This window comes from Taudactylus pleione, unplaced genomic scaffold (genome assembly GCF_031769625.1).
Source record: "Taudactylus pleione unplaced genomic scaffold, aTauple2 ptg000114l, whole genome shotgun sequence".
Lineage (NCBI taxonomy): Eukaryota > Metazoa > Chordata > Amphibia > Anura > Myobatrachidae > Taudactylus > Taudactylus pleione.
Genome location: NW_028284516.1, coordinates 6,693,583 through 6,837,761, shown reverse-complemented (window position 1 = coordinate 6,837,761; position 144,179 = coordinate 6,693,583). Strand labels below are relative to the sequence as shown.

General features: G+C 45.2%; 1 protein-coding gene across 2 annotated transcripts; it reads left to right on the top strand.

Moving 5' to 3' along the window:
• Positions 1 to 72,806: 72,806 nt before the first annotated feature.
• On the top strand, positions 72,807 to 129,113 carry RIPK2 (receptor interacting serine/threonine kinase 2). Of its 2 annotated transcripts, none has more exons than XM_088471521.1 (13): positions 72,807 to 73,126; positions 82,105 to 82,258; positions 86,467 to 86,622; positions 96,541 to 96,692; positions 100,596 to 100,645; positions 102,005 to 102,166; positions 102,855 to 102,934; positions 104,038 to 104,112; positions 107,431 to 107,460; positions 116,928 to 116,967; positions 117,803 to 117,850; positions 120,154 to 120,243; positions 128,021 to 129,113. In XM_088471521.1, exons 1-13 carry the CDS (start codon positions 72,876 to 72,878, stop codon positions 128,311 to 128,313), a joined length of 1,581 nt encoding a protein of 526 aa, XP_088327647.1. In that variant the 5' UTR covers positions 72,807 to 72,875; the 3' UTR covers positions 128,314 to 129,113. The 2 variants fall into 2 exon arrangements, with proteins under 2 accessions (XP_088327647.1, XP_088327648.1); XM_088471522.1 differs by lacking the exon at positions 128,021 to 129,113 and adding an exon at positions 123,757 to 124,017.
• The last annotated feature ends 15,066 nt before the right edge of the window (positions 129,114 to 144,179 follow it).

Genomic DNA, 144,179 nt, shown 5'->3' with positions numbered 1-144,179 from the left:
ATGATGGGGGTAAGGTGCAGTCAGGGAGATTGCTAGACTCTTCAGGTAGTCAGGGAGATTGCTAGACTCTTCAGGTAGTCAGGGAGATTGCTGCTATTTCAGGGAGTCAGGGAGATTGCTACTACTGTATTTCAGGCAGGCTCCCTGACAATCAGGGAGAGTTGGCAAGTACTGTATGGCCTTCCTATTTTTCAAAAATATGATCAAACTGACTCAGGGCTCCTTGTAATAAAAATCCACTTATCGTAGAGAAAAAGCAGCTCCTGCTTCCCCGGTATCATTGCGAATAGCCCTGCTGAGCAAAGTGAACGTTACGTCACCTCCTCTATGTTGTCAGTAGAGACGCATTGCGCTTTCTGTGGAGTCTCCCCTGTCACTTCTCTGTTCCCCTCTCCCATCCCGTACCCCCTAGGCAGCTTTCGCTGTTTTTTTTTTTTATCAAACTTTATTAACAAACTGACAAATGTGATTCCACATCCTGCAGCCTGCTTCACATTGGTCTTCTCATTAGGAGAGGCAGATAACGGCAGCTAGAAGCCGCCGCCGGGAAAACAGCTGACGGTAAGTGGCATTTCTTCTTATTTACACCTGAGTCACTTACAGATCTGCCCAGCTATATTGTTGATGGCAGGGCGGCGAATCTTGCCACGCAAAGCAAGAGATGTCTGTGAGTGGCTACGCGCACTGCATACGTGACTGCGCCTCCATAGGAATTTATGGTACGATCGCAGTGCACGCCATAGCGTAGCGTATGGTATGCAGGTGCGGGGAATCACATGGTGCGATGCGTGCGCACGTTTGTGGCGCAATCAGCCACAATGTAACTGGGCGCATCTATAGATAATCTACCGGTTTTTAGTGCTAGCCGGCAGAAGGCAGAGAATATAATTCAGTACGAGCTATATATCGAGAAGCTATGTGTACAGGGATTTTCTCTGTATGTCAGTGAGTGAAAAAAAATGGGTTGACATTAAAGATGCTGTTATATAAGAGGACACCCAACGTTTTTAAATGTAATAATTAATAATAAGAACACAACTTGTCTCCTCCACATTTATTTCAGAAAACTATTTTATTCAGCATCCGTAAGGAGTCCAGTTTCAATGATTGGCTACATCCATAAGATAAACAGATGGGTGTATATTTACCAAGGGTCGATTTTAAATCGATAAGCATCGATTTTGTGTTTCTGGAGCTACATCACACATTTACTAACAGTTAAATAAAGCAAATCAAAAATTGTCTGTTGGTTAGTAAATGTGTGATTTAGCCTCAGAAAAACAACATCGATGTTGATCGATTTAGATCGATTTGAAATTGATTAAAATCGATTCAAAATCAACCTTTAGTAAATGTACCCCTTGGTATTTATATTTTAAAATAAATAGGAGCAAGTTTGTCTTTAAGGGAGCTTGCAACCAATTCATATGCAAAAAAACATTAGAACTTCTGCGTGTAAAAAATAACATACATCTATTCATTAATGAATAAAAGAGCTGTATACAAGTTAAACATTATAAATGTATACTGTACTTAAAATTATATAATAAATAAAACATATTAGCATATAAACTTGATATGTCCACCTCCAAACTCCAATTACTGGCAATATTAAATTGTATGCATCAAACCAGGTCCCATAGGTATAAGGGTAGATGACACCAGCTTCCTAAGTGAGGGACCAACCTGCAGAGTGCACAGCATGCAAGAGCTTATCTGGCAGTATTTATACACTGCTTCCGTGTTTATACTTATACAAGCTTCCAGCAACTGGGTTTGGTTTATACCTGGTTGTGCACACTGCAGACCATTCCCTCATTTAGGAAACTAGTAATAACTACTTAATCCCTAATCCCTATGGAATCTGGTTTGATTCCAACTATTTGATGCATAGAAAGGGAGCTGGCAGAGACAGGATAGATAATGAAAATATAACCCCAAGAGCATCTGAGATTAATTTGTATAAATGCTCTGGATGGGATGTACTAAAGGGAAAATGAGGCCATAAATGTGAAAACTACTGTTTTCTGAGTTTTGGTCACATTTCCCATATTTACCAAGCTCCGGAATGCGTTACTTTCTGGAGCTTGGACCCGGTGGACAACATCATCTGCAGACAAAGCATACCACATGCATTTCAAGAATCACAAACCCATTATAATAATCCTGGAACACACCCAAGTGCATTTTGAGGCTGTAGTTTGGAGTGAAGAAGTAGTTGGTGGCAGGAGACAGCAGTTGCTAGAGATTGGTGAGTTTTTCAGTGATTGCTGAAAGTTGTGTAATGTATTTTTGTGTAGTCTGCTGTTAATTTGAAGTTTGTGCCCTTTTTTGTCTACTGTTATTTATTATTTTTGTCTTGTCAGCAGTGGTTAAAGTATACCGGAATGGGACGGAACTGCGTTCCGTCACTTCTATTTAGAGATGGAACCAGCTCAGCCGGGCGCCACAGAGAGGCTCTATTTGCAAGAGTGCCCTCCGAGATTTTGTTACCAGCGGGCGCCCGGCTCCTTCCCTGTAGCGCCAGCGGCAGCTACCGCAGTATGCACTATGGGAGAGGCGTCATGACATCTCTCCCATAGTTCCGAGGAGCAGCCAGGTGGACCGTACGGCAGCGGACACAGGAGCGGGGTTTAAGGTAAGTAATGTTGCTTTTTTTCTTTTTTGTGTGTGTGTGCTGGACTACTACAGGGGCAATTCCACAGGGGCCAATACTACAGGGGGCATTACTGCAGGGGGGTATTACTACAGGGGGCACTACTGCAGGGGGCATTACTGCAGGGGCATTACTACATTTCTGTATTACTCCTACAGGGGGCATTACTTCTACAGGGGACATTACTATAGGGGTTATTACTATTGGGGGCATTACTTCTAAAGGGGGCATTACTTCTAAAGGGGGCATTGCTATTGGGGACATTACTGCAGGGGGTATTACCACTGGGGACATTACCAACGGGGGCACTACTACAGGGGACATTATTGCAGGGGACATTTCTATTGGGGGCATTACTACAGGAGGCACTACTTCTGCAAGGGGTATTACTGCAGGGGGCATTACTACAGGGGGCATTACTATTGAGGGCATTACTGCAGGGGACATTACCACTGGGGGCATTACTACTTAGGCATTACTGCAGGGGACATTTCTATTGGGGGCATTACTACTGGAGGCATTATTACTGGGGCACTACAATAGGGGGCATTACTACAGCGGCATTACTACAGGGGGCACTGCATAAAGGGCACCACTCCTGGGGCACTGCATAAGGGGACATTATTGCAGGGGACATTACTATTGGGGGCATTACTGCAGGGGGCATTACTACAGGGGGAATTACTATTGAGGGCATTACTGCAGGGGACATTTCTATTGGGGCATTACTATTGGGGGCATTACTACAAGGGGCACTACTACAGGGGCATTATTACTGGGGTCACTGCATAAGGGGCACCACTACAGGGGGCACTGCATAAGGGGTACCACTACTGGGGGCATTATGTGTAAGGGGCACTACTGCTGTGTGTATTTTATAAGAGGCACTACTATTGTGGGCATTGTGTATAAGGGGCACTGCTGTGTGCCATAACATGAATAAGGGACACTACTATGTGGTGTAATGTGAATCAGGGGCTCTCTGGCTGCTCGCAAAGCTGTGGGAGACCTCCCACAGCTCGTGCGAGCGGCCAGGAGGCCGTCGCGATAATCGAGACCATCGGCCTTGCGACGAGATCCTGTGGTAGGGTCTCGGCTACCGCAAGGCTCAGTGGACTTCCTGCTCTAATAGAGCAGAAAGTCCACTACTGACATCAGTAGTGATGTCAGTAGGGCCTCCCACAAACGCCAGGCGTTCCTAAGGGAACGCCTGCGTTTGTGCAGCCATCCCTCTACCCACCTACAAAATGGGGAGAGCTGTCACTCACCATCGAAAGCCGCCCCATCTTGTAGCGAGCTCCGTAGCGACTGAGCTTCAGCTGCTGGACGGTGCTGGCACATGCGCGCGCCGGACTTGGCGCATGCGCAGTGGGGAAGCATCAAGCCGCTCGCGAGCGGCTCTGAATCAGGCCCTATGTGCAGTGTAATGTGATAAGATTGTGCCCCTTTCTTCTGAGACCACGCTCCCATTTTCGGCTGCACTGCCCCTTTATTAAAGAAGCGCCGAGGGGTGGGGGGGGTCGAGTTCCAACACTTCTCTAGGACCACTTTAAGAACTTGTCAGTGTAGGTTTTATTTTTCTCGTTTTTTTAGTGTACTTTGTTTTGTGTTATTTGTTACGTTTTGAGATGGAGAGTGATAGGAGGAGGTAGAGAGAGGAGGAAAGGGACAGTGATAGAGAGGATCCTGTGCAGGAGGAGCAGGTCTCAGAGTCTGAGGTGGAGAGGCCATCAGGGAAGACGAAGTCAGGACGCAGCATTTCATCTTTAAAGAGAATATGGCCCTGGTTAATTACGTTGTCTCAAATTTTGACAAGCTTTTTGGGAGAAGGGCAGCACCTCAGCCAGGCATAAACGTGTAATGTGGCAGGTAGCAGTGGATGAGGTAAATGCAGTGGGGCAATTTAAGTACACAAAAGTGCAGTGTGTGAAGCACTTCTTGGATATTCGAAGAAGAGTAAAGCTGGGATGTACTAATGGCGAAAATGCTGTACAACTCCCGAAAATGCAAATGTACATCCCTATGGGTAACGAAGCCTGTGGGGTTCTTATCTGGATGCTCCAGGCTGGGATCGGATCCCTCTCATCACCCCTGTGGCCTTCTGTGCAGAAGGATGCCAGAGTGACTTCTGGGTGTTAAACCCTAGAAGTCACTCTGTCCGAGGCAATTGCAAAGGACAGCACTTATCGCGAGAGCTGTCCTTTGCGATATTCTTGGTACATACCACGGTAATGAACAGTAGTATGTACCCGAAGTCAGGGAGCATGTACCACATCGCGGATGCGATGCTTAGTAAATCCCTCCCGTAATGCTAAATTGGTGCAAGAGAGTAGGGCAGCACGAAGAAGAGGAGATGGGTCACCAATGTAGGGCGAATTCCAAGAATATGAGGAGAGAGCCCGGAATAATATTCCTGAAGCAGCTGTGTATCGTGTCAATGTACATGACACAGATGACCCACTATGTCCTAGACCATGCAGTGCCTGGTGCAAACTGAGTCTTGACAAGGTCATACAGCATCATTATGTTGAGGCGGAACATCTGTATGACCTCGCCAGCAGACAATGCATTGAGATTTAGCCAACAACGGAAGAACCCAGACCTGAGTAGGCTCTGGGGTACCTCATAAAGATGCTGTAATTGATTCTGCCTCCTGGGTCTCTTCAGTTAGGTGGTGATTTGTATACCGCAGGTAAGTGCCCAGCATTGCATAGCATTGAATTGCTATAGTTCCTGCAGCCATAGTGTACCACATGATTGGGTCCCTTTTTATAGGCATTATAATCAGGGCTGCCATCAGAAATTGTGGGGCCTGGGACTGACAAAATAGGCAGGGCGTCTCTAACCCCAACCCCCCAAAGTCCTTCCCGGCTTGACATCACACCGTGTCTCCTGACAAGAAAAACTTGGAGCCGGAGGGCGGCCCTGGGAGCTGGGTTCGACGTGACTCATGAGTCACTTGACTCACTCTATTGTGCTGCAGAAAAGGGGGGATAGTCAGGGGCTAGTTGGCAACTTTCAGATTGGGAGGTAAATGTGCTATGTGCCCTGTGTGTCCAGGGATTAAGGCTGGTGGTCTAGGGTGGTAATGAGGAAGGGTTCTCTCACTGCTTCTTGCCTTCTCATCCAGGCCACGTCGGCAGATGCTGGCCTGTTCATTATACTCATGGCTGGGTCCTGCACATCATGAGTGTGGCTGCAGACTGCTGGTGCCCCCCCCCCCCTGGGCGTAGTGGTGGGTGTCCGCAGCATGTTCATAGGAGTAGGCCCTGACAGGGCCTGTAACTCACTTTTTTTAAGGAGATAGTAGCGGGCAGGTCACCCAAATGTGTTCGGCCGCAGAGTAGGTAGGTGGAGCGGGAGGTCCCTGTCACTAAGTCAGTTCTTGAACGGCTTACCTGTGGATTATGTGGTTGATTTTTGATCGATTTCCGAACCGGCTATTCAGGGGCTGGCTGGCAACTTTTAGCCTGGGGGGAAAATGCATGCAGGCGGCCCTGGCAGAGGAGTAGCGTGTAGCCAGGGTGCCCGAAAGAACGTGCGTGCTAAGGCGCCCCCCCCTCAAGTGTTCTAGGGAGGAGGCGGGTCCATATGGGATTAATGTAAGGTAAAAATAAAGATTAGGGGCAGCCCCCTGTCGTAGTGCCCATATGCAGTGCCACCCTGTGCCACAGGAGGACACCCTTATGAAGGCCTCGAGTAGTGCCCCCAGTAGTGATCCCCCTATGCAGTGCCCCTTGTGCCCCCAGTAGTAAGCCCCTTATATAGTGCCCCCAGTAGTGGTAACCCTTATGCAGTGCTCCTTAAATAGTGGCCCCAGTTGTAGTCTTCCCCCTATGCAGTACCCCCACTATTGCCCTTTATATAGAGCCCCCAGCAGTGGTCCCTCGATGCAGTGCCCCCAGTGGTAGTCCCCTCCCCCCTATGTAGTGCCCCTAGTAGTAGTCCCCTCCCCCCTATGCAATGCCTAGTAGTAGTCCCCTCCCCTTGTAGTGCCCCTAGTCGTAGTCCGCCCCAGTAGTAGTACCCCCCTTGTAGTGCCCCCAGTAGTAGTAGTCCCCCCTTGTAGTGCCCCCAGTAGTAGTATTCCCCCCCTTGTAGTGCCCCCAGTAATATTCCCCCCCTGTAGTGCTCCAAGTAGTCCCCCCCTTGTAGTGCTCCCAGGCGTCCCCCCCTTGTAGTGCCCCCAGTAGTAGTATTCCCCCCCTTGTAGTGTCCCCAGTAGTATTCCCCCCCTGTAGTGCTCCCAGTAGTCCCCCCCTTGTAGTGCCCCCAGTAGTATTCCCCCCCTGTAGTGCTCCCAGTAGTCCCCCCCTTGTAGTGCTCCCAGTAGTCCCCCCCTTGTAGTGCTCCCAGTAGTCCCCCCCCCGCAGTAAATAAAAAAATAAAAAAAACACACTTACCTGACACCCGCTCCTGCTCCTGGTCCCGCCGCCGAGATCAGCTCCTCCGTCCGCCGCTTTGCATTATGGGAGTGACGCGTCATGGGACACTCCCATTACCCACTGTGGGAGCCGGCAGATGTCCGGCTCTGGCAGTAGGAGCAGCAGCCGATGAAAGTCTGTCTGACTCTCATCAACTGCTAAAGCAAGCACACAGCTGCCGGAGGCGGTGGCTGTGTGTTTGTGCTGTGTAGCGCTGACCGAACTCCGTCCGGTCAGCGCTACACATGCGGTGCAGTCTGTGTCACAGTGACACAGACTGCCCGCGGCCCACATGATGCTGCGGCCCGGGGGGCACATGGCACCCTGCCCCCCGGCCCAGCCCGCCACTGCGACTACTAGTAAATCTGATGTTTCTATACCAAGCTACGTACACGTATGTAAAAGTATTGACGTTGGACCGATGTTCAACTTTGGTCAAAATTAATTTTTTAGGGTCCATTCTAAGTCGGTTTTGACTTTAGCAGATCTTAGACTTGCGAAATCAGCAGAAAATTGATAAAAAAAAAATTATTTGATCAAAAGCTACCTTTAGTAAATTTATTCCAGAATGTTCACCCCATATCAATAATAAAATCTTTTATACTGTAAGTCGGCATTAAAACAACAATGTTCAAAATCCAATCCTGGTGAAATGCTTCCCACAACTAGTACTGTATATGAAAATCGCCAAAAAAGCCAAAAATAGCTGGCTGGTTGTTCTGGGGAGGCAGGAACCCCTTTTTTGGGGGGGCGGGGTTCCCACTTACCTAGGGATTCAAGCCCTGGGCTGGTTGCCATTATGGCAGGGGGATGCTCAGTAAATACTGTATTTTTAGGACTAAACCACCAGCGATGCTTCAGATTTGAATTGAAGCCCAGACCGATGCTTAGTAAATACATCCCTATAAGTCATTTGTTTGGTTTTCAGGTTAAATGTAATGGGGAAACACCATGGGCAAAATGTAATAGGGTGGGAGTTTACTTTGGTCAAGTTGTATTTTCAATATGGGAAAACATCTGGATGAGAGTTTAAATCGTATGAGTGTGCATGTTCTTGGACTCTATTACATTGGCCGAGTTCAATAAGTGTGAGAGTTTACTGCTAAACTCTCACATTTTCTATACTCTTACCCAGGGCCGGCCCTAGCCCAAATTTTTAGGTAAGCAAGTAAATTTTTTGGCGCCCCCCCTATGCAGTGCCCCTTTTACAGTGCCCCCGGTAGTGGTCCCCCCTGTGCAGTGCCCCTTGTGCCCCAGTAGTACTCCCCCCCTATGCAGTGCCCCAAGTAGTGGTACCCCCTATGTAGTGCCCTTTATATAGTGCCCCCAGTAGTGGTGCCCCCCCTTGTAGTGCCCCTAGTAGTAGTCCCCCCAGTAGTAATCCCCCCCTTGTAGTGCCCCCAGTAGTGTTCCCCCCCTGTAGTGCCCCCAGTAGTATTCCCCTCTGTAGTGCCCCCAGTAGTATTCCCTCCCTGTAGTGCCCCCAGTAGTATTCCCTCCCTGTAGTGCCCCAAGTAGTGTTCCCTCCCTGTAGTGCCCCAGTAGTATTCCCTCCCTGTAGTGCCCCAAGTAGTATTCCCTCCCTGTAGTGCCCCCAGTAGTATTCCCCCCCTGTAGTGCCGCAGTAGTATTCCTCCCTGTAGTATTACCCCCCTGTAGTTGCCCCAGTAGTAATCCCCCCCTGTAGTGCCCCCAGTAGTATTCCCCCCCCTTGTAGTGCCCCCAGCAGTAGCCCCCCTGTAGTGCTCCCAGTAGTAACCCCCTTGTGGTGCCCCCAGTAGTAATCCACCTCCCCCCCACCACCCAGTAGAGACGTAATAAAAATAAAAAAAAAACACTTACCTGAAACCCGCTCCTGCTCCTGGTCCCGCCGCCGATATCAGCTCCTCCATCCGCCGCTTTGCATTATGGGAGTGACGTCAGGTCATGACGTCACTCCCATTACCCACTGCGGGAGCCGGAAGATGCCCGGCTCTGGCAGCAGCAGCCGATGAGAGTCTGTCAGACTCTCATCAGCTGCTAAAGCAAACACACAGCTGCCGGCGCTGGCGGCTGTGTGTTTGTGCCGTGTAGCGCTGACTGAACTCCGTCCGGTCAGCACTACACACGCGGTGCAGCTGTGTCACAGAGACACAGTCTGCACCGCAGCCCGCATGGTACGCAGCTGAGGCGCCCTTCACTATGTGGCGCCTTACGCAGCTGCATACCATGCATAACAGGAGAACCAGCCCTGCTCTTACCCTATTACATTTGGACCCATATCTACTCACTATTGAGTGAGCTTTTTAAATATAGAGAATGTCCATCTTTTCAAAAAGATTTTTAAATGTTGCTACAGTTAATTCAACCTGAGATGTACTACTCACCAATCTCAGGCACAGGCAGATAAAAGCAATAGTCATTTTCACAGTGTCAATATTTATGAAATATATATATGTGTGTATATATATATATATATATATATATATATATATATACAAAAAAGAGAGAATCACACTACACTGTTGCATTAAATGTAGGTGCAAGGCCAGTCCATTAAATATCCATATATATATAATATTGTGGTGAGAGGGGTGATCTCTCACCTGAATTGCCCACATTCTGGTGTGATCAGCCCCTTAAAAAGGAAGAGGAAAACAAGAGCGGCACATTCTGCAGCTGCAGTAGAATTTTGGAACTCTTGGTTTTCTGGGCTGCACAGCTCAAAGTGGAAATTTGGAATTCCAGGTTTTCCAGGTCGTCCAAAGCCTGCAGGAAATCAGCAGCAGAGGAAGAGTTTAAAACTCTCATTCACCTAGTCTCCCATGCACTGATGCCTGTTAGAGGCCAGTTAGTAGGGAAATTGACTGTAGTGCCAGGGACCAAGGGCTATGGTGGGAGAGCATGGCCGATTGTGGCTGCAGGCCACTGCAGCAGACTGACTGCTAAACGTGAGGAGAGCTTGGACCTTTTATGTTCATCTACTTATTTTCTGTATGTAGGAAAAATTCCTGGACTGCACACCCGGAATATATATAATGGGACGTGCTACCTGATGAGACTAATTGTAGGCACAGAAACAGACAAATCTCAGGTGCACAACTCCAAATTACTGATTATATATAAATCCTATAAAATTTTGTAATCAATAGAGGTTTTTAGCATAGTCATGGCCAAGGTTATGGGCCTACCCACCATATCTAGGTAACCTCTTTAGGGTAGGTCCCTAACATACTAGGGTTCAAATCCAGAGTGCAGGCCCCCCAAATCAGCACAGCCTAGCCACCCAAGGACATTGCAATAGTGATAAAAGTGAAGTAAAAAAAGTAAGAGCAGCTATGGCTGCATAGAAAGGTGAGAATATAATCAGTAATTTGGAGTTGTTCACCTGAGGTTATTTTCTGTATGTACCTGTGTTTCTAGGCCTAAGCCTGAGCATGCTGTTCTTCAGTGTCTGCTGCCAGTAAAAAGACACTGGCGGTCATTCAGACCCAGTCGCAAGCGCTGAGCGCTCGCAACCAGGTCAATGTTTCCCCACTGGGCATGTGCATGTCGGAGCCGGCTTTGACGTGCGCATGCGCGAGACCCGGCTAGTGACAGGCGCTCCGTCGCTACGGGTCTCGCACCAAAAGGTTTGGGAGGCGGTCAGGGGGCGTGGCCGATCAAACAGAGGCATTCCCGATGGAACGCTTGCCGTTTGGAGGCGGCCCCACTGACATCAGCAATGATGTCAGTGGGGAGCTTCCTGCTCGATCAGAGCAGGAAGCTCCCTGGGGCTTGTGGTTGACAAGACCCAACCTTAGGATCTCGTCGCAAGCCCCGATGGTTGCGATGGTCTTGACCATCGCGACCATCACCCTGGTCAATTGCAAGAGCTGTGGGTGGTAACCCACAGCCTAGCGATCGACCAGGAGGCGGCACTTAAAAAAGTAAGCGGCCGCCCTCATTCAGAGTGATCGCTTGCAGCAAGCGATCGACTCTGAATGAGGTCTACTGTGTATTCACCGGAAATCTGCCTACCGAGTCTTTATTTCAAGTATCCATTTTACATTTGGTAGCCCGTATGGGGAAAATTTGCAGAGCTCACATACTGAGGTTTATTTAACCCCTGCATTGCTGAAAGAGAAAAAAAAACAGTGTACTGCCTCTGCTGTGCTGAACTTAGTTGACTGTGCATGACTAAAGATATATTTATTTGTGTAAACTGGCATGTCAATGCCCTTATTTAAAACCACTTAAATTCCTACATAGACCTCCAGAAGTAACAATGGAGAAATTTTTACGCACTATAGTAAATTTGTTGGCCTCTCATCTAAAAAACAGAGGAACAAATGTTACAGCTGGTGACCCAATCAATTGGTACCACAGCTGCTGGGCATCTAAAGAAAATGTCTACCTCACATGACCCAGAGGCGTATTTACTGATATTTCAGAGGGTGGCACAGCACTTAAAGTGGCCAGCAGATACTTGGGCTGTTAGACTTGCCCCCTATCTCACTGGTGAGGCTCAGAAAGCATATGCTGATCTATCCTGTGCTGATGTGGAGAAATACAGTGTATGACTAAGTTAAAAGTGCCATTCTGGCCCAGTCAGATCCCACTCCTTCTGGGAAAGCGCAGCGCTTCCATGAATGTGACCTATTACCAGGGGTCCCATTTCGGAAGCAGGCGGCAGAACTTGCCAGACAGGGGCAAAGTTGGCTCCAGCCAGAAGACTGCACTGCAGCTCTGATTGTAGAGACGGTGGTTATTGACCAGTGTATAAGAACCCTAGGGCAGAATATGCAGCATTGGGTCATACACGCTGATCCTCAGAATTTGGAGGAATTAAATACAGTATTGGAATGGTATGAGACCACAGGAAATATGAAATAGATGCCAGAAAAGAAACCAGGGAATGGGCAACCCGTTAAGATGGCACCCCATTGGCCTGTGACCCCGACTGTCACCCTCCCTCAGGGAAACACACACTGGAGATGCCAGGTCATGTAAGGCATGACTGTCCCAAAAAAACAGGGCCTATGAAGTGTAGGGTTGCTAGTATGGGTGCTACATACCATGCTTTTTGAACAATGGTACCCCTGGATTCCAGACCCCCGTTAATGTGGGAAACTGTGTTATTGAAAGCCGAGAACTCCCAGCTATTATAGACTCAGTGAGAGAGCTAACCCTGCATGGATCCACAGAAAACTAATCTTGGGTGCGAGTGAGCCTCACCATAAAGGGGCGCTCTTATGATGTGGTCACTGAGGTTGGTCCAAAGCTCCCCTATTCTATCATATTGGGATGCAACTTCCCAGAATTTGTTGAGCTCTTAAAGGAACCACAGAGACAACGCCACTGTAAAGTATCCAATGCCCTACCTTGGAAAAGGGAGAAGAGTGAAAAACCATGGCCAGTCCTCTTTGGAGAAGGAAGATCTGACTTGCCAATATTAAATGAGGATGGCTCCATTCCGGATTGGGATATGCTGCCGGCTGACATAGACCTGTGAAGTTTTGCCCGACATCAACAAAACAATGTTAATGGCACCACAAAAACTGCCTAAGCACCGCAGGGCACTCCATATTTTGTCCTTAAAGCCAATCTACTATATAAAGTCAAAGTGATGCAAGGGAAGAAGATTTAGCAGTTGTTGGTGCCCAGGGTACATATACTACTAGTGTTGCTAGCTGCTCATACCCATCTTTGGGGAGGTCATCTAGGAGAAGAGAAAACACTAGAACGTATTCTGCTGATTTTTTTGGCCAGGAATCATGGCTGAAGTAAAAAGATTCTGCCAACGGTGTCCCATGTGCCAGAAGACCAGCCCAAGGCCTCATTTGAGAGACCCACTAGTACCAATGCCTATTGTTGGGTACCCATTTGGGTACCATTTGACTGTATTGCAATGGATCTCGTTGGTCCACTGGAAAAATCAAAGAGGGTTAGCCAATATGTCTTAGTAATCTTGGATTACGCCACCAGCTATTGATTATGTCACCTCAGATTCCCTAAATAAATCATTACAGATCAAGGGACCCTGTTCATGTCCCAAGTAATGGCAGAGCTACAGTAGGTAAGAAGTTAGGAATAGTACTTCTGCATACCTCAGTTTATCACCCACAGACGGATGGGTTGGTAAAAAGGTTCAATAGGACCCTAAAGTCTATGATTCGCCGAGCTGTCCTAGATAGTAAACAGGAATAGGATGAAGTACTCCCTTACCTCTTGTTTGCTATACGTGAAGTACCCCAGTCCTCAACTGGGTTCAGGCCTTTCAAGCTTCTTTTTAGAAGACAGCCTGGAGGCATTCTGGACATTTTAAAAGAAGGCTAGGAACAGCAGAAGGTGAAGGAACCAAATGTCATGGAATTCGTTAGAACACTGTATGAATGACTGTATAAGATATGTGTTATTGTGCAAGAAAATCTAATAGCGGTTCAAAGTCTGCAGAAACGTTCCTATGATGTTTCTGCGCAAGTTTTAGTCTTAGTACCAACACAAGAGAGCAAGTTATTTGCCCATTGGCATGGGCCCTACAAAGTAGTGGAACCTGTAGGACCGTTAAATTACCATGTCAGGCAGCCAGGAAGAAGACATACGGAGCAGATATACCATATTAACTTGCTCAAACTCTGGTAAGAGGGGACATCAATTCCTGTGCCCCTGGCTAGGTTACTTGGTTCTCCCACTGTCCCTTTGTGGGTTACACTGTCTGTGGGGCAGTGAAAAAGAGTAGAACCCGATGTCTGCATAAAAGAAGCATGGTTGCCAGAACGCACCACATTCATGGGGTATTAAGAGATGCCTTGCAGAGGGAGGGACCGCAGAGAGACTGTGTGAATTTCTATTGGCTTCTATCACATGACGATGTCGATGACCTCGTTATTATTTGGGAAGGGGATGTTACTTCAGTCACTAATTTTGTTAATTACCTTAATCACTATGAGTTTGGATTATCCTTCACTGCCAATCACAATCCTAAACATATTTATTATTTAGATATTTTGTAATAGGTGATAGAGAGAGCCATTTGTACTTCTACTTTTAAGAAACCAGTAGATACTCTTGGTTTCATCCCTTTTTCTAGTAATCACAAAAGAGTTGGCTCACAAACATACCAAAGAGCCAACTGTATTGGTTACATAGGAATTGCTCCTCAAGAGATACTTTTGAGAAGCAAGCATCCGAATTTATGGATGCCTTAAGGAACGTGATTATCCATCTCAGATTTTGAATCAAGCTCTAAAAGAGTCATTTCTGGTAGATAGATCTAAACTGCTAGAAAACAGGAAGGTAATGTCAAAAAATAGCAACGGTAAAAAGAGATTATGCTTAATTTCTAAATATAATACAGCAGCTCCTAAAATTACAGCCATCTTTAAAAAGAACAAACCTAAAGAATATTCTTGTCCCAAGTTTTTAAAAAAATTCCTTCTCAAAAAGAATATGTATACAAAAAACATTGACTAAACAATGACTGTTTGGGTTTTACCACTGTAATAATACAAAATGCACTACTTGTATGTATGTGGCGAATAAAATAAAGTCAGTATTTGTATCTGGATCTAGAAAGGAATATGCCATTGCTTCTTATATGAATTGTAACTCCAGTTATGTAATATACCTTCTACACTGTCCATGCAGTTTATACTATATAGGGAGAACTACACGCCCTTTAAAAATTTGATTCCTTGAGCATAGTAGGAATATAATAAAAGGAGTTTTAAATCATAGCATGTCTCGTAATGTTTTTTGAATGCCATAATAAGGACCCCAAAGATCTGAAAGTGATTGCAGTAGAACAAATTGTTAATACAGGTATATGGAGGAGACAGATTTAACATTCTATGTGGACAGGAGGCTGCCTGGATTCTTAAAATGCAAACTCTTAAACCACATGGGCTCAATGAAAATATCGATTTAAAATTTATCTAGATATGCAAGATTGATATAGCTTCCCTCTCCTTTCCGATTTTGATCTAGATGAGAAAATCTGTTATATGTTTAACCACTTTATTGAAATATGGATATATAAAAAAAAAATGTTAAGTGAAGTTAAGTAAAGTAGAACTGTATAATAGAAATAAACCTATAAAAATATAAAAAACAGAAATATACACATATATGCAGTAAAACCAACATAAAATATTGGAATCCCACTATGGGGCTGGTTTATGATCTGTAGAAGTGATAGATTTGATAGCCTCTTGTCTCTCTTTTGCATATATGTTAAATGAAAAAGCTGATGATAATTGGAAGCATGTCATTTAAATAATAATTTTAAATAATTCTTGATGCTGTTTTTTATATGTGTTTTTTGTTATTATGTTTAGTTGTGAGTTTATATTATTCTTATATGTGAGCAATTTATAATTCATTAGTAATAATGTTGAAGCATACACACTATATTGCGGATTATCCTTGAGAAGAGAAAAAAAGTAGTCTGGAATAGTGATTATAGTCATTCCCAATCACCTGTGAATTCAGATGAGATTTACAAATAAAAGATGGTCACTGCTCTTTATTCCTTATGTACCTGCTTCTCGAGAAAGGCATTTGATACAGAGAAAGTGTTGAGGAATACAGGTGATGTCTATCATAGGACTGGATCATGCTGAAGTTTACCTTCTGTGTCCGGGTAAAGAACACCTATTGGGGATCACTTTCAAGCTGTACACAGACTTTTCCTCTGGATGGCCAGTGTGGCCTAACTCACTGTGATTTTTCCGACATTGCTTACCGGCTGATTGCACTTTACCTGCTTGCCTTCCAGGATCAGTCCAGACCCCGGTGTGCCCTCTTTAGCGGCGGTGGCAGCCTGCTGGAGATCCTGCTTGCTATCGGCTGTGGCACGGTGTGGAGGAGCTTAGAGACAGTGGCCCTCATTCATAGGTGCTCGCAAGAAGCGAGCACTCATTCTGAATGAGGGCGACTGCTTGTGTTTTTTAGTGCGGCCTCCTAGTCACTAGCTAAGCTGTGTGTTACCACCCACAGCTTAAGAAACTGACCAGGTTGATGGTCGTGATGGTCAAGACCATTGCGACCATCGGGGCTTGTGACGAGACCCTAAGGTTGGGTCTCGGCAACCGCAAGCTCCACGGAGCTTCCTCCTGCGGTTGAGTCTCGGCAACCGCAAGCTCCAGGGAGCTTCCTCCTGGTATAAAGAGAATAAAGTGATCCCCAAAGGACTGAATATCAAAAAATCCCCCGCATATAATAAGGACAATCAGGATTTCATGCAAAATTGGAACAAAATACTAACAAACTGTTCACAACATTTAATAGATTCATTAATTGACACACATACAATTAGAATCACTGGATAAAGAAATAAATCAATTATTCAGTACATTAGACACGAAAACACAAACTGATCAGCAGAGAGAAACATTAACATCAATAAAAGAAAAAATATCGAAACAAGAGGAACATATCATAAATAAGAAATTAACTAAAATTATAAGGGACAAATTTGGGATCAAAAATAAGAAGAAACAACATCTCCAAAAACCACGAACACGTAGGAATAACGAAAATAATAACAATAAAAAAAGAAACAAGAACAAGTGGATAGGAGAGAAAACATACTCTTCTGGAGAAACACCATCATATGTAAAGCTTGGCCTGACATACCAACAGTATATGAAGAAATGCCATGAGGATGATCTGATGAAACATTTAAGAAACCATAGAAAGACTCTGCTTCTCGAACTACCATCTTTAAAATCAATGTTCAATACAAATTCAATTTCCACTCAAGAAATCATAGAAATCAATCCTGAATTTACTGTCCATATAAGCGAGGAAAGTGTAAACGATACAGACACTACTAGAACATCTATATGTATTACATCGGAACCATTGCAAGAGGTACAAACGGAGGCTAATCTACTCACAAGTCTTCAAATACCAAATATTCCAAAAATTCCTGCCTCTCATAACCAATCTGACACCATCAACGAAACCGAGGAAGAACAAGAATGGGGACACCATTTTTTAGATATAGAGGCAGGAGCAAGTGCCTGCCTAACACCAGAAATGAAGAAAGCCAGAAGAGAGAGGTTAGAACTCAACAGAATAGGACAAACAAATATTTCAACTCCAAAAAAAGAAAACTACAATGTAATACAAGTAGAAAAACCAGAAGAGGAATCCGAGGAGGGAGAAACTGCAATAGAACGAGCAATAGACAACAAGAACAAAGGAAGAAAAATTCAATACACCAAACCCAAGAACAAGAGAGTAAAGAACATCAAATAAGACAAGATTCTCTAGAAGAAGACACACATGATATTTTACAAAATAAGGGTATATTCAATTTAAGTACATTGGAACTTACCGACAGTCATATTTCATTACTTCAAAAAGGATTGAAATTCGCACCTCCTAACAAAATCAATGTTTGAAGTTTTCCTAGACGTACATAAATTCACCAGAAAATTGACCCTAAAAAAATTCTTTGAAAGGAATCAAGCCACAAGTATAGATAAAGAAAACTCTACAGAATATATACATAGTGATTTGAAACCTCAATCACATTTCTATCCGCAACACATCAAAGGAAACTTTATTTCCACATTTGAAAAAATGGTCACGGATGACATTCAACAACAAAAGTACAAGCTAGGAATCAGAACATCAGCAAACAGGAAGCTGCAGCCCTTAAAGAATTACAAGAAAAACAAAGGGATCATAATTAAACCGGCTGACAAAGGGGGAGGGATTGTAGTCATGAACACACAACAATATATTCAAGAAACTTTACGCATTTTAAGCGATCAATCCACCTACCAAACACTCAAAAGAGACCCAACTGAATCATTCAACAAGGAATTATTGCAGATTCTAAATATAGCAGCAGAAGAGGGAATCATAAACAAACAAGAAAAGGAATTCATGTACAACAAACATCCAGTAATTCCGGTTTTCTATCAGCTACCAAAAATACATAAGGACAAAAAGAACCCACCTGGAACCATCTGTGGTTCGAGGGCACCTTCCACTTGCAGCAGCAGGGCACGGCGATGGGGACCAGGTTCGCCCCAAGTTATGCCAACCTCTTCATGAGCCATTGGGAGCATGAGGAGGTGTGGACTCACAATGAATTTGGGGCAAGCCTGGTCCTCTGGAGGCGCTATATTGATGATGTCCTGTTTGTGTGGGAAGGAAGCAAACAGTCCCTGGAAACTTTCATCTGTCAAATTAACAATAACAACAGAAATCTTAAATTTACCACCCAATACAGCAAAACGGCAGTCCAATTTTTAGATTTGGATATATATATACAAGAAGGAGTAATAAGAACAAAAACCCACTACAAAAACGTGGACGTCAACAGTCTGATCCTGGCCACAAGCGGCCACCACCCGCAATGGCTAGGAAACATTCCCAAGGATCAATTTACCAGGCTCAGGAGGAACTGTACAACCACGGACAACTACATACAGCAATCAGAAATACTCAAAACACAACTACTGGAAAAGAAATATGATGGAAAAATCATAGAGACTGCCTATACGGAAGTACTAAAAAAGGAAAGAAAAACTCTCTTAACATACAAAGGAAAAAAGAAGGACAACAAGCATGAAAAATCAGTTTATTTTATAACAAAATATAACACAGCTTCAGCACAGATTAAAAAAATTCTAAACAAACATTGGAAAATACTGTTAAAAGATGAAAGACTCGGATCCATCCTTCCATCAAGACCATCAATAGTTTACAGGAAAGCCCCGTACATCAGAAAGCAACTGTTTCACAACCGCATCAAATCAGAAGATCCACAACAAACATCAATCATTACGACACGAAGAACTAAAGGCTTTTTTCGTTGTGGAAAATGCAAAAATTGCCTTACTATGGGTAATAAAACAACTAAACCAACAGTAATTTTCACCTCAAATATAACCAAGAAAACCTTTCAAATTAAACAATTCATAACATGTGAAACAAAAGGGGTCATCTATGTTTTAGAGTGCCCCTGTGGTAAAACGTACGTCTGAAAGACAATAAGGCAATTTAGTCAGAGAATTGGAGAGCACAGGAGAAACATTCTAAATGGTCACATGGAAGGATCAATTAAACAATTAAGGATTTATAAGAGGCCAAAAGAGACCAAGATGATACATCTTGACAAAGGCTAGACAAAGCCGAAACGCGTTGGTGTACTGACACCATTACCAGCAGTAGAAGAGACCCAGCTGCACTGCGGGATTAAGCATTTAACCCCGGACGGAAGACCAGGACAGCGCTGACAAATGAACACTTAAGCCACGGCCCGACCAAGCCGCAGGTGCATAATCAGCACACTGACAGCCAAGCATCACAGCGGGACCGCGGACCACACGGCAAACGGAGCTGGTCTCACCACAATCAACACCTGAAGGAACACGCCGCACCAGGAGAGACCTACGTCTCAGGAAGCCGTAGAGGGAAGCTCCACTCACGGACTTCAGCGGCAGAACTCCAGCGGTAACCGTCCAGATCCGTGACGCCAAAAGAGAGACCGGAGTCTCTGCAGCCCAGGAAGGGTAAGTCACCCACGGGGCTAACAACGGCCGGACCCCAGCGGCTTTACTAACTTTCAAATAACCCATTATTTCACTGCTTCAGCAACGACCATCCCGGGTCCCCATACAGGACAATTTTTTGGTCCAAGTTCATTGGACACCATCGGGACATCATACAGACCCATCCCTCCCCCCCAATACCCCCATTACCCACACATAGCACTATTGTATTTGTCTATCACATATTTCCACACACTCACCCATCCCAATGTCAGTTTGTGTTGTATACGTACTGTGATGTTTTATGTGGACGTCCTAAAATTGCTCAGTGCCAGCAGGAGATTTTATAGTATCAATTATATGTTCTGCAACAATTAGCTTATATAATTATTCAATCAATACATGTTAACAGTATATTTATATACTGTGTATAGCATAGAATTGTCACTTTACTTACCTGCCAATAGACACTGTAGGAGTCTGATAAACAGTTTATATTAACTTTTGATAGTGGTAACATATATTGATAAATAAACGATTTTAAAGAAACCAAAGATCAACATCTATTCATTTATTTAGACCAATATATTACATATAGGTTGAGCGCTGAGGTATTAATATCAAAATCAAAGATCCACGTGTAAATCGAGGGTGGTTACCTCATATATCTACAGCTGCCCCCACCACAAGATTGTTTGCTCTTAGAGCGCTGGTGCATACATACATTAAAAATTCCATGCACTGGTGCCTGTTAGAGGCCAGTTAGTAGGGAAATCGACTGTAGTGCCAGAGACCAAGGGCTATGCTGAGAGAGCATGGCCGATTGTGGCTGCAGGCCATTGCAGCAGACTGACTGCTAAGCATGAGGAGTGCTGGGAGCTTTTTTGTTCATTTACTTATTTTCCATATTTACCTGTGTTTCCAGGCCTAAGCCTGAGTATGCTGTTCTACAGTGTCTGCTGCCAGTAAAAAGACTACCTCTGCCTACTGAGTCCTTATTTAAAGTACCCATTTTACTATATATTTATATATATATGTATATATATATATATATATATATATATATGTGATGATTCTGGCGCTAGTACACATAGTTAACTCAATGTGAGTAATCAAATAAAACAAATACACAATAAATACGTCCCTTTTGTGTTGTGCACTTACTGTCTTGTTCCAGGGGCAGCTTGATCGTCAAATCCAATGGCTCACACTGGTTGTTAATCTAAAAACAATAGTGACAGAACAGCGCCTCCTAGTGCAATAAATTCAAATTCCCACATGGCCACATCAAATAATCAAATGCACACGTACTGTGTATATTAGCAACAAGTTTACATTTTTGCCCAAAACAGCTTATAAGATTCTTCACAGCAGATTCTGATGTCTAAAGCTCATATTCTCAGGGACCAGCAATGTGCCATATAAAGAAATAACATGAAATTAGATTTTAATTAAAAGCAATAATTTATTAAGTGCATATCCAAAAATACATGTAAATTAAGAATAAAAAGCTTATATGGATGTAACAGGAGTATCAGCAACAGTCCCTGGAATAATCCAGCCGGAGGAGTCCTTCAACACGTTTCGTCCATCCTCCTCCTGATGAAGTCCTGGTAATTCTGATGGACGAAACGAGTTGAGGCACTCTTCCAGTTGGATTATTCCAGGGACTATTGCTGATACTCCTGTTTCTTATTCTAAACTTAAATTTATGTTTGTATATGCACATAATAAATTATTGCTTTTAATTATTACCTAATTTCATGTTATTTCTTCATATGGCACACTTTAGTCCTCGGGACGCAATCAGCATGCCGCCACCTCCGTGCAACTTAATGAATTCATGCACCGAACGTCATGACATCAGGCGATAAGGGGGCAGACTGGCAGGGCACTGTTTAGCCCTGTTAAGGCGCTGCTGCTGGGTCAAACTCAGCAGAGTATACCTTCAGCGCTAGTAATTAGCAGCGAAAGTGTTAGTGATAGGGTTTGCAGGGACAACTGCTTTTCAAGACAGTAGTTACTCCAGTAGTTTGATGCCCGCAACCAAAAGTAACGGGTGGCAGATGGGGATGAATGATTAATAAGTCCTTTGGTGAGATACAGTAACGTTAAACAATTTCCTAAGTGTTTTTGTGCAAAGATTCAACTCTACATTCACTTCTCATTCACAATGTGCATTTAAATGGGTTCTATTAAACAACATATACTGATTTTGAAGAACTTATTTTCTGTTAGTGAACAGTTGTAACAAGCTATAAATGGATGTTAGTCTAGAAAAATGTGAAGCTTTGATTAATATACAAAGAGAACATGAAAAATAATTATAGATAAACTTGTACAAATAACAGTAAGGTCTGTATCGTCTCCATTGACTTCCAGGCACTTGGAACAATCACACATGTGAATTACTGACATTTTGATGATAAATGGAATCTTGCATATTGTTCAGGGCAATTCTGAAACAAAGGTTTCGTTTTTCCACTAGGAAATAATATGAGTAATTAACATTTTCAGGCTCAATTGCTTAACAATTTTTCTTATGCTTCTTAATTGACTTTCCTTTCTGCTGTTTGGTGCAATTTTCTCTCTTTCTGTACCTCTCTAGTGAAAGACTGATAAACTTTTTCGGAAATGTCACTGAAGCAAAATGCATCGTCTATTCCATCTGATAAGAATAATTCATTCTCTTGCGTCGGCTTTAAGTTTGATTGCTGTCGCAGTCTAAATGTGCTGAACTAGTAAATCATTCAAGAGAGCAAATACTTATTTTGCATTCTTGATTATTTCACTTCAGAAATAGCAACTAGAAGTAGGAAGCTATTATGAGGTAATCAAATCATGATTGCAAGTGATTAAGTTCTGCTAAATGGACAAGCTCCCGGCATTTATCACTCTTTCTAAAGTTTAAAATGCTTCCTCAAAAGAGTAATTGTTGATGTCTCATAGATGCCTCCATTTCAGTGGAACTGTAGGCTGAGTGTTTTAACGACAGCTCTGTTCATGCATCTTAATCAGAGGAATAATATATCTTAGGCCAGAAGACTAATCACCTTCTCCCTACTCAAACGTGAGTGTTCATTTGGGGACATTCAAAAACAAAAACAGGCTTAAAAGAAAAAAAACAAAAAGAAAGAAGTAAAAGTAAAGTACAGTAAAAGAGTAAAAAAAAATAAAACAAATAAAACAAATAAATAAAGCAACATCTTGATGCTTTGGTTGAATATTTCCCTTTCAATAAGTTTTACAGCACCTGTAATAGACCTTTTGCACTAAAATCCTGGGTCTGACCAGGTATTTGGAACATGGTTCCAAACCGGGACAGACCCCTTTCAGACCGCGTTATTCCCGGGTCGGCGCCGTTCACACTGCACACGGGTGCAGTGTAACAGCTCTGCCGGGAAATCCTGGACTCCCTATGCTCTTAAACAGGACACGGGTCGGTTACCCGTTTACACTGCAGGGTTACCTGGGTCGTTCCTGAATGAAACCCTGCAAGCTACCCAGGATGGATTGTGGGTCACTCGACCTGGGAATCCAACCCTGGCCCCTTTTACACCTAGCAGCAACCCGAGTTAACCTGGCAATAACCCGGGGTTTAGCTGCGGTGTAAAAGGGGTATTAGTTATCCAATGCACAGTCGCTGCAAATATCAGTGCTGCGTCGCTTATGTGTTAGTTTTTTTCAAAATGGCTTACAAGCCTGGAAGAAAGAAATAAAATTGAAATAGAGGGATTGTGTTGTGAACTGGAGCTTGAGGCTTTACATAACCCCAATTACCACCCCACATGAGGAAGAGGTTGAACTACATCCAGAATCCCAGCTGAACTCCTACCTCACACTCTCACTCTGCCAATACCAATACAGAATTTAATTAGGCTTTCCTATCTCTATTCATGTATGTCAGTTATAGAATTTGTAGGGCAGTATAAGGGAATCAGTATGTTTTACCGCCGGCCTAAACCTAACCCTAAGTTAGCTCTAAAAGCTAACCCTCCCCCCTCGCAGCTGTACGCGCCCGGCTTACCTTCATTTGGTATGCCGGGCCTTGGGCTCCCAGCGTAGGTCTAATGACAGGCTTCGGATTTTCGATGCCTGTCATTAGTACCCTGCCGGGATTTGACAGTTGGCTTCCTGACTGCATCCCAGTATAAGTGCTCATTATATTAAAAGTGGGTGCTCACTGGTACTAGTAACCACCTAGTGAGGAGTGATCTGGGCATGTGTGAGGGGGTTCTGAGTGGCATAGTTCTAAAGGGAATTTTATAGCACACGTGATGTCTGAGGGCACATGTAATTTGTAGGTTTAGTGGTAGCAATTTGTAGTAAGTGACAGTCCTTGTGGCATATGGAACTGTGAGAGGGATGTGGAGGCATTTTGTGGCAAGTGTAGGTCTGAGGGATTGTGGAAGGTTTCAGAAAGTTCACGAGACAAATAAGAGACTGATGTGGGTGCACAGTGGAGGCAGGCTGCTGCTGATAGAGGAGTTGGGTGCTATGCCCCCCGGAGGCAGACTGCAGATAGTATTGGAATTGAGCACTTTGCACAATTGAAGCAGGCTGCAGATGATATTTGAAGCTGAGTGCTGTGCACACTGATGGCAAACTACAGGTGATGTTTGTGCATTACTACCAAACAGCTTCAATGAAAGCAGGCTGCAGATGATGTTTGAGTCTGAATGCTGTATAACAATACAGGAGACCAGGGACGGTTCAAGACATTGTGGAGCTCAAGGCGAAAGTTCCATTTGCGCCACCCCCCCAAAAAAAAAAAGTTATTACAGTGTCCTTGTGGAACACCCACAATTCATCCCATTTGGGGCATGCCCAGCACTTCCGAAGGTGCTGGGCTTCCCCCCAAGCTCTCCCCTCATGATGAATAATTGCTGTGCGCAGTAATGCCCTTTATAAAACATTATGCCACACACAGTAATGCCCTTTATAACACATTATGCCACGCGCATGTACGCCGTTTAGATTACATTGAAGGAGCTGTTCTTCAGTAGTATCTGGATATGTGAATGAGACTGTCTCCAGTAGTCAGTGTCAGTCTCTAGGGTTAAGTGGTACCTGGATGTGTGTAGGAGCCTGTCTCTAGTGGTATGTGTAGGAGCCCGTCTCAAGTGGTATGTGTAGGAGCCCATCTCTAGTGGTATGTGTAGGAGCCCATCTCTAGTGGTATGTGTAGGAGCCCATCTCTAGGGGTATGTGTAGGAGCCCATCTCTAGGGGTATGTGTAGGAGCCCATCTCTAGTGGTGTGTGTAGGAGCCCATCTCTAGTGGTATGTGTAGGAGCCCATCTCTAGTGGTATGTGTAGCGGTACACCTGTCAAACCGTAACGCAGGTGTCCTAAGGTGAGCTCGGGGAGGACAGAAACCTCCCGTGGAGCCCATCTCTAGTGGTATGTGTAGGAGCCCATCTCTAATGGTATGTGTAGGAGCCCATCTCTAGTGGTATGTGTAGGAGCCCATCTCTAGTGGTGTGTGTAGGAGCCCATCTCTAGTGGTGTGTGTAGGAGCCCATCTCTAGTGGTATGTGTAGGAGCCCATCTCTATTGGTATGTGTAGGAGCCCATCTCTAGTGGTGAGTGCTATCTGGTAATGTGGAGGAGACTGCCTCCAGTAGAAAAAGGTATAGAGGTAGGTGGTGAATCCTGCCTCCAGTGGTGAGTGGTACCTGGGTATGTGGAGGAGCCTACTGCCTCAGTGGTAAGGTGTACCTTGGTTATGTTGCCCCCCAGTGATCAGGGCTAAAGATGTTTATGGATGTTGCTGAGCCTGCCTACATTACTTGCTCCCCCTTGACAAAACACTCTGAAACCAGCAGCAGTTACACCCCCCTTACACCAGCAGCAGCTACACACTCCCTGCCTTACCAACACCTGCAGCACACTCCACTCTCTTACCAACACCCCAGCAGCACACTCCCCCCCTTACCAACACCCCAGCACAACACTCCCCTCCTCCTTACCAACACCCCAGCACCACCAGCACACTCCCCCCCTTACCAACACCAACACCTCAGCACCACACTCCCCCCCTTGCCAACACCCCAGCACCACACTTCCCCTTCTTACCAACACCACTCCTCCCCTTACCAACACCCCAGCAGCACACTCCCCCCCACTTACCAACACCTCAGCACCACCAGCAAACTCCCCCCTTACCAACATCCCAGCACCATACCCCCCCACTCTTACCAACACCCCCCCCCTCTTACCAACACCCCAGCACCAGATCACTTACAACTGTACACTAAAATCCTTACCTGATGTTGGTCTTCCCCTTTCCGGTCCGAGCAGGCTGTGAAGTCTGCACTGCTGTCATCCTCCCACACACTTCCTTATTGCAAGCAGCCATGCCTGGGCGGGAAGCTCCCTGAGCACTGAGAGCAGAGCAGACTGCACAAGAAGGTGGAGCTTCTCAGGCTCACCCGCCGAGTATGCTGCTGTAGCTGCATACAAATCAGGCTGCCAGTAGCAGCAGCTGCCCAGCAGCCAGCAATTAAAATGAAAAAAAATAAAGCCTGAAAATGACAGGGGGCTTAGCAATGCCCTCTAGGGGCTGGCGCTCCGGGCGATGGCCCTGTTAGCCCGTCCCCTGAACCGTCCCTGCAGGAGACTGATGACTGAATCTGAATGCTGAAAGCATTGCAGGAGGGCCTGATTCCGGTCCAGGCACAATTGAAATTGCATTTGAGATTTAAATTGCTCTGCAAATGCGAATATATATGCTAATGACTCAGAATGCCCACTGCTGCCTCATTGTAACTGAAATCATAATTCAATCACTGAGGCTTATTCGCATGCACAGTAGTGGACAATCCCTCAATCTGTTTAAAACATCTACTTTGCATCCGTTTTGGAATCAGGCCCTAAGTCTGAATGCTGTATAGCAATGCAGAAGACAGGTAACTGGATCAGAAGCATAATGCAAATGGAACCAGGAGCCAGGAGACTGTTCTTCAGGGAAGAGAAGTTGTACTGGCAATGATCACAGTGCAAGTCCAGGTTTAAATAGGGAGCTCTAAATGCCAGTAGACTGAGTAGAGGAGGTTATCAATGTTGCTGGACTCTGGTTGGTCAGTGCAGTCAGGTGATCTCAACCAACATGCTGGTTGGCAAGTACAGTTCTCAGGTATGCCACATACAACCAGGAGGGACATAGATGGTTCTGATGTGACACCACTGGATTCGGTAAGAGGGACTGGGACCCTGATGTGTGACAATAGTCATAGGCTTAATAGCTAATACTGTTCCATCCTAATTCCAGGAAACAATAACTTTGGATTTCCAATGACAAGATACAATAATCATAGCTCTGATTTTAATTAGAGATGTGTGTGGCCAACCGGGTTTTGTTTTTGGCGAAACCACCCTCAAATGTTTTGGTTTTGACAAAAATACCCTCAACTGTTTTGGTTTTGGATTTATTTTAAATCATATGAAAGCAGCTAAAATCATGCAACTTGGACCTGTTTTTGTTACTATAGTATTATTAACATCAATAACATTCATTTCCAGTCAAGTTTGACCACCAGTCGATGATCTTCAGATAAGCTTTATTATCCATACATATTTTCTGAGCATTATATTTTTTTAAATGCACATCTGTGTGAACAGGATTACACTATGGGGTCTATTCATCAGTGATATTTTAGTTTTGAACTTGCCACAATGTCTGTGCAGCCCCATCCTCTGGTCACCAGTGTCAGCACTGGCCGCCCCCCCCCGCGGCCGCTGGTGTCAGTCTCGGCTCCCTGCGGCTATCAATGTCAGTGCAGCCCCCCTCCGGCCACCAGTGTCAGTGCCCACCCCACTCCCCCCGTGGGCGCTGTTGTCAGTATTGGCTCCCTGCAGCTATTGATGTCCATGCAGCCCTCCCTTCCAGCCGCCAGTGTCTGCGCTGGCCACGGCTCCTCGCAGCCGCCAGTGTCTGTAGTGGACCCCTCTCTCCCCATAACTTGCAGCTGGAATCTGAAACCCCCAGGACCACCGCTGCTAATAACCCCTCCCCCCCTCCCAGTGCCCCTGCAGCACAAGCTCCCTCCTGCAGAAGAGAACAGGAGGGAGTCAGAGATGCCGGAGGTAAGTAGAAACAGCTGGAGGGATTTGAAAGATCCTTCTGCTGCACAAACTGCCATGTAAATGGCAGCTTGTGCATGGTATAGGATGCTGTACGCCACCTTAGAGTGCCGTACAGTATCACTAACAAGTTCTGAAAAAAAAATGCTTTTTTCGTAACTTGATGATTTTCATAATGTATGGGGATTGTGGAAATTATCAGCCGCAATTGTAACCAGGAGATATGTGTAATTGATGAATGGGGCTGACACTTACATTATACACAATTAGGTAAAAAAAAAACATTTTCACCTGCTTTTGTATAAATTTAGTGATGATGAATAGGCCCCAAGGGGCCAGGAGGTCTTTCTGAGATTGGTGGCTGCTGAAGATTATCTTCTGGCAATCGCCCAGTGGTAATTTCTGACTGGTCGTATCAGATGTACGAAAAATCCCAGCCTGGCATAGTCGCAGCTAATGCAGGCAAGTGGTAATATATATTTTTAGTATTTCTCAAGAGTTCTCATTATTTGTCAATAGGTCTTAGTATCTCTCATAAAGGGCTCTATTTATCATGTTAATTATTCGGACCCCGATAATTAACATTTGAATTCGCAACAAGCGCCAGAGCAATTCATCATTGCTCTGATGCGGAGACAGCTGCTCCGAAAATCAGCTATCTCCCGCGACTTTTCACTGCTTCTTTTGGAGCAGTGTAACTAGTGCATCTGCATGACCTTGAATTCATGCAGGTGCACAAAAGCCCTGGCATCCGGCGGAAGGAGCCGGACAGGGACTGAGGGATATGAAAGGATCCCTATTTGCAACCCGGGACTCCTTCCCATAGGGAAGAAGCAGTTTGCAAGAGCAAACGCCATCTGAAGATGTCGTATGCTCCCGCAGTCAAGTTATGAAAATAATGTATTTTTGAAGCTTGATGAATTCCTGTCCCCATACTACTGTATGGGGACAGCGAGCCATTCCGGGACAGGAAGGTAAGTAGGAGATATCTGTGATACTAGTGTATGGGGACAGCGAGCCATTCCGGGACAGGAAGGTAAGTAGGAGATATCTGTGATACTAGTGTATGGGGACAGCGAGCCATTCCGGGAGAGAAAGGTAATTAGGAGATATCTGTGATACTAGTGTATTGGGACAGCGAGCCATTCCGGGAGAGAAAGGTAATTAGGAGATATCTGTGATACTAGTGTATGGGGACAGCTGGCCATTCCGAGAGAGAAAAGTAAGCAGGAGATATCTGTGATATTTCCTGCATTACCTTTTTGATGAATGGCCCGAAAACTTAGTTTCAACAAAAGCAGGTGAAAATTTTAATTTACACCTGCTTTTGTAGAAATTAAGTGATAATGAAAAGAGCCCATACTCTCTGAAAGGTTCTTTAACAGTTCTCAGTAGCTTTAAGCTACTGTAGTGGTTCTCAAACTGGGTACCATGGCACCCTAGGGTGCCGCAGGGCATTTGCAGGTGTGCCATGGGTTGGTGGTCAGGACCAAATCAAGTCATTTATGGTCAAAGTGAAGGCAAAACCAGTGTTGATGGCTGCCAATAATAAAATACAGTATGTTGTCAAACAGAATCACAATCCTGTCCTCCACCACCACATACTGTAGCTGAACCTACGGATGACATAAAAGCCCAATTTACTTACTGTAATCATTTTTGATGAATATAATAAGGAACTTTTGGCCTAGGGATGCCATGAAAACAATGCTTATACTCTAGGGCGCCATGATTCAAGAAAGTTTGGGAACCACTGTATTAAACACTCATAGCCTCCATGGATCTCAGCTGCAGCTCCCAGTGCTGACACACTGTCTCCGGCTCTCAGTCTCACGCACTCCTGACGTCTCTGAAACGGTCACTCATCGCACCACCCGCAGGTACTCAGTGGCTGTGCAGGAGAATGTCACACTGCAGCACCTGGCTCCTGTCACTTAGGAGGAGCTGGCATTTTGGTGTCACCCTCTGTCACCCGGGTGCTGCACGCAATCCCCCCCCCCCCCCCCAAAGCATTGCCACTGGGTATCAAATCTCTACTAGTTAAATGATAGCTAGCACCTGATTGGTTGCTATGGGCAAAAGTTCAACCTGTCCTCTTTAGAAGGATTGATACATCTCCCCCCATGGGCCATTACACATAACAGTCTGCTGGTACAGAATCCATTAATATGGAAGCTGAATGTGTGGTGTAGGTGCTTTGTCACAGAGATTTAGACAGGTTGTGCTGTGGTTGAATCGTTTAAGCTTGGAAACAATTTGGGAAATTCTTGCAATTATTTTCAATTTTGCATCCATTTGTCAGATGGACGGTCACTCTGTCCCACTGCAGCATGTAGGGAAACACAAAAAGCTTGTGCATGTGCATATGTAGTGTTGGCGATTAGCAGATAGGGGTTTCGATGGGAGGCTGCTGCAATTTCTGGGTTGGTGGATGTTTCCTGGGGGAGAGGAGGGGATAGAGAAAAACATTACATTTAACAACACGACCTGTAATTCCAAGCAACACAATTCCTTCTGAACAGCATGCCACAGAGAATTCTTCTATCACTAATATGTAATACAGCTCCTATGAAGGACCATTACCTAATGCAGACCTGATGCAGGGGCAAACGCAGGATTTTTACAGGGGGGTTTCCACAATAACACATATATACACACACATACATAAGTCACACATACCTTACACACACACACATACATATATACACTCACACATGTCAAACATACACTACACACACACACACTTACCGTGCACCATGTCATTAGGATCCTCCCCCTAATGGAAAAATGCATTGATTCGCTGGTCAATCGTTGCAAATGACGCAATTCTAATGGAATCAAGTCATATTGGCTCTGCCTCAGCTCGATTAACCCGCGATTCGCGGCATTTTGCCGTGAGGTAGCCGGGGCTTAAAAACATGGTGCCTGCTCTCGAGCCTGTCAGGGGGAGTTTCTGGGTACTCAGAAACCCCCCTGTGTGCGCTACTGTGATGACCATTTAAAGTGTATAGCATTTTCTGGTGGAACCTCTCTGGTAACTCGGATACATAGCAAAGTCACAAGTATACCAACTGTTTCATTATGGTGGCAAATATATAAAGCAAACCATACAGTACTGTATTGCAGTGGAAAGTATGCAAAGCAGAACCCATTCTGATGGCAAATATACAGTACAGAGCCCATTCTAGTGACACAGATTTAATACATAGGGCCTGATTCAGCAAGGAACGCAGTTGCTTATACGCATCGCATTCGGTTTATTGTTGCATACTGCGCATACATCGCAGTGCACGTGCGTGTACTAGCCACTGTGATCTCAGAGGATACGCAGACCCATGGCAGAGTGATTGACAGGAACTGGCATTTGTGGGTGGTAACCGGGTGTGGTCGGCCAAACACAGACGTGCCAGTGCATTTTAACAGCACTGCAGGGGCATGCATAAATTAGCCACTGCGATACCAGAGGCCATCTGAGGCCTCATAGCATGCCCTGAAGTAAGCAATTCCTGAGTAAGGTCTGGGCTTCATTAACTGCCCAATGTTACCGATTGTTTCTCTATGTTGGCCAAGTATACGGATCTGAGTATGGGGAAGTGGGCGTCCTTATGTCAGGCTGCGATCGCAATAAGTATGCAAACATTTAAATATCACCGCTGATATTAGCAACTGAGTTGCATGCGTATAAGCAGAATAGCGATATATATAGAGAATCAGGCCCACAGTCCATTCTGGTGACAAATAGATACCTCCCAACCAGGGCTGTAACTAAGGTGGTGCGACGTGCCAGGGCACAAGGCACCGCAGGACAGGGGGCGCTGTTCAACAGCACCTGTCAATTTTCTGTTTGTAAAAGCACCTTCTGACACATACTCCTTTATTTAACACACATATTTCAAAGTACTAACATACCCAGGACTCAAACCCATCACCTTCCACATGGCAATCAGACACCTTACACATGGAGCCATCTGCTCCTGCAAAGGAAGCTTGCAGGGTTCGTTGGAATTTTAGATCCAACAGACTGGGGTGAGGGAGGATTCAGTCTATTAAATGTATACTGGGCCCCACAATTTTTTATGGCAGCCCTAAACACAGCCAACAATGCCTCATTTTTTGAATCCTGGGACTCGGGATTGAAAAAAATCTCAATCTTGAGGAGTTGATCATAGAAAATATTATTCTTTATTCCACACTAAGAAAAATAAAAAAACATTGAATTGACTCACCCTGGGGGCCTGATTTAGAGCCGCTTGTAAGCGGCCACTCGTTCGCTCCGAGCGATGTTCGCACAACTGCGCATGCGTATGGGTCGTAATGCGCATGCGCAAACCAGTCATTGCGGTCGAAATCAGCGAGGGGCTGTTAATTTGATTGACAGAATATACCATTTGTGGGTGGTAACAGGGGAAGGTGCTTGAAAACGGGGGAGTGGAGATCCGAACGCAGGTGTGCCTAACGGTCTAAAGGGCGTTTAATGGGAGTGCATAATTAGTAAAGGAGCGTCATCGACCACGTCACTTGGTTGTCTTTTAGCCTGAACTGCTCGCAGTGATAGTGGTAGGAAAAAGCTACCACAAGAACTGCGAGCAGTTCAGATGCCTTTCAATGTTCAAGATTAATCTAATAAATGCCGGAGATGACGTGTGATGCGAACGGCAAAGGGGCGTCTTTACAAAATAGCGAGCGCATTTTTCGTTCGCTTGCTCAGACATAGAGGCGTCAACAAACCGCAAAGAGCAAGCGCTCAATTTAAATAGCCGGCCCCTTTTTTGGAACGACCGTCCGCAAATAGCGCCCGGGTCTGAATCAGGCCCAGAGTCCACTCCAGTCCAGTTGAATGCAGCAGCAGCAGTTCAGCATACCCACAGCCTCCTCAGATTCAGCAGAGCTTTTGCAATCAGTCCACTTGCAGTGCCAGCGCAGCACAATTTGGCAGAGCAGATGGAGTACAGGCAGGCCAGTACAGGCACTCACTTCGCTTGCACAGCATGCAGTAGGTACCCAGGAGCGACTAACAGTATGTGACAGTCCACCCAGTCCTCCTTGCTCCAAGCCCTCAACAAGTCACTCAGAACAGTGACAGTCCAGCCGCATGCACCGCTCAGCCGCCTTCAGACACAATGTGACACAGTGATAGTGTCACTCACTGTGGCACTCACCAGTCAACACACGTGGCCACGGCACTGGCCCCACCACCGTCTCACCTCCGCTTAAGCAGGCAAGCGCGGCTGTTAAAGGGCCGGGCTGGTGTGGGGCTAATTTATGATGTCACACGCAGCCGCCAGCCTGCCCGGGCCGAGGCAGCACGCTCTGATCCAAGTGCTCCGCGCCGCCCAGCTAAATTGCGCATTCGCACTGCAATCAATTGCAAGCACCAATCCCGGGATTCATATCCTGGCGTTTCTTGGCCAAAATCCCGGGATTCCGCCGATCCCAGGATTGGTCTCCCTATTCCCAACCCAGGTGTTACCAGCACACCTCAAGTACCCATGCTGGCGAGTTCAGCTGTCGGCGCAGGGTACATACACGGAGCTCCCGGTCGCTGATATTTGCTGAATATACACTACAAGCAGCACTCTTTCTATAACTTCAGTAGATGATATAAATTGCTGGCTCCAGTCTTGTGCACGGCTGTTCTGATGGACGAATCCTGCTGCAGATGCATTATGCATGCATTATCACTGCATCCATTAGCTTCTCACTGAGCGACACCTGGATAATAGTGAAACAAAGTGATTGGTACCCCTCAATCGATGAGGCCATGCCCCTGTTTTTGGCGCCGTCTTATGTCCATATTTGAAACTATAGGGGAGGCATGGAAAATGCTCTTTCTGGCCTGGACGAGGCGACGAGGGCAGCCGTGCGGAGGAGAGATGGTAAGTGAATGCATCACCAAGGCTGGCTGCTGGCACTGGCAGGGCAGGCTGTGTGTGTGACTATGTGCCGGCGTGCCGCACCCCACCACGTACAGCCTAGCTAGTGAGGCTTCCCCCAGCCTGACGTTATTTGGAGGCGTGCCATGCGGGCACGCCCCCCAAATTACGGCACATAGGGAGCGTGGCCTATTGTAATTAGGTTACGCCCCCATTTTCGGCCGCGCACGATGTAAGGGCGCCCTTTAAGGTACCGGCACAGGGTGCTCCAACCCCTGGAGCCGGTCCTGCCCCCGCCTCCTGGATCTGCCCCTGTGGAGCGCACGCCATTGCTACGTAATGTCGCAAACACTCTTCTGAGAAAAATGTAAAAGGAGTATAATATACAGAGGTGTGGCCAACCATCCTTAAATAAAATGTTCAAAACAGTACCTGTGCCCAGCCAGGCTCTCTACAGACCTGTGTAAGCAACAATGCTATGTAAGTATATTTTAGTGGAGGTGGAGTCCAAGCATTTTGACTCCACCTTACAATCGCACACCATCTCAAGGTTGCAACATAGCCAGACAGAAGCAAACGTTGCCAGAGCGCCAACAAGAGTCAACCAGTTCCTTGGACCTACCTTATTGTGTAATGTGCACTAAACCAATTTCCAATATTATGCATGGGTTTCTGAATAACTGAACACTTAATGCATATCATCCTTGGGTTCAGTAACAAACCTTACTTATTGCAGCTAACTGAATGACTGTATACACATTACTAATATGAATAACATTACAACCATATAGAGCAGGCATACTGTACTTGTGGCACAGTATTATAGCTTTATTTTATGTTTATTTTTATTTTTCTGTGACCTTTAGATACCTTTGTTTCTAGTGATCCATGAATGCCGCAATAAATTTTTATCAAGCAAATATCAAGAAAATACTTTACAAAGTTTATGTAGCATGCCAAATTCAAACAGACAGAAATGTGTAAAGCAAAAAAAAATACTTCAGGTTCATTAAGCAATGTATGAAGTAGCCAATACTAAAATCAAAACTAAGATCTGTAGAGGCCAAAGTGTGCTATGATTCACTTGCTCTGCAATGGAGCTGTAACAGTGATCAGTGGAAAGTCAATGTAGCAGAATCCAGAACATTTGCTTTACTTTGCAATGTGTCAGCAAAAAGAGTATAGTACTCACACTGCATAGTAACGATAAAAGGAACATAATATGTTTTATGCAGGACATATGACAGTGCAAATTCTGTAAGATTGAATTCTTTCTGGACAGATTAGTCATTTATTTATTTTTTCACCGACTGTATCATTCTGTATATGCTGGCTTTGTAAAAAAAAAAAAAAATGAAATACAGTACTTGAATATAAGTGTCACAGAAAATAAATTGCTGAGGTGAAGTAGAGAGATACGTCTTACTCGGGGGCACAGAGGTACGTCTCATCTCTGCGATGATTTTAACTTGCATGGATCCAAAAGTTCTTTGGCAGTTGAGAGTGTAATCTCTCCTCTATTTCTGTGCCAAGTACAGTAATGCTTTGTCAGTTTCTGCCACCTGGAGATTTATAGAGTTGAGGTGATTAATAAAATATCTGACTTTGCAAAATGTTTTATATGGCATGTATAAGAGCACGACATGAATATCTGGTAAGCCTCTGCAACATTACTTTGAAGAAACACCACTGCTACAGTAGCCCTTCTTGGATAAGAGACTGGCAAACTAGGTGGCAGGCAAATCAACATTTATCAATAGCAGCAGTGCAGGAAGCTGGCAGCCACAGGGATGGGAGAAGCAAACGGAGAAGGTGGCACATAGGAATTGTTTTGTCGCTAGGTTCCTAGACTTTAAAGCTGGGTACAAACTGAGCGATGTGTACCCAGCCGATATGTCTGCCTGACTGGCCGACATATGAAATCCTGGGTATACATCAGAACAAGGTAAAGAACGACGAAACAATCACTCGTTCCGTCCTCCATTACCTGCAACAGGGCCGCATGCAGCACAGCCGACCGGACGATGCCGCATGCGACCGCGGGAGCTTGCATATTGGCTGTACACACTGAGCGACGCACATGGGCTGGCTGGCAACTTTTAGCCTGGGGGGCAAATGCATGGTGGCCCTGGCAGAGGAGTAGCGTGTAGCCAGGGTGCCCGAAGCACATGCGTGCTTAGGCACTCCCCCCAAGTGTTCCAGTGAGGAGGCGGGTCCATATGGAATTAATGTAAAGTAAAAATAAAGATATGGGGAAGCCTCCTGTAGTGGTGCCCATATGCAGTGCCCCCTGTGCCCCAAGAGAGGACCCCTTATACAGGCCCCCAGTAGTGGTCCCCCCCTGTGCAGTGCCCCTTGTGCCCCCAGTAGTAAGCTTCTTATATAGTGTCCCCAGTAGTAGTCCCCCCTGAGCAGTGCACCTTGTACCCCCAGTAGTAAGCTCCTTATATAGTGCCCCCAGTAGTGGTACCCCCTATGCAGTGTCCCCAGTAGTAGTCCCCCCCTTGTAGTGCCCCCAGTAGTAGTCCCCCCCTTGTAGTGCCCCCAGTAGTAGTCCCCCCCTTGTAGTGCCCCCAGTAGTAGTCCCCCCTTTGTAATGCCCCCAGTAGTAGCTCCCCCTTGTTGTGCCCCTAGTAGTAATCCCCCTTGTATTGCCCCCAGTCGAGCTCTCCCCCTTGTAGTGCCCCCAGTAGTAGTCCCCCATTTGAAATGCCCCCATTAGCAGCCCCCTTGTTGTGCCCCCAGTAGTAATCCCCCTTGTAGTGTCCCCAGTAGTGCTCTCCCCATTGTAGTGCCCCCAGTAGTGTTCTCCCCCTTGCAGTGTCCCCAGTCGTAGTCCTCCCCCTTGTAGTGCCCCCAGTAGTGGTCCCCCCCCTCCCACAGTACACACACACACACGTAATAAATAATAAAAAAAAACACTTACCTGAATCCCCGCTCCTGCCGCCCCCATCCGCTCCTCCGTCTGTCCTCCTGGGCCGGGCCGCTCTGCATTATGGGAGAGACGTCATATGACGTCATGACGTCTCTCCCATTACCCACTGCAGGAGCCGGAAGATGGAGCGGCTCCTGCAGTGGGCGCAGCGGCAGTCAGTGAGAGTCTGATAGACTCTCATTGGCTGCCACTCAAAACAAACACACAGCTGCCGGAGCCGGCGGCTGTGTGTTTGTAACTGTGTAGCAGTTGTGTCACACAGATACAGACTGCCCGTGGCCCGCGGCACGCATGGCGCTGCGGCCCGGGGGGCACATGGCACCCTGCCCCCTGGCTCAGCCCGCCACTGGCGACGCAACTGATATGTCATTCCGATTCGTCCGGAAATTACATATTGTGTCGACATCGTCTCAGTGTGTACCCAGCTTTACAGATAGAGCAGAGTGAAGTGCACATCAATGCCACTAAAGGCATTGTAATCACTAAATAATTCTCTAAATGTGATTATTAGGAGGGGAAACATATATGTTTACCACTATTCATAATGTGATATTAGAGTTTTAAAAATGATCTTTATTTAACATGTAAAGTGCACACATCCCATATACTTGAGGTGAGCTGAAAACCGAACACATCCATAATTTGGAATTCTGAGTCAAACCAAGGCCCTGATTCAGAGCAGGAAGCTCTGAAAGAGCGCTCGCTCTGAATCTGGGCGTTTTTTGTTTTTATTTGTGCGGCCTCCTGGCTGCTCACATAGCGGTAGGGTCTCGTGGCCGCAAGCCCCAGAGAGCTTCTAGCTCTAATAGAGCCGGAAACTCTCCCACTGACATCACTTGTGATGTCAGTGGGGCCGCCCACAAACGGCAGGTGTTCGCTTGGGAACGCCTCCGTTTGTGAAGCCACCCCCCAGCCACGCCTACCAAACGGAGCGAGCTGTCAATCACCATCGACAGCTCGCCTCCTTTGGTACGAGACCCGGAGCGATGGAGCACCCGGAGCTAGCCGGGTCTCGCGAATGCGCACGACAGAGCTGGCTCCGTCGTCCGCATGCCCAGTGGGCAAACATCGACCTGGTTGCGAGCGCTCAGCCACACGCAATGCCGATGTTGATGGACTTCAGTGATTTTTATGCTACTGACCATGCACGAAAATCCCTAAAACTCCTGAATGTAGAACAGGCAAGGACTTTGTAGCTGCTTTTGTATACAGTTGCAGACTTACCAACGCCAAAAGGTGCAGCTGCAGTCACATCTGCGCATAGTTGCCTATTCTCTCGGATCCCCCCGCACGTCACACACACCCACAGCGGGAGGGACGATGACGTAATCGTGCAGTAACTCCCGGCCTCTTTGTACCCATGTCTCCACTCCTAGTGTGTCCCGATCACTGTGGCCATCAATGATCGGTCAGCCCAGCGGAACCTCTCTGCCTCTCCACAGCCGGGGTATTGTGAAGAAGGAGCCAGGCTGCTCCATTCTATACTCGACGGTTGTTCCCAGCTGTCGCCGGAGATATGTGGGACGGAGCCGGTCTGCTCCCGTCCAAACCCAGCGGCTGCTCTTCTCTGCAGCCGCCGGGGTAATGCGATGTAAGGAGCCGGCTGCTCCTGGTTAAACCTCGGTGATTGTTCTTCTCTGCAGCCGCCAGGGTAATGCGATGTAAGGAGCCGGCTACTCCTGTCTAAACCTCAGTGGCTGTGCTTTTCTGCAGCCACCCTGGTAAAGCGATGAGAGGAGCAGCTCTGCCACTGTGAATACCCAGCAACTGCAGAGAGGAGCAGCCGCCTGGGTATTGTAAAGTAAAGAGTGTACCCTCAATTTATAAATATAGCAGTAGAGATGGTTATCAACTACCATCGATGGTTAACAACCATCAATTGTTAATGACCATCAATTATTAGTGGCCATCGATTGTTATCCTCCGATGGTTAATGGTTTGCCATCGATGGGGGAGAACCAATGGTTCTTTCCCATCGATGGCACAGAGCCTGGCAATGTTTTTTTTATTATTTCTTCAGCGCCAGTACATAGAGCATAGCTCCGCACCCAACGCAACCCGCGATGCCCAACCCCCGTCTGTGATTGATCCTCCATCCCTTGAGTCAGAGAGCAGGGATGATAATTGATGGGCGAAACCATTGATTGTTCCCTCATCGATGATTTCACACCATCAAGGTTAGCCACCAATTGTACCATCGATGGTTAAGTTACCGATGGCCATCCCTATATAGCAGTGCCTCTGCTCCCGTGTGCAGTGATTTTCCGATATATATTGGAAAAACGATTATGGGGTAATTGATATTAGTATCGATGGTCACATTAATCTTTTTGATTATGGTTAAAAAGTTTAAAGTTCAAGTTGATGCACAGTATACCATAATAATGGCTATTTTTATAGAATATTGTGATTAAAAAAATATATTTGTTTTCTAAAATTGTGTTAGATAAGTCTTAAATAGATGTTATTGACCTAATTCAATCATAAAAAATTTCTGAGCGGTTTTTGGAAAAATATTATCCAGTTAAAGTGGTTAAAACCACTGAAGACAGCTTAGGTTGACATCATATACATAGTGTAGAAACCCATAAAAAGGTCAATTTCGTAATAGAAACTGCTTTATTGACTTTACAATGTGTTTAGCTTAATAAATGTTGTTTGAGGACATAAACTCGGAAAATTAAGCCAGCTCCCTGCTGAAATCATTAGGCATACAGAAAGTTTACTGTTGACTAGCAATGCATAGGAAGTCAACCCACATAAACAAACAAATTAGTTCTGGGCTACTGCAAATCACCAACCTCAAGTAAATTACTTTTATTGTCCTTTCTCGCTGGCAATATATAACTGGAATGTTCTGTGTCTCATCACAACTGTCAAGAGTTTCCTGTCGAATGCAATGTCTCCTACAATATAAGCAGAAGCAGTTAAAGAAACACGTGGACGGTTGAACTATTTTCTCAGCGTGTTTAGAGAATACAAAATAACAAAGACAAGAGCCTACGGGACAGCATGAATCTTACAAAGTACATATGTTCAGCACTTTCCTAAATGAGTTGTCATTACACTAATTAAAACAAGATTGTGTGCACTTATGCCAAGATTCATTAGCATTTGCCCGGTCATTCTTCACACTGGAGCTGCTGCACGGTTACCAGATACGTCAGCAGGAAGTATAATAGAGGACAGGCAGATGGAGAAATATAGAGAGATAGGAACAAAATTAATTAACCAGGTATGCCCATAATCCTCTTCAGGAAGCTGTACCTCTTGCGGACAGACCTGGGACAGCTCTAGGATAAAAGAAACAATATGAGAAAAGTCACCTTTTCGTACCCAAAGCAGGGGAACTTGGGGTTGCACAACCTTCTACTCAGTTGGGTATAGTGTCATCGTTGGTGCAAGCTCCTCAGACACTCATATGCATCTATTCTATAAAACCCACGTCAGATGATATCTATCTAGACTGTCCATGGACGTCAGATGATATCCGTCTATAGCACCCACACTCAGTGAGTGACACCCGGTGGGGGTACATAGCCCAAAAAGGGGCATTGCATCATGTGAATGTGGCGTAGCCTTGTGAAAATGCTGGGTCTCCTTTAATCTGGGGGTGTGGCTTCATTGGAAGTCCCTGTTTACATCACTCCAGGAACGTGGCTAGCATTCCCATAGACACTGGGTTGCCCCGGAGACTGTGGGCCTGATTCAGAGCCGGACGCTATTTGCGCTCGCTCGTTCAGAAAAAGGGGCCGGCTATTTAAATTGAGGGCTCGCTCTTTGCGGTCTGTTGATGCCTCTATGGTCTGAGCGAGCGAACTAAATATGCGCTCGCTATTTTGTAAAGACGCCCCCTGGCCGCTCGCATCATACGTCATCTCTGCTATTTATTTGACTAATCGAGTACATCGAAAGGCGTCTGAACTGCTCGCAGTGCTTGTGGTTGGATTTTCCTACCGCAATCATGTGAACAGTTCAGGCTAAGAAACAACCAAGTGACGTGGTCGATGACGCTGCTTTGTTAATTATGCACGCCTTTAAAATGCCCGTTTTGACCGTTTGGCACGCCTGCGTTCGGATCTCCACTCCCCGTTTTCAAGCACCTTCCCCTGTTACCACCCACAAACGCCTCATTCTGTCACTCAAATTAGCAGGCATTCGCTATTTTGCGAGCACACAATTTCCGACCGCAATGAATGGTTTGCGCATGCGTATTACAACCCATACGCATGCGCAGTTGTGCGAACATCGCTCGGAGCGAACGAGCGGCCGCTTACGAGCGGCTCTGAATCAGGCCCTGTGTTTGTACTGCCGGCTCCTCCCCAGCGACAGAAGCGGGGTGCTGCATGATAATGTCAGTGCAGCACCTGGCTCCCTGTCACTGCGGAGGAGCTGACATTTTGGTGTCACCTCTGACCACAATCATCAGACAATTTCTTACCCAGCTTTACAGGCTATGAAGATTAAGTTTTACCCACCAAGAGTTGCTGAAAACCAAAAGCGTAGCTATAGTAGGTGCAGAGGGTGCAGCTGCTAAGGGGCAGGAACGTGCAGAAGGCAGAGCCTCCCCGTCATACTCCCTGTCAGACTGCAGAGTTTTGACTATAGAAATGATTAGAATAATACAAAGATATTTATAACTCATAAATATCTTCTTTGTATTATTCTGATTGTTATTATAAGCAAAACTCACCAAAATTGCAGCACTCCCTGGAAATACAGGGAGAGAAGAGCGGTGAGGCAGTAAGAGCTCAGCCTCCCCTTTGATAGCCCTGACACTGCCTGGAGCTGAGGGCTGGGCCAAGAAGCTGCTAATAAAACACAGAGAAAAAGAGCTAATGGAGGCATGCCTCACTGTGAGGGGGCATACCTTGGGCTCTGATGGACACCTCTGACGATCAGGTGACCAGTCCAGGAAGTACTCGGGCATCGGAGCTTAAGCTTAGCAGCAGCACTATTTGGAATATGCAGACAGAGGAATACACAAAGGAGAAAAAGGTGAGTAGGGTCTGCTCAACAGGACACTGTCTGGGGGCTTGTAAATCACTGTGTAACAGGATAGGGGGTTTCCCTGCAGACACCAGTAGCTGGCACCTTGTCACTATGCAGGGACTGGCACCTTCTGTGTAAAGCTTGGTACACACTACACAATGTGTACCCAACACGACATCACTCTGATACTAGCCAGTGCCTCCCCAGCCATTGACCTCAACGCATGTTCCTGCTAAGGGGCCTGGGCCTCCTCCGGGAAATGGCCAGCGGTGCTCACCTCCTGAGCCCTGCGGGTGGTTTTTAATTTCTTAGCAGTGTGCTGCTGCAGGCACATCTGCTGTCCTGGCCACCTCCATCTCTGAGGTGTGGCTGTGCTGAGCTTGCTGGGATATCCCTTCAATACGACAATACCTCCTCGCGGCAACAGTGAGAAGAGAAGGATTCAGCCGGGACAGCAGATGTACTGTCCTGCAGCAGCACACTGCTAAGGAATTAAAAACAGTCCATGTGGGTAAAGGAGGTGAGCGCCCATCCTGCTCTTAGCAGAGCGTGGCTGAGTATGCTGAGTGGGGTGTGTGGAAATGTTGATATAGACCCCATAGGTCTAGCTATACCCATACTTGCCTACTTTTGAAAAAGCATTTCAGGGAGATTGTGAAAGCAACATCTATGAGCGCGGCGGTAAAGTGGGCGTGTACTGCTACATCTGAGAGGGGTGTCATAAAGCTGACTTACATCCAAATATAAATGAGACCCAAAGCAGTTAGTAATATCTGTTGATGAAAATACATTGATACATAATTGCCTACCTTTAATCTCTCCCCAGGAGAAGCCCAGGTAAGAGAAGCAGCAGGGGGCCGATGGGGGTGGAGCCTGATGATTAGCATCATTAAGCCTCGCCCCCTCGTGGTAAAATTGCCGTGATTTGGTAAAATTTCCATAGGGGGTGGGTCTAAATGCTGTGATTCATGCAGAGTCACGTCTTAAGCACCGCCCCTTTCACGGGGACCCGCCATAACCGCGGGTATTCTCATTCTGCCCACTTCACTAGGAAGTGAGCAGAATTCGGGAGAAATGTCTACCCTTCCGGGGGTGCGGGGGGTTACCCGAAAAATCGTGAGATTCCCGCAAAAACCGGGAAGGTAGGCATGTATGCACTGATACTTTTCAGAAAATGCATGTAGCCATAGGGATCATTGTGCCTTATAAACAATGCAGTGAAATTATACTAATGATCACATTTGAATGTATATATCTCTGTTTTTTTTATATAACAGCTTTATAAAGGGAGTAAGGTGCAATCAGGGAGATTGGCAGACTCTTCAGGGAGACAGGGAGATTACTGCTTTTTCAGGGAGTCTCCCTGACAATGAGGGAGAGTTGGCAAGTATGGCTATACCCCTGCTGAAAACTATGATTGAGTGAACTGTTTGCTGTCTGCAGCTGTAAGGAGACAAAATAGACAGCACACCCACAACAACTTTCTGACCTGGCTATTTAACTAAAACAGTACAGGGCCTTCAACAAACTAAACTGACTAAAACAAACTACTGTAATAGACTTGGTCACACGCAGAGCTACCTAAATATTCCCCCTTTAATACTGTATGTATATATATAAATATATATATATATATATATATAGTAACAACAAACCACAATTTCAGAAGATATATAGAATACAATATAAAATTCAACAATCAAAGTTAATTAAGAGATACAAAGAGTGCCTGGATAATGTTTATTTATTTGCGAGTTTACTGGGGCATATAGAGCCAAACTTTACCTGAGCTCTCAGAATTCAGCGACTTTGTTCATTTAAACCAACTGAGCTGTATGTGAGGGAAAATGTTAGCAGTTTAAGTGGAAAAATGGCATTGGGTGTGTCCTGTAATGTAAAGCCCACAAAGGCCAGATATTGGATCCCTGATGTTTAGTGGAGTACTTGGGAAATCTCTGATTGTGCACCAAGCCTAAATGCCTTTATCAGTGCAGTGGAATACCCACTGCACAGTACAAGCAACATTGGTGGGGAGCAGTGGCGGCACATGTGGTGGGCCTGAAGTGCAGTCCAAAATTCAAATAGGGGAGCCACACCAACTGCCATCCCTATAACTGCCAACCATTGCCGGCAGGGACTCACTAGCAGTTGGTGTGGCTCCCGTATTTGATATAAGAGGATATGCTCTTTGATAAAGCTTTCAGCAGGGGAATGAAACCGGTCAGAGCACTTGTACTACCACTGGATTGGATATGCTTTTTGATAAAGCTTCCAGCAGGGGAGCGAAACCGGTCAGAGGACTTGTACTACCATTGGATCTTCCATTTGAAAAGCGACCTTTGATTGTTACCATCATTCCCTTGTGGAATATATGCATGGACTAATTGGAGGTCTGCGATTTAAGGGAACGAATCACCAGTACACCATAAATTGAGGCCGTCACATGCTGACTTGACTTCTGGCTGTGAAATTATTGGGACACCCAGCCGCCATTGCGCGCACAACGTTATTATCAGCACGAAACGGTGCACTGTGTGACAGATCTGGAGACCTGTGTACATAAGAGCGGACTCTGGTGTCCATTTCCGGATGGATGTGGTGTGGTTCCTATGTGGACGCTAAATTTGCACTTTCTATATACAGAATTGTACTTTTCAAAGCTGACTATCGATGGTTCAGGTCTGGACTCTAAGGATTTCTTATTATAGTGCATTAGATCCCAGTGGGCTACTGCTAATATTCATGCTGCTATTACTAGATTATTAATTTGAGTGTATTGTTGCATTTTTATTGTTATATTTTTGTTACTTTTATTCAGAATACATACACTATATGTATTGATCTTTGTGTGGCTACTACCATATTCCTATTATACTTTTATATTTCTATATCTTTCAGATATATATTAGCAATTAGCGCAAAACACATCTCTGTTTCTTATATCTAATTACCATTTTTTGGCCACAGTATCTGAGCTCACACAAGCTCATAATTGTTTTACTGCTTTTTTTGTAATACTTTATTAGTGCCTGCTTACCTGATTGTAGAACAAATGCAGGTGCCCAATGCACTGCTCCTTCATACAGCATCTCTGTTCAAATGTTCAAATGCTGCAGAATGACTCCATGCTACTCCTCCATTCCTCGGCCGGTTCCTCGGCCGGTGTCCTGTTCACTTTGCAGCATTTGCTGTCCTTTATACTTGAGGTTATGTGACCATTAACATCAACACTGGTGTCATATGAAAATGAGTAACCTAGTGAAAGCCCTCTCTGGGAACAGTAAGTTGACAGAGTATAAGTGTTTTTCCCTATCCTCAAACATTGTAATATTTTCTCTGCTGATTCCTGTATTTTGTTGGAATACAGGGTGCGGTAATGCACTTTCCTCCATATTGCTTTACATTTGCCCATACCATAACCAAGATGGTCGTCAGAACTTAGTCTGCGCATGTGCAGCGCCATCTCAGCTTCCTTACGGTGTTTGAGCAACAAGGTGGTGTACCACTGAGGTATATGGGGGATCCTGCAAACTTTGCTGCCAGTGCCTACATACTGTACATGACCAGCTGGACTTCTATATGCACCACTCCATCTCTGCTACCCTTATGAATATCTGCGAGTACAGCTATTCTATTACCGAGCACCATAAAGAAAAAACAAAGCTCCTGTGTAAGTCTATACTGCTGGTGTGCCTCATCTTTTCTCCTTTGGTATATGTATGTGGGCTATACTTCCAAAGGTTCTGAGATGTCTTACACTTGGTTTTCTCTGTGACCACACTTCAATAGGTGTAATGTCCTTTAGGTCAACTATAGTAGAACAGTTCTAAAGATCATTTATTTTTTGTACAGTAGATGGGTACACGGCTTTCACCTACAACTGCTTCCTTTAGCATCCATCTCTCTACTAGTGTACAGTTTGCTTGTTCCCTGAAACCATTTTGCTGAGAAGTATAGGCAATGGACAACTGATGCTCTATTCCATACTGCCAAAATGTTTCCACCTCTCTGTTGAGATATTCTCCACCATTATCAGATCTCATGGTTTTGAGTCTGTAACCTGTTTGATCTTCTACAAGTCTCTTATAATCTGCAACCTTTTTCACCAATTCAGATTTCTGTCTGATGAAGTACACATTTCATCCCTGTAAAGTCATCTATAAATGTTAATAAGTATCTGTATCCGCTCACAGACTACTTTTATTGGACCACACTCATCAGAATGTGCTATTTCAAGTGATTTTATAGCTCTGTTTGTTGATTTTGGAAATGGCTGACAACTTTTTCCCTGCAATACAGCTCTCACATATGTGTTTCTCTGCATTAGACACCGACATTCCTATGACCATTCTGTTCTGTAGCTTCAGAACACTGCGTAACAGTGCTGTGTATTAAGCACGTACAATTGCTGACACCTTGTGCCTGTAGCTACGACAATCCCTCTTCTGATTCTCACACTGTACTTTTTTTTAATGAATTGTTAAACTCTGTGGCCTCTCTTTTCTAGGATACTGATGGCTATAAGAATTTTTCACATTTCTGGTACATAATGCACATCTTGGATCTCTGTGACTACTTGTCCCAATTTTTAAGCAAGCCATTTTCCCAACTTTAGTTACTGTAAGCACTTGATTGCCAAACATTTTGACAGTGATAGGGTCATATTTGTGTAACCATTCCTCATGGTAGCTGAAATGCCTTGTTGCACCTGAATCAATATACCAGTAGCTCTTTCTGTAGTAACATGTAACACTCAGGGCTAACTTATCACTGACATTGCATTCTTGCTTTGCATAGGATTCACACTCTTTTGTTTGCATTTCAATTGCTTTGTGACCTATCTTGTGACAACATTGAATTAAAATGTTATGAACTTTTTACTTTTTGTATGTAATATAGTTGTTGCAGCATTCAAATCACAGGGCACACAGGGTTCTTGAATCTGTAATGCCACAACTAAGAAGCCAAGCTCAAGCGTCAAGTTCTGCAGCATTGCTGTAGCAATCTCTTCATCCACTTGCACTCCAGCAGACGCTGAGAGACAAACATAATTTTGTCTATGTAATCTGTCATACTGCTGCATTCATTTATTTTGGTGTTTTAAAATAAAAGTCTTACATTTTTCCTCCTCACAAGACCTCCATCTTGATATGCTGCCTGCAGTGCTGTCCAAGACTTTTATTGACTCTTTGCCATGTATTATAAAGTACACATGTTGCTCTACACTTAAGCATATTGTCCCCATGGCTCTTTCTATATCATCTGGGCCTGAATCTGCATCTGGTTCTACAGTGAACTTCCACAACCTTTCATGTTTTAATTGCATTCCCATAGCAAGCTTCCAGGTTGTATAATTTTCTGCACCTTTTAGCTTGATAACCCCCATTATGGGTGTAGCTCCTGTATTTATGCTTCTTACAGACAAGACTGTGCAGCTTAAGTGCTTTAATCAGCTTCACTGCTGCTAAACTGTACTGGAAACACTCTTTGCTGTCCTCACTCTGTCTCCTTATGCAGTCTGCTCTACACATGTGCCTAAGATAGCATCTGTATGCTCTGGGCATCTCTATTAACTTGTTTGTCTGGGTCTGCTCTGTGGGTGTCTGGGTATTTTACACCTGTGTGCATGGGCCCATAAATTGTTGGAAATTATGTGTGTGCAGGTGTTGAATCTGCAGATTTTTATACACACCACCAGTGGATGACTCAAACTATGAACAGTCCAGTCACTTAACCAGTGGTGTTGGTTAATTAAAAGATAATAGGTACAACCATACTGATTGTTATACACACTAGCAGATGGAGCGTAGCTTGAGCGAAGCAGAGTTCTATACAGCTCACCAGCTGGTAAGTGTACAGTGCATCCTGTTTCCACTGATCATCCTTGAGATGTTCCTACAGCTTAATTGGAGTCCATCTGTGGTAAATTCAGTTGATTGAACATGACTTTGAAAGGCACACACCTGTCTATATAAGGTCCCACACTTGACAGTGCATGTCAGAGCACAAACCAAGCATGAAGTCCAAAAAATTGTCTGTAACCCTCCGAGACATGATTTTCTCGAGGCACAAATCAGGGGAAGGGTACAGAAAAATATTTGCTTCTTTGAAGGTCCCAATGAGCACAGTGGCCTCTATCATCAATAAATGGAAGAAGTTCGGATCTACCAGGACTCTTCCTAGAGTTGGCCGGCCATCTAAACTGTGTGATTGGGTGAGCAGGTCCCTATTTAGGGAGGTGACCAAGAACCCGATGGTCACTCTGTCAGAGCTACAGCATTCCTCTATGGAGAGAGGAGAACCTTCCAGAAGGACAACCATCTCTGCAGCAGTCCACCAATCAGGCCTGTATGGTAGTGGCCAGATGGAAGCCACTCCTTAGTAAAAAGCACATGGCAGCCAGCTTGGAGTTTGCCAAAATGCACCTGAAGGACTCTCAGACCATGAGAAACAAAATTCTCTGGTCTGATGAGACAAAGATTGAACTCTTTGACATGAATGCCAGGCATTATGTTTGGAGGAAACCAGGCACCGCTCATCACCAGGCCAATACCATCCCTACAGTAAAGCATGGTGGTAGCAGCATCATGCTGTGGGGATGTTTTTCAGTGGCAGGAACTGGGAGACTAGTCAGGATAGAGGGAAAGATGAATGCAGCAATGTACGGAGACATCCTGGATGAAAACCTGCTCCAGAGTGCTCTTGACCTCAGACTGGGGCAATGGTTCATCTTTCACCAGCACAACAACCCTAAGCACACAGCCAAGATATCAAAGGAGTGGCTTTAAGGACAACTCTGTGAATGTCAGAATCCCGACATCCCGACTGCCTGAATCACTAAGATAAGTAACAGGGTTAGGGGGAGGGTTAGCATTAGGGTTAGGCACCCAAGGGGAGGGTTAGGGTGCAGGGAGGGGGAGGTTAGGTTTAGGCATTAGGGAGGGAGGTTAGAGTTAGGCACCAGGGAGGGAGGTCACAAGAAACACCTCAGCGCTAATGAGCCAGTGAATCAAATATAAGTGCAGCAGTGATAAGATGTGATTGCCAACCTCACAAGCATGAACAATAAAGGAAAAAGACTGCACTCTGATATTTATGTTGAGACATAGGAACAACACATCCAGTCTGCATTTTTTCCTGTGAGATCTGGATTCATCGTCAGACCACCGCCTAATATAGGTGGGTCCCCCTATTCACAGTATTCTCTGGTGTTCCATGCCGAGCCGTGTTTGAGACTGAGATGGGTCATCCTGCCCACAGCATCCTCCGGTGTTCACTCCAGACGGGGATCTTAGTCACATGACTGTTGACGGAGGTCCCGGCGGCTGTCAGCACAAAGACGGGCACTGACACCGACCACGGGAGAATAAGCGGGTTGCAGGGCATCCAGCCCTGTCAGATTCTAACCCTCAATATATCCCGCTGAACTACACCAAGTAATTCCAGCTCAAGTCTCCTTTGTACATCAAGGGACGGCACGGTCCTATCCACAGGTGCTCATCGGCAGCCTTTAACCACTTAAGTACCCAGCAGAACTTTGCGTGACTTTCAATTGCACATAAGGGTACATATCTATATGTTATATACAGGCTCATTTCTGGATTACATGGTCAGCCCTACTATTTATGTCTGAGATTGGCCATACCATCTGTGACTTTGATACTATTGACTGGTTATTTTTCAACGGGTTCCACTATTATTATTGATACATTGTTGGGGATAGCTAATCAGTAGCTATAGGTTACATCATTGCCTAAAACCATTGCGATTTGCTATAGTACTATACAGGTTTTTTTATATCTGAACAGGTACATGGTGTAGCATGTATCACAGGAGAGTGTGTTGTAGATTTTGGAGCCTGATCAACTCCCTAATTTGCATGCTTTGTAATTCCCTGTTTGCCACATCTCTTATGAGCTAATCAAGCAGTGTTGATTATTCATCCAATATTTATCATATTGTGCTTATATATGTGTGTTTCTGTTTTTGCTATTTATTTTTAAGGTATTAAATCCATTTATTTTAATACATTGATGTGTTGTTCCTATGTCTCAACATAAATAACAGAGCGCAGTCTTTTTCCTTTATTGACCAGGGAGGGAGGGTTAGAGTAGGGAGAGGTGGAGGGTTAGCATACCAACCGGCAAATTGTCGGTATTCTAACCCTGTTGGGATGCCAGTGTCAGGATTTTGACCGCCGGGATACCAAATGCCATCATCCTGTACCCATCACTAAAAAAATACTGATACTCTTTTTCAGCACTTTATTAAACCACCATAGTCTAATAGGGACTCTTGCATTTTTTTGAATCCAATGGGAAATGGCCTTAGTTTTAATCCTTAAAGGCAATATCCTTCTTCTTTTAGTCCACTCGGAAATGCCAAAAGGGAAAGCCATTCTAAAGAGAAATATGATATCCTTAGACCCAGATTTATCAATGAGTGATATTCATGTTAATACTTGTTACTAATCTTAAATGGTGCTCCAACCCATCACCTCCTAACCGTCATGTGTTTGAAATATGACAGTTAGGAGCCGATTGGAGCACCATTTAAGATTAGTAAAGACTAGACCATTTTTGCTGGATTTGGATTTGGCTCTGATTCGTCATCCGGTTTTGGATTTGGATTTGCCAAGCTGCTGTGACTGGTTTTGGATTTTGATTTGGAGTTTTTACAAAAATTTACAAAAAGAGCTAAAAATCACAAAATGTTGGCTTTTTTTGTTCCTAGAGTATTATTAACTTCAATAACATTAATTTCCAGTCATTTACAGTCAAATTAGACCACCTCACAATATTGTTTTCACCATTATTGGCTAAAGGCTGAGACAGAGCAGCTGCACAGACACCGCAGTTTAAAGCACATCTATGAAACACAGCCACACAGCAGTGGCAGAAATGAAAGATAGTGTTAGATGGAATTGTCCTTGGGTTGGATACTAAAAAGGACATGCATACTTTAACAAACCAAGCACTTCAGCGACAGGGACTGCCACTTTTGTGGCTATAGTGCTTGTTTTGTTTGGGCCGCCACAAAACAAGCTACCAATCAGCTTAAGAAAACAGCTCTACAGTCACCATCATTGCCATTCTCATCCTCATCAGTCTGTACATCATCCTCACACAATATTAATGAATCCCCGCTGGAGTCCACCATTATAGAAGTCTATACTGTGACTAATTGCTGGGAATTGTCTTCCTCATGGAATTTCCAGTTCATTTTAATGAACATCATCTTTTCCACATTTTGAAGAAGTAGCCTCCTATGCCATTCGCTCACAAGGTTCCCGGTTCTGCTGAAAACTCTCCCCGAGTACACATTGGAGGGTGGGCAGCTTAAGTAATGCAAAGCCAGTCTGTACAATTGCCTCCAAATTGCCTTTTTTCTTCCAGTACTCAAAGGGACTCTGTGATATGTCTATTTGTATGGTGTCATGAAAATAGTCCTCCATTCTTTGGATGGTGATAGTATCAGATGGAGTTATGGTAAAGGTGTCACTAATTTTGGGCAATTTTTTTAGACCCGACCAGATGTCAATATGTTGGGTTGACTTATTTGCATCACCACTGGGTCTTTTGGGAAAGCTGATTTTTCTTTCTGACTGCTGCTGAAGAAACTGAATGAGGAGACGTCATAGTGAAATGTATCACTTGAGCTGCCAACTTGCTCACCAGGGGCTCTTTGCATCTTTTAACATCTGGGTCAGTTGGAAAGAAAGAAACAGCATACGACTTAAACCTAGGATCAAGCACAGTTGCTAAAATGCAGTGATCAGATTTCAAGATATTGTCCACACGTGGATCCTGGCGAAGTGAATAAAAGACTTGATCTACAAGTCTGGCATACTTTGCATATTCGCTTTGTTTAATCTCCTCCTTCAATTTCTCCAGCTGATTTTTAAATAGACTAATTAAGGGAAATGCCTTACTCAAGCTAGCAGTGTCAGCACTCACTTCACATGTGACTGCTTCTAATGGTTTGAGCACCTTGCACAAGACAGAAAGTACTCTCCACTGTGCTGGGCTAAGGTACATTCCCCCTCCTCTCCCAATGTCATGGCTTGTTGTATAGCTATGGATGGTTTTTTGCTGTTCTTCCATCCGCTGAAGCATATAAAGGGTGGAGTTCCACCTTGTTACCACCACATGCTTCAGTTGATGGAAGGGCAAATTAAACTGTTCTTGCAGGTGCTGCAGTCTCCTGAATGCTGTTATTGAATGCCGAAAATGTCCCCAAATTTTTCTCCTGCATGCCCCTGTAATATTTTTAAAAACCCTGCACCACTAAGTTGATCGTGTGACCAAAACAATTGGGATGTGTTGAAATTAACCCAGCTGTAATGCTTTCACAATATTTGTGGCGTTATCAGAAATCACAAATCCTGAGGAGAGTCCGAGTGGGGTAAGCCATGTTTTTATTACATTTCTTCGTTTTTCTAAGAGGTTGTCAGCAGTATGACTCTTATTGAATCCAGTGATACACAGAGTAGCCTGCCTCTGAATGAGCTGGCATTGTTTGTTAGATACTGCTTCTGCTGAAAGTGATTCACCTACCCAGTGGGCTGTCACAGTCTTTAGTTTGCCCATTACCGCTTGTCCACATATCTGTGGTTAAGTGGACAGTGAGTACAATGGCATTTTGTAGGCCAATAATGAGATTTTTTTTACGTCCTGGTACAGCCGAGGAGTGGCTTTTTGGGTAAAATGAACCTGAGATGGAATTTGGTACCGGGGACACAGGACCTCAGTTAACTGTGTAAAACCCACTGCATTAATTGTGGATATTGGATGCAGATCTAATACTAGCATGGCCATCATGGCGTTAGTGATCCGCTGTGCAACTTGGTGAGAGCTGCCATACTTGCTTCACCTTACAAAGGATTGTTTAACAGTCGATTGATTCGTTAAACTACTACTAGTAGTCTTCTTGGTCCACTTCTGGGATGAAGATCCACCCCCAGCAGCAGCAGGCCTAGCACTCAAGGATTCTTCTGAGAAGTCCTGGAAAGGGGAGGAGTCACATAAGCAATAGTAAATTGGATGCTGGACTACCTCTGATCATAACTGAGGATATTGAGGATGAAGGTGTTGGTGGTGGAGTTTGCCGGTGACGGGATCTAGTAGAGAGAAACAGCTAGCTGATGCTGGACTGCTTGTTGTTATTTTTTTAGCACCAGTTTCTGATGTTATCAAATACAGTACTTGTCATGAGCTCGCTGCAGATGATGTAATAGCATGGAGGTTCCTAGATGCGTAATGCCCCTACCTCTACTTATTGTGGTTCCACAACGGCTACAGATGGCTTGACAAATGTTGTCAGGATTTTGGTAAAAATAATACCACACATAAGAGGTGGATTTGTTGGTCCTATGCCCAGGCATGAAAAGGGCCTTCTTCTTATCCTGGACAAGAGCTGCTTCCACTGGTGCCTGATTTACACAAACAACATCCTCAATATCCTCATTAGTGCCAGCGTCAGCTACCTGTACACAAATATCCCCCTCATCCTCTTGCAATTCCACATTGGAAATCTCAATTTCTATGTCATCTGCAATACTTATGCTGCTCATCCTCACAAATACAAAGGTGGCTTTTCTGAAAGGTCAGGCTCACATATAGCACTAGTGGACACACTTAGACTCTCCTCAGGGATTTGTGACATTTTTGTTTCTGAACGCACAGTTTGATCTACTGTCTTAGTGGTTTTCAGATTTTTACACTTCTTCTAAGGTCTGAGTGAAAAGGTCTTTCATTGTCATGAGAGGCAGAAGATGCCTCACTGACAGTTGCAGAACCACCACTCAGAAATATTTATTATTATTTATTTATTACCAGTTATTTGTCCATTCACAACAGTCCCTGCCCCAGTGGAGCTTACATCTATATTCTCTACCACATGCTCACATATACACACACACACACTAGGGTTAATTTTTGTTGGGACCCAATTAACCTACCAATATATTTTTGGAGTTTGGGAGGAAACCAGAGTACCCGGAGGAAACCCACGCAAGCACAGGGAGAATATACAAACTCCACAGTTAGGGCCGTAGTGGGAATTGAACCCACAACGTAAGTGCTGTGGGGCAGTAATGCTAACCATTATACCATCTGTACTGCCCAATATAAAGTCCAAGGCCTGAGCCATTCCTTTCCACTGCGTGTGGTGAAAGGTATGTTGACAATTATCTGTTTATCTGCACTAACCTTAATGGTGCATACACACGGGACGATCATCAACAACACCGATATCATTGAACAATCTCCGGGTGTGCTGGATGATCGATATTGATCATCCAGCACACCACCAACCCACCTGGTCGATATCAACCAGGTTGGCCTGCATGCACGGGCGATGGACGATATAATTATCGTCCATACGTGCCCGTGCATCGCAGGTCGTTGTTAGATTGGAGGTACCAAAGAATGCATGATATGAATGATAACGATATGATCTATATCGTTATCCTTCATATCGTGCATTTTATTCGTACCGTGTGTACGGACCATTAGAGGTGTTTTTGTCTGTACTCATCATGACTGGTTGCAGCAGCTGCAGTGCTAGCATTTGCTTGCTGTTTCTGCTCTTGTCTCGGTTGGTTGTCATGATCCATATTGATAAAAATACACAGAGGGCTATGGCCCAAGGAGTCATGGTGCTTGTATACACAGAGGGCTACAGCCCAAGGAGTCATGGTGCTTGTATACACAGAGGGCTACAGCCCAAGGAGTCATAATGCTTGCATACACAGAGGACTAAGACCCAAGGAGTCACAGTGCTTGTATACACAGAGGGCTAAGGACCAAGGAGTCACAGTGCATGTATACACAGAGGGCTAAGGCCCAAGGAGTCACAGTGCATGTATACACAGAGGGCTAAGGCCCAAGGAGTCGTGGTGCTTGTATACACAGAGGGCTATGGCCCAAGGAGTCACAGTGCTTGTATACACAGAGGGCTAATGCCCAAGTAATACCGGTGCTTGTATACAGTATACACAAAGGGCCAAAGCCCAAGGAGTCACAGTGCTTGTATACGCAGAGGGCTATGGCCGAAGGAGTAACAGTGCTTGTATACACAGAGGGCTAAGGTCTGAGGAGTCACAGTGCTTGTATACAGAGGGCTAATGCCCATGGAGTCACAATGCTTGTATACACACAGGGCCAAGGGCCATGGAGTCACAGTGCTTGTATACACAGAGGGCTAAGGGCCATGGAGTCACAGCGCTTGTATACACAGAGGGCTATGGCCCAAGTAGTAATGGTGCTTGTATACAGTATATACAGGGGAATACGGCCCAAGGAGTAACAATGCTTGTATACACAGATTGCTACAGCCCAAGAAGTCACGGTGCTTGTATACAGTATACACAAAGGGCTAAGGCCCAATGAGTCATGGTGCTTATATACACAGAAGGTCTCAGCCCAAGGTGTCATGGTGCTTGTATACACAGAAAGCTATGGCCCAAGATGTCATGGTGCTTATATAGACAGAGGGCTATGGCCCAAGGAGTCACAGTGCTTGTATACACAGAGGGCTATGGCCCAAGGAGTCACAGTGCTTGTATACACAGAAGGCTACAGCCCAAAGAGTCACAGTGCTTGTATACAAAGCCATAACTAGACTTTTTGGTGCCCTGTGCCAGAAAGAGCATTGGTGCCCCCTCTCCCTTATTTTTGAAATAGGGACATAAGACACGCATCTGAAAAAGGCCATAGATTCATCGGAATGGCCAGGGAAGAGATAGGGGAGGTCAGGAGATGCTGGGGATAAAAGAAGAGGAAGCCAAACGTGAGAATGATAATAAACAGAAAATGGACAGGCCCAAACAGCACCCCCTGCCCTGTGCCATAGCACAGATCGCACTACCCTAGTTATGGCCCTGTTTGTATACAGTATACTCAAAGGGCTATGGCCCAAGGAGTCACAGTGTTTGTATACACAGAGAGCTAAGGCCCAAGGAGTCACAGTGCTTGTATACACAGAGGGCTATGGTCCAAGGAGTCACAGTGCTTGTATACACAGAGGGCTATGGCCCAAGGAAACAGGGTGCATGTATACACAGTGGACTATGGTCCAAGGAGTCACAGTGCTTGTATACACAGAGGGCTATGGCTCAAGGAGTCACAGTGCTTGTATACAGTATACACAAAGGGCTATATACAGTACATAGGGGGATACAGCACAAATAAACAGGGTTTTTTTTACTTTTATTATTATTATTTTTTTTTTAAATGTTATTTTACTTTTTTTTTTACACTGTAGCAGATGGGCATGAGTACAGCATAGCATACATCAGCATGCCTTGTACACACAGCCACTTTTGAGTCTGGACACAACCACTTTAATAAGCAGAGTATAGTGCAGCATACATCAGCATGCCATGCAGTGTGCCCCCCATACATAGTCACTTAACAGCACAGCCACTTGTGAGTCTGGAGTCTGGACAGTGGAGTAGGGCAGCATACATCAGTGTGCAGTGTCCCCCCCTATACACAGTCACTTAACAGCACAGCCACTTGTGAGTCTGGAGTGCACAAAGGCTACTACAGCCACTTTAAGCAGCAGAGTAGCGCAGCATACATCAGCGTGCAGTGAGCCTCTTACAGTCACTTTACCAGTGCAGTCGCTCTGGACACAGCCACTTTAACATATGCAGAGAGACATTGCAAAGAAGTGAGCAGCATGCGAGTGAACAGTGAAATGGTGCAGAGTCCTGGTCGTGGCGCCTTATATAGAAACGAACTCTCGCGAGAATCCGATGTCGGGAGACCGGTGTTCGGCTTCAAAGTGGGTTCCGAGTCAGTCGGGAACACCTGAGCCGCACCTCAGGTGAACTTGGACCCCCAGTGTTCAGAGCGGTTTGGATTCCACAGAATCTGAACCGCTCATCTCTGGTAAAGACTGATACTATACCAGGCGCCCAAGATGGCTGCCTCACCTTTTACATGCTCCTGAACATCTCCATAAAACAGCTTAAATTCTACAAAAGTGACATCAGAAGCACAAGAAATATCCAAGGACTTACCTTTAACTTGTACTGCACTACGTAGACATCTCTCCAAAATCAACGGATTGCATTCCTGCACTGAGATTCACATTGGATTGGATTGAAACCTCTGCCCTCTCCTCCAGAACCCAGACTGGCATTACCTCTGCAGTGGACACCCCAGAGCAAGGTATTGTGGAATACAAATTATCTTTGGCTTCAGCTCCCCCCTAAGACATCATCCACCTCTGTTCTCTGCTCAACAAATAACTCTGATTTCTTGCATTAATAATCTAAAATACAGTATCCCCAGTCTCTGAAATCTGGCAGTCTGGTCATTTTAAAACACAGGATCCCATTTTTTTTTTCCCCCTGGAGACATGTTATCTTTACCCTTGCACAGAATATCTACTTCAAAAGGAGTCTCACACTGGGATTTTCACACCTATACAATAGGAATGGCTTCTAACACCTTTCCACAAGCCTGCTTTGCCCTGGAATACTTTGTGTAACTAAATCATCAACTGAAAAGACAAGTTAGCTTATTAGATACTCCTTATTCAAAATATACCTGTTGTACAGGAGAGAAGCAACTGGACATAGCAATGGCCAAATTAAATTAGTCTGCTCATGAATCCCATTATAACTTCTGGAGTTGAGAAAACAGAAAAAAATAAAAACTACTTGATCTTCTCTCACCATCAAATGCAATTCGTGTTCTCTCATCCATGACCCAATGTATTTTTACACCTCCAGCTTTATGCTTTCACTCCGCCCACCACGAGCAGCAGTTCCTATTGATCCAGCACAGGCTTCCATTCTTAAATCCCTTGGCATTTTCAAAAAAACTCAACGGGGCAGTCGTGGGAAACGAGGACGAAAATCTCTTATCAGCTATAACCACGCAAGTTCCTTGCCTTCAGGTTCACCAGTCTCATATAGGAGACAAATAGAAGTGGTACCTATCAAACGGCCCTGTGCTTGGAAGAACAGATCATTAAACTCCCGCTCTGTGACTGACATCCCCAGAGCCCCCACACTCAATATAAAGAAAACTACAGGCACTCCGGTATGCCCAATCAGGTCCGTCCTTTGTAATGCCAGATCTATAAGAAACAAGACTGCCACAATTGCTGACCTTATTGAATCTGCAGATCTTTCCTGTATTACAGAGACTTGGCTAGATGAAAATGCAGTACCTATCTTGGAAGCTGCAGTTCCAACAAATTATTCTGTTATTCACAACCCAAGACTTAACCGCAGGGGAGGGGGAGTGGCCATCTGCTTTAGAAAAGAACTTAAACTTAGGGTCCACCCAATGGAAATGACTCATTTGAGTGCATCGCTGCTCGGAGTTCTACAGAATTAGGATTCAGAGTACTTCTCATTTACCGCCCCCCTGGAGATGGAAAGATATTTCTACAAGAATTTGCAGAGATTGTTGCTGGACTAGTTCTGGAGCATCAAAGATGGCTGATCCTTGGGGATTTCAATGCATGGGTTGATTATGAGCTCTCACACCTTGGCCAAGATCTCCTGTGCACAATGAATGCTCTGGGCCTCACACAAGTCATTCCTTCGGCTACTCATATAAGTGGTCATACTCTTGATCTTGTCTTCCAGATTGGATTAGATGTCTCTGACCTAAATATAAACCCAGTCATGTGGTCAGACCACCACTCAATTCACTTCTCAGTTGCAACCCCTCAAAATAGAACTTTACCCATGGAGTTGACAAGGTATCGTCCAAGGAGGGGCATGACTCCCCAGGCTCTTGCAGCAAACCTGGATCTTTCTGCGGTAATGGGGGCCTGTGAAGATCCTTGTTCCAAGGTCCATTACTATAACAGGGATGTGACAGCTGCAATGGATATTATTGCCCCTGTGCGTATACGACCCCTCATACCACACCGTCAAGCCCCTTGGTTTGACAATAGTGTTAGTGAACTCAAGAAAAGGGGGCGTAGACTTGAAAGATGATGGAGGAAGATGAACCTGGTAGAGGATAAGTTAACACTAATCAAACATATAAGAGAATATCAATCAACAATCACCCATACGAAAACAGAGTTCCTTTCAAATGAGATCAAGGCAGTAAACAATAGGCCGGCTCAGCTTTTCCGTACAGTGGAGATGCTTTGCAAACCAGCATGCCTGCAGCATGATGAAACCCTCTCCCAGTCAAGATGCAATGAGTTTGCAAAATTCTTTGCAGATAAAGTATCCTCCATCTGGGCTGGAATCCCCACAGTGCCATCAAAGGAGTGCCAAACTACCAAGCCTGCCAAGGTAAGCCACCTGTCTCCCTGGAACAGCTTTGACATAAGGGATGTAAAAGACATTGCTAAAATTATCAGAATGTTGCGACCCACCACCTGTGATCTGGACCCTGCCTCAACCAAGTTTCTCATAGGGTGTATGGAAATGATTGGCCCTGTAATTGCAAAAATAGTTCAATGCTCTTTGCAAACAGCCATTTTTCCAGAACCACTAAAGGAAGCAATTTTTAGACCACTTCTTAAAAAATCTAACTTAGACCCCGACTGCATGACCAACTATAGACCAGTATCAAATCTTCCTTTTCAAGGAAAAGTCATTGAGAAAGTGGTGGCAATGCAACTGGAAACCCACCTGTCTACCCATGATATTTATGATCCATTCCAGTCAGGATTCAGGAGAAGACATAGCACTGAAACAGCCCTGGTATGTGTGCTTAATGATCTTCTGATGGCAAGAGACAGAGGTGATTGTTCAATCTTAATCCTTCTGGATCTCTCAGCAGCATTTGATACTGTGGACCACGGGATTCTAATTGAGCGCCTGAAAAATTTCTGTGGACTGGATGGCACAGTCCTTAGATGGTTCAAATCATTTCTCACTGGCAGGTCACAGAGAGTTTCTTCTGGAGTAAACTCTTCATCACCAGTGCCACTTCCATGCGGTGTCCCACAGGGTTCTATACTATCCCCCATGCTTTTTGCAGTATACATGCTACCATTGGGTGAAATGATCAGACATCATGGCCTGGTCTACCACTGCTATGCAGATGATACACAACTGTACCTATCCTTTGCTCCAGGTACAAAGGACCCAATAACAACCCTAAATGGCTGCCTAGCTGAGCTTCAGGAGTGGATGAGTGCCAGTTGTCTGCGACTGAACCCTGATAAAACAGAGGTCCTTATGATAGGTCACAGGACAGGGCTACAGCATAGCCAACCAACAGGACTTACACTTGGGGGTTCAGAATTACAAAACACTAAACAAGTGCGGAATCTTGGTGTTGTCCTGGATAGTGGCTTGACACTTAAACATCAGGTATCAGCCACAGGTGTTGGAGACAGGTTGGTATGTATAGCAGAGAAGAGTGTAGCAGTTGATTGACCAGGCTGGTACTGGGTTGTTACTGTAGATAACATATAATAACACTCTTCTTACTTGTATCTGTAAACCGGAATGCTGGAGTGTTTGATCTTGGCAATGTATTTACCAGGCTCAAACTGGGTTGTAGCTGTAGTCCAGGATCCAGGAGCGCTCAGATGGTAGCAGGACCAGATACAGGCTGAACACCGGAATGGGTAGTGGATAGTGATACTAGGAACGGCACCAATGGAGCAGGAACCAGCAGAAACTCACTGTGCAGCATGGATGGTATATACACAGGTGTGGTACTGGTTCAGGTAACTGGAACAGGCTGAGATTTCCTGTGCAGCCAGTGGAATAGCTGCCACAGGTGTAGAACACTGACAGAAATCTGTGCGGAAAACAGGACAAAACTGTACAAATGGAAATCCAGGAATGCAATAGGAGCACAGCATAGCATAGCTTACTCAGTAGAGACTGAGGTTAGACATTGTACTGGCAATTAGGTAGTCAGCAGCTGGGATTTATACCCCTGGGTTTCCTGGGATAGGCTAAACCAAATCAGGTAGTACAGGGAGGCTCAATTGGACGCTGCAGTCAGCTGATCGAGACTTGTCATCGCAGAACTTTAGCACAGGCTTTGATGTTGTCTGAGGCCTAGCAGGCCGGGAAATATTGCAGTGCTGTGCTGCTGTCTGACAAGTGGCTGCTGGTCCAAAAAAAAAATGTTTTTGTGTGCGTGTTATCCAAATTTATCAGCAACGTAGATGCGCAGGGGTGCTGTGCTGCCTGTGTCATTTATAAAGAGGCTGCTGCCTCTTTTGGGTGCTCTCCCTCCCAAGTGCCCCCTAAAAAATAATTAATTAATCAATCAATCAATGTGGGTTTTTTTTCTGTGTGTGTGCGCATTAGCCATGGCATCACAAAACGCCTCAGCTGAGATTTGCATAAACATTTTTTAAAGGTGAAAATAGAGGATATGGTTTAAAAAATGGATTAAAGCAGCGAAAACTGCATTATCTGATTATAGTGTCCCTACTCCCTACCCATGGCCCCTCTACCTGAATTTTAGTAAGTCAGAGGGGCAACTCCATGCAACCGTCTTCCAGAGTGCAGCTGCTCCTCCAGTAGCCTAGGACAGCAGATGTGTAGGGGGTGTGGTGATGATATGGTCTAAAATGGAGCTCACATTCACTAAAGTGGACAATGAATGCCCAATCTAACAGGGAGCGCAGCTGTAATTTATACACAACACAGGATGGGATGACGATATAGGCTTGGGTGATGGTATAATCTGGGGTAATGTATACATCATCTTCTTCACATAATATTCATTTCTCCCCGATGGAATCCACCATTACAGGTGCCTCTGTAATTTTTGCACGTAATTGATGGTAAAGGTCTTTCTCGTAGAATTTGTAGTTCATTTTGATGGACATCATCTTTTACACATTTTGGGGAAGTAGTCTCAGGCCGATCACTGACAAGATTCCCGGCTGTGCTGAAAACTTTCTGAGTAAGAACACACTGGAAGGTGGGTGGGCAGCTCAGGTAAAGCAAAGAATGTTAACGTTCTTCATGTTGCCCATAGAAAGTGGCAACATGAACACTTTTAATTTTTAGTTAGAAAGTAGAAACTTAATATATCCCAAAATTGCCTCTTTTTCCTGCCAGTAGTTATTTACATGTATCTCTTTCTCTTGAGATCTGTGTCCATTGGGAAGAAAAAAGAATGTCTTCATACCTTCTGGGATGAAAATCCACTCCCAGCAAGCAGGCATGGCGCTCAAGAAAGATACAACGTAAGACTTAAACCTTAAACCTGAAATGTTGCATTTAATGCTCTGTTACGCTTGTTCACATATCTGATCTGGTTAAGTGGACAGTGGGAACAATGGCAGTTTGAAAGGGTATACATTCAGCATGCCGCTAGTTGTCATACTGCTTGACACAACTGTACAGACGAAATGCCGATCACAATGTGATACAGACAGTAATGGAATCCCGACAACTATCATACAGACAAAGAAAAAAACGACAAATGACAATACCGACCGCCTAAACCAAAAATCGAAAAACCGACAGTTATATCCCGATGATTTTTAGTACAGACAATATTTATTTCCCGATGAAACTAAATACCAACTACTTTGATATACCTACAGACACAATACCGGTTCATACAACTTCCTCATAAACAAAAGACCGACAGTCATAATATCGCTAAACAAATCCCTGATATAAATAATACCGGCTAAACATTTAACCGACACAACACAATCCCGATCACTAAATTCCAAATACCGACAACTGAAATCCTGAACACGAAATCCCAAACACCGACAAACGAAATCCCGAACACTAAATTCTAAATACCAACAAATGAAATCCTGATAACATAAATATCCCGACTAAGAAATATCGTCAAACATAAACCCGATTGTGAAATCCAGCCAATAAAAATACAGACTCAAACATATTACCGCCATGCAAAATTCTAGAATACTCATTTACCGACAAATGAAAGACTGACAATATATATCCCGACAAAGGAATATTATCAGATAGAAATGACGTTGGAAGCCCGGCAGGGGTGAAGAACCTGATTGGTAAGAATAAGCTAACCCTCTCCCCTCCTAACCCTCCCTTAGGGGTGCTGAACCCTAACCTCCCCCCTAGTTCCTAACCCTAACCCCCCGTAAGTGCCTAATCGTACGCCCCCTCCCCTAGCCTAACCCTAACCTCCCAGGGGGGTGCCTAACCCTAAGTCTAACTTGCGGGGACCACCCTAAACCCTTTTTACACCCCACTTGATGCTAAGGGGTAAATTTACTAAGATTCGAGATAGGTCGAGATGACCATCTTGGGTGATTTATTCATTTTTTTCCTGCTTGCAAATTTACTAAAGACAAGAGTTGGGTAAGTTAGAGAGAGATTTCTATCATCTCACTCATAAAACTCGGGTGAGATAGCAATCTCGAATCAAATCACCATCGGGCCAAATCGGAAGTACTTTTCACCTAAAACATAGGGCCTGATTCAGAGCAGCTCGTAAGCGGCCGCTCGTTCGTTCGGAGCGATGTTTTCCCAACTGCGCATGCGTACAGATCGTAATACGCATGCGCGAACCAGTCAGTGCGGCCGAAAATCGTTTGTTCGCTAAATAGCGAATGCCTGCTAATATGAGTGACAGGAGGAGGCGTATGTGGGTGGTAACATGGGAAGGTGCTTGAAAACGGGGAGTGGAGATCCGAACGCAGGCGTGCTTAAAGGTCAAAACGGGCGTCTTATGGGTGTGGATAATTAATACAGCAGCGTCATTGACCACGACACTGGGTTATTTTATAGTCAGAACTGCTCGCAAGATTGTGGTAGGAAAAACCAACCACAAGAACAGCGAGCAGTTCATACGCTGGTCGATGTACTCGATTAATCTAATAAATAGTGGACATGACGTAGGATGCCAGCGGCCGGGGGCGTAGTTATACAAAAAACGACTGCAAGTTTTGTTCGCTCGTTCAGACATAGAGGCGTGAACAGACCGCAAAGAGCGAACAGTTCATTTGAATAGCCACCCCCTTTTCCTGAACGACCGTCCGCAATTTGCGTCCGGCTCTGAATCAGGCCCATAAATCTCTCAAATTTACCAAGAATCCAGATGACAAGCTCGGGTGAGATAGGAGCAAACTTTCTGTCAAGATCACTTTTCAATCTCTCAACCCCATTTCTATAAATGGTTAAAATAGGGTTAATTGTAAAAAAAAAAAAGACGTAAGATCCTTCCCCAAAAGACTAGCCAGCCCCGGACTTATCAGCCAGTCCTGGTTCTTAAAATTACAGGAAAAAATTGTGTAGGGTTCCACTGTAATTTAAGAGCCAGCACCAAGCAGCAGGGCCAAACCTGGTTTTAAATATATAGAGAAAAAAATTGGCGTGAGGTTCCCCGTATATTTAAAACCACCTCCAGACCCTTTCTAGCAGGGGACTGATACCACAGCCAGGTGAGCCCTTTCACCGGGCCCCCAGCCGCAGCTAGTCAGCGCAGGCCAGGGATCCCTGGGGAGTTGGGGACCCCTCCAATATAGACAGGTCTCCCTCTCCAAGGCACCCCTAGCCTAGGCTGATAGCCCGGGGCTATCCCCACCACCCTAAGGCGGTGGGTGGTGGGTTGATAGTGTATGTAGTGTATAAAAATAGAATTAACAACTTTGGCCCTCATTCAGAGCCGTACGCTCTGAGCAGAGCGCACGCTCTGAATGAGGGCCGGGCTCCATTTTCATGGAGCGTCCTCCTGGACGCTCGTATAGCTGTGGGTCACCACCCACAGGCTATACGAGCGTGCTTTGTGATGGCCGCGATGGTCGAGACCATCGCGACCATCGAAATTGCGATCCGGAGCCTGCGGTTGAGGTTTTCAACCGCAAGCTCCGGAGTGATTTTGGCTCTATCAGAGCCAAAATCACTCCCACTGACATCACTAGTGATGTCAGTGGGCCGGCTTCTGATGGGAGGCGTTCCCGTGGGAACGCCCCCGTCAGGGAGGCACGCCCCCGACACGCCCACCAAAGGGGGCGTGCTGTCAATCAACATTGACAGCACGCCCCCTTTGATCGGACACAACGAGCGAAGGACTTTCCTTCGCTCGTCGCGTCTGGCGCATGCGCACGACGGAGCTCCCTCCGTCGTGCGCATGCTCAGTGCATAACATCGACCCACTTGCGAGCGGACAGCCGCTCGCGAGTGGGTCTGAATCAGGCCCTTTGTCTTTACAGTGGAACTACAGGTCCCAGCAAGCCTTCCCCATGCTGGTACTTGGAGAACCACGAGTACCAGCATGCGGGGCATTAAGGGCCTGCTAGTACGTGTGGTTCACCTGTAAAGAAATGTGTAAAAAAAGACACACACACCGTGAAAATAAAGATTTATTACATCCATACACACTCACCCATACTCACCTGCTGCCAGATGTTCACGTCCCCTTCTCAACGTAAAGTATCCTATGGAAGTACCTGAAAAAAAAGATCCAATACTCAACTTTTGTCCCACAATGTTCTCTGCAGTAATCCAAATAGGGCCCCGGACACACTGTATCAACACGCTACAGCATGTTGTTACAGTACACTAATGACAGCTCAGGGAATGAGTTGTCATTAGTATCGGGCCGCGAGCCAATCAGCGGCGGGTTAACATTAGCGGCCGCTCATTGGCTGGGACCCACGCGGTTTAACATTAGCAGCCGCTCATTGGCTGGGACCCACGCGGTTTAACATTAGCGGCCGCTCCTTGGCTGGATTTCTTTTACAGGTGGTTTCTTTTACGGCTACTAGGGTTGGATTACAGGGTCACTTGACCTGGGTTATTTTTCAGGGATCCATTTTCACTGAGCCGCGACCCGGGTAGAACCAGCAATAACCCAGGTTATTGCAGCAGTGGAAAAGGGGTATTCATTCTCTTAGTTAGTAAAAACTGAACAATGTATTCAGTGTTGTACAGGTATTAAACACTACTATTACCCAATATGTCACACTGGTCCTAATGAGAAAGGGCACTTAGGGCCTGATTCAGAGCCAGTCGCTATTTGCGCTCGCTCGTCCAGAAAATAGGGGTGGCTATTCAAATTAACCGTTCGCTCTTTGCGGTCTGTTCACGCCTCTAGGTCTGAGCGAGCGAACAAAACTTGCGGTCATTTTTTGGGAAGCTACGCCCCCTGGCCGCTCGCATCCTACGTCATGTCCGCTATTTATTAGATTAACCGAGTACATCGAACAGGGTATGAGCTGCTTGCTATTCTTGTGGTTGGTTTTTGCTACCACAATTTTGCGAGCAGTTCTGGCTTAAAAAAAACCCAGTGACGTCGTCAATGACGCTGCTGTTTTAATTATGCACACCCATAAAACGCCCGTTTTGACCTTTAAACACGCCTGCGATCGGATCTCCAGTCCCCGTTTTCAAGCACCTTCCCCTGTTACCACCCACATACGCCTCATCCTGTCACTCAAATTATCAGGCATTCGCTATTTTGCGAGCACATGAATTTCGGCCGCACTGACTGGTTCGCGCATGCGTATAACGATCCGTACACATGCGCAGTTGGGCAAACATCGCTCGGAGCGAACGAGCTGCCGCTTCCGAGTGGCTCTGAATCAGGCCCTTAGGCCACTAATAAATGGATTGGTATTGAAGGGAGTCTCAATTAAACAGAATTTAACAACTCAATAGCCTATAAATTCCCAAAGCATTATATAGTCATGTGTCAGCAATCTAGAAATCTACCAAGGATTGCTCCTCATGAATTAGTGGCAAGTCATATTGGCTTTATATATATCAGGCTTAATCCACTGCACTCAACCATCTGGGGTACATAATAAAATCATACATACTCGGCACTCACTTATTTCTCAAACTGTAATTCCTTTAAATACAGGGAATGTTAGTTCCAAAATATGCATGTCATCACTGTGTGAGCGCTACACACCACTTTCTACAGTGCTGCAGTGACCGGCACTTACTGATGTGTACCGGTTAGCAGGGCTGTCTTAACAGCAATGCAGGCCTCTGGGCAAAGCAATGCACTGGGGCCCCTATTAAACAATCCTTTGCTGGGGATGGGATGCTATTGGTGGAGGCTGTGCCGGGGAAGGGGGGGGCGGTTTGGCTATCGGCAGAAAAACAGAAGTGTTTGTAAACTGTGCAGCGTAGACCGCTCTCACTGTGGTCTGCCCTACACTTGGGGCCCATAGGACACTAGCAGGGGTGCAGCGGCGGCTATGGGCCCTTGCACCACAGCGGGGCCCAATGCAATGCACCGGCTGCTCCACTGCTAGTCCCCCCCCCTGAGCCGGTACCCGCCTCTGCATCCTCCCCATGAAGGACTATAAGTGGTGGCAGCTACGCGATGGGGGTAGGGTGCTATCGGCCACGGGCCCTTGGAATCCTGGGGCCATTGGGCAACTGCCCTTTTAGCCAATAGGTAGAGATGGCCCTGCCGGTTAGCGACATGCTGTACAAGCTCCTAATGGCACAGCCGTACCGACACTGCCGCAATTGTGCGGCATAAAACGTACAGTCAGTTTTTAATCCAGAGACACCTTTTTCTGGGCTTAGACTTGTAGTTCAGTGATGGTTGTTTTATATGTTGCCCTTCAAACCCAACTGTTTATTTCTAAGGCATGTTATCACTGTGTGAGTGTCGCACATCACTGCAGAACAATGTCGCATGGACTGGCACTGACCTTTTTAAAATGAGGTGTTATCTTGCTGATACGTGTATCTAGCATAATATACTGTAATAATGATGGCAGAACACATTTATAAATTGTTTTTCAAAAGTGTACTCAGGACTCGCACGCCAAATGTTTTAATCCTTTATTACACACTCAATTACAGCTCTCGATCCATGACAACTATAGCGTACCTAATAACAGGTTCAGTCAGCCAATCAGCGAGCAATACTACAGACATTGCATTGTCCACAATATTCTTTCTGTTTTTCCGACATAGCATTTACTGCAGAGACAACTGATGAGGTATATCAAAAACCTACTAGTGCATGTGACATGATGTAAAATATTGATGATCTTACCCGACTGGGGATGTGAGAATGAATCTCCGCTGATCATGTAATTGCACGTTGTGCAATTGTCACATTTAAAACATCCCCCTTTTTACAAAAAAAATCCCAGTGGATTTTGAGATTGGGAGCAATGTTTCCGAAGGGTTTAAACGAACAGCTTGGATTAACCTGTTTTCTATAATATAGTGTCCCTTGATGACTGTCAGAATCTTCTCTTGGAATATATTTATTTTATATATATATATATATATATACAGTCAGGTGCATAAATATTGGGACATTGACAGAATTTTCATATTTTGGCCTCTATTCACCACCACAATGGCTTTAAAATGAAACAAACAAGATGTGCTCTACCTGCAGACTTTCAGATTTAATTTGAGGGTAATTACATTCAAATCAGGTGAACGGTGTAGGAATTACAATGGTTTTTATACGTGCCTCCCACTTTTTAAGGGTCCAAAAGTAATGGGACAAACTAAACAATCCTAAATCTAACTTTCACTTTTTAATACTTTGTTGCAAATCCTTTGCAGGCAATTACAGCCTGAAGTCTGGAACGCATAGACATCACCAGACGCTGGGTTTCATCCCTGGTGATGCTCTGCCAGGCCTCTACTGCAAATGTCTTCAGTTCCTGCTTGTTCTTGGGGCATTTTCCCTTCAGTTTTGTCTTCATCAAGTGAAATGCATGCTCAATCAGATTCAGGTCAGGGGATTGACTTGGCCATTGCATAACATTCCACTTTTTAGCCTTAAAAAACTCTTTGGTTGCTTTTGCAGTATGCTTCGGGTCATTGTCCATATGCACTGTCAAGCACCGTCCAATGAGTTCTGAAGCATTTGACTGAATATGAGCATATAATATTGCCCAAAACACTTCAGAATTCATTCTGCTGCTTTTGTCAGCAGTCACATCATCAATAAATGCAAGGGAACCTGTTCCATTGGCAGCCATACATGCCCACGCCATGACACTACCACCATCATGCTTCACTGATGAGGTGGTATGTTTTGGATCATGAGCAGTTCCTTTCCTTCTCCATACTCTTCTCTTCCCATCACTCTGGTACAAGTTGATCTTTGTCTCATCTGTCCATAGGATGTTGTTCCAGAACTGTAATGGCTTTTTTAGATGTTGTTTGGCAAACTCTAATCTGGTCTTCCTGTTTTTGTGGCTCACCAATGGTTTACATCTTGTGGTGAACCCTCTATATTTACTCTTGTGAAGTCTTCTCTTGATTGTTGACTTTGACACATATACACCTACCTCCTGGAGAGTGTTCTTGATTTGACCAACTGTTGTGAAGGGGTTTTTCTTCACCAGGGAAATAATTCTTTTGTCATCCACCACAGTTGTTTTCCGTGGTCTTCCGGGTCTTTTGGTGTTGTTGAGCTCTCCGGTGCGTTCTTTCTTTTTAAGAATGTTCCAAACAGTTGATTTGGCCACACCTAATGTTTTTACTATCGCTCTGATGGGTTTGTTTTGACTTTTCAGCCTAATGATGGCTTGCTTCACTGATAGTGACAGCTCTTTGGATCTCATATTGAGAGTCGACAGCAACTAATTCCAAATGCAAATGTCACACCTAGAATCAACTCCAGACCTTTTACCTGCTTAATTGATAATGAAATAAAGAGGGAATAGCCCACACCTGTCCATGAAATAGCTTTTGAGTTGATAGTCCCATTACTTTTGGCCTCTTAAAAAGTGGGAGGCACATATAGAAACCGTTGTAATTCCTACATCGTTCACCTGATTTGGATGTAATCACCCTGAAATTAAATCTGAAAGTCTGCAGTTAAAGCACATCTTGTTTGTTTCATTTCAAAGCCATTGTGGTGGTGAATAGATGCCAAAATATGAAAATTCTGTCAATGTCCCAATATTTATGCACCTGACTGTATATATATATATATATATATATATATATATATATATATGTCATTTTGTTGATATGGATTTATTCCACTGCGGATCTTCATGAATTGTATTTATTACGCACTTTAAGACACATTACTTATGTGTTTTTTTCTCTATTCATAGGTTCATTGATGCTAGAAGCTATATGCGAGTTTTGTTATTGGGTTAAGGGTGCACCTGTTAGTTTAATGACGTCATCTCCAGCCGCATCTGCGACGGGCCGGGGGCGTCTTCTCACTCGTCTTATACGCATGCGCGGTGGCAAACAATCGCTCAAATTAAATATGTAATCTCCATTGCATCCATCTCTGAATCAGGCCCATAGTTCATAGTCTCCAGAAAGGTTCGGTAGACTCCTGATACTGCAGAGAGACAATTCTCCAGCAAAGACATTTACATATCAGTAAGTGAACACAGGCCCTGATTCAGAGCCGGACGCTCTGACAGAGCGCTCGCTCTGAATCAGGGCGTCTTTTTTTTTTTTTATGGAGTGGCCTCCTGGCCGCTCGCATTGCTGTGGGTTGCCACCCACAGCTAATGCGAGTGGCCATGATGATGGTTGCGATGGTCAAAACCATCGCAACCATCAGGCTTGCGACGAGACCCTTGTGGTAAGGTCTCGTGGCCGCAAGCCCCAGAGAGCTTTCGGCTCAAACAGAGCCGAAAGCTCTCCCACTGACATCACTTGTGATGTCAGTGGGGCCGCCCCCAGACAGTAGGTGTTCTCATGGGAACGCCTCCATCTGGGCAGCCACCCCCCGGCCCACCCAAAGTGGGCGTGCTGTCACTCAACATCGACAGCACGCCCACTTTGGTGTGAGACCCGGAGCAACGGATTGCCCGTCGCTATCCGGGTCTCGCGCATGCGCACGACATAGCCAGCTCCGCCGTGCGCATGCGCTCTGGGACACCATCAACCCGGTTGCGAGCGCTCAGCGCTTGCGACTGGGTCTGAATCAGGCCCACAGAGTGGGCAGGTGTGTGATTACGCAATGATGACTGTGATCATACTTCTTGCCCCACCCACTTGCAACTGTAAATCATCAAGTAATGCTTCCTTTTCTTTTTCGTATCTTACATCTACATCTTCCAGAGGGGTTAGTGTTTCTATAATAGGTGTGTAGAGTGGGCCCACACCGCACACCCTGCACCCATATTATTATAATTACCTCCCTGTAGTCCAACATCTCATCTGCAGCAGCAGAAATCACCGGGAAAATGCAGCGGTGGCCATTTTCCCGGTGATTTTTGCATATGTAGTAGAGAATTCAATGGGAACATGGCACATGCGCCATTTTCCCGGAGACTCAGTCACGGAGCCTGCACACAGCAGTAGGATAATGTGGGGGCATGCTGCCAACTGCAGTCCAGGGCACATGCAGTCCGCGTCACTACTAATTAAAACAAACACGCCAGCGGCAGTGTGTTTGTTTTAGCACTGCAGCCAATAAGAGTCAGACAGACTCTTATTGGCTGCTGCACACTGGGCCAGAGCCGGGCTGGCGCTCACTCATGAGCTCCGCCTTCTGGCTCCCACACTGGGTGAAGTTTCTCCCATAGTGACGAGCAGGACAGGAGCAACGAGCGTACAGCCATGGCCGCTGGAGCAAAAGCCAGGATTCCGGTAAATATAATATTGTGTGTTTGTGTCTGCGTGTCTTATGTAAAAGGCACTTTTACTTGGGGCGCTGTATAAGGGGCACTACTGGTGCCACTGTATATTGGGCACTGCATACAGGGCACTATATATTGGGCACTACTGGGGGCACTGCAGAGGGGCACTACTGGGGCACTGCATAAGGGGCATTACTGGGGCACTGCATAGGGGGCACTATAGAAGGAGCACTACTGGGGGCACTGCATAGGGCACTGCATAAGGGGAACGTCTGGGGCACTGTATATTGGGCCCTGTATAGGGGCACTACTGGGGGCACTGTATATTGGCACTGCATAAGGGGCACTAGATTAAGGGGCACTACTAGGGGCACTGCATAAGGGCACTACTGGAGGCAGTGTATACTGGGCACTATATAAGGGGCACTACTGGGGGCACTATATATTGGGCACTACTGGGGGCACTATATAAGGGGAACTACTGGAGGCACTTTAAAAGCGGAACCACTGGGGGCACTATATAAGGAGCACTACTGGAGGCAGTGTATACTGGGCACTATATAAGGGGCACTACTGGGGGCACTATATATTGGGCACTACTGGGGGCACTATATAAGAGGAACTACTGGGGGCACTATATAAGGGGCACTACTGGGTTCACTGTATATTGGGCACTGCATAAGGGGCACTACTACTGGGGGCACTATATAAGGGGCACTACTGGGGGCCCTATATATTGAGTACTACTGGGGGCACTATATATTGGGCACTACTTCAGGGGCACTATATATTGGGCACTGCATAAGGGGCACTACTACTGGGGGCACTGCATAATGTGTACTACAGGGGCATTGCATAAGGGGCACTACTACTGGGGCACTGCATATTGTGCACTACAACAGGGGGCATTGCATAAGGGGCACTACTAAAGGGAACATGAGGGGCACTATTACAGGGGGCATTTCATAAGGGACACAGCTACTGGGGACATTGCATAAGGGGCACCACTACAGTGGGCATTGTATGAGGGACAATATTACTGGGGGGCATTGCATAAGGGGCACTACTACTGGGGGCATTAAAGTGCACATGGAATGAAAAGGAATGTTCCCAGAATGACGAGAAAAGGTGGTGTGTAATGTTGACACGCTCCATTTTTACGTAACCACGCCCCTTGTGGTATGTGACCACGCCCACTTTTTCAGCGCACATGTGGGGTAGGGGGCTCCATTTTTCATCTTGCCCTGGGCTCCAAATACCCTAGTTACACCACTGGCACACAGCTACCCTCCTCTCTTAAACTACACCTGCCAGAGAGCAGTAGAAGATGAGTAAATATGAGTTATTTGCTAAACTGAAGTAGGTGTGCTTAATGCAGAAGTTTATCGTGTCATAGGAGTAATGAATAAAGAGTCACAGAAGTATACTGCCCCAGCGACGTCACAAACTGGGAAATTTTGAACAGTTTGGGGATTTTCAAGTGTGGATAAACTAAGATTAAGAAACATGTTACCCAGTAAAGCACACTGTAGTGCTGGGGATTTATCTGACATTCCTAACAGTTGTGAAATCATTGTAAAATAAATAATAATTAGCATTTCCTGCAGTCAGCGATTGCTGTGGTTACCACATTCAGGAGAGCACAATCTGCCTAGAACTGTTAAACCAATCAGATTAAAAACAGTAATTTGATACAATGTTTTTATTTAAAATGCTTGTAAGTGACTATAATCTATTCTCTACCATTCTCCTGCGTGTGATAGTAGCAATGTGTGGCAAAACAGGAACTTCTAGTTATCTGGTTTCACTTTCACCTAGATGAATGCATTGCTGAATACACAGGGGGCTGGAGAGGGAGGGAGCTGTGTGACTTTCTGGTTCTTCCAGGAAGAGGATGTATCGGTAGTAACAAGACGACTGATACACTGGACTGGCATTGCTGACGGGGCTTTGCATAAAGGATTTGTTTCACAAGATGGACAAAACAAGTAATAGTAGTAGTCAGGAACAAGGCGCTTCATCTTCTGGACATTACCAAGTGGACAGCTTGTACATAGAGCCTTCTAATATCAGTAGCAACCTACAAGCTATTCCTTACCACAAGCTTACCGACCTAAAGTTTATTAACAAGGGAGCTTATGGGACAGTATGCAAAGCCTTTAATTCTGACTGGAGGGTACCAGTGGCTGTAAAGTTCTTCCCAACAGAGCGCCATCTAGTGGACAGGTGGGTAATATCTAGTACCGCAGTTTTGTAATTACTGTAAATGAAGAATGTGAAGATGAAATTTACCACGTCCGGCAAAAGGAGACGGACAGGGGCGGGGGGATCCGAAAGGATCCCTCTTTGCAACCCGGACCTCCTTCCCCTAGAGAAGGAGCGGGTTGCAATCCATAAGCAAGAGCAATATTTTTGGAGCTTGATGAATTCTGTCCCCATACTGGTGTATGGGGATAGCGGGCCATTCCACAAAAAGAAGGTAAGCACAAGATACAGTATCTGTGATATCTCCTGCTTCCTTTTTGGGGGGGGCATTCTCCTTGATGAATGGCCCAAAAACGTAATTTTTACAATTGCAGGTGAAAATGTTCCTTTTCGCCTGCTTTTGTAAAAATGAAGTGATTGATGAATAGGCCCCTAAATGACATATCACAAATATTTTATTACTTATGTGCACACATGTAGTTGTTCCCGTTGGCACTGCAGTGAATGGGCCTGTTGGCAGCTGCGATGTCAGACGCAGGGGAGCAATGTTTTTCATCTGTGAATACATCAGAGTCGCACTGCACATGTGCCTTGATTTTGTGTATATAGTGTCGCAGATCAAATTTGGATGCACGTTAGTGAGATGTTTAGGGTGTTCCTGTGCGGTTGCGTGCGCAGATGATCGACTTCTCACATAGGGGACCGTACTTAGGGCCTGATTCACTACAGATCGCTTTTGCGATCGCAGCTGCGATTACACACGCAGGTTTGTGGCAAAATGATGGTAATTAATGTAATCGCAAAGCCATCGCACAGCCAGCATGGAGACGCCCACTACCGCTGTCTCATATCCGTAACACCCTGCAGTCCAGCGTATACATCGGGAACATCAGCCCCTCATGCACACTTACAGCAGGTCTGACCTTACGTAGAAATTGCTAACCTCATCACATGCAGTAAGTATTCAAGCTGGGTATGCCGACGCAGTGGCTAATTTATGCACACCCCCGCAACGGCGTTTAAACAGACAGGCGTGCCTGCATTTCTCTGACCACTTCCCTGTCATCACCCCCAAATGCTGACCTCCTGTCACTCACTCTGCAATGGCTTTTTTTCTGCGTGAGTGATCGCAGAGCGATCGCAATGCTAACTCGCGCACAAGCACTGTGATGCATACGCATGCGCAGTAAGCACCACCGGCCAATCTGCGTACACTGGTGCAGTTGCGATCCATGATGAATCAGTCCCTCAGACAGAGAAACTGCACCTGCCATAGGATTAATGCAGGTTTTGATGGTGCGTCGACGCACCAAGCGACGTTTCAGCCTCTAGGTACACTGGCAGTGGGCGTCTCACTCCTTGCACATTCGGGATCATGGATGTACATTAGGGAAGGGCTTTGTAGTGACATTAGCAGAAAGTCGCACATGTGGCTAAGGATTTAAGGATGGCCGTCACTGTGTACGACTTAGAATTAGCCCCAAAGTGTTTGCTTTAGTTATATATGTAATAGTATTTGTATAATAATTTTACATTTTATTCAGGTCACTATTGAAAATGGCTTACATTGATATACAGATGTATGAGGACATTATTCTCAAAGGGGCTTGCAGTAGAAGGATCAAGGCCTCCTGTGCCACCTTATGTATAATCAGGCCCTGTGTGAGACTGAATGGACCCTGTCGCACTGATCCACCGACATACTTGCCAACTCTCCCTGATTGTCAGGGAGTCTCCCTGAAATAGTAGCAATCTCCCTGACTTCCTGGAGAGCCTAGAAATCTCCCTGATTGCACCTTACCCATAATGAAGCTGTTATATATATAAAAAGACAGAGATATATACATTCAAATGGGATCATTAGTATAATTTCTCTGCATTGGTTAAGAGGTACAATGATCCCTATGGCTACATGTATTTTCTGAAAAGTATCAGTGTGTTTTTATCAACAAGTAGATCTTACTAACTGCTTTGGGACTCATTTATATTTGGATGGTCAGGTTTATGACACGCCCATCAGATGTAGCAGTACACGCCCACTTTACCGCCGCGCTGATAGGTGCTGCTTTCACAATCTCCCTGAAATGCTTTTTCAAAAGTAGGCAAGTATGATGTTAGCCCACACAGAGAGCAGCCTCCAGACAGGTGAGACTGAACGGCCGCTGCTTTTCCTCCTCCAACAAGGCTGAATCAATGTTATAACACCACCCAGAAATGGCGTTATAATTTTTTCAAAGAGTACATAAGCTGAGCTTACTGTTGTTTTATAAACTGCGGATGGGTCTTACTGCCCATACATACCTATACTGTGGCAAAGTGAAATTAGATGAAAATAGGGAGAACGAACATGAAATCAGAGATTTGTCTGCAGAAACCCACTTCCAGAATGGCGCAAAGCTGTGGGTAGATAAAGGGCTTTTCACATCTTTATAAATAGAACCCCTAGTCTCAAATGTGTTTTTATTTAACCAATTTTTTTAAATTTAAACCTATTTAACCATCCTTACATGATCACTGTCTAGCCTTGGTCTTCTCCCAGGAAGTGTGAATAATTGTGGTTGAAAAACAGGAAAGTGAATAGTGACTTAACACACTGGTGCCCATACAATACAGTGTACAAATGGGTGTCTTAAAAAAAAACTGTAAGGAAAAAATGTGTGCTGTATAAGATTCTGAAGGTTATTAGTGTAGTGTCGCTTGTACAATGTGCAGTAAAACAAGTTCCATAAACATAATGCAGACCGAGTTATATTTATTTATTCATTTTTTACTCCCCTAGGTCACCTTCATCTCCGCATAGCCCATATACCATGTGAATGAATAATACAAATAAATGTAATTTAAATGATCAGTTTTTATGCTGGCTAGCAGGATCAGGAAACAAAAGTGAGCTAAAAAGGGGCAGTGGCTGCAATTCTGCCCCTTATGCCCAGGCATATTCCCTAGTTATTATTGGGAAGTTTGCCTGCAGTAGTTCAGTTATTGTTTCGGTATCCTGATGCCATCAAAGAGCACAGGAGATATATTTTAATTAATTCACTTCAACAAACAGGCTGGGCTGCAAGGGACGGCAAATATTGGGAAGGACCATAGTTGTGCACAGAAGCCGGCACAGGGGGAGCCACTTCAGCACTTCCCCTCTGCCGTGTCATGGATTACCCCATGCCGCCTCCTTCTGGGATATACACTACTCTCTTAGGCCCACCTAGCCACCCAGGTGAGTAGTCTATGTTCTAGTGGGTTGTAGTTAGATTACCAGCGGCCAGGATGTCGGCCGTCGGAATCCCGACAGTGGAGTCCGACCAGGAACTAAAGGTAGGCGTCAAAATACTGATGCCTATCTTTAGCCCCATGCCGAAATCCTGACAGCTGGCATCCCGAACGAAGGTAAGTGAGGCTTCTTAGGGGGGACTTAGGGTTATGCACCCCCCAGGGAAGGTTAGGGTTAGGCTACGGGGAGAGGGGGTTAGGGTTAGGCACCACCGAGGGGGTTAGGGTTAGGCACCACCGAGGGGGTTAGGGTTAGGCACCCCCTCGGGAGGGTTAGGTTTAGGGTGCGGGAAGGGGGGGTTAGGCACCACCGGAGGGAGGTTATCATTAGGGGAGTTTAAGGTTAGGCACCACTAAGGGAGGATTAGGGAGGGGGGGAGAGGGGTAAGGATAGCATACTTACCACCCCTGTCGGGATCTTCAAGATATCGGGATGACGCTGTCGGGATTTGAGCGGTATTTCATACCGATTGCATACTGGTGGGAGGAGGAGGACCCGACGGAGGCGGCACACAAGGTGTTGGCTTCTGCGCACACCCATGGGAAGGACACAGGAGTACCTGTTACTTGGTTGCAGTTGGATTGTGTATAAATTGCGTACTTTTATGTGCTAAATAATTCTGTGCGATGTAGGGTTGTGATGTACGTAAGTGCATATTACTGTATATTACGGTAGTCCAACATCTCTGATTTTCCAATATGAGTTGCGAGGCAAAATTAGTGATATTGGTGATCACGATGTGCCATTCCAGAAGGCACAGTCCCCTTACAGTTATTTACAAGGTATACAACCAGGAAGCCGGCTGCCTTAATACCGACAGCCGGCTTCCCGACTGTCATATCCCAGCGAGGGTGAAATGCCGGGCGTCTAGATGTAGACGCCTGACATTTTCCTGACGCCAGGAGACAGGCGCCCGGCATCCGGATTGAAAGGGATGCCGGGCGCCGCGAGCGGACAGCCGCGGGGGGGAGAGGGTTAGGTGGCGGGGAAGGGGTGTTAGGGTTAGGCACTTAGAGGGGGGATTCGGGTTAGGCACTTGGGGGGGAAGTTAGGGTTAGACACCCCTAAGGAGGGTTAGGGGGTTAGGTTAGGTTAGTAAGTACTTGTTGGGCTTCCGCTGCCGGGAACTCTGCTTTTGTCGGCCAAGCGCTGCCACTTTGCCACCACTCCCCGTTACCGATTCCATTTACAATACTAGCAATAATAAAGATTTTGTGGAGTAAATTGGACTCCGAAATTGAAAAGTCATATGGAAGTTGTTTCGGTGATTGTTGTTTTTTAGGGGTTGGGTATGTTACTTACAGTCACCATTTAGACATTCAAAACTCAGGCCCCTATTTACATTTGAAATGTAGATTGTAGTGTGATAATTTTACCTAAATTCGCATTGCGAATATAGGAATTATCACGATAATATATCAACATTCTCAAGTAGGGACAGAGCTTGCGAGAAGCTCTGTCGCTGCAAATCCTCAACACACACTGCTCATTGTAATTTTGCAGAAAATACAATGACAGTGCCTCCGCACATGCGCCGAAGTCGGCTAGCGCTACGCCCTCCCACCGCAACCCCCCTTCCCCAGCTGACACCTACCTGGTGATGGGTGAGCTGTCTCCTCCGGTTAGCTGGTCACTGGGGGCCCTAGTCTGTGACCCCAGTCAGCAATGCTGTAAACTGAGATAACAGTTTACAGCACAGCTGATCGGGGTCACAGTGCAGGACCCCCCGGCGGAGAGAGCTCACCGATCAGCGGACCCTTGGCTGCAGATAAGTGTTTGAGGTTTTTTTAAAAAAACTGTTTTTTGCAGTGATCAGCTTGTGGTCTATTTAGCGCCAAAGCTGATCACAGGGGGCTGACTCCCAGCTTTGCTTTGCCTGTCAGAGTGGAGCAGGAGTCAGGCAACAGGGGTAACCTTGCTCAATGCCATCTCCAGATGGTGTTATTAAAGCAGAGCTCCCATCCAGTATTTTTTCACAATTCCCCCTTAGTAAATTTCAGGCAGATCGCATTTCTCATTACAAGTACGGGAAATGCAATATGCTTGCTAAAGAATTGTGAGTTAAAGGGCTTGGAGCAGTTTTCTATGAAAACTACTACAATTGTCTCATGTCTTAAAACATTTCAATGAAACTAAAATAAATGTGAAAAGGGTGTGAAAACACCCTTTTTCAAATTATTTTAGTAAAAAAAAGATTGATAAATAGAGCCATTAGACACCATAATGTGGACAAGTACAATATATAGATAATTTAAATGTTGACATGGATTATATGTTTGCAGTCAATATGTAACTATGCAGTGATCTATATAATTATGCAACCACTCAGGATTGCACCCTCAGGAAAGCAAGGGGAGCTTCCACCAACCTCCTCAATAATTACATTCAATATGTAGACACCTAAAATGTTAACAGGTCTTACTTGCCTACCCTCCCGGGACTTGCGGGAGGCTCACGGTTTTTCGGGTAACACCCCGCACCCGGAGAAGTCTAGGCACTTCTCCCACATTCCGCCCATTTTCTAGTGAAGAGGGCAGAATGGGGAGAATATTCCCGGGAATCAGCGGTTGCGTTCACAAGGAGCGGGGACTAATGATGCGATTCTATGACAATTACATCATTTGGCTCCGCCCCCTAATTAAATATGTGCCTTTCATGGAGAATTCCCATGAGGGGCGGGGCTTAATTACACAATCCGTCCGCCCCCGCCCCCCCACTTGCTGCTCCTCCCCGGACTGCAACAGGTACATTATTTAGACATGGACATAATACCAATATATATCGACAGCTTGGTATGTCGAATGGGTCACAATGTCGGCAATTAAAAAGTAGACAGTCAAAATATAGACAACTGAAATTGGAGAATAGGAGAAATGCTGTATAAACACACACACACATACACTGATTTGTAAAACAAATTTGTTTGAGAAAACACACCAGACAGCTCTCTTGCTGTAATTCATTACTCACCTAAGTCCACGGTTCAACGATGGCCCTCTTCTTTCCATGTACAATAGGCATCCACGATCCTTGGCTGAAACAAAACCACCTCCTCCTTACAGAGCACAGCCACACATGAGAAGATGTACCAAAGCACTTCTATATATACAGTGAGATATTCCCATGGCCCGAGTCAACCAATGGGAAATCCCCACTGCAGTACACTGCATGGAATACATACGAATTACCGCCGGACACAAGTCCGGCGGTTCAAATCCCGACAGCAGCAGGCCGACACGGCTGAAAATCCTGATCGTCCGCAGGTAAGTATGACCTAACCTAAACCCCCTAACCCTAACCCTCCTTATGGGTGCCTAACCCTAACCTTCCCCCCAGTGCCTAACCCTAATCCCCCCTCTAAGTGCCTAAACCTAACCCCCCCTTCCCCGCCGCCTAAACCTAAGTCCCCCGGGGGGATGCCTAACCCTGGGTCCCCCATGGGGGTGCCTAACCCTAACCCTCCCTCCCCCTAGCCTAACCCTAACCTCCCGGGGGGATGCCTACCCTAAGTCCCCCCCAGGAGCCCTAAACCTAACCCCCCCACGGCTGTCTGCAGCGGCGCCCGGCATCACTTCGATCGGGATGCCGGGCGCCGGTCTCCCGGCGTCAGTAAAATGACAGGCGTCTAGAATTAGACACCTGTCATTTAACCCTCACCGGGATAAAGCAGTCGGGAAGCCGGCTGTCGGGCTGACGTCCGCCGGTTTCCCGATTGCATACCCACTGCATAGATAGGACAATAACCAAACACATACACACTACAGTTTGTATTACTCTATTAGGGTAGCTTATGCACATTGCGTACCATTAGCAATGTGTGGAAATGAGGGACAGTACACATTTTGCATGACACCTACGATTTTGGCATGCATTGGTTTCAACAACAATATGGCCTGAAACAGAACTGTACTATAATGCTGTCGAAGCTGCGAATTTGTACTCAGCTGCTCTGCAAAAATATGCAAATGTCACAGGCACCAGTAGATGTATTGAGACGCCCACCAGCTACTCAATACATTTGCAAATCCAAGCATCTGCATACAAAGACACAGCACCTGCATACAAAGACACAGCACCTGCATACAAAGACACAGCACCTGCATACAAAGATACAGAGTCAGTCGCAGATCATTTGATTGCTGCAGTCAGGAGTGAGTCTATGGTCCCGCAGAATGAACATGAGAATAAGCCGCCGAAGCCATAGACCTTGCGTATGGGATCGCAGTCGCAGGGTGTGACTCACCACCGAAATGGTTGCGACACTCCTGCATTCTTTGCCACCACACCCCGTTACCTCCCCCAAATGCTCCCTGGCTGTCAATCACAATGTGAGTAAATATTTGCTGCGAGCAACTACGGTAATGTACTTTGTGCCGAATCTGCTGCATGCACAGATTGAAGACTATCGCTCAACCGCACAAACATCGGCATAGCCTGCAACTCTAAATCAGACCCTGTATGTGCACCACCACTCTACTTTGTTTTTTTGTCCCACACTCTCCTTATATTGTCATCCCACCAAACTTCAAGGTAGTCTTTGTTAACAGGCAGACAGAAAATCATATATCCACTGTACAAAAGTGTAATTAAGAAGGTTCAAAACTCCTATCACACCTTTTATTTCATACTTAATTAAATTAATTTAATAACTTTCCCATTATAAAATACTGTTTGGTTTAGCCTAATTTATGGCTCAACGTATTCATGAGAGCGAAGGAGGCACCCAGGGTTGCCGATTGTTGTAATTATAGATCTAATCCCAGTGCTAGGAGGCGTGACCATGCCTCGTTGGGAATACTGGATGCATGTTACATTCTGTGCCACCCGCTCTCAGGGGGTGTATCATGCAGCACTGGGGCTGTCTTTATTACAGGTGGAGTTTCTACATCAGATAAAGTGCAGATCTCCAGTATTGTACAATTGGTATATGCAAAATGTTCCCCATTAAAAGCGGAGCACAAGACTCGATCTCCCCCCAGTTCTAATCTGAAACAAAATCTATTGCAAAGAACCTCTCTATAAATTTGTACTCTCCACCCCTTTTGGACACAAAACAAAAAGACAATTGTCAGCGCTAGCAAAGAAAAAGAAGTAACTATGCACCTGGGCAACCCATGTTGCAATGTAAACTTGCCAACATATTTACATTCGAGAAATTAAATATGTATATGTATGATATATTTATCTAGGGCTTTATTCATTAAGCAGAAAAAAGTCTCCACCTGCAATGAGTTTCGCCCGCCGTCTACGGCAAAAAGAAGCCTATTTAACAATACTCCTGTAGCCATGTCAGGATTTATTCAATAAGAAAAATGTTTGCTTATTTAAATTAATAATTTTTTTCTATTAATTAATTTCTATTAATTGAAAAACTAGCAAATTAACTATTATTTAAATAAACATATATATTTTTTAATATAAATATATCCATATTTTTGTTAAAAAAAAATTATTAAGTAGAAATAAAAGGCCAGGGCAGGGCTTCCAGTTCAACTCTGCACACGTGAACCAGCTAACCAGGTCACACAAGTGCATATGCACCAATATTGGGCTGGTGAAGCCTAATCTACCACTGCCAGCCAGTATTGCCAAGGCAATTTTTTCATGCTACAGTTCCAGCCCTATTGTCACCGTATAACAAATAGCCCTGATAGCGTATAAACTACACAAATGCAGCATGTTTTATCGTGTTTCTCTATTTTATGTCTGTTTGCTGTTTTTGCTGCAGAGAAAGAAACAAGATTTTAAAAGAAGCAGAAATATTGCACAAAGCCAGATTTAGCTATATTCTTCCGATTTTGGGAATCTGTAATGAGGGGATTCATCTTGGCATCGTGACAGAGTATATGACTAGTGGATCATTAAGCCAACTGCTGCATGAGGTAAGAATAGTGTTCCCAATTTACACTCAGGTGTGCGCATTATATATATTCTATATTGTTATCTTTATAAATGTTTAAATTGTGTTGTGTTCCTGCAATGTTTACTCAGCTATTTACTTTAGTTAAGGAACTTGTTATTGCTATTTAGGACCAACCACCATCTGTGTACGCCTTTGGCCATAATCCTGAATGAGGTTTCTGTCTCACCTAGGCTACAGCCCATGAGGGATAGAATCATTGACAAACTTAGGGGGAGAGGTATCAAAAATTCTAAAAAAAAAACAAATAAAAAACAAGTGGAGAACTCGCCCATAGCAACTAATCAGCTTCTAAATATCATTTATTAAGTACATTTGTATAAAATGCTAGCTATAATCTGATTGGTTGCTATGGGTGAGTTCTCCACCTGTCCTCTTTAGAAGGTTTGACACATCTCCCTCCTTGGGTGCCCAATAGAAGGAATCTTTATTGACGGTATAAGTGGAGGTTGAGTCGAAAAAGACGTAATTGTCAAACGATGGATAAACCCGCGTAGTGCCGGTGGCTCTTGCATGCAAATAAGAGGGAAAATAACAGATTCAGCAGAATTTTAGCTACGCAGAATGGTGGGTAGACCCTGCCACCCTAGTTTTGGATGATGAATTAGTTAAACAACTTCTACATGCACCAATGTGGATAGAGGTCACTTAAGCTACTGGTGCGGGGATTTTCACATTTTTTTTATTAGAAGAAGCACAGCTTTATTTAAAAAAAATAAAAAATTCTACAAAAGAGATGACATAGAGCCTCATACTGTAATTCCATCTTATCCAGCGACCAATTAATAACAACACCAGATTAATCACACCACAAATAGCTTTGTATTACTAAAGGTCCTATTCATCATTGGGGGCCGTCGAGACCCTGATAATGAAGTATCCAACTATCAGTGAGTTGCAGTGGTGTGGATACATAATTACTAGAGAAATTCAATATTGCTCCGGTGTGGGAACAGCTGCTCTGAAAAGCAGCTGTCCCTGTGATCAGTGACACTGTTACAGAAGTAGCAGTGTTACTTATGGGAGACTTCTCAGCTGACTGTGCATGCAAGGTCACACATGGGCACAGCCAAAGGTCATGCTGTGGGGAGGCTGTGGAGGGATTCGCCCGGAACTCCTCATAGAAAGGAGCTGGGCACTGGGAATCAATGCCAAGATGGCCAAGATGAAGATGGCGTTGATTCTCGAAAGTAAACTCTGAAAACATTCAGTTTTCTGAGTTTGCCGAATGTTAGATGGCTCTATTGGGCCCCTAATAATAAATGGACCCTTTACATAAAGCATAAGGAAACGAGAATTGCCGCATATGTACCCGGCCCATTAATGATGATGAATAGGCCCAAAGTCAACCCAACTATTTATTATTTTCTTCCCTAAACAAATGGTTATAAAGTACTTTTAACCTGTACATTCATTTTCTTTTAAGTCCCCCATCGAAGCACACTAGTGAAGTACAGTAGACCCTCACCTTGGTTGGCTGATTTTATAAAGTCAGGTCCATAAATATTGGGACATTGACAGAATTTTCAGATTTTGGCCTCTATTCACCACCACAATGGTTTTGAAATGAAACAAACAAGATGTGCTTTAACTGCAGACTTTCAGATTTAATTTGAGGGTAATTACATCCAAATCGGGTGAACGGTGTAGGAATTACAACAGTTTCAATATGTGCCTCCCACTTTTTAAGGGTCCAAAAGTAGGGATGTGCAGGCTCGGTTCTACTCGGTTCCGTTCGGTTCTTTTTACCGGATCTTATTGGGTTTCAGCTGTCACGAGTTTTGGATAGCCAATAAGATCCGGTAAAAAGAACCGAACGGAACCGAGTAGAACCGAGCCTGCACATCCCTATCCAAAAGTAATGGGACTATCAACTCAAAAGCTATTTCATGGACAGGTGTGGGCTATTCCCTCGTTATTTCATTATCAATTAAGCAGGTAAAAGGTCTGGAGTTGATTCTAGGTGTGACATTTGCATTTGGAATCAGTTGCTGTCGACTCTCAATATGAGATCCAAAGAGCTGTCACTATCAGTGAAGCAAGCCATCATTAGGCTGAAAAATCAAAACAAACCCATTAGAGGGATAGCAAAAACATTAGGTGTGGCCAAATCACCTGTTTGAAACATTCTTAAAAAGAAAGAACGCACCGGAGAGCTCAGCAACACCAAAAGACCCGGAAGACCACGGAAAACAACTGTGGTGGATGAAAAAATAATTATTTCCCTGGTGAAGAAAAACCCCTTCACAACAGTTGGCCAAATCAAGAACACTCTCCAGGAGGTAGATGTATATGTGTCAAAGTCAACAATCAAGAGAAGACTTCACAAGAGTGAATATAGAGGGGTTCACCACAAGATGCAAACCATTGGTGAGCCACAAAAACAGGAAGACCAGATTAGAGTTTGCCAAACAACATCTAAAAAAGCCATTACAGTTCTGAAACAACATCCTATTGACAGATGAGACAAAGATCAACTTGTACCAGAGTGATGGGAAGAGAAGAGAAGGAAAGGAACTGCTCATGATCCAAAACATACCACTTCATCAGTGAAGCATGGTGGTGGTAGTGTCTTGGCGTGGGCATGTATGGCTGCCAATGGAACTGGTTCCCTTGTATTTATTGATTATGTGACTGCTGACAAAAGCAGCAGAATGAATTCTGAAGTGTTTCGGGCAATATTATATGCTCATATTTAGTCACATGCTTCAGAACTCATTGGACAGCGTTTCACAGTGCAGATGGACAATGATCCGAAGCATACTGCAAAAGCAACCAAAGAGTTTTTTAAGGCTAAAAAGTGGAATGTTATGCAATGGCCAAGTCAATCCCCTGACCTGAATCCGATTGAGCATGCATTTCACTTGATGAAGACAAAACTGAAGAGAAAATGCCCCAAGAACAAGCAGGAACTGAAGACATTTGCAGTAGAGGCCTGGCAGAGCATCATCAGGGATGAAACCCAGCGTCTGGTGATGTCTATGCGTTCCAGACTTCAGGCTGTAATTGCCTGCAAAGGATTTGCAACAAAGTATTAAAAAGTGAAAGTTAGAATTAGGATTGTTTAGTTTGTCCCATTACTTTTGGCCCCTTAAAAAGTGGGAGGCACATATAGAAACCGTTGTAATTCCTACACCGTTCACCTGATTTGGATGTAATTACCCTCAAATTAAATCTGAAAGTCTGCAGTTAAATCACATCTTGTATGTTTCATTTCAAAGCCATTGTGGTGGTGAATAGAGGACAAAATATGAAAATTCTGTCAATGTCCCAATATTTATGGACCTGACTGTAGGCTACCCTAAAATTAGAGATGTGCACTGAACCCCGTGTTTTAGTTTTGGTTCTGGATTCATCTTCATGTTTTGGTTTTGCAAAACCACCCTCAAGTTTTTTGGTATTGGTTTTGGATCTGGGTTTCTTTTTAAAAATACAATTGACAAAAAGTTTTTAAAAAAACAGCTAAAATTATGTAATTTTTGCAATCCAAAACCCAAAATTCAGATTTTTTACAGTTCGGATTAGGAAACGCGAGAAGATCAGAAAATGCGACTCAAATCTGTCCGGATCTCCTTAGGGGATCAGAACCGCAACTCGGATCTGTCCGGATTCACGATATTCAGGTGGATTCGGATTTCTGGAGAACCGAACCGCATATCTCTACCTAAAATTTGAAGATCTGTGCCACTGTCAAGCCTGCCCAGTTGCCATTCACTTTAGTGGATTCTGCTGAGAGAATCTGTCCATTCTTTTTTGTTGTTACTGATGTCGACCGAATAGGCAAACTGTGGTAATATTTGTGGATCCAAAAAGCATCAGTTTAAATGATTAAAATTGGATTGTAATTGTCTGTGAAGAACCAAAAAACAAGTTGATCAAAAACCAGTTATTGGTGGAGGTGGGAAATCATTGCTTGACCCGAACGTGGAATACAGGTCTGTGTGGTTTTGGAATCCGTTCATGCAGAAGGACCTACTATATGCAATCTTGTTACTGACACGTGTCCACATTGCCTATAATGTATTTCCAGTCATTTTGCATTGAACAATGTGGGTCACAGTATTGTAGGTTGCAAATACACAAGTGTAGACAGGTAACTGCGTCCTCTGCAAGGAAACAAATAAGCATACTACATTTTCATTATATTGCTTTTTGTTAATGTTGTTTTAGGACAACCCTTTGCCAGAGATTGTGTGGCCTTTAAGGATCCGGATTCTGTATGAGATTGCATTAGGGGTAAATTTTCTACATAATATGACCCCTCCATTGCTGCACCATGACTTGAAGACACCAAATATTTTGCTAGATAATGAATTCCATGCCAAGGTACGTGTGCAACTGCTGTATAAACTCTTCCGTAAAATGAGATTTCAACAAAATGCTTTTTGTTCTTAATCTTTGTAATTCCTTCACCAAAATCTACATGACAAATATTAACATTTATTTATTACTATTTATTCATGTATTTGCATAATATCATGCCCTATCTTCATGATATCTCACCTATCTCCTGCAACGATGTCATGTCCTCAAGCTATAGTATTAGAGTGTGATTACTACTCATAAATAAATAAAGAAAACAGGGGTGCCCACAATAAGATGCACAACAGTCCCATTTTTGTGTGCGTGAGCTGTGTTAAACAATTTGTCACCGCAGCCACACAAATGGTCAAGAGTCCAATTCCTGAAAAAACATAAACATGCGTCTATTCACACTACTGGCAAATTAAGGGAGAAGGGGAGGAAAAAGGTAATGGAAGAAAAGAAAAAAAATGGAAGGTCACCGCATAGGAAATAAAAGGCAAATCCAATATATATGTGTGATGGCTCACATTGATTCCTAAACAAAAATAACCAGACAACAAGGTTCACAAGAGGGTGCACTCACGGAGCAAAAACCTGCATACTAGGGGCACACCTCCCAAAAATTATTTTTATAAAAATTAAATCTTTAATTGCAAATCTTTAAAAAACTGGAATCAGAAGAAGACAATGTAAACGAGCAAAACATCTGGAAAGGAATATGCCAGAGTAAACAATAACATAGACAATACAACCTATAATCAGTGCTGTAAAATTAGTGATAAGTGTTGATAATTGCCTGAAAGGCAATTATCGGCGAAAATATAAGTAAGATTGAATAAATAAAGGTGAAAAAAATACACATATTAAAATTCACGAAGACCACAATAATCAATCAATCTCAATATAAATATATTATTTATTTGAGGCCATCCTGTAATGAGCTAGGATAATAGATAATATAGGATAGGGTAACAGGTCTCCCCAAAAAATACAGTAGTATTATATACAACATAAACAGCTTTTGCCAGTCATGCATGGCATAGGATTGGAAATGAGAGTTCCAAAGTAAAGACACCGGGGCCTATTCATCAACACTAAAATAACGTTTTTAAGGACATTTTCCTTAAATAACGTTATTTTAGTATTCATGAAGCCACTTAGCCCAGGAGATATCACTGATATCTCCTTGCTAAGCTCCCCTGCGTTAATTTCCACACTCCCCATACATTAGTATTAGGGGTGTGCACCGGCCACTTTTTATGTTTTGGTTTTGGATCTGGATCTTTCTTCGTGTTTTGGATCTGGATTGGTTTTGCCAAAACCACCCTTCCGTGTTTTGGGTTCTGGGTTTTGTGTTTTTTATCTGTATTTTTTTGAAAAAAAGCATAAAAACAGCTAAAATCACAAAATTTTTGGGTTTTTCTGCTCCTATGCTATTATTCACCTCAATTATATTAATTTCCACTCATTTCCAGTCTATTCTGAACACCTCACAATAGTGTTTTTATGTCCAAAAGGTTGCACTGAGGTATCTGGATGACTATGCTAAGCGACACAAAGTATATGTATAAACAGGACATGCACACCAATCATTTCAGTGCCAGGGTCTGCCACACGACTGTGGCTGAAATGATTGGTTCGTTTGGGCCCCCACAAAACAAGCTGGCAATTAATCTGTCCCTGCACAAACTGGCTCTACGGAGGCAAGATGTCGTCCTCATCTTCCTCATCCACCAATTCCTCACCCTCTTCAGTGTTGTGTACATCCTCATTCTCACAGAGTATTAATTCATCCCCGCTGGAATCCACCACCACAGGTCCTTCTGTACGTTCTTGAGGCTGGTCTCCCTGGAAGAGTTGATAATTAATTTTTATGAAGATCATCTTCTCCACATTTTGTGGAAGCAACCTCCTACGCCTTTCACTGACAAGGTTCCCGGCTGCACTAAACACTCTTTCGGAGTACACACTGGAGGGGGGGGCAACTCAGATAAAATAAAGCCAGTTTGTACAGGGGCCTCCAAATTGCCTCTTTTTCCTGCCAGTACAGGTACGGACTGTCTGACATGCCTACTTGGATGCTGTCACCGATGTAATCCTCCACCATTCTGTCAATGGTGACAGTACCATATGTAGTGACAGTAGACATGTCAGAAATTGTTGCAGGTCCTTCAGTCCAGACCAGATGTCCAAACTTGGTCATGCCTGCCCTGCATCACTGCCAGCGGGTTGCTTAGGATACCTAAGTTGTTTCCTGGCAGCCCCAGTTGCAGGAGAAAATGAAGGAGCTGTTGACGTGTCACGTTCTGCTTCAGCTGACATTGTTTTTAACAGCAGGTCTTTGCACCTCTGCAGGCTTGTTTCGGCCGGAAAGAGAGACACCATATAGGCTTTAAACCTAGGATCGAGCATGGTGGCCAAAATGTAGTGGTCTGAATTCAACAGATTGACCACCCTGGAATCCTGGCAAAGCGAATGAAGGGCTTCATCCACAAGTCCCCCATGCCGAGCGGAATCGCTCCGTCTTAGCTCCTCCTTCACTTTCCCCAGCTGCTTCTGCAAAAGCCTGATGAGGGGAATGAACTGACTCAAGCTGGCAGTGTCTGAACTGACTTCACGTGTGGCAAGTTCGAAGGGCTGGAGAACCTTGCACAACACGGAAATCATTCTCCACTGTGCTTGAGTCAGGTGCATACCCTTTCCTTTGCCTATGTCATAGGTGGATGTACAGGCTTGAATGGCCTTTGCTGCTCCTCCATCCTCTGAAGCATATAGAGGGTTGAGGGCCTGATTCAGACCCGGTCGCGAGCGCTGAGCGCTCGCAAGTGGGTCGATGTTGCCCAAGTGCGCATGCGCACAACGGAGGTGGCCCCGTCGTGCGCATGCGCGAGACCCGAACGACGGTCAAGCCGTCATTATGGGTCTCGCCCCAAAGGGGGCATGCTCTCGATGGTGATTGACAGCATGCCCCCTTTGGTGGGCGTGCCGGGGGCGTGGCTGCCCAGACGGAGGCGTTCCCATGGGAACGCCTACCGTCTGGGGCCGGCTCCACTGACATCACTAGTGATGTCAGTGGGAGTGCTTTTGGCTCTGATAGAGCCAAAACCACTCCAGGGCTTGTGGCAGATGAGACCCTACCACAAGGGTCTCGTCGCAAGCCCGATGGTCGCGATGGTCTTGACCATCGCGACCATCATTTTGGCCGCTCGCTATAGCTGTGGGTGGTCACCCACAGCTATGCGAGTGGCCAGGAGGCCTCTCCAAAAAGAGGGACAGCCCTGATTCAGGGCCTGAGTGAGCGCTCTGTCAGAGTGTCCGGCTCTGAATCAGGGCCTGAGTTCCACCGCGTCACAACCTCTTGCTTCAGGTGATGGTGGGGCAGGTTCAAGAGTGTTTGCTGGCGCTCCAGTCTTCGGCACGCAGTCGCTGAATGGCGAAAGTGGGCAGAAATTTTTTGGGCCACCAAAAGCATCTCTTGCACGCCCCTGTCGCTTTTCAGAAAATTCTGCACCACCAAATTTATTGTGTGAACAAAACATGGGACGTGCTGGAATTTGCCCAGATGTAATGCCCGCACAATATTGGTGGCGTTGTCAGATATCACAAATCCCCAGGAGAGTCTTAAGTGGGGTAAGCCACTGGGCGATGATTTCCCTCAGTTTCTCTAAGAGGTTGTCGGCGGTGTGCCTCTTATTGAAACCGGTGATACACAGCGTAGCCTGCCTTGGAACGAGCTGGCGTTTCTGAGATGCTGCTACTGGCAACGCTGCTGTTGTTGCTGCGTAAGGTGATACATCTACCCAGTGGGCTGTCACAGTCATATAGTCTTTAGTCTGCCCTGTTCCACTTGTCCACATGTCCGTGGTTAAGTGGACATTGGGTACAACCGCATTTTTCAGGACACTGAGGACACTTTTTCTGACGTTTCTGTAGTCTCGGTATCGCCTGCCTTGTGAAGTGGAATCTAGACGGGATTTGGAACCAGGGACACACTACCTCCACCAATTGTCTAAATCCCACTGCACTAATGGCGGATACCGGACGCACGTCTAACACCAACATAGCAGTCAAGGCCTCAGTTATCCGTTTTGCTTCAGGATGACTGCTGTCGTACTTCATCCTCCTCGCTAAGGACTGTTGAAGGGTCAATTGTTTAGTAAAAGTAGTGGTGTTCCTACTTCCTCTCTGGGAGCATGAACGGCTCCCAGCAGCGGCAGCAGTAGGCGTAGCAATGCAGGATCCTCCGGAGGAATCCCGGATAGGAGAGTCAGTCATGCCAGTGACATGACCTGCAGGACTACTTCCGATCCTGACTAAGGAGGAAATTGACGAGGAGGTAGTTGACAGTGTGGTTTGCAGGCGCTTGGATACAACAGGACGAAGGGATTTAGGTGTCCCTGGACTGCTTACGGTCTTAGCCAAAGTTTCTGAACTTGACAGTAACTTTTTCTGAATGCGCTGCAGGTGACGTATAAGGGAGGATGTTCCTAGGTGGTTAACATCCCTACCCCCTACTTATTTCACCTTTACATATGGTACATATGGCAAGACAGTTGTTGTCCGGATTTGGATAGAAATATTGCCAGACCAAAGAGGTGGAATGTTTGGTCTTCTGCCCAGGCATGACCGTGATGAGCTTTTTCATCCCACGGACAACAACTGTCTCCCCCGGAGCCTGATTTAAACAAACCACATCACCATCAGAATCCTCCTCGCCAACTTCCTCCTCAGTGCCAGCTACACCAGTATCCTCATCCTGTTGTACTTCAACAGTGACATCTTCAATTTGCATATCAGCAAGTGGACTGTGGGTGCTCCTTTCAGCACTTGCAGAGGGCGTGCAAATGGTGGAAAGAGCCATCTCTTCCCGTCCAGTGCTGGGAAGGTCAGGCATCGCAACCGCCACCACACTTGGACTCTCCTTGGGGATTTGTGATATCTTCTTAGAACACACAGTTTTTCGCTGAGCTTTTGCCAGCTTTACTCGTTTGATTTTTGTAGCGGGAGGAGGGCTTCCATCGTCATGTGAAGCTGAACCACTAGTCATGAACATGGAGAAAGACCTTAGCAGATCCTTGCCACTCCGTGTCGTAAATGGCATATTGGCAAGTTTACGTTTCTCCTCAGATGATTTAAATGTTTTTTTAAGGTCATTTTCCTGAACTTTGTCATTTGGGATTGTATATGCCCTCTACTATGACATTGGGCATCGGCCTTGGCAGACAACGTTGATGGCATGTTATCGTCTATGTCATGACTAGTGGCAGCAGCTTCAGCACTAGGTGAAGTGGTTCTTGATCTTTCCCTATTTTATTTGTATCGGAGAAAGTTTGGTCCTCCATTTATGTTATATTGATATATACGTGCGGCTAAGGCGTACACAAACACAGAAAATATTTTTTTATTTTTGTTGGAGACTAGTGCACTTTGGGGGTTACACCACTCTTTAAGAAATGAGCCAGCCGGCTCTTTACTTATGGGACACAGGCGCACGCTTGGCGCTGCTCCTTTGTTGATGCACGTGCAGTTACAGTGCACACAATTCACAAAGACAGAAAAAAATTAAGAATTCTTTATTTTTTTGTGGAGCGCACTTTGGGGGTTACACCACCCTTTAACAGACAGAAGCACGCTTGGCGCTGCTGCTTTGTGGATGCACGCACAGTGCACACAATTCACAAACACAGAAAAAAAAAATATTTTTTGGAGTGCACTTTGGGGGTTACAGCACCCTTTAACGAATGAGACAGCCAGCCCTTTACTTATGACACAGGCGCACGCTTGGCGGCACTTTGTTGATGCACGTGCGGCACTACAACACTACACTACACAGCCCAGCCAGCCCTAACTCCCACCCTCCCTCTTCACTGTCCATAGCCGAGTGAGAAAATAGCGCTGACGCGGGTACCTTTTATAGAATCCAAAACCCGCGAGATCCGGAAGGCGGGATGATGACGTTTTGCCTCGATTTCAGATCCGAGCCAGGCGGGAAAAGTTGAGCCTGACTCGGATACGACTCAGGGGTTCGGATTTCAGAAATCCGGACCCGCTCACCCCTAATTAGTATGGGGATATGGAAATTATGGTATTCATCAAATTCCGAACATTATGTATTTTCGGAATTTGATGGAGTTACTATTCGCCACTGTGAGGTGGCAAATAGCAGGACAGACTTACCTGCTTCCAGCTGTGCAGGTCCCCCGGCGTCTCCCTCCGGTGCTCTGATGCGTCCTCTGGCTCCATCTGCAATGCTGACATTGTGTTCTACCAGCAGAAAACAATAAAGTTTAGAAAACAAAAATATATATATTTTTCTAAACTGTACTGTGGGCTGCTGGGAGACCACATGACAGACCAGCAGGATGGAGCCGGAGGCGCTGCAGCGGGCAGGTAAGTGTGGGACGGGGGGAGGTGAGCGGAGGGGGGAGGGGGGGTTGGGGGAGCGCACACAAACTTACCGCAGCTGTAAGTAGTGCTGCGCATGCGCTGGGTTTACGATTGTAACAGCGCATGTGCAGCACGTATTCCAGCTGCGGTAATGCAGTGTAGTGAGGGAAAACTATCTATTTCCCGAAAAGCTGTCATCGCAAAAATTACAGCTTTTCGGAATAGATAGTTATAGGGAGGAGGAATTATGAATTCCTCCGGTAATTAGGTAGAACTCCATGCGAGTTCTAAACCTAATTACCTCCCTCAATATTTTAGTTATGATGAATAGGCCCCACAGTGAAGTAAGAATAGCAACTTATGCTGCTGTTGCTAATCTCTGGCTAAACACTGTTACCAGGCAATGCAGTGTATCAGGGAGGACAAGTACATGGTCTAAAACCTTGATAGATAACCCAGATAATTGCTAATCAAAGTGAATATCAGTGTTTATTCAAGTCTTTATACTGATCATAGAAAAAACAGATGCAACACATTGAAGAGCACGGATTATATGTTTTTCTTCTATGTTGTATTGTCTATGTTATTGTTTACTCTGGAATATTGCTTTCCAGATGTTTTGCTCGTTTACATTATCTTATTTTGATTAGAGTTTTTTAAAGATTTACTTTTTATGAAAATAATTTTTGGGAGGTGTGCCCCTGGTACTTTCTTGCAATTTTTTGTTATCTATTCACACTAAGATACAAAAATGGGCACACGCAAGTATGACACTGCAGAAGCGTATATGTATTTTGATCGTATCTACACTTGTGACCAAAATATAAAGGAGCATTCTCAAATAGTCAAAATTCAGCAAGGACATGATAACTGAAACGAGTCGCATTTAGACTTCAGCACACTGCAATATGCATACAATGTATGGGGTACATTGTGCTATATAGCACAGTACAAAAATTCAAAGTTCATCACAGGTACATATTAATGTCTGAGGGGGCCGTGTGTAGTGAGACTCTCTCCCCTGAGCAACATGTCCCCACCCATCTGCATTCTACCTCTCCAGCAAGTGGGTTTACCCTCATACACGGCGCCATCTACCCAGTGATGTTCAGCAAGATGGCACATGCACACAAGATAGCAGATACTCTGGCACTGTGCCATAGGCTTTGCTTTCACTGTACAGCACTATCTTTCTAAAGATGTCACTGGGAAGATGTCGCCACGTCGGAGGGGGAACCCACTTGCTGGCACCAGGAGCAGCTGTCCCAACTTGAGGGCAACGATAAATTGACTCAAACCCTTTTGTTAAATCACCATCGATAGCAGTGATAATAAACAATAGGTTTTGGGGTATTTAAAATTAGAACAATATTGATAAATAGGACCCTTAAGGGGACATGCATCAAATCTTCTGAAGACACATACTCACCTACATTACCTGGACAGGTCCTCTTCTCCCTGTAGACATCCTTGCTATTCGTAAAATAAAAAAAACGAAAGAAAAAATGACCCACGAACTAGGTACCATCTTTGAAGGATGGTACCTCCTGAATGACAGGCTCAGATGCAGTATTTCCATTTGTAGTGCCTTCTCTGAGCGTTCATTGGCTGAGAGAGGTCAGTCCCCTATTGAAGTCAATGATGAGAGCCGCTGGGTTACTAAAGATTAGCCTGCGGTTCTAACCATTGACTTCAATGGTGGGATCCAATCATTGGCTGAGAGAGGCGGAGGCTGACCTCTCTCAGCCAATGAACACTCAGACACGGCACTTCAAAGAGTAATGCTGCATCTGAGCCCCTCATTCGGGAGGTACCATCCTTCGAGGATGGTACTTGAGTTCATGGGTCGTTTTTTTCATTTTGTTATTTTGTGAAGACCAAGGATGACTACAGGGAGAAGGGCACCAGTCCAGGTAATGCAGGAGAGTATGTGTGAGCATGTATGTGTGTATTAAATTTATACTGTTACGGTGTGTGTGTGTTTTCTTTCTTTTAACATTTCTTTACAGGTGAACTACAGGTACCTGCGGGCCCTTAATGCCTCGCATCTCTTTTTACACTACTCTTTTACACTATCAACCAGGCACCCACCGCCCACGGGCTATCAACCTGTGGTACCAACATGCGGGGGAGGCTTGCTGGGATCTGCAGTTCTGCTCATAAAGACAATGTTTGCACTTCTCTTTTTACACTACACTTTTACACTATCAACCCGGCACCCACCGCCCAGGGGTGCCGGGAATAGCCCCGGGCTATCAGCCTAGGCCTGGGATGCCCTGGAGAGGGGGACCCCTTTATTCTGGGGGTCCCCAACTCCCCAGGGATCCCCGGCCTGGGCTGACTAGCGGTCAGGAGTAATGTTACGGCTGGGAAACCCGCTAGAAAGGGTGCGGTTCTGGTTGTGAAAATTACAGGGGAACCCTACGCTTTTTTCCCCTGTAATTTCAGAACCAGGACCGGATCATAGCCTGGTGCTGGTTGCGCTAAGTACAGGGGAACCTTATGCAATGTTTCCCCTGTATTTACACAACCAGGACTGACTATGCAAAGTCCGGGGCTGGTTGTGCTTTTTGGGGGGGACCCCATGTCATTTAACAAAAAAAAAATTAACACTTAACAAGCTTTTTACAGACAGATGCCTGAATGAATCTCACTGATGTATGCATGCATCTGTGTCAATCAGACCTGCTCATGCTAAAATTGTAAGCATGAAGCAGGTCTATTCATTTGGGGATTTGAAGGTCAATTTTGAGTGGGATTTGGTGTTCGATTTGTACATGTGCATGCAAAATTGAACATCAAATCACTGTTCAAAATCGAACCAAATCGAATTCGATTTAGAAAAGGCTTCTAAAATCGAATCTTAGTAAATGTGGGATTTGATGAGGGATTTGTACATTCGATTTGATTCGATTTGAGGTGAGCTAAATCGAACATCAAATTTACTGTAAAAACAAACTTTGATAAATATACCCCTAACACTTCCCTCTTAGGGGTAAATTTACTAATTGGCAACTTGCAAAAGCTGCTGCATATCCGTGTGTTTAAGCAGGCAATATGTCAGTTGTACAGAAAAATAAAAATGAAAAGACAGGGATACTCTAAGTAGAGGTGTATTATGAGAGGAGGGGGCCTGTGTGCATTCCCTGTCCGGGGCCCTTTCCTCTTTCCCCGGCGGCCAGCTGCACACTGACCGCAGCAGTAGACTCTCTGCCCAGATTCTACTGCGCATGCACAAGTCAATGGGGAAATAGAGCGCTCGCCATTTTCCCAGCTTTTTCTCTACTGCGCATACGTAAAACGCAAAGAAAATGGCTGCAGCTGCCATTTTCCAGGTGTTTTGTGCAGTGCTACAGCCGTCGCGAGGCTTCACAGGGCTAATTATTAAAAAATATGGGTGCAGGGTGTTTGGTGTGGTCCCCCCTGGACCCATTATAGATACACCCTTGGCTCTAAGCCTTACAATATAGGACCATTTGTTTTATCAATAACCCTGTACAATATAACGAGGATGTGGTAATAGAAATTTAGATGCATTTTTTTACATTTCAGATCGCTGATTTTGGCCTTTCAAAATGGCGTATGTTGTCACAATCTGTCAGTGATCAGAACACACCAGGGGGAACTATTATTTACATGCCCCCCGAGGTATATGAACCGAGCATCAAAAACAGTAGAGGAAGTGTTAAACACGATATGTACAGGTATGTTTGTAACAAAGGCGTACAGTACTTGTCATGTGGTATTCCATTACAGAAGAAATCTAATTAAAAATATGTAAACTATGGAAGTTTATTCTGGGAGTGCAAAAGATTAGTTATATACGTATAAGAAGCTGTTACTTAAATGTGTTTCATAACATTCATAACATTCTCGTGTGTACCGACCTCGTAATTGACGGGACCCGGCAGGGTGCCAGCATCTGCAAGTGAATACACACTTGCCGATGCCAGCAGTGATGAAGTGACGGTGGGGACCATGCTGTTCGGCAGCATTGCCCTCACTACCGATAACGAGGGAGCGCGCATCGTCAGCAACATAGCATTTACACACTAAATTATGTGCCTGATATGACGTCCGATATGGCCGGATCGGACGACATATTGTCTAGTGTGTACCCGGCATTACTGTATGCTCCCCACTCTATTTTCAGCAAGTTACATATTCTAAAAGCAGACATAGATAATGTGATAAATGAGCCCACCCCTCGCTGTCCTCACCCAATCCACAGACACAGCATCACTTACAGATAGACCAGAAACACATCATCTAAATGGTCTAGCATGCTCCAACAGTTGTCGAACTACAAGCCCCAGCGTACCAAGCATGCATGGGCTTGTAGGTCCCCAACAACTGGATAGCAACATTCTACTGAATTCCACTGAATTTCTACAAATGCTCTCCCTACCTTTACTCAGAGGCATCTGTCTACCTGGCGATGGGGGCTGAATGCATTTACTGTAGATGACGATTACCGCTTAGGGCTCTATTTACTATAATCCGCATTTGTAATGCAGATTATAGTGTGATATTACCGACTGAATTCAGGCAATATCACAGGGATTTACTACAAATCCCTTGCAGGGACTGAGCTTGCAAGAAAGCTCTGTCCCTCAGAATTCCCTCCGCACACTAGTGACGGTATTTTCGGGAAAAATACTGTGACAAGTGCCCCGCACATGCGCCGACAGGCCGCCGCTGCTACCATCGCTAAGCCCCGCCCCCGGTGCTAAGCCCCACCCTACGTTAATTACACTTACCTGCATGATCCTGGCCTCCGGTGATGTCTTCCATGTCCTCCAGTCAGGTGATATTCCATACTGCACAGGGACCCGATCACCTGATGACCGGGCTGCAGTGCAGCATGGGAGACCAGCTGACCGGAGGGGAGACTTCACCGGAGCCCGGATCACAGGTCCCTGGAGACAAGTAAGTTAATTTTTTTTTAAAATACTTTATTTTTTATTTTTTTTGCAGTGATCAGCTTGCAGTCTGTTTAGACCATACAGCTGATCACTGGGGCCAGCTCCCGGCTCTGCTCTGCCTTTTAGAGCAGAGCAGGTGTCCGGTACCGGGGGAGACCCTGGATAACGCCACCTCCAGGTGGCGTTATTATCACAGGGCCTCCCTAGGTATTTTTTTCACAATTTTTTTTAGTAACTACCAGGCAGATCACATTTCCCATTACAATTTTGGGAAATGCGATCTGCTTACTAAAAATAAGTGATACTTAGGGGTTGGAGTAGAAAGGGAGGGACGAAGGGTGGAACAAATTGCTGATTCACAGCGCAGCACATGAATGGCTGGGTGCAGGCAAGGCCCGGACGGGCACAAAATGGGACTGCGGACTCTGTTACAGCCGGCGGGCCATAGCCGCCGGGACCCATAACCGCCACAAGTCTGGGCCGGGCAGCACTGGGCTCTTCCAGGTGACTCAGCTGCAGCCCGGGCCTGACCTTTAAGTTAGCAACGCTGCGGCATGACATCATAGGTCACGGCGTGGCACGTCAGGCCTGCTGCGCCGCTGCGGTGTATAGGGGAGGTAGAGGGAATCAGTAACAGTTTGATCCCCTTCCGTAGATGTAGAGGAATCGGGGTTGGGGCAGGGCAATTTGATAGGTGGAGGGGGCATAGGAAGCTGATAGGGGCTGGGGCCAGTGGCGTAAATTCATCCCAGACGCCCGGAGGCAAGTTATAATTTGGTGCTCCCCCCGTAACAGCCGCTGACACTGTAATGTAGCATTTCACATGCAGACAGGCTATAGATAGACGGAGATGGCAGCTGATGGTCTGACATGGAGCTCTCCACTAGTGTATGGTGGCTTCTCAGGTGCCGGGAAGGGGTGCCATGTATTGGGCGGCCATGACGGTACACTCCACGTACATAGTTACAGCCCTAAGTGGGGTGAATATGTTGTGGACAATGGAGGAGGTGCCCCTTCAGAGCTGGAGCCCGGCGGCAGGCGCCTCCATTGTCTCCCATAGTTCTGCCCCTGGCTGGGGCAGAGGAAGGTGATGGGGGCTGGGGACAGAGGAAGGTGATGGGGGCTGGGGATATAGGAAGATGATGGGGCAGAGGAAGGTGATGGGGTGCTGGGGGCAGAAGGTGACATGAGCTGGGGCAGAGGAAGATGATGGGGGCTGGGCTGGGGGTAAAAGTTGACAACGGCTCGGGGCAGAGCCAGGAGCTGAGGGCTGGGGATGGAGGAAGGTGAAGGAGCAGACAAAGGTGATGGGGGCTGGGGGTAGAAGGTGACACGGGCTGGGGCAGAGGAAGGTGATGGGGGCTGGGGATGGAGAAAGGTGATGAGGCTAGGGCCGGAGGAAGGTGAAGGGGCAGAGGAAGGTGATGGGGTTGGGGATGGAGAAAGGTGATGGGGGCTTCTGGGCTAAGGATGGTGATGAGAGGCTGAATTTGAGGAAGGTGATGAGTACTGAGGATGGCTGGCTGCAGACACCATCCCTCCTACCCCTAAGGCAGCTACATCACTGTCACCAAGAAGACCTTGCAAAAGACGTCAGACAAGAACTACAGCCTGCAGCGTCAGTGACAGAGAGACAGTGTGATAAGTCATAATCTATTTTTACTTTATTTATAGGCTGGCATATCTTTCAGGTAACATTCTTATGCTTCACATATCACACATGCAGGGGAGGGATGTACGGGATCGGGGGTGGTGGTGAGAAAACATCAGTGTACCGGGCCCCGAGATTTCTGTTGCCAGCCCTGGTTGCAGGGAAGGACATCCACCAAGAAGAATAGCCTTGAGACTCAGGGAAGGAGGCCCTCAATGTAATATTAAATGGGTTACTGCAATCTGAGCTGCAAGTGGGCCCTGGGCTCCATCCAGTACAGCAAATAGCCTATATAACTGATATCCAGACTTTATGTGACTGCATCGCACCATAGGTTACTGCAATATTAAATGACGTGGGAGGTTCAGGAACAAATTGGGCCTGATTTGGGGATGTACACTATACCGATATTTACACAGTTGAGCGATTAAGTGTAATCTGTACATGAGTCACGGTCGCACTGCGCACATGCCAAGGTACTTATGCGATGGTGCTTGCATAGAGGATTTCCTCATTAAGTGACTGACAGTCAGGGACCATTTTGGGTGGTAACGGGGAGTGGCAGAAAAAAACACAGGTGTGTCCCGGCCATTTTCGGGGCATGTTGTAGCCTACTTATGCGATCCCGTAAGCAGATAAAGTGGTTCTAACCACCCAGCTGAGACGGCCATTCTGCATGTCCATACAGCTACTATTTAATGATCTGCAGTGGCAGCTGTGTATTTGCACGCCCCTGCTTGGATCTCAATACATTTCTAACCTGCTACAGCAGTAGCATATTATTACACAGCAGCTGCGTTCTATTTCGCAGCCACAAATGCATTAGCGTACATCTCTGAATAAAGCCCATTGTCTGCAAAGAATTAGGCATTTGGAAATGCTTATTCCATACATCAGCCAGTTGCGTTCCACCCAGCCTGTGTTTGATGTGGGGTTATCCTCAGAATACTTCCATTATTTTACTGCAGTGACACATTTAGATGTTGTGCTGTTGTATGTATTTGATGCAAAATATTTGTTTTATATTCTAGTTTTGCCATTATTATGTGGGAGGTTCTATCAAGAAAGCAGCCCTATGAAGGTATCTATTGTGCAGGTCTATATATCTTTTACAAATAACAATTGTAGTTTTATTATTACAGTATATTAGATACTAGTATATTTGATCGGAAAGCTTACATAAATGGCAGGGTCCATTGGGGGAAAAGGGTGGTTATAGTGTAATTTAGCTGTAGGTGGATATCGTCTTTAAGCTGTATAAAAATATTATTGAAAATTAATATTTAATTCTAGAAATTGTTAGTTTGATTTCCAAGACCATGGTCCTGGGGATTGTGGCAGCAGTTTGGAAACAGAGAATGGGGATTTCGATTATTACATTTGTTTAACTAGCAAGAAGTATTTTTTTTAATAATATTATATTTTAAATATATGAGGCCACTGAGTGTCTGTAGGGCCATACAGGGAACAATAGAAAAATACACCCACTCAATACAGTATAGAAAGTTTAAAACAGACAGTACTGGGGGAAAAAGCAAACAGTGAGCTATAAAGACAACTAACAGAGTGACAGCTAAAAGAGTGACAGGGGTCTATGTACTAAGCCTTGGAGAGAGATCAAGTGGGCAGAGATATAGTACCAACCAATCAGCTCCTGTCTATACAGGCTGTGTTTGACAAATGACAGTTCAGAGCTGCTTTGTTGGTACTTTATCTCCGTTCTCTTTATCTCTCTCCAAGGTATGGGCGTAACTGCCATAGGTTTAAGTGGGGCAGCTTCTATGGGGCTCATAGCTTAGGGGGCCCATCTTCCTTGTCAAAGTTATATATGTTATATACATTTTTCACCATTGGGTGGTAAATAGGGGCCCTTTCAAAGTTTTGCTATGGGGCCTTCAAATATAGGTCACTGAAAGTGAATGGGAACCAAGACTCCTGTGTCAACTAGCTCCCATTGGCTAGTTGACACAGTAGTCTGGTGGGCACGCAGATACACCTTGGAGGCTTGTGATTGCTCTGTCCCACGGCTGTGATTAGCTGATCCCCGGTGAACTTACTGTTCCTGCCGGCCCCCAGCAATATTGAGCAGTGTTTGGAGGTACAGTTATGTTATCCGGCTCCCCTCTGGTAGTGTTAGTCTGGCTGTAGCTTCATCACTGCAACAGCTTCTGGTGCCTAGCATTTCAAGATACGTTCATCTCTGGGCCTCCCCTCACTTCTAGGCCTCATTGTCGCTACACCTTATACAACAACAGCCCAGTGGCTCATGGGCCAAAGGCTTATGAAAAATTGTTATACTATACATTCTATTAAAGTTGTAAAGTAATAAGAGATGGTGTAGGACAAAAAAAAAAAGCATTGAATCAAGGAAGAATCAAAAGGCCGATTGGTGTATTCAAGCTACAGCATTAACATTTTTTCCTAATGATTATTTTATCAGGAGCCACAAACCCAATGCAGATCATGTTCAGTGTGGTGAATGGGAGCAGACCTGACACTAGTGAAGAAAGCCTGCCCACTGACATTCCCCACCGGGACCTGTTTATGTCATTAATGCAAAGCGGGTGGGCCAGTGACCCCAATGATAGACCAGCTTTTCTAAGTAAGTGAGCAGAGAAACGTCTGCCTCCTTTTATGTGAGAATAAGGCTAAAATGCACCTGTCATCTACATACTCTAGAGGGCAGCATAGGGTGCAGCCTGTCAATTACCCAGCACCCAATGACCAGCTAATCCGCTGCATGCTGCAATGCTGTCACTGGTTTCTAGTGAAGTGATAGGCTGAATTTTTATAAATATTGGTTTACTACAAAGATAAGTAAAGGTAATTTGCCCTTTAATGACTGTTAAACGCTTTTGATGCGTCTCCTTAGTCATCGGATACTTATTGCAGATTACATTTGAACAGATTTGTCTACAAAATCATAAATAAGTTATTCACTAAAAGAACGCAATTGTGTGCTTCTGCAAAGCTGCAAAAATCACAAGATGCATGCAGGTCTGCACCAGTAGCATGCAGTATGTGCTTGGTTTACATCACATACATATCAGACACACTTACACCTATTAAGTTTGGGAGGCATGGTCACACTCCTGTTCTGAAATAAATATGCCCTCGGTCATTTGTCTTAAGAAATCTTACTGCACTAGACTGAACACTGAACACAGCAGTTATCTGATTTTTTTTCTTTTTACACCATGTTATTAAGAAAGTGTGATTAATTCATGTAATTATACATATCCTGTATTTTACAAACATCTTTAACCATCTTTTATTGCCCCTCTCACTAGAATGTTTGCTGGAACTTGAACCAGTGATCAATATTTATGATGATATTTCAATACTTGAAGGGATTCTACAAATTAAGATAGTAAGTAACCACCTTCTACATATACTTTTATGTATTGACATCTGTGTACCCTTATCTTGATTTTTTCGATAAAAACTACTTTGGACAATATTGTAACTGAGGGCCTGATTCAGAGCCGGACGCTCTGAACGAGCGCCCGCTCTGAATCAGGGCATGGTTTTTTTTTTCCGTCCGGCCTTTTGGACGCTTATGCGAGCGTCCATGATGATGGTCGCGATGGTCAAGACCATCGCGACCATCGGGCTTGCGACGAGACCCTGCGGTAGGGTCTCGGTGACTGCAAGCCCTGGAGTGATTTTGGCTCTATCAGAGCCAAAATCACTCCCACTGACATCACTAGTGATGTCAGTGGGGCCGGACCCTCCGTCTGGCAGCCATGGCCCCGGCACGCCCACCAAAGGGGGCGTGTTGTCACTCACCATCGACAGCACGCCCCCTTTGAGCTGATGGGGCAGGAGCAGCACATACAGGGCTTGATTCAGACCCACTCGCGAGCGCTGAGTGCTCGCAAGTGGGTCGATGGTGGCCCAGTGTGCATGCGCACGACCCGGATAGCGATGGGAAAACCGTCGCTCCGGGTCTCGTACCAAAGGGGGCTTGCTGTGCCAGGGGGGTGGCTGCCCAGATGGAGGCGTTCCCATGGAAACGCCTACCGTCTGGGGCCGGCCCCACTGTTTGAGCCGAAAGCACTCCAGGGCTTGCGGCAACGAGACCCTACCACAAGGGTCTCGTCGCAAGCCCGATGGTCTTGACTATCGCAACCATCTTCCTGGCCGCTCGCTATAGCTGTGGGTGGTCACCCACAGCTATACGAGCATCCAGGAGGCCGCTTTAAAAATCAAGAAGGACGGCCCTGATTCAGAGCTCTGTCAGAGCGTCCGGCTCTGAATCAGGGCCACAGACCGCAGCACCAGCGATGTGCAGCATGAGCTAACCTTTGTGCTATCTGGGAGTGATACACAGCACGAGCGGACCTCAGAGCGAGCCTGGACAGACACCGGAGAGGTAAGTATGTGGTTTTTAGGATCCGGAGCATGACACTCGGTAGGCGGGAGTACATGTTGAAAGTATAGGTTATACAGTATCTCTGCTTTTTCTTACAGACAAGACTCAATGATCCCCACATCCCCACACCAAGCTCACCCAGACCAGATGTGAAAAGACCGGACAAAGAATGTGTACGTACAAAATGTATAAGATTCTGTGTTTTCAGTCTGACTAATAACAGTCTTAAATAAGGTTGGGGTTCAATTTTGGGTCATTGCATTAGGATGCCCTACCACTGCTTCTAGTGCATGAACCTTTTCCGGATTCCGACTGCCATATGTTCCTGTTCAATCCCCTTGTAGTCTTACAGTATGTGTTCTTTTGGTTTGTAAATAATAGTCACAGCTAATAAAACCTTAACCCTGACCATGTTGTTTGTAAATAGAACTTTACCCCTACCCCAAAAAATAGAAAAAAAAGCACCAATGACTGCAAAGCTGAATGAGGGAGCTACAGTATGTAGGGTTCAGTAAAAGGGTTCTGTAGTGGAAGTCAATGGAGCCTTTGGCAGGGACTATGGAGCTCATTCAGACCCTCTCGCTAGGATGCGAACGCTCGTAGCTGACCGATAGTTGCGATCTGTGTATGCCTATACATCGCATTGCACGTGCACGAACCACACCGAGAGATCGGGAAGCGTATGCTCGCCCAGCATAGACAGCCCAGCTGAATGAGTGACAGGAGAGGCCGTTTGCGGGTGGTGACAGGGGCAGGCCACTAGAAACAGAGGAGTGGAGGTGCGAACGCAGGCGTGCCTGAGTGTCTCAACGCAGTTACAGAGGCGTGCATAAATAACAGGCAGCGTCATTGTACACGTCACCTGGTTGAAATACACACTGAAGTGATTGCAGTGCTGGTGGCAGGGAATGGTCTATCTTAAGCGCTGCAATCGCATCCGATGGTGCTCAATGTAGCAATGGTTTCAAGCACTTCCTGGAGATGACGTGTGCAAGTGGGCGTCTTATGAAGGGCTGGTGTGCGTCTGCATACACATAGTGATCGCACGCCAAGACATAGTTGGCGTGCTAATGCCTTGCCGTGCGATCGCCTGCCTTGCTGGGTGTGCGCTGAATTTGCATTCGCAGCAAGCGAGCGTTCGCATCTAGCTAGAGGGTCTGAATGAGCTCCTAAGCCTCTTCCTATACCTCTGTAATTAAACCTATAAAGAAATTCAGTCAATTATATGTTAGCTGTATATACAGTAGGGATGTGCAGGCTCGGTTCTACTCGGTTCCGTTCGGGTTTTTTTCCCGAATCTTATTGGGTTTCAGCTGTCACGAGTTTTGGATAGCCAATAAGATTCGGTAAAAAAAACCGAACGGAACCGAGTAGAACCGAGCCTGCACATCCCTAATATTAGGGATGTGCGCCGGACCATTTTTGCCGGATTTGGATTTGGATTTGGTTCTAATTCGTCGTCCGGCTTTGGATTTGGATTTGCCAAACTGCGGTGACTGGCTTTGGATTTGGATTTGGATTTTTTTACAAAAATTGACAAAAAAAGCTAAAATCACATAAATTGGTCTTTTTTTTCTTCCTAGAGTATTATTAACCTCAATAACATTAATTTCCAGTCAATTTAGACCATATCACAGCTTATAATATTGTTTTCAACATTATTGGCCAAAGGTTGCAGTGAGCTGACTGGTTACTAAGCGACAAAGCAGCGGCACAACGACACAGACACCATAGTATAAAGCACATCTATGACACATTGCCACACAGCAGTGGCAGAAATGAAAAGTAGTGCACCCACCCAGTGGGGTACGGCCAGCAGAGTCACAGTACTTGTTTACAAAGTGGGCTACGGCCCTAGGAGTCACAGTGCACAATCTTATTAGCATTACACCGCACATAGGGCCTGATTCACATTACACCATAAAGTAGTGTCTCTTATTTATGTTACGACACACAGTAGTGCCCCTTTTACACAATGCCCACAGTAGTGACCCTTTTACACAATGCCCACAGTAGCGGTGTCCCTTACACAATGTCCCCCAGCAGTGGTGCCCCCTATGCAGTCCCCTTAGTAGTAGGGTCCACTATGCAGTGCCCCCAGTAGAATGCCCCCCAGTAGTATGCCCCCCATTAGCAGGCCCCCCCCAGTAGTATGCCCCCCATTAGCAGGCCCCCCCAGTAGTATGCCCCCCATTAGCATGCCACCCAGTAGTATGCCCCCCCAGTAGTATGGCTCCCCCAGTAGTAGGCTGCCCCAGTAGCAGGCCCCCCCAGTAGTAGGCTGCCCCAGTAGTAGCCCCCCCTGTAGTATGGGCCCCCCTGTAGTATGGCCCCCCCTGTAGTAGGCTGCCCCAGTAGCAGCCCCCCCCCAGTAGTAGTAAGCCCCCCCAGTAGTATGGCCCCCCCCAGTAGCAGGCCCCTCAGTAGTATGGCCCCCCCAGTAGCAGACCCCCCCCCAGTAGTATAGCCCCCCCCAGTAGCAGGCCCCTCTGTAGTATGGCCCCCCCAGTAGTATAGCCCCGCCCAGTAGCAGAACCCCCCAGTAGTGCAGACCCCCCCAGTAGTATAGCCCCTCCCAGTAGCAGGCCCCTCTGTAGTATGGCCCCCCAATAGTGCAGATCCCCCCCAGTAGTATGGCCCCCCCAGTAGCAGACCCCCCCCAGTAGTATAGCCCCCCCAGTAGCAGGCCCCTCTGTAGTATGGCCCCCCCCAGTAGTATTGCCCCCCCCAGTAGCAGACCCCCCCCAGTAGTGCAGACCCCCCCCCAGTAGTATAGCCCCCCCAGTAGCAGGCCCCTCTGTAGTATGGCCCCCCCAGTAGTATAGCCCCCCCCAGTAGCAGACCCCCCCAGTAGTGCAGACCCCCCCCAGTAGCGCCCCCGGACCTTTGACAAGTAAAAAAATAAAAAAAATAAAACTTACCTGATTCCCCGCTCCCGCGCCGTCCGCTCTGTCACACGCTGAGGAGGGAGCCGGAAGACGGAGCTCATGTGTGAGCTCCAGCCGACTCCCTCCGTGCAGCAGCCAATGAGAGTCTGTGTGACTCTCATTGGCTGCTGTAACAAACACACAGCTGCCGCTGGCGGCTGTGTGTCTGTGTCTGTGTAGGGCAGAGCGCTATCACTGCGCTCTGCCCTACACGCGAGGAGACCTGATGTCGGATTCTCTAGTGAGAATCCGACATCAGGCGGCCGCCGTTCGGCCCCGAACGGGGATCCGAGTCAGGCGGTGAACACCTGAACAGGGTTCGGGTGGACTCGGATCCCCAATGTTCGGAGCGGTTCGGATTCCACAGAATCCGAACCGCTCATCTCTACCTAATATACAGTATGCATAAATATATGTAGCCCTTTCTTAACCTTAGGGCAAATACAGTGATCATATATGGCTATGCTTGGGTAAAACCCACGTAATTTTTGTCATTGTTATATATCTACTATTATTTCTATTTTGTTACTGTGTATTATCCTGTTATTTTTTCTCTCCTCACAGAGTCATACTAGTTCAGCTGAAGGATGTCAGGTAAGTAATATAACCACACAACTGGGAAGTTTTATAATGTAGCACTAGGATGCACTAACAAACATTCATTACCTCAATTTACCAAATAACATTTAATTTCTTATATCACAGAACATGAAGATACCTTCTTACAGAATAGATGGAAATAAGGCCCTGATTCAGACCCGGAGGCTCTGACAGTTCGCTCGCTCTGAATCAGGGCCGGCCTTCTTGTTTTTTAGAGCGGCCTCCTGGCCGCTCGCATAGCTGTGGGTGACCACCCACAGCTATAGCGAACGGCCAGGAAGATGATCGCGATGGTCAAGACCATCGGGCTTGCGACGAGACCCTTGTGGTACGGTCTCATTTCCGCAAGCCCCAGAGAGATTTCAGCTCTCACAGAGCCGAAATCTCTCCCACTGACATCACTCGTGATGTCAGTGGGGCCGCCCCCAAATGGAGGCATTCACATGGGAACGCCTACGTTTGGGCAGCCACTCCCCCGGCCTGCCCACCAAAGGGGGCGTGCTGTCACTCAACATCGACAACACGCCCCCTTTGGTACGAGATCCGGAGCGACGGTTTGCCCGTCGCTATCCGAGTCTCGCGCATGCGCACGCTGGAGCCAGCTCCGTCGTGCGCATGCGCACTGGGCCACCAGCGACCCGCTTGCGAGCGCATAGCGCTCGTGAGCGGGTCTGAATCAGGCCCTAAGTCCCTTTACACTATCACAGTATCATATATGATATATATAATGGTAACATTCTCTTCTCTCCTATAGTGTGAGGATGCATTTGTGAGGCTAAGGTTAGTCCCTCAGGGTTCTGATTTTAAATAGATACTACACATTTGCCTAATAATCAAATATAGAGTAATACATTGAGTCTTACTTATTAAACATATTGATAAACCAATATAATGCCCCTTCATATATATGCAGCACAGCATCATATGCATAGATGAAAATATGTACATTATAAAATACAGAATGTATAGCACCTAAAATATTACTGTTTTATACACAGTCACGATAGATATATACTAGTCCTTCGTCTGGCTTCCTTTTATTGGCGTAACCTTCAGGATGAATGTGAAGTTTTTTATGGAAAATTATCTTAACTGTAGAAGCTAAGGTGTAGTGTTTTATCCTCCGCTGAGTAGACAAATGATTAAATAAAATGTATGTGTCTGTATTACTCTGATAATATTCACAGTCTGCTGGGATCTGGTTACTGCATAGCTGTAAACTTATATTTAGGAGTCCATTCATTATTCTACTTAGATACTTAACTCGCTGCAAGCAGCAGCAGTGGATACAAAGCCACCGAAGCAATTCAACATTGCACCATGCCACATCAAGTACTACTTCTAGTAGTCAGCAAACTCTGAAAACTCTGAACTTCATATTTGCTTGATTCTCCAAGTCCAGCTCTTTCCTATGGGAAAGACGTCCGGGGTTGCAAAGAGGGATCCAATCAAATTCCTCTACTGCCTCTACACTTGTGCCCTGTGACAGTGCACATGCTTGAACTCAGGTTACACATGCACAGTTGGCTGGATTCTTTTTCCGACAAAAATAAGATTTTTACTCACCGTCTGGGTTATGTATAGTGAGCTGTGGAGTCGGGCACTAACTAATTAAGACTGGCTACCACCACTACTATAAAACCCCTCCCCTTCCACTAGAACCTCAGTCTATGTTTAACAAAGCCAGAGAAAGACCCTCGGAAAAACTGAGAAAGCCAGAAACCCAACAGGTAACTAGTATGAAACCAAACAAGGGAGGGATCCCTGCATCCCCCAGATGGGCTCCAAGGAAGAGATTTTACATGAGTAAAAATCGTATTTACTTTTTCATCCATCTGAGGGTCTCTGGGGTTACCTCTGGGATCTACCAAAGCAAGCCAATTTAGGGGGGAGGGGGAGAGTGTCGGAACCGGCCACTCAAAGAATTTTTCATCCAACACTAACGTCCCTCGCTCCAAATGTATGGAAGCAGTCAATTTTGTAAAAGTGTGTGTGGATGACCAGGTAGCTGCTCTGCACAGCTGCTTTACCCGGGCACCATGCCGCACAGCCCAAGAAGCCCTGACAGCGCGAGTCGAGTGGGCCCAAATTGAAGCTGGAACCATCACATTTGAAGACAAATATGCCTGCCGGATGGCAGAAGTGACCCATCTAGCGATGGATCCTTTTGAAGCTGGTCAGCCTCTTTTTGGAGCATCAATCAACACCAACAAAGAATCTGTATGCTTCAAAGACGCAGTGCTCTCCAATTAAATGTGTAACGCTCGTACCACATCCAACAGTGCTAAAGAAGAAGCTTCAGTAGTCACTGAAGCCTGGAAGGACGATATCCTGGTTAATGTGGAAAGCCGCTACAACTTTCGGAAGAAAGGAAGGTTTTGTTTGTAACACTACCCTATTCTCATGAAAAATGAGAAGCATTGATTTACAAGAAAGAGTCGCTAAATCTGATACTCTTCTGGCCGAGGCAATAGCCAAAAGAAAAACAACCTTCAAAGTGAGATATCGCAATTCTACAGATTCCAATGGCTCAATGGGTGCCTTTTGAAGTGCCACCAAAACTAAATTCAAGACCCAAGGAGGAACTGGTAGGACATAAGGAGGCTGTAAGCGAAGAACCTCCTGCAAGAAGGTCTGAACTTCAGGAATGATGGCCAATTTCCTTTGAAACAGGATCGACAGGGCCAAAGTTTGTCCCTTAAGAGAGGACAATCTAAGACCCTTAACCAAACCATCCTGCAGAAAGGACAAAAGATGAGACACTAGGAACCCTTCAGGTTTAAACCTGTGTAGTTCACACCAAGAAATATATATTTTCCATACCCGATGACAAATCTGGGAAGTGACTGGCTTGCAAGCCTGTATCATGGTTTTTACAACAGATTCTGAAAACTCTTTGGCCCTCAAGATGTTGGATACAAGAACCATGTAGTCAAAGCCAAGCAAGGCAAATCGGGGTGATGGCATGGACCCTGCAGTAACAGATCTGGACGCAGGGACAGACGATATGGAACGTCTGCCAACATGTTCTTAAGAATTTCGTACAAATGACGGCGTGGCCAGTTTGGAGCCACCAGAATGACCTGCCGTGTCACTGATCGAACCCGCTGAAGTACTCTTTGTAACATTTACCAGAGGAGGAAAGATGTATTTCAGTGGGAACACCCAAGGTGCTGTCATGGCATCCACCAGGACCGAGTTCCATACCTTGGAAGTTTTCTGTTGAGACAGGAAGCCATTAAATCTATGTCTGAAGACCCATATTTGGAAACTATTTCCACAAACACTTCCTGGTGTAATTCCCATTCCCCTGGATGCACACTATGGTAACTAGAAGTCTACCTCCCAGTTGTCCACCCCTGGGATGTACATTGCAGAAATAGCTGGAACCCAATGAAGGATGTGAAAAACCTCCCTCACTGCTCGCCAGCTGCGTGTGCCACCCTGCTTGTTTAGATAAGCAACTAACGTGGCATTGTCCAATTGGATTCGCACTGGTAGGCTCCTCAGTTGGGATGGAGCCTGAATCAGTGCATACTGAATCACCCTTCATTCCAGTATATTGAAGGAAAGAGAAGCTTCCTTGACAGACAAAAGATCTTGTATAGGCGCATGTCTAGATCCACCGCCCCCCAGCCTATTAGGCTGGCATCTCTGGTGACAATGATCCAATTTATTACTGACAACTTGCAACCCCTATTCAGATTTGCATCCTGCAGTCACCATATGAGTAACTGATGGGTCTGCAGAGATAATCTGAACATATGCCTGTTTAATCGAGGGTCTGACTTTACCCATCAATGAAGCAATTAATTTTGCAGTGGTCGGGCATGGAATCTGGCAAAAGGAACGGCTTTAAATGAAGCCACCATTTTTCCCAGTAACTGCATAGCCCCGAGGACTGAGATATGAGGCATCTGTAAATTGATCCTTATTCTGAATTGAAGATCCTGATTTTTTGCTTGCGGAAGAAACACTCTGTGACACAGGGTGTCGAAGAGAAGGGCCAAAAATACCATCCTCTGAGATGGAATTAAATTTGATTTGGGAAATTTAATGATCAGCGGAATCTCTGGAGCATGCCTATGGTAATCTGAAGATGTTGTTGCAATAGGACTATTGAAGGTGCCCTTAGCTGCAAACTGTCCAGATAAGGCAACACATTTATCCCCCCACTCCTGAATAGGGAGATCATCTGTGCAATAACCTTTGTAAAGACTCTGGGAGCAGTGGACAAACCGAATGGCAGGGCCTGGAATTGAAAGTGCCTGTGCCCCACTGCAAACCGCAGATGTTGATGACCCCTCCATATAGGAATATGGAGGTAGGCATCCTTGATATCTATGGAGGCCAGAAATTCTCCCTCCTCCATGGAACAAATGACTGACCTTACGAACTCCATCTTGAATTTTTTGAAGTGGAGATGAGGATTTAACACCCTGAGGTTGAAAATGGGAGGAAACGACCCATCTGGTTTGTCTACCAAGAAAAGACTGGAGTAAAACCCCAGACCTTGCTGTAGTACCGGAACCGGAATAATTACTCCGGAATCGGAAAGCACAGAAATTGCCTGTATGAGAGCCGCATCTCTGCAACTATCCACATGGAGAGGAGTGGAAAAGAATCTTCCTGGAACAGAGCCCTCCAAATTTAAAATGTAACCCCTGGTTACCAGTCCACTTATCCAAAAATCCAAGTTGGATTGATTCCAAGTTTTTTCAGAATCTGAGTAAGCGGCCTCCCACCACAGGTTGGGTCCCAGTTCCATGACAGTCATATGAATTGACCAGCAGACTTAGCAGCAGGACTATGGATGCCGGGGACACCACGCCCCCTGAAGGTACCTCTACAGGGACCCCTAGGCATACCCCGGAAGGCCTGAAAGCTTCCCCTGCCTTGGGTCCAAAAGGAAAGAAACCTAGGGGATTTTGGTTTTGGTGTTGATACAGGAAGGTAAGGACTTTTGCCTCCCATGACCTGAGAAATAATAATAATTCTGGTCCAAACAGAGAACCTCCTTAAAAGGCAGTGCCTCTAAAGCATGCTTGGACTCTATGTTTGCCTTCCATGATTTAAGCCATATAGAATGCCTGGCAGAAATTGCCAAAGCAGAAGTATGAGACTGTATCTGAATAGTGTTTATTAAAAACATCACTTACCTGTATATAGGCCAGAGCCTCCGAAATTTGATCAGCTAAAGAACTAGCTTCAGACAAGTCATCTGATTGAAACCCACCAATCATCTGGGCCATCCAGGAATTGATAGTCTTTATCACCCAGGAGCTGGCCAAAACAGGCCGCAGGGAGTCTCCTGGTAAAGTGAACATAGACTTAAGTACAGCCTCATTCTTCCTATCCATAGGTGTTACAGACTGTGTTGTTGGAATAACAGTATTCCTGATCAACCTAGCATTTGGAGCATCCACCACGGGTGGAATTTCCCAATGCTCGGTATCCTCTTCCAAAAAAAGATAAAGATACTTACATTTTTTCGGAATATGCAATTTGGAATCAGGTTTTAACCAGGCTTCTTTTAATATTTCTCCAAAATGTGAAAATTCAGGAAAACAGATACATGTTTCTTCTTATGTTTAAAGAAAGAGACTGAACTAGTCTCTGGACTAGCTGTTTCCAGTAGATGCAAAGTTTACCAGCATAGAAACCCCTGAATAAGAATGGAGTCACCCTCCCTGTTTGAGGTGTCTTCCCAGTCATAATCCAATTGCCCTTCTTCCTAGGAAGAGGTGGCTGAAGCCTCATCTTCAGGAAATTTCACTGAGGACTGGCCTGAACGTCGCTTAGGGGTTGTGGCCCCTGCAAAACATTACCATTTTATTTATGGACGTTGCCATTTCAGCGAGACACCCATCCATACCCTGGCCCCATCTGGGCTCTACTGAGGGCTCAGACAAACTAGGAGTTTGAGTACAGGGTAACATATAATTTGCCTGAGAGTGACGTAATTCACCTTTGGCCTTAGCCATAGACCTGGCCCAATCAGGCATCACCGACTGTTCAGCCGAACTTCCCGGTAATGAATTTCCCTGTAAACAACCAGCACAGAGCGACCCTGGGTTTGTACAACTTTTTGGCAACTTTTTATCACATTTTGTACAAATATACAAAGTGACTAATACCTGTTTTTTGGAACACTTGTCTGGCTTCTCCATACTGAGAGAGGAAGACAACTTTAATCCATACAGATAGCTACCTAAATTCCTCTGGAAAAGTGTAGCACTGTTTGAATAGAAAAAAACAAAGAAGGTTTTTTTTGTTTGTTTTTTCTTTACCCAGAATAACAAGCACTGCTTCCGAAATGACAGCAAAAGTAAGGAGGCTTAATAAGACTCTAAGGGCCTGATTCAGACCCGTCATGCGCATGCGCGAGACCCGGATAGCGACGGGCAATCCGTCGCTCCGGGTCTCGCACCAAAGGGGGTGTGCTGTCGATGTTGAGTGACAGCACGCCCCCTTTGGTGGGCGGGCCGGGGGGGGTGGCTGCCCAGACGGAGGCGTTCCCATGAGAACGCCTACCGTTAGGGGGCAGCCCCACTGACATCACAAGTGATGTTAGTGGGAGAGCTTTCGGCTCTGTTTGAGCCGAAAGCTCTCTGGGGCTTGCGGCCACGAGACCCTACCATAAGGGTCTCGACGCAAGCCCGATGGTCGCGATGGTCTTGACCATTGCGACCATCATCCTGGCCGCTCGCATTAGCTGTGGGTGGCAACCCAAAGCAATGCGAGCGGCCGGGAGGCCGCTCCATAAAAAAAAAAAGATGCCCGGATTCAGAGCGAGTGCTCTGTCATAGCGTCCAGCTCTGAATCAGGGCCTAAATCAGCTATCTGCTTAAATGCAAAAAAATTAAACCGGACATTCCACATTCACTTGCACAAAAACCAAAGGCAAACAAAGAATCTTCAGTACAAAACAATGCATGTTGCTGCCTAAATTCGTAAAGAAATAGCGCAGTAAAGTTGCTTATATACACATAACAATTTTATAAGACCACCACACATCACCAGGTTAACTACCAAAAGTAATAATCCTAGTTTAACTGCTTATCTGATAAGAGACAGTCATCCCCCTGTAATTTGCAGTGAGTCTCAGATATGGGAATCCAGCAGTGCTCAAACACCCGCCAAAATAGTGTTTGGAGCATGGACTATGAATACCTGTGAACCTGCTGTCATTCAACTTGCATGGGGGTGTGACCGGCACGCCATCAGCGTCCTGCTTCCTTCAATCAGGATACCTGTCGTCATCATAGGCATTCCCTAGTCACCGGCGTCTCTCTCCCGAAATCCACAGCACTTCTGTACAGTGGCTCTTAGTGATGACGCCATAGGCGGCGCAGCGGCGCCGTGTTATGGAAGCGTGGCCAACGAGCCACCATCTCCCAAAAAGCCAGCAGCATGCTCTTGTTCTGTAATCTCTCTCGGTCCAGTGGCCCTCGGGGTCCGGTGCCGTGCTGCAACGTGAGTAGTAACATGCCCGGCTGTATGCTAAAGCGGCGTCCCTGGAAGCAGTAATACAGCAGCAAGGTCTTTACATGAGAATATGTATCAAGCTTACCTTTTTGCCAGCGGCCCCCTCAGATGTGTGTCTGGTATGGAGAGAGTCCCAGGGACTATGGGCTCTATTTACTACAGTCCGCATATTGAATGCAGATTGTAGTGTGATATTACCGAGTGAATTCGCATTGCGAATTCAGGCAATATCACAGGGATTTACTACAAATCCCTTGCAGGGACAGAGCTTGCGATAAAGCTCTGTCCCTGCGAATCCCCTTCGGAGCCTTATCACGGTATTTTCGCAAAAAAAAAACGGTCGCCGCTGCCCCCCCTCCGCCCCCCACGATCGCGGACCCCCCACGACCCCCCCTCCCCCCCGCGACCCCCCTCTCCCTTACTTACACTTACCTGCATGCTCCAGGCCTCCGGTGATGTTCTCCATTCCTCCGGTCAGGTGATCTCCCATACTGCACTGGGACCCGATCACCTGATGACCGGGCAGCAGTGCACTGTGGGAGACCAGCTGACCGGAGGGGAGTCATCACCGGAGGCCCGATCACCGGTCCCTGGAGTCAGGTAAGTAATTTTTGTTTTTACTATTTTTTTTTTCTTTTTATTACAGTAATCAGCTTGCGGTCTGTTTAGACCACACAGCTGATTACAGGGACCGACTCCCGGCTCTGCTCTCCCCGTTAGAGCAGGGCAGGAGTCCGGTATCCGGGGGAGACCCTGGATAACGCCACCTCCAGGTGGCGTTATTATCACAGGGCTTTCCCCGATATTTTTTTCACATTTATTTTTAGTAACTTTGGTCGGATTACATTTCCCATTACAATTATGGGAAATGTGATCTGCTTTACTAAAAATAAGTGATACTTAGGGGTTGGAGTAGAATTTTACGAATTTTACTCCAATTGCCCTGTAATAACTATAGGTGATACTAAAATATTGTGAAAAGGGTGTGAAAACACCCTTTTTCACTTTATTTTAGTAAAAATAATGTTAATAAATAGAGCCCAATGTAGTTTAGTGACTCTCCCAGAGGCCGTTTTTAGAGTGGGATACAGGGTTCACACAAACCCTCTATTTCTACCTAACTCCCACTCTGCTAGTGCTTGTCGTCTGTTGCCAGGGACTAAGCACCCAAACCAAAAAGGAAAATAAAGAAATTAAACTAAAATATCTAGGACCTAGCTAGTGCCTTACTCCAAGGCACTAAACACAAGACTGAGGTTCTAGTGGAAGAGAAGGGGTTATATAGGGGGTGGGAGCCATTCTTCATTAGTTAGTGCCCGACTCCACAGCTCACTATACATAACCCAGAGGCAATGACATCCCCAGATGGATGAAAGGAACTAATCAAGTTAAATCACTGAGACATGGGCTCTAATAATAACCCGTCTTGACGATCAGGAAGAGGTAACGTGATTGCATGTATGATCACTTTACTTCTACCTATGGACACTCCGCAACTACTGCACATGCGCGGCTTTCCAGCTGAGTATGCGCAATGCCGAAAAATCTGCAATGCACAGCGAGACCTCCTGCAGCCCACCAGGATGGCAAGATTCCTCTATGGCAAAGTTGCCCCATTGTAGTCAATGGGCTAACGTCATCTAAAGATGGCTTTAAACCACGCAGGCAAGATCCACAAAGAAATGCCATCCCCATGGAAAACTATGGGGCGGCTGCTGCAGGGGCTGGCTAAATGTATTGTCACATTCCAGCGACACTTAATTCTTCCTTTACAAAATGCGGAAACAGCAGATCCTGCATATTTTAAGGGCAGAATTGATTAATAAATAGGTCCCTTAGAGCTAATGCATTACCAATACATACTATTTCATGTGTGATTCACAGTGATGCCACAATTGTTTTATGTTATAAAAAGAAAATTATTGTCTATTTCATGTTTACACCTGTAATTGTACTTTTGTTTTTTTTTGTAGTGCACAAGCTTAAGTCCTTCTGCTTATTTTGACAATGAAGGTATGTACAGTATTGTGTATTTATTGTAATGTATTAAAGGTCCATAAGAATAGCATACTCATTAGACACTGGACATAGAACCTGATTCACTACGGATCGCTATTGCGGTCACCGCTGCGATTCTGCACGGAGGTCTGCTGCGAAAATATGCTAATGAATGTAATCGCAAAGTCGGCGCACAGCCAGCATAGAGATGCTCACTACCGCTATCTCACATCCTTAATACCTTGCAGTTCTGTGTATACATCAGGAACATCCGAGTAACATTTGCCCCTCACGCAGAATTACAGCAAGTCTGACCTTGCTCAGAAATTGCTAACGTCGATGTACGCAGAGAGTACTCAAGCTGTGTATGCCGTCGCAGTAGCTAATTTATGCAAGCCCATGCAACGGTGTTCAAATGGACAGACACGCCTGTTTTTCTCCAACCACTCCCACGTCACCACCCCCAAACGCTGACCTCCCGTCACTCACTCTGCGATGGCTTTCTTTCTGCGTGAGTGATCGCAGCGTGATTGCAATGCTAACTCACGCACGCGCACTGCGATGCATACGCATGTACAGTACGCACCATCGACCGATCTGCATACGCTGTTGCAGTTGCAATCAGTGATGAATCAGGCCCATAATAACCAATTCGCTGTAAATGTTCTGGCATGTCTTTTAAGAGGGTCAAATAAGATTAAGCTGCTTAACTGGCAGCCAAATGTCCAGTCACAGCATTGTAAACATGAATGATATGCTGAGCTCACAATTATTAAAATGTGAAAATAATGATAAATGAAGCCAAAATAAGTAAATTACAAAGCACTTAATGACAACATGTTTTCCCTAGATATCTACCAGGGAGAAGGAAGAACCAGAGAAGCACAAGTCTGCACAGGTACGGAATTGGTTGGGTGGAATGAAGGGGTTACTCAAACTGACAGCCAATAGCACCCTCAGAGAAGGGAGAGAAGTAGAGAAAGCAAGAGAAAGAGAGGGGCTTGCGTCCCCTCCATTCCACTGAAACTCTCCTCACCACAGTCACCAATGACCCTTTCAGGGCCTAATCCAAGGCTCACTTGTCTCTCTTCATTCTCCTTGATCTGTCTGCTGCTGACACTGTCTGTTCTTGGCCCTCTTTTCTTCTCCCTCTATACCTCTTCCCTTGAAAACCTCATCAGCTCCTTTGGCCTTCAATGCCAACTATATGCTGGTGGCACCCACATATACCTATCTTCCCCTGATCTCTCTCCCTCCATTCTCTCACACATCTCTAGTCTCAAACTGCTCATCTGACATCTTCTCCTAGATGTCCCAGCACTTCCTGTAGCTTAACATGGCCAAGACCAAACTAATTGTTTTACCCCGTTCAGGGTCCCTCCATTTCGCCCTTTCTCTCTCTCTCAGGGGCCTATTCTTCAACACAAAACGGCCCGGTAACCATACGGAAACACTAGTTTCCGCATATCTTATTTACCGGCCCTTTCATCATCAGGGGTCCAATATTCAACAAACTCTGAAAACTGAAAGTTTTCGGAGTTTGCGCCCGAGAACAAGCGCCATCTTCAGACGGCGCTTGTTCTCAGATCCCCGCTCATGCCTATGGGAAGGAGTTCCTGGGATCCAAAGAGGGATCCAAGCGGATCCCTCTACTGCCTCCTCACTACCTCCCCGGTGGCTGTGCGCATGCGTGACCACAGGAAACGCAAGCGTAGCTGGGACAACGGGGAGGAGGTAAGTAACACAGCTACTTCTGTAGCTGCGATACTAACCACGGGGACAGCTGCTTTTCGTGTCATGTTGAACCCGCTTGCGGGTTGGATACTTAAGTATCACTCGCAGAGAGTTTCATACTTCATCATTGGAGGCCATTCGGCCCCAATGATGAATAGGCCTCCCTATGTTGATAACATCACCCTCACTTCTGTCCCCAAACCCCAATCCAATCAAAACTCTTATTCATGCACTCACCATTTCCCACTTGGACTACTGTAACCTCCTCCTCTCTGGTCTCTCTCTCTCTATCTCTCTTGTGCCTTTCCCCTCTTAAATCTATTCTCAACACTGCTGCTCATCTCATTTTCTTTGGCATCTTCCTTCCCCCTCTATAACCTATTTCACTGGCTCCCTTTCCCACTCAATATTCAGTACAAGCTATCACCCTCAAATACAAATCATTAAACCACTTCTCCCCTTAATTTTGTAACCTCATCTCTCTCCACACTTTCGCCTGCCCTCTCCTATCCGCCTCTGACCAGCACCTCTACTCCACCCTGGTCACTTCCACTCATGGTGCCCCCATCCTCTGGAACTCACTCCCTTGTGCAGTCATACTCTCAAATAGTCTCAGCAGCTTTAAAGGTGCTCTTAAAATGTAATTTTAAATTAAAGGAAACCTGATCTCCTGATAACTAGATACCATTATCCACAATCCTTCTACTACATATCCATCTCAGTAACTGTTCACCCCTTCCTCTTAGTATGTAAGCTCTTACAGGCAGGGCCCTCCACCTTCTTTTTTTTCCCTAAAACTATCCATGTCACCAGTGCTGCACTCCCTTGTCTCCAACTCCCCTTCAGTGACAAAAATTTGTCAATCTACCTTTAATGGTATTGTGCCAAGTTTCACTCAGTTTAACACACCCATTTTTAGCAATTCTATTCAAACATAATTGGATTGATTGATCAGACTGTAAGGTTTAAATGGTACAAATCTATAGTTTAATCGTTATGCAGAGAAAACACTTATAGATTCCTACATCCTTGGTACATCCACAGTGTAACATCATAACCCATCACCTTTCCTATGTAACTGAAAATATAACCAGCCACCACATGAAGAGGGTGCTCACCCTGGCTGTTGGCTACCAGAGTAATAGTGTCCAAATATAGTGCAAACACTTGGTGGCACTACAAGTGCCATCATGCAGAGACAGAGCATGATTGTTCTTGTATGCTGTGGCTTGTAGAACTACGAGTGTTAGCATGCACATGAGCGTCAGAACACACAACACAAACTATTACTTAATAGTCTGGCAGCCAAGAACTAAACTGAATAGATCCATTTATAGTCATTTCTATTTTACAATATTGGGTTTCCTGTATCATGCATATTACTTATTATTTATTTCACTGCTTATTAGATACTTTTATTAACATATAAAAAAAGCATCATCATTCTCTACCTATTTTCTGTTATAGGGAAAGAAAGCTCATTATACACAATTTATTGGCCACCAAGTTCTGACAAGAATGGATCAAATGAAACCCTGGACTTTATCCCTAGCATATGTAGGTATATACTGTACAATAATTCAAGTATGGCAGCATAATGAAAAATTCAGTGGGGGTTTTAGAAGGAAAGGTTTACACTCAGTATCTTCTAAATGTGCTGCACCGAGTCTCATTTGCACTATGAAGTAGAGATGAAAGGTTAGGATTTGTCTCATTAGCTCAGACCTGAAAACAAGGTAAACCATCATCTCTCTGCCACGGGAGATCCAAAACATCCATGAAAGATGTAGTTTTGCCTCGGTTTCAGATCCGAGCTTGGGATAAGTTGGCGGAAATAACCTAGTCAATTCCGAACCGCTTATCTCTACTTAAACTCCCTATCGGCAAATGACAGTCACATCAAAACCAGATGTAGCGTTAAAAACTGGTCAGCTTTCTTATTTCAAATATCAACAATGAACTTTATATATGGTGGCGACCGAAAGGTACAGACAGCCGTCAGGGCCAATATCTACAATCAGATGACAACAAAATACTTGCAGGGCCAATTACCTATTTCAAAGACAAGTACATAGGTCACCAAATCTCCAACCAATACACCAGGGCTCAATTAGGAAACCAAGGCCTATGACCCTGGTAGAACAATCAGCCTAAAAATACATTATAGGGGAGTGACCCTATTAAACAATCTCACTGTCCCCTAGGCTGCCGTTCTTTCCTGTCTTCATGCCAAAAGAAAGAGAAAAAATCTAACAAACAACAAATGTAAAATAGGGAGGGTGGGAGGGAGGGGAATCACTGAAAAGAGGCAGATCCCTCCCTGTTTCAAACATATAAAACCTTAGACCCACCCATACCACTAATTATTGGCTGCAGTCAAGAAATGTAACCCCTTAAAACTCCTGCACTGTCTGCTCTATTTGTCCCTAGCCTAGGAGTTTAAGGTCCATCGCGTACAGGGGCGCTGAGAGGTTGAGATGGGTACTACCCAGGCCCAGGTACTACCCAGGCCCGGGCTTGTTGGAGGGGCTTGGGATCGCCGATCCCATCCCTCCCTCCTACTTGTCAGTGGCCTCTCTCCCCAGCCCAGCAAACCAGTCACGCCCCAAACCCCCGCCCGAATTTGCTCATGGCTGGGGGGCCCTTGATGCCATCCTGTGTTCAGCTCTTCACAGTGCTGCAAATACTTTTTTTCTATTTTTTATTTGCTAAGGTGGAAGTGGCCGCATCTTCATTAAAGAAGATATTTTGATATATAAAGAGCGAGTATTTCCTTTTGGGTTTTTATGTTACCATTTATATACTGATTTTGGCGTTGTTACAGCACAAGAACCAGGATTTAAGATTACAATGGTTGTTCCTTCCCCTTGACTATATACAGTATACAACTATAGCCACGAGTAAGGCATATATAGTCACGGTGAAGGCATAACCATAGTAAAATATACAAACTGTATCTGCAAAATACAGAATGAAATGAAGGACTTGTGATGAAGGGAATAGAAGGAACTTTTAATTTAACATAGAGATGTACACTATGTCAGAGGTGTAGCTAGGAGCCATGGTGCCCGCAGCAAGAGTATGTTGCGGCGCCCCCCTCACCTGTACTGAATTTTGGGCATGGCCAACATGTGGGGGCATGTGAGCATTTGAAAGGATAAAAAAAAAAAAATTAACAAGAGCCCCCTCTGTTGTATTATTCATAGATAGTGAGGTTCTGTAGTCTAAATGAAAAAAAAAAATTATATATATATATATATATATAATATATACATATACACTGTATATATACAGTATATATATCCCAGACGAAGGGCAGACACCCGAAACGTTGGACCTCTGAATTAAACTCTTGTTTCAGTTAAATACCAGTCGTGGAGTGCCGCCATTATTGTTTGGACTTATAGGACCCGGGGGTCCATGGAGGGCACCCGCGCTTTTCATTGTGTTATACCTAGCAAGCGCTGGAATTGAACTGATATATATATATATATATAGCACAAACAAACAGAATTGTATCATAACTATAGTTTCAGGTGCATGCTATGTCGACGTTTTGACCGCTAAAGCGTGGTCTTCTTCAGTACACCACCAGTGCAGAGGACAGAGACGAACCCCAACCAAACTCCTACCAAGGTCTCCTGTTTATACCTCTGCCAATAACCACCTAAATAGGTTCCGCTCCTATTGCCCTTCCACGACCGGAAGTGTCCAAAAAGCGCTAAACCAAACCACCTAGCAATCCACCAGACTCTGGACAAGCATCCCCCAATGTAAGGTGCTAACATATGTACAAAGAGCAACCAGAACAGGCTGCAAACTGTATCTCCGGTGTGCGTTTCAAACACCGGAACCACGGAACCACCTAACTTCTGGTTTGCGTTCCAGCAACCGGAAGTGTGCCTAGACAAGGGGAAACCAGGAAACTCAGGCTCAGACCAATAGTTCCGCCTCAAAGCAGTAATATGCAGTGGTACAGGAGGGAACAGTGGAGAAGTGTGAACTTAGGGCAAACAAATAAACAAAACCACCACCGCAATATACAATTACTTAAACTGAAAACTGAGTTTCTGGGTTAATCTAAAGAAAAAATTATTTATATACTGTATATATACAGTATATATATATACATATATAACAAGTAACAAGTATATATATAATACTATATATATATATATTATATATACACACAGTATATATATAGATATAGATATACACACACAGGTATATATAATGATATATATACATATAGTATTATATATACCTGTGTGTGTATGTGTGTGTATATATATATATATATATATATATATATATACACACAGACACAGGTTTACATACTATATATATAGTATTATATATACCTGTGTGTGTATATATACACACAGACACAGATTTATATAATATATATATATATAAATATATATATATATATATATATATATTATATATGTGTGTGTGTGCATGCATACAATGCATATATTTACATATATGCAATGCATATATATAATATATATACACAATTATTTAGCAACAGCAGTCAGCATGCACCTCTGTCTATTTGTGTGCACTGTGCAGTACTCAGCTGCTCTGGGATTAAGCTCCCCCCTTGGATTTAAGCCCCGCCTCCAGTTGCCACCGTAGTTAAGCCCCGCCTCCAGACTACGTTAATCTCTGGGAAGGCCGGGAGAGGGCTTGAAAAGTGAAGAGCTAGCTGCGTCCCTGCAAGGGGTGTGGCGGGTGCATTCGCGTTCCGTCCGCGGATCTGCCTGCCAGAATGGAATCAGGCTTAAGTCAAGCAAGCTGCAGAGCTCTCTCTCCTTTTTCGGCGCCTGGAGCTCGCGCTCCGTCGGAACCGCCCTCCCTACGCCCCTGCACTATGTAGACAAGTGATTGGACACCCCCACGTTTCAGCTGGTTTGGCATGGGTCCACTAATTATAATGCATGGTCACATTAACTCTAAGAAGTTTAGAGATGTCCTCGATAAGTCTATGCTCCCTATATTGTGACAGTTCTACAGAAACAACAAATGTTTTTATCAGGACAACAACGCCACCTGTCATTTTTCCAGGGTGACGCTGGACTGTTATACAGAAAATTTGGTAACCTGGGTGAACTGGCCAGCTCAGAGTCCAGATCTTAATCCCACTGAGAACCTCTGTGACGAATTGGAGAGACTGGTGCATTCTAGGTCCACTCAACCTTCTTCAGTGTCACAGTTGGTCACTGTACTTTAGGCAGAATGGCAGAACATACCGCCTACTGTTGTCCAGGAACTTGTGAACAGTTTGCCAAGAAGGGTGTCTGCACCACGTACAGTGATTACTGCAAAGTACTGACGTCAATAAAATCTAATTCATTTATTTGCTGTCGGTGTCCAATCAGTTTTGTCTACATAGTGTATAACAGCTGTCTGATGGTGTCTGTTTCAGATTTAGGGGTAAATTTACTAAAAGTGGAGATATTGCCCATAGCAACCAATGAGATTCTACTATACATTTAACTAGCACCTTCTAGAAGATAATAGCTAGAATCTGATTGATTGCTTTGCTCAACATCTCCACTTCTAAAACTCACTTTCTAGTTGGACCTTGTTCTGTGTTCGTGGTACATTATGTGGTTTGGGCCCCTTGACTCAGAACCCATTATAGATATGCCCCTGTCCCTTTCTGTAATGATATACTGTATCAGCAGGTTTTATTATAGTGTTACAAGCAATATGCCACATAGTAGTGCTGCTAGTACATGTAGGGGCTAATTCAGAGGCATCTATTGGCGGCCGCACTCTCAGCATATGTACACAAAGTTATACTGCCTGTTGCGTCTTTAAATGCTACCATTGGTCGCACCATCGGAAGTTGCACCAACCCTGTGGCAGGTGCAGATTTATTGTCTTAAGTATGTCCTCCTATGTGACCGACTGAGTGTCTACATTTTAGTGACATGTGTGCGGCACTCCCATAACATGCCTGTAAGACGGACCATCTTCGTGCATCTGTTTAGCCACCTTCCAGTCACTGTTCTGGAATGGTAAGCATTTTTCCAAGACATCTCTGATACCGCGCGTCTTAGTGCGTACACTAACTATTTGTTTTTAGGGATTTTTGCAACACATGCAGTAGCGTGCAACCCAGAATCAGGTCCGTTACGCCACACAATGCTCTCATTTCACAATATGCCTAGTAGTGTCCCCAGTACATTTATGCCACATTGTTGTGCCCCCTGTTCATATTGTGCAACATTAAATTGCCATTTCATATTATGCCACATTACAGTGCTCCCTGTTCATATTATGCCACACTATAATGTCTCAAATACATTTTGTGCAATGTTACACAATATCCTCCAGTTTATATTATGCTACATTACAGTTCGCTCTAGTTCATATTATGCTACATTACAGAGCCCCAGTTCATATTATGCCACATTACAGAGCCCCAGTTTATATTATGCCACATTACAGAGCCCCAGTTCATATTATGCTACATTACAGTGCCATCAGTTCATATTATGCCACATTACAGTGACCCAGTTCATATTATGCCACATTACAGTGCCCCAGTTAGTATTATGTCACACTAAAGTGCTCCAAGTTCATATTATGCCACACCTAAGTGCCTTCATTTCATATTATACCATATTCCATGGCCCCAGTTCATATTATGCCACATTACAGTTCCCCCCCAGTTCATATTATGTCACATTATAGTGCCCCCAGGTTCATATTATGCCATATTACAGTGCCTCCAGTACATTATAACTTCATAATGCACAACTTGCTTAACTGTATAACATCCATTACTCATACCCCCTTACCATTATAACATTCACTAAACAGACACCACTCAATGAAAATTGAATGTCAACCCATTAGGCAGCCTTATCCAATATAGAAGTCTGGTAAACAGATGAGGGGGGAGATGTACTAAGAGGTGGTACATTAAGTGTCAAATGTGCTATAACTAGCATTATTTTACACTTCGAGCTTATACGTATCTTTTCTCTACAGTATCTGCAAACATCTAACGATGTCGCCGTTGCCATGCTGTTGTATGGCGACGGAAAGCAGGCAGATGGTACTAAAAAATGGAAAAAGGTAAATGCACCTTTGTGGCTTATAATTTTTTAGCAAATCGGCAGGCTTACCTGCTGATACGTGTATTGTCCAATGGCAGCGTCTGTGGCGGTCTATAAGCGCATGAGATCTCGCCATGTTTGTAAAATTTTGTTTATGCGCATGAGGGCCAGCCAGGAGGCAAAATGGCCTGCCTGTTCAGGCGATGGACAATGTCGGAAATGACCAGCTGGTCGTTTCTTGCATTTTATTGCACGATTTGTGCACGATTACTGAGCGATTGCACGATTACGATGTCGTAATCGTGCAATCGCTCAGTAATATCGCCCAGTGTGTACGCACCTTAAGCCTCTGGGTTTCATAGAAACGGCACTCCCTGTACCCACTATAGCTCCGCCCATGTCTGCTACCACTCTGTATATGCTACCCACTGAGAGCCTTTACCAGGAATTATGACTATAAGAATGTCACAATAAATCCACTTAAATGTACATAAGCAATGCTAAATTGCCATCCAAAATTGCCTTCTTAGTCATCCACCCCTATGATCGCATCACCCAGATTTATTATAGCGGTGCTGAAACACATAGTTTAATAAGTCTAAATAAAACCTGGCTGGTCGATGTGGTGAGTAAGATATGCATTTAGTGGGTTTCCTGATATAGGAAACATTCATATTTCCTATGGTGGGTTCTCCTATGAAAAGGAGTATGTTCTAATTTTTTTAAAAGTTTAATTTGAGGTTTGGATAATTATAAAATTATACAATATACTTTTCAGGGACCCTCCACTGTGTTTGAACTCTAGCCCTGTGCATTCAAATTCTAACAAAACCCAGGGTGTTGTTCAATTTAGCATCCAAATATTCCTTTGGGATTCAAGGGCAAAACACGCAGCACATGATAATAAGCAAGATAATATAATCATCTGAATGCAGAGTATTGTATACCGTAGTAACCCCATTGATCAAAAGACATACTGGTCGGGGCTCTACGTAACCCCTGCTGTGGTTATTGGCCGACCCACAGTTAAAGCTTTGGGGCTCATTCTAATTTCTAAACTATGTAGAAATTATGGGGATTATGGACCTCCCTCATTCAGAGTCGGTCAAAGCGGCCGCACGGTCGTACGGGAAAAGGGGCCGGATATGCAAATGATTCCCTCGCAAGTTGCGTCCCTATGTTCGGATCGGTAGCTGACCGACCAAGGGGAGGAAGCGGTCGGAAGACAAAAAAATACGCCCCCTTCTCGTACGCATTACACGTCATCTCCGGGCATATAAGGATTAATCGAGGCCATCGGGAACCATCGGAACTGGTCGTAGAGCTTAAGGTTGACCATACCCTCTCTTAAGCTCTACGATCATGTCAGTGTAAAAACCTCCCATGTCACATGTGCCATGACGCTACTTTGTTAATTATGCACTCCAATAAACCGTATGCACTCCCATAAAATGCCGTTCGCATAATGAGGCACGCCTGCGTTCGGATCTCCACTCCCCCGTTTTCAAGCACCTTCCCCTGTTATCACCCTCAAACGCCTCCATCTGTCACTCAAACTACCGACCTGGCTGTGTTCAAGGAGAGAGAAATTTCTGATCGTAGCGGCTAGTTTGTGCACGCGCATTGCGAATTTTACGCATGCGCAGTATAGCGAACATCGGTAGCGTACGACCGTGCGGCCGCTTCGACCGACTCTGAATGAGGTCCTATGTATCAAGCAGTGAAAAGTGTAGAGAAGTTGCCCATAGCAACCAATCACCTCCTACCTTTATTTTATAGACTGTACTTGATAAATTCTACTTCAAAGCTGATTGGTTGCTATGGGCAACCTTTCCACTGGTCCACTTCTCCACACTTTTCCCCCCTACATTTTCAGGCTCATATTTTGTCAGTATTCTCTATTATATGAGTGCTTCATAGTAGGTAATAAAGAGACCACAAAACAAAATGCACACCAATGTCAGGGCTACCATATTATTATATTATTGATCTAAAATGTAAAACAAAAACATATAAAATGGATAATAAAAAGATTACAAAATGGCGTAAGTTAATACTATTTCTTTGTTTATTTTATAGACGTTATTTATTTTTCCTTGTTTTCATAATTATGTATTGTCTTTTTTATATTTATTCCATTATTAAGAAAAAGCATTGTCCCCATTATAGAAATTATGGCAATTCTATTTCGGCTTGCTGTTTAAAAATGTGTACGGTGTAATCTATATAACACTGATTGCTGTGATGTAACCTAACAGGCCCCGTGCAAGAGTCGTCATCTTTGGCGGTGCAATGGGTTCAGTGCAAGCGAGATCAAATTGTGAATCAAATGACAGAAGCCTGTCTGAACCAGAGCCTGGATGCGCTCATTTCCAATCAGGTCATTTGCAAGGAAGATTATGAATTGGTCAAATCAATGCGTACAAGGAGCGAAAAAGTCAGGCAACTTATTGACACATGCGACATAAAAGGAGAACTTTTTGCCAGGATTATTGTTAAAAAACTGAAAGACAATAGGCAAAGTGACCTTCAGCCTTTTCCAGAAATATGATTGGATCATTACCTGTCCATTTGCATATGTTACCTGCTATTAATGAGAAAGTAAAGCCACTAAATTACATTAAAACACATCACATGCTGTGTATTATTGAGCTAAATAATACATTAAATAACTGGAGTGTTTATACCTAAATAGATAAGTCCACTATTGTCGTCATCACCATTATCATACACACTATGCTCTGAAGCAGGTTGTAATGTTAAAGGGAGGTTCTTCTCTAACACAGCAGACAGAAAGTTGATGACAGCTTTGCATACTTGCTTGGCAGAAATGCTCTCTATGAATTGAAGAAGGGACAGTGATATCACAATAACTTGAATGACTGCACTCTCAGATGACATCAGGACAGGGCTGCCAAAGCATCAGTTTCTTGAGTGGGGACGTGGGCAATTGTGGAGGCATGACCATGCACCTCTCTTGATATTGGCCACTGTTAATAATGTGTGTGCCGAAGGGGGGGGGGGCATTGCTCTGCATCACTGGCTTACCCGGGCCATTCTGTGCCTCCTACACAGGCCCAGGTAATCTGTACCCACCAACCCCCCTCCTCTTGGCGTCCTCGCATTAGGACACTGTTTTTTTTTTAAACAGAACTACAGCCTAGGATCAGTTTAAAACAGAGCAATGTACTGTATTTTGACATAATGGCTTATACAGTATCTGTTAAATAAAAACAGTTGTCTGCGCTTGTGGAAAGGAAAGACAAAAAAGCAGCCCGTTTACTATTATAAATTATTTGTTAATTATATCAGACAGGCGCTGGGTGAAAATAAAATTAATAGAATGAAAGATAAAACAGAAATAAAAAATAAAATAGAAAGCATTAAAATATATATATAAAAATGTTTAAGCTCTTTTGTAGAAATGGTGGTAGAAGCGGGGCTGGCAGAATAGTCCTTACTGCCGCGTGTATACTGAGCACACTGCTAACCCTAACTGTCCCTCACTTACCGCTAGACCACATCCGGTCCCTGCTCCAGTAGATGCGGTGTAGTAGTTTGGCAGTGTCCCGTGTTGTTTCTCCGGCTCAGCTCCAGTATACTTCACGTCCATGGCGCCCGATACTGTCAAATTCTTTTTTAGACAGAATATTAATTTTACCACCTCCCAAAGGTGCATAAAGACCGGCACAACCCACCAGGTAGACCGATAGTTTCCAGTATCAAATCTCTAACCTCAAACTTGTCGAAATATGTGGATGTCATCTTACAGAATTTAGTAACAAAACAAAGAAGTTTTTTAAAAGACTCACTAAACATGCTACAGAACCCAGATACTTTTGAGTGGAAAGAAACTTTTACATTATGTACCAGTGAAATCCGGTCTCTCTATACGGTTATAGACCATACGGATGGATTACAAAGCATCAAGATACTATTTATGTACACAATCAGACCTATCAAATGAACAAATACATTTTATCATGGATATTATCGATTTCATCTTAAGACATAATTATATTTGGTATGGTGGCGACTTTTTCCTTCAAACAAAAAGTACGGCTATGGGAACATCCTTTGCTCCCAGCTACGCCAACCTGTTTGTGGAGTGGTGGGAGGACCAACAGATCTAGACAAATAACCCCTTCTTAGAGAAAATTAAAATGTGGAAAAGATATATAGACGATGTCTTCTTCATTTAGAGCGGTACACAAGAAGAATTGGAGGAATTCAAGCTGTATATAACTAAGAACAAATTCAACTTAGAATTTACAACTAATTCCAGCACAGAGAAAGTAATCTTCCTGGATTTAGAAATTTTTGCTAAAGAGTACAAACTGCAGATGAAAACTCACATTAAAGAGGTAAATGGAAATAATATTCTGGCTGTGAACAGTAATCACCATCAAAGATGGATTGGAAACATTCCCGGAAATCAATTCCAATGAATTAGGAGAAACTGCACAGAAAATGAGCCTTTCAAACAACAGAGTGAGGAATTAAAGAAAAAAATCTCCCAAAAAGGATATAGAGAGATACATCTACAGAAAGAGATTGACAAAGTGGCAAAACTCGACAGAAAATAACTAATTAATTATAAATCTAAAAGACCCAATGAAGTCGAGACGGCCTTTATAACATAATATAATAGGAATCATCAAAAAATTTAAGATATCTTAAAGCAACATTGGCATATATTGATGCTGGATGAAGAAGTAAAGAAGGTACTCCCAGCCAAACCCAGGATTATATTCAAAAGAGCTAAAAACCTCAAGCAACATCTGACAAAAAGCTTTTTACCGATTAAATAACCAAGGAAAAAAGGAACCAAAGGATTTCACTACTGTTCTAATTGTACAGGATGTAGACATCAGACTGGATATACAACACTTATTAAGGAATTCACTTCGAATAAATCCAAGAATTCCTTTCCTTTCAAAGAGGAAATATCCTGTGAGACTAAAGGAGCCGTAATTTAATATATAATTTTATGGAGGCATGTGCTTTCCACATTTTTAAACAGTACTTCCTGTTTTTAACTTCCTGTTTGAATTAAAGTTTTTGAGTATATATACCCCTCAAAGGGACACTAACAAATATCCTTGACAAAGCACCTATATGTGTGAAATGCGCTGGATTAAAGAGCGGAGGCATCATCTCTATAAGAGATATTGAGCGAGTCTACCCGGAGCCACAACATTACATCTACCCGGTGTCTGACGTCATTATTGGGCTTCGCGGACGCAAAGTATACTGGAGCTGAGCCGGAGAAACAACACGGGACACTGCCAAACTACTACACCACATCTACTGGAACAGGGACCGGACGAGGTCTAGCGGTAAGTGAGGGACAGTTAGGGTTACCAGTGTGCTCAGTATACACGTGGCAGTAAGGACTATTCTGCCAGCCCCGCTTCTACCACCATTTCTACAAAAGAGCTTAAACATTTTTATATATATATTTTAATGCTTTCTATTTTGTTTTTTATTCCTGTTTATCTTTCATTCTATATTCATTTTATTTTCACCCACAGCCTGTCTGATATAATTAACTTATACAGTATCTGTATTTTTACATTTGTAAATTAGCAAAACCTGTTATGTAAAGATTATTATTTTATGTAGGGGTGTGTTCAAGTCACTAAATTTGAATAATAAAGTGAACAGTGTGTTGAAATGTTGAATTTGAAGTGATAGTTTCTTGATTCATTTAACAGTCTATACATACATCACTGGTTCTGTATATTTCATTGAAATTTACCATGTCGACATGGTCATCATGCCGACAGACAACATGTTCATCGTGTCGACTTGCACCATGTGACATACACACTGTCAACATGGTGATAATGTCCACAATGTTGACATGTCATATATTACCATTATCCCATGTAGACATTTTGCAGTTGTCAAAATTTTAACCATGTCGACATCATAATATTTGACATTCTGGTGTCGTCATTTCGCCTCCATCTTCTTGTCACGATCCTGACTTATGTTTCACTGGTTGTCCTGTGACTTACCTCTGCAACCTGCTCTGCAGGTTAAGATGTCCAGATTTGCCTGCAGGCTACAGCATGTCTGTGTTTGCTAGCTGCTGGATTCCTCTCCTGGACCGATTGCGCACCTGTGAGTCTCTGATTAAGCCTGTGAGAGCTGCAAACTCCTGACTACAGGCAGACATTGGCAATCCAGCTGATGAGTTAGACCTGAGCTGCAGAGATCATGTGGATGTACTGTTCCAGTCCTTTAGTGCTGATCATTCTCCCTGCATGGCTCCAGTGTGCAACATTGTCAGAGGAAGCAGGGCCCTCTCTGAGGTGCCAGTGTCCGGCATTCTCGATGTTCTCAAGAGACGGGGCGCCACCATCTTCCCCAGGATCAGATGACCGGATCACTGCCATTCCGGAGCTGACACTGAATCAGCTGATTTCTGCATCCAATCCCCACTGGTCAGGGGGGATAAAAGGAGCAGCCCAGGAAGTCTCAAGCTGCCAGTGCAACTATATTCAAAGCCCTTGCTGCGTGAGGAGAGAGCGCTCGTGTGTTTATTTCAAAGAGTGATGCCTGTGCTTTTCCATCTTGCACTGCTAGTCCGGATTCACAAAAACCCAAACCGTGACACTTCTCGGTAGCGAGGCGGCAGTGAGTGGGACAAAAGAATTGGTGCAGCATTGCGGCATCATTCAATGCTAAGGCCCATGCGCAGCATGCAAAATGTCATGGGGTGGGTTCAGGGTCAGATTAAGGTCTGTGGGGGCCCCTGGGCAACAAACTTGTGGGGGCCCCAATCAATAAAATTATACACAGTATATATGTATATATACTGTAGATATATGTACACACACATATATATATATATAATATATATATTATATATATATGTGTGTGTGTGTGCGTGTGTGTGTGTAATTAACCTTGGTGTTGGTGAGTGCCCTTTTGTGTGTGTACATTTTATATATATATATATATATATATATATATATACATATATACACATACAGACAGTATAAGTATGTGTGTGTATGTATACAGTGTATATATATATATACTTACACAGTACATACATACAAACTTACAAATGCTCATATATTTATAATATTGCGTGGTGGTTGGTCAGCGGGCTACATTTCCGCCAGCTCTTCTGCTGACTACTCTTTTGCTCCACGGCCAGCCACACAGGGAAACGCTGAGGCAGCTGCTATGCCCCGCACGCAGTGCAGGCAGCCTGGGCTCTTCTCTGAGACCAGCCAAAGTCTTGCGAGATTTATCATCATAATCTCACCAGACTGTGACTGTCTCTTTAGTGAGTCACTCTCCTCGGCAACCGCTGGCCCGCTGCCCGCTGTGTAAAGGAACACCTGAGCTGCCAAGGACCGCAGCAGTTGTAGTTAGTAGAAGCAACTGGGGATCAGGGACCGGGGACAGTGTGTGGGGACCCCCTATGTGTGGGGGCCCCAGGACGACCGCCCCTGTCGCCCTGCCCTTAATCCGGCCCTGGGTGGGTTACATTGGCCGGTGCAGACGTATTCAACTCAAATTTAGGCGCTGCAGCATTTTGTGCTGCTCTGACCTCGGGGCCTGGGACGGGTAAGCCGTTTGTACCCCCATGTCTCCGGGCATGCCAGCAGTAACCCACAGACTGAGAATGATGCAGTGGAAGGAGCAGGGTTTCCCAGCAGTTCAAAACTGTTGCGTTGATATTGTGGTGGAATTTACCTGTATATGAAACAAATTTCATGTGTTCAACTTCTTAAGCATTAAAATACTTATTCAGTGTCTACAGGATATAATTTTCATTATACAATATTACTGTTTCCTGTATCAATAGTTACACATTTGCATTTGTTTTATAAATGTTTTTCACAGTTACAGTTATACAGATGTGCTCACATACATCTATCCTCCATGTGCGCTACAAGTTGCGCCACAAATAACGTAACGTGGGAGCTTAGTGTGACTGTAGCGCCGTGTCTTTTTACCTTCAAATGCGTCTGATTAGCACAGTGATTTGACTTGGTAGCACAAGCAGCTTCTGCTGATTAAAATGATATGCAGCATGCCTATGTTCTGTGAGTGACTGCGGGTGTATCTGCATGCAAAATGCTACGTTACAGGGTTGCAGCCACTGACACTGTAACGTAGCGTTTCATATGCAGACACACCCGCTCTCGCTCACAGAATATCGGCATGCTGCATATCATTTTAATCAGCAGAAGCTGTTTGTGCTATCTAGTCACATCACTGTGCGAATAACACGCATTTGAAGGTAAAGACGCGTAGCGCTACGAGTCACGCCAAGGGCTGTTTAACACGCTAGGAGGCTAGGTGTATGTGGACCCATCTGTATCTCTTTTACAAAAAAAAAATATTTATATACAGCTTTCTATTCTATGTGTAATGAGCATACAACAAGCGTTTTCTAATTGTATTTTTTTACCACTTAAATTGCTCAGTATGGACATATTTTCATATATTTAGTCTAGTATTGATAATACTAGGGGGTCTATTCATTGAACCTAAAAAATAAAAAATGTTAGTTAAGTTTAGAACTCTCATCAAGTTCTAGCTAAATAAAGGAGGGATTCATTATCCCTCCTGTACATAAGTATCACTTCCGAAAAGCTGCTTCTTTTGCAAAGTCAGCTTTTCAGAAGTTAGTGACTTTTTACCTGTGGCCATCTTCCTCCAATGTTCTTCACAGCAGGACAAGCGTTATGGGCATCATGCGTATGCGCTGTCTGCTGCCCAGGCACCAGGAATCGAACTGTCAATCACACAGGCCCCACCCCCAGATCCACCGGTAATTACAATAGTCCATCTGGATAATGGAGGTCAGGTGCGGCGAACGCTGACTATTGGGGTCCAGAGGAGGCTGCACTGGGGGTCGGCACAGTGACTCAGCAGCTCTGCAAGAAAAAAATGCAGAGATCGGACATAGGCAGAGGGTGAGGTAAGTACAGAGCGGGGGAAGCGAAGGGAATCTCAAAAGATCCATTCTGCTGCACAAGCTGCTGTAAAAACAGCAGCTTGTGCAGACTATCGGAGGCTGTACGCCATCTCAGGATGGAATACAGTTTCACACACAACTTCCAAAAAAAATTTTTTTTTTTTCGGAACTTGATGAATGGCACAATTTCCACTTGATGAATGTGGATATCAACATGGCAGGGCTGTAACCAGGAGTTATCAGTAATATCTCCTTCAATACAAGCTACATGAAGAGGACAAAAACTTAAAGTCTACTTAAATATGGAGAATAGGGGGTAAAAATGTAAATGAGAGGATGATGAATAGACCCCTAGAAGAGCTGTATTTTGTAAGACTAGTCTACCTTGTCCATTAGTCAAAATTCCCAACCAGAACTTGTTAGTTTCAAGACATGAGATCCTAATTCCAGTGCTGAAAATACAATGGATTTCACCTTCAATTGTGTTGACAGTATTGAAGACTGTTGTTACCACTTTTTTAGCTTCATACTGTATATACTGTGTGCTGTTGCATTAGATATCACACCCAGGGCTGGATGCATCAACACCAAAAATGCAATCAAACCTCAGAAAATGCAGTGTTCGGAGGTTTGACCACATTCCCCGTATGTACCAAGCTCCAGAAAGCAAAATGTTTCTAGCTTGGACCAGATGGCATTGCCCAATAGTAGCCTATGGGGTTCTTATTGCATAGTTCCCTCCCAGTGTCCCCCCACAGCATGCACAGTGGGACTCCCGGGTCATAAACCCGAAAGTCCTTTGTGGGCAGAGACCCAGCCAGGTGTCTAAGAGGCCGTGGCACTGAAATTGTTAACTCTCATGCCATGGTGCAATTTTTAAGTTGGGCCAATCAGCATTTGGCATCATTTTTAAATGTATTACTGTCAAAGTTTGTTTTAAAAATGATATTGTGTCTGCAGTCTCAGCACAGAGAGAAGTCCGCTAGTCACCAGGACATGGACAAATGTATTTTCTTTATGAGAATTTGATGGGCAACATGGGCTGCACCAGAGGACTGCATGCAGAGAGCCGCTGCAGCTGGGACTTAGTTTTATATAAGTGTATTTTAAAGAGAAAATGCACTTGCTTTGGTACCTTTTGGTCCAGGGGGGATTCGGAGCTCTCTGCAGAATAGGTTCCCCAGCCCCCTTCCAGGGAAACAGAATGTCCCCCATGCAGCCTAATAAAGCAGAGTGGTATGAGGAAGTGCATGGAGAGCTGGCAAACACAACCAAAAAATTGCTTTCTGGGAACTCCAAAGAGCTTCCACTCATCAGCCAGGACCTGTCCAGGGTTGGACTGGCCCACAGGGGAACAGGGGAAATCCCCGGTGGGCCCCACTGCCTGGGGGCACACCCCCCTCCTTTAGGTGTCAGGCTCCAGACCTCCAATTATTATTATTATTATTATTATTATCCTTTATTTATATGGCGCCACAAGGGTTCCGCAGTGCCTTACAAAGTACAGAAACAAATGAGCATGCAAGACAACAGTTATTAACAGTACAGACAATGCAGGACAAGTACATGATTTATAAACAATGCTGCATAACTGTCACGATCCGGTGCAAATGTTCCTCTGTGGAGGATGGTGAGCCAGGGGGTTCGGGTGACTATGGGAGTGACTGGACTAGGTCTCCTAGTTGCGGGCAAACCCAGGTTTGGCTAGACCTGCCCAGAGGCGCGGAGTCTAACTCACTTGGTGGTTTTCTCCAGTGACCCCTCCAACTGCAATTTGGTTTTCCGCTGCACCAAGTGAGCAGGTCGCGGCCCTCTGGACAAGTACCTGGGAATGGCAGAAGATCGGAAACTATAATGAATGCTATAATACTGGTGGCGAACCGAATGCTTGAACTCTGGAGCTGGATCTGAATACTTAGTAAACAGGGAAAGAATCTGGATGCTAGAACACAGGCATGGACTGGAAATAGTTAAATATATTGGTGCTGATTTGCACAGACAAGATACAGAGCAGAGTGGACAAAGGCAAATACTGGGAGAGTAACAGATTCTGGAGCTGATTAGCACAGTGAGACACAGAGAGAAGACAGGCATATACTGGGAAAGCTAGAAATGCTGGTGCAGATTTACACAGACAAGCACAGGGCTGTAGAATGGCTGGGAATGCTTAAAGAGGCAGCTGGGAGCTAATTAGTACTAGCAGGTAATCTGACACCTCAGTAGCACATATACAAAGACACACAGACATAGAAAAACATGGTACTATGAGAGAACTAAGGGCCTGCTTCAGACCCACTCGCGAGCGGCTGTCCGCTCGCAAGTGGGTCGATGTTCTGCACTGAGCATGCGCACGACGGAGGGAGCTCCGTCGTGCGCATGCGCCAGACGCGACGAGCGAAGGATTTTCCTTCGCTCGTAGTGTCTCTTCAAAGGGGGCGTGCTGTCGATGTTGACTGACAGCACGCCCCCTTTGGTGGGCATGCCGGGGGCGTGCCTCCCTGACGGGGGCGTTCCCACGGGAACGCCTCCCGTCAGAAGCCGGCCCACTGACATTACTAGTGATGTCAGTGGGAGTGATTTTGGCTCTGATAGAGCCAAAATCACTCTGAGCCTTGTGGTTGAAAAACTCAACCACAGGCTTTTGTACGCAGTTTCGATGGTCGCGATGGTCACGACCATCGCGGCCATCAAACTGCACGCTCGTATAGGCTGTGGGTGGTGACCCACAGCTATACGAGCGTCCAGGAGGACGCTCCATAGTTATGGAGGACGGCCCTCATTCAGAGCGTGCGCTCTGCTCAGAGCGTGCACTCTGCTCAGAGCGTACGGCTCTGAATGAGGGCCTAACTCTCAGACTGAGAATAGCAAAGAAGCTAAAGCTGGAGACTTTAGAGACCTGTGAGCAGGCTGAAGCAACTCTCTGCAGGAATAGCACAGAGCAACATAGTATCACAGGCACTGGAACAATAAGCCACCCATTTGTTTTACCATTCTATTTGTTAACTTATCTTAACCTAAGCCTAGAAAGAAACTGGAAAAGAGGAAAATGGCTCCTCTTACCAAGGGTAATTTGTAACCTCCCACAAATCCTATGATAGGCTTATCTCATCAACTGACCACTACCTAAACACACCTTACCCAGCCTTAACCCTTAACTAACTAACACATTTTAAATATCAAACAGGGTGCTTATCTATCCTCAAACTTAATTAAGTATTCGTATGCATTAAGTCACCCATTTGTTTTACCATTCTATTTGTTAACTTATCTTAACCAGAACCAGGCCCGCCACCAAACTGTGACCCTTCAGTACCTAAAGGAAACTACATAAGTCACTGATAAACAGCTCTAAACCTACTCCCGTTAGGTGTACCCCATCAGGCCTATAGAAGCTCTCCTTTGTAACGCAAATGTGGATGCCGTATGACACGGCCACCCACACTGAGGACAAAACGGCCAACTGCCATATTGACCTTACGACGAACTCCTGGGGTCCTCGCCAAACTCGCCGCGGAACAATGTCCGACCAAGCGATACGCACATTGGGCCAACGGTTAACTAGCACTTGCAAGTCATTCCTAACAGCGTGTATCAGCTCGATGCCTTTGCAAGTGCCCAAATCGTCCCCCCCTAAGTGAATGACCACCCAGTCCGGGGCCCCGAACTTACCATCTGCCATCCATAAGGCTTCCAATAGTCGCTTCCAGCGCATACCGCGGAAACCCAACCAACGGATGTCATCTGCACCTAACAAAAGGGGGGCCTGCAAAGCTAAGGGGTGCTGACCAGCCCAAAATATAAATGAGTGTCCTACAAACCACACCCGACCGTTAGCATTCCTGGGTAACCCTGCAAGAAAAGTTACCTAGTCAGAAACTGAATCACAATATAATAAATAAATGCATCTTAAGGAAGGGAAACAATAGTTGGGTGACACAGCTGAAGGTGAAAAACATAAAACCTCTTTGAGGGCAAAACTGAAAAGCCCCTCAAACTCCAAAGCGGCAGTAGGCATAAGGCCCCTGGGTTTCCCAACAAACTCGCAAGGAGCGCAGCTGCTTAAGCAACTTGTCCTCCCTTAAATAAGTTTTATAAGCTGATGACTTCCATCGACCCAACTTTTGTAAGGTGTCGACCGAAGCACCATCAACCGCTGCGCAGGTTGCTGCCCCTATCCTAAATGAATGTGTCCCGAACTGGTCTATGGGCAGGCCTAAGGCTATAAGGCAATTTTGAAACAGCTTTACGAACTGAAACTTAGATAAAGGTGTAAGGTTAACATGGACAAGCCACTGTGCGCCACTTGGAGGGCGAAGAGCATTAAAATGCCGCGCCAAGGCAACTGGGCAAATTACAGCGTCTGAGTGTTCTTTGATAGAAATACAACGACCCCTGCCAAGTTGGTCTGTCTTGGACCTATGAATTTTACACAATATCAATTCCGTCTTAACTACCACGTGTTTTAACAATAAACCCGACGTCGCGGAACTCTTACTAGACGCCACAAGCTCGCCGATTCTAAACGCCCCAAAATATGCCAATGAAAAAGCTAAACTAAAAAGGGCCAATTCGTATTCGCCTAATGCAACCCCTGATACTGCCACAATCAGATCTTTAAGCAAAGCCGGGTTAACTGGTCTACGCATGTCGCCCATGCTAGGGTGTTCCTTTGCCCACCCCTTCATCACTTTGGATAGCAGAAACGATTTTGTGGGATCCTCTATGCCATGTAGTTTAGAAAAGTAAGCGATACCAGACAGCGCCGCAGACATAGCAGCCTTAGAATGACCCCTTTCATGCCAGTTCCAAATGAACTCTGCCATACGGTCATCAACCGTCTTACCTCCCTCACGTGTGGAAGCCAAGAAACCCTGCCAATCGTCCCAAGCTGCCGTGTAGGTCCTTAAAGTGCTAGGGGCCAGAGACTTCATTGCGAGGCCTTTGATGCCGGCATGACAATCTGCCATACATGGGAGGGGCAGTTTAAACCATGAATAGAAGCGTAAGGAGCGAGAGAACGAAACCTGTCCCACTGTAAACGAGATAAGGCGTCTGCTATCTCATTAGACACTCCCGGAACATGCTGCGCCCTAAACTCAATGTTCCTCCGTAAGCAAAGAAGCGTCAAGTGCCTCAACAACCTCAAAGCCAATGGAGATTCTGCCCTCTGATTATTTACTGCCTGAACAACACCCAAATTATCGCACCAAAAAAGGATCCTCCTATTACAAAGCCTGTGAGCCCATAACTCAACTGCCACTACGATGGGGAAAAGTTCTAGGAGCAGTATGTTCTTAGTAAGGCCCAAAACCCCCGAAACTTCTGGCCAAGGCTCCGCGCGCCAATCCCCTTCAAAAAGGCGCCGAAACAGATGGAATCGGACGCGTCAGTAAATAGTTGAAGCTCTGAATTATCTACTAGGGCCCGGAGCCATATCCGAACACCATTAAACTCGCGCAGGAAAAGCAACCAAACTCGAAGGTCTTCCCTCAGATCTTGGGATATTTGAACGAGGTGATGGGGCCTCTTGACACCCGCCGTGGCTCTTTCGAGCCGCCTACAAAAGACCCGACCCATGGGAATGACTCTACAAGTGAAGTTAAGGAGGCCTAGCAACGACTGCAACTGCTTCAGCGAGACTTTCTTTGACAAAACAAACGCTTCAAGCAACTCCCCCAAACGTCGCACCTTTTCAATCGGCAAACGGCATAACCCTAGCACAATATCTATTTCTATGCCCAAGTACGTCAAGCGTGTAACCGGACCCTCCGTCTTGTCCCCGGCAACAGGAACGCCTACCACTGTGAACAAGGCCTGCAGGGAAAAAAGCAATTCCTCACAAACCTGGGTATCCGCTGGCCCCACCAACAGAAAATCATCTAGGTAGTGGGTAACCCCCGCTTGCCCTGTGCCCGCCTGTAAGCACCATTGCAAAAAGGAGCTAAAACATTCAAAAAAGGAACACGAGATGGAACATCCCATCGGCAAGCATCTATCTACATAATAGAGCCCCGCAACTCTAAAGCCCATGTACTTAAAAGATTTGGGGTGAAGGGGCAACAGCCGAAAAGCAGACTCGTTATCCACCTTGGCTAATAAAGCCCTTCTCCCAAAACTCTGTACTATATCTAGAGCCTGCTCAAATGATTGATAAACGACCCGACAATCCGATGGATCTAGCTCGTCATTGACCGACCCTCCCTCGGGGTAAGAAGGATGCTGTATCAACCTAAACTTACCCGGTTCCTTTTTTGGTACAACACCTAAAGGCGATATGCATAAACCTTCCAATGGTGGGGACGTAAAAGGGCTGCACATGCGCCCCAACCCGATTTCCGCTTCAATCTTAAGTCGAATCACTTCCGGGTGTAGGCGTGCAGACTTAAGATTTCTTTTAGACACAACTGAGACCTCCCGTGACAAAAAGGCTGCTTCCTCCCTGAGAGGATAACGAGCCAACCAACTCTTCAATGCCCCTAGGTCCACCGGCGAAGGTGCTTTACCTAACACCGCCCCACGACTCGTCGGGCTGATCATCTCGATTTGTCCTTCCACCGCCGGAACACCCGCACTCTTTAGTCGGGTGCCCGCTCCCGCAGAGCATGCATATGTGTCTATACCGACAGCCCGGCCCTCTATTACACTGCGCGTTATTATATGCGTAGCATTTTCCTCTGCCGGCTCCTGCACTGCCTGGGCAGGCCGGAAAGGGCTGTTTATGCACTACCAAGGAATCCGAAGAAGCGCGAGGCAGCTGGTTGACTTCCAGCCACACCTCTACGTCCTTGAAGCCAAACTGAAAATGCGCCTACCCTTCCTGTTTTTTCCGGAATGTCTCATCATATTTCCGCCAAGCTGTACCTTTGCCTGATGAGTGCTTGCCGTGCACCATATGCATATACTTGAGAACATTCATGTACTCAGCCGGGCGTGACTCAAGGTATGAAGCCGCGAAAACGAACATCCCTGCTTCCCAATTCTGCTGATTTTGCCCGATCTAAAGCTGAGGCAAGTGTGGGGAGAGGCGCTGGGCTGCGGCCGCCCGTGCTGCTCGCAGCGCCGCCAGAGAGCCAGGCAGCCATCAGCTGCGGAGAGGCAGCGGGGGAGGTAAGGGAGCGGGAGCTGGCAGGGGGTGCCCACGTGGGAACACGGGTGGGCGCAGGCTCGCGGCCTGCAGCATGGTGCGGCCCGCGTCTGGATGGAGGGGGGGTCGCGGATGTAAGTGGCCTGGAAGCCTCCATCAATCGGCAGGGGGGGGGCACTGAGCGGCGGGGTCTGGGCATTATGAAACAGGAATGAGGGAGGAGGGGGGGCAGTAAACTCAGAGGACAAAGGGAGGGGGGGGCTGAACACAGCAGGTGGATGGGATGTTAAACAAAAAAAAAGGGGGGGTTGGAAAGAAGGAGCTGGAAGGAAAGAGGTGAGGGAAAGATAAGAATAAAAGAGATAGATAGGATGTGCAATAAAAGGGAAGAAATTAGACAAAGATATACAGCTATGTAAGATACTATATGGATCACTTAGCCAGCCTGGTTTGAAGAAACTGGAAAAGAGGAAAATGGCTCCTCTTACCAAGGTATATATATGGGTAATTTGTAACCTCCCACAAATCCTATGATAGGCTTATTTCATCAACTGACCACTACCTAACCACACCTTACCCAGCCTTAACCCTTAACTAACTAACAAATTTTAAATATCAAACAGGGTGCTTATCTATCCTCAAACTTAATTAAGTATTCGTATGCATAGAAGTTGAACAGCAGTTACTTGTTCCTGGAGTCAGACTAAAATACCCCTGGGTGGCTGATCATTGGATCAGAGGATCAGCTTGGGATAGTCCTGAGTGACCACAGGACTATCATTGGGAGAGACAAGTCAGGTGATATGAGCCAACATGGCTGCGCCCAAGCCCGGCACCCCGGAAACCAGGACGCATGCATGGAAGCCCTTGTGGACCCCAGGGAGAGTACTCAGTCACCACTCACCTCCACTCTCAGCGTCTGGACACCTAAGCCCAAGGACACCAGCGCAGAGGTGAGTAGCGGCCGATCCCAAGCCGCATCCTGACAATAACACCTAAATAAGCATCAGGGTGTCAGTAAGCAATGTTAGGTGCCATTGTAAATGAAAGTAAAGATTAGGCAAGAAGAAGCACGTGAGGAAAGAGGGCACTGCTCGCGAGAGCTTACATTCTGAGGGGAGGGTCAGACAAACAGGGGTGACACAGATGGGCTAGATAGTGAGGAAGGAGCATAGAGTAGTGGGTTAGGATGAGCACTGGAAAGCATTGAGGAAGAAATGGGTCTTGAGGACCCATTTGAAGATTAAGAGCCAGGAAGCCAAGTGATGGAGGAATTTTGCAGGAGCAGTGGTGTCAGAGGGGTAAATCCAGGGTTTGGTGATGGCAAGGAGAATCAAGGCATTGCAGATGAAGTGCTCATGAATGGAGACCAGTTAATTATAGACAAAACTGGCTTTCCAGAGGGAACAGGAGAGAGGGACAGAGTTAAGAGGCGAGAGGAGAATGAGATTATTAGGGTTGATGTAGTGTGGAGGTGATATTGATCTAGAGAAGGGGGATAAGGAGTGTGGGGTTATGTGGCTGGCTTCTGAATGAGGAAGGGTGACAGCAGGTGGTGGGTAAGGTGGAGGTTTAGTGTGGGGGGGGAAGAGGACAGGTAACTTGGAGAAAAGAGAGGGTGCAGGGTTTAATGGTGGTGCAGCAGGACCATGGTGGAAGAGAAGTGAATAATACTGGAGTTGTGGGAGATGCAGTGGAGAGACTTATATGTGATGAAGAGAGACAGAGGAGGGGAAGGAGGGGGAGAACATAGAGGGGACTATGGATGGAGAAAAGAGGTGAAAACTGGTGGTAGAGGAGAAAATGTAGCAGCTGAGTGAGGGAGGAGTAGAAGAAAAGAGACATTGGGCCTGATTCAGAGCCGTTCGCTATTTGTGGTCGTTCGTTCAAAAACAAGGGGTGGCTATTCAAATGATCCGTTCGCAAATTTCAGTCTGTTCCCACCTCTAAGTCTGAACGAGCGAGCAAAACATACGCTCATTTATTTGATAAAAACGCCCCCTGGCCGCACGCACCATACGTCATGTCCGCTATTTATTAGATTAATCGAGTACATCGTACAGCGTATGAACTGCTCGCTATTCTTGTGGTTGGTGTTTTCAACCGCTATTTTGCGAGCAGTTCTGAGTTAAAAAAAAACAAGTGACGTGGTCAATGACGCTGCTGTATTAATTATGCACTCCCTTAAAACGCCCGTTTTGACCTTTAAGCACGCCTGCGTTCGGATCTCCACTCCCCGTTTTCAAGCACCTTCCCCTGTTGCCACCCACATACGCCTCATTCTGTCACTCAAAATAGCAGGCCCTCGCTATATTGCGTACCAACGATTTTCGGCCGCACTGACTGGTTCGCGCATGCGTACTAAAAACCGTACGCATGCGCA

Coding starts and splice junctions, on each gene's coding strand:
- RIPK2 (XM_088471521.1), top strand. CDS start 72,876: ATGGACAAAACAAGTAATAGTAGTAGTCAGGAACAAGGCGCTTCATCT. Junction 73,127..82,104: donor GAGCGCCATCTAGTGGACAG/GTGGGTAATATC, acceptor TTTTTGCTGCAG/AGAAAGAAACAAGATTTTAA. Junction 102,167..102,854: donor TGATAGACCAGCTTTTCTAA/GTAAGTGAGCAG, acceptor CCCTCTCACTAG/AATGTTTGCTGGAACTTGAA.